At 41.7% G+C, this 144,179-nt stretch overlaps 8 protein-coding genes across 13 annotated transcripts in view; 2 read left to right on the forward strand and 6 right to left on the reverse strand.

Moving 5' to 3' along the window:
* Nucleotides 1–359: 359 nt before the first annotated feature.
* On the reverse strand, nucleotides 360–26,881 carry LOC112246753 (E3 ubiquitin-protein ligase TRIM36). Of its 2 annotated transcripts, none has more exons than XM_024415275.2 (10): nucleotides 26,561–26,881; nucleotides 22,451–22,691; nucleotides 17,960–18,303; nucleotides 17,423–17,569; nucleotides 12,563–12,658; nucleotides 11,942–12,195; nucleotides 8,041–8,162; nucleotides 6,150–6,449; nucleotides 3,576–3,873; nucleotides 360–3,118 (listed from the first exon to the last, which is right to left on the reverse strand). In XM_024415275.2, the coding sequence occupies exons 1-10, from the start codon at nucleotides 26,645–26,647 to the stop codon at nucleotides 2,761–2,763; spliced, it is 2,247 nt and encodes a 748-aa protein (XP_024271043.1). In that variant the 5' UTR covers nucleotides 26,648–26,881; the 3' UTR covers nucleotides 360–2,760. The 2 variants fall into 2 exon arrangements, with proteins under 2 accessions (XP_024271043.1, XP_024271053.1); XM_024415285.1 differs by lacking the exon at nucleotides 26,561–26,881 and adding an exon at nucleotides 23,515–23,773.
* A 1,047-nt stretch (nucleotides 26,882–27,928) lies between these two features.
* LOC112246764 (geranylgeranyl transferase type-1 subunit beta) lies at nucleotides 27,929–48,469 on the reverse strand. Its single transcript, XM_024415297.2, has 9 exons — nucleotides 48,313–48,469; nucleotides 44,948–45,066; nucleotides 37,934–38,001; nucleotides 37,377–37,528; nucleotides 36,784–36,916; nucleotides 35,639–35,684; nucleotides 32,973–33,157; nucleotides 32,120–32,228; nucleotides 27,929–29,794 (listed from the first exon to the last, which is right to left on the reverse strand). Exons 1-9 carry the CDS (start codon nucleotides 48,438–48,440, stop codon nucleotides 29,646–29,648), a joined length of 1,089 nt encoding a protein of 362 aa, XP_024271065.1. The 5' UTR covers nucleotides 48,441–48,469; the 3' UTR covers nucleotides 27,929–29,645.
* Nucleotides 48,470–53,344: 4,875 nt separating this feature from the next.
* Nucleotides 53,345–60,514, reverse strand: LOC112246773 (coiled-coil domain-containing protein 112). Of its 3 annotated transcripts, none has more exons than XM_024415306.1 (10): nucleotides 60,347–60,514; nucleotides 57,474–57,580; nucleotides 57,262–57,383; nucleotides 57,059–57,148; nucleotides 56,813–56,888; nucleotides 56,317–56,707; nucleotides 55,703–56,119; nucleotides 53,860–53,955; nucleotides 53,652–53,770; nucleotides 53,345–53,565 (listed from the first exon to the last, which is right to left on the reverse strand). In XM_024415306.1, exons 1-10 carry the CDS (start codon nucleotides 60,497–60,499, stop codon nucleotides 53,535–53,537), a joined length of 1,602 nt encoding a protein of 533 aa, XP_024271074.1. In that variant the 5' UTR covers nucleotides 60,500–60,514; the 3' UTR covers nucleotides 53,345–53,534. The 3 variants fall into 3 exon arrangements, with proteins under 3 accessions (XP_024271074.1, XP_024271089.1, XP_024271098.1); XM_024415321.2 differs by lacking the exon at nucleotides 60,347–60,514 and adding an exon at nucleotides 58,043–58,201; XM_024415330.2 differs by lacking the exon at nucleotides 60,347–60,514 and adding an exon at nucleotides 58,043–58,197 and having other exon boundaries at nucleotides 57,474–57,576.
* A 9,113-nt stretch (nucleotides 60,515–69,627) lies between these two features.
* Nucleotides 69,628–75,576, reverse strand: LOC112247106 (protein fem-1 homolog C). Its single transcript, XM_024415776.2, has 2 exons — nucleotides 74,219–75,576; nucleotides 69,628–72,260 (listed from the first exon to the last, which is right to left on the reverse strand). The coding sequence occupies exons 1-2, from the start codon at nucleotides 74,760–74,762 to the stop codon at nucleotides 70,957–70,959; spliced, it is 1,848 nt and encodes a 615-aa protein (XP_024271544.1). The 5' UTR covers nucleotides 74,763–75,576; the 3' UTR covers nucleotides 69,628–70,956.
* Nucleotides 75,577–76,731: 1,155 nt separating this feature from the next.
* On the reverse strand, nucleotides 76,732–79,077 carry LOC112246806 (transmembrane emp24 domain-containing protein 7). Its single transcript, XM_024415349.1, has 4 exons — nucleotides 78,982–79,077; nucleotides 78,425–78,642; nucleotides 78,045–78,290; nucleotides 76,732–77,778 (listed from the first exon to the last, which is right to left on the reverse strand). Exons 2-4 carry the CDS (start codon nucleotides 78,590–78,592, stop codon nucleotides 77,542–77,544), a joined length of 651 nt encoding a protein of 216 aa, XP_024271117.1. The 5' UTR covers nucleotides 78,593–78,642; nucleotides 78,982–79,077; the 3' UTR covers nucleotides 76,732–77,541.
* A 24,408-nt stretch (nucleotides 79,078–103,485) lies between these two features.
* Nucleotides 103,486–109,327, reverse strand: LOC112247104 (cysteine dioxygenase type 1). Of its 2 annotated transcripts, XM_024415772.2 has the most exons (5): nucleotides 109,057–109,327; nucleotides 107,354–107,431; nucleotides 106,620–106,783; nucleotides 106,124–106,293; nucleotides 103,486–104,474 (listed from the first exon to the last, which is right to left on the reverse strand). In XM_024415772.2, exons 1-5 carry the CDS (start codon nucleotides 109,224–109,226, stop codon nucleotides 104,445–104,447), a joined length of 612 nt encoding a protein of 203 aa, XP_024271540.1. In that variant the 5' UTR covers nucleotides 109,227–109,327; the 3' UTR covers nucleotides 103,486–104,444. The 2 variants fall into 2 exon arrangements, with proteins under 2 accessions (XP_024271540.1, XP_024271541.1); XM_024415773.2 differs by lacking the exon at nucleotides 107,354–107,431 and having other exon boundaries at nucleotides 109,057–109,320.
* A 10,911-nt stretch (nucleotides 109,328–120,238) lies between these two features.
* LOC112246824 (AP-3 complex subunit sigma-1-like) lies at nucleotides 120,239–136,363 on the forward strand. 2 transcript variants are annotated; one of them, XM_024415392.2, is made up of 7 exons: nucleotides 120,239–120,522; nucleotides 125,055–125,146; nucleotides 128,240–128,351; nucleotides 128,527–128,598; nucleotides 129,401–129,508; nucleotides 131,690–131,731; nucleotides 135,638–135,693. In XM_024415392.2, exons 1-6 carry the CDS (start codon nucleotides 120,454–120,456, stop codon nucleotides 131,723–131,725), a joined length of 489 nt encoding a protein of 162 aa, XP_024271160.1. In that variant the 5' UTR covers nucleotides 120,239–120,453; the 3' UTR covers nucleotides 131,726–131,731; nucleotides 135,638–135,693. The 2 variants fall into 2 exon arrangements, with proteins under 2 accessions (XP_024271160.1, XP_024271152.1); XM_024415384.2 differs by lacking the exon at nucleotides 131,690–131,731 and having other exon boundaries at nucleotides 120,245–120,522; nucleotides 135,638–136,363.
* Nucleotides 136,364–136,959: 596 nt separating this feature from the next.
* The window catches only part of commd10 (COMM domain containing 10), a 42,601-nt gene continuing 35,381 nt past the window's right edge, over nucleotides 136,960–144,179 (forward strand). The window contains exons 1-3 of the mRNA XM_024415787.1: nucleotides 136,960–137,301; nucleotides 137,683–137,773; nucleotides 138,133–138,243. Of these exons, the coding sequence (XP_024271555.1) occupies nucleotides 137,273–137,301; nucleotides 137,683–137,773; nucleotides 138,133–138,243 (231 nt within the window). The 5' untranslated portion in view covers nucleotides 136,960–137,272. The remainder of the gene's footprint in view (nucleotides 137,302–137,682; nucleotides 137,774–138,132; nucleotides 138,244–144,179) is intronic.

A 144,179-nucleotide genomic window follows, 5' to 3' on the forward strand; every position in this document is an offset into this window, starting at 1 on the left:
TCCTGCACGATACAACCGATTCCTGCATGAGTCCAAGTCAACTTTCCCCTTCAGGATTTCATAAATCCTACAGAATTCCTGCCTCAGAAGTAATTGTGTAGATGACCTGTATAACTTTTGTAAGGGTAGATAAGCTTACTTTATCTGCAGAGGCATCACATGCTGTCTAATGAGGGGATGGGTGGATCAGGGTCTGAGTGAGAGAAAGGTCAGTATGTGTGCATTTCATACATTTTCCTTGCACTTCACTCTCAGAATGCTCTATACCTAGAGAACAAATTTCCCAGGAGGGTGACGGATGATACACATACCGTTTATAAAACCTTACTCAAAGTGAACACAAAATTAGCCACACACAATTGGTTTAAAACACTTGTTTATTTCATACAAATTCCCAAACAGCAAATAAAATACTACGTTAAGAATGATGACAGATAACGCTTAATGTACATCAAAGCATCACTCACAGAAAGCGAACATCACATATCCCATTACTTACAATAGGAGAATACAACAGGTCTATTCCCTGCAGTGTACGTAATATTGCACAACAATTCACACAGACCTGCACAGCCGAGGCATACATGCTACAGTTTAAAGTGCTAGCTTGAACCATTAGACTGAGTGTCTGTCTGCAGAACATTTGGTTTAACTTACTACTGAAAACCATAGGATTCCCTTTTTCTACAATCAGCAGTGGATATGTACAGTAGCTAGAATAAGACGAGCACTATAGCAAATACCTACTGCGAAAGACAACTCCTGTGGCCACTAGTGACTTGACCCAAGATAAGCAAATTAACAAAAAACGCACCTACGAGACATTCAATTTGTTCTGTAAATAATACATTCTGTGATAAACACAATCCCGAACCTGTTAATTAAGTGCATAGACTTTTTAAAAGGTGTTTCAACAGTCATTTAAAAAAGGAACAGGTAGAAGTGTTGTGTCCTAAAAAGGAATGGTAGAGAATTATGCGCACCAATTCTGAAGCAGCTAGGATTTAAAATTAAGACTACAGATAGTTGTTCCTCAAAATAAATGTACATGATTCAGATAAGCAAAACAATTAACGCAGCAAATTCTAGGATACGCAACACTCAAATAGACCTAAAACGTCACAACACAGAAAAGGAAGCGTCCAGATTTAAAATGCTCCCTTGACAAATTCAGTCAGACATGATCTAACGGTAGTTCCAACTACAATTTTCCACCAATTTCCCAAATTGCTCAAGTTTGATGAAGCTGAGAAACTTCACAGCACATACAAACTCAAAGAAAACAAATTACAGATCTATGACTTATTTTACCCCCCCAAAAATAATGCCACTAGATATGTACATTGATGTAAACATTTAAAATAGTTCATTTCAGTTTATTATTGGATATATGAACAATAGTAAATTACTAATGTATTTATGGAAGCCGCAAAGAAAAGTACAATTCTGTTGAGGAGAAAGGTATAGTTTTCCAGGGCTGATAGGCCACAAACCTGAGAAAAACAGATTATCCTTACCCTCAAGAAAACAAAACATATGTACAAATATTGTCCAAAAACCCATGTAAGGAAGCCAGAGGGGACCTGGGCACTGTTCAGCAGGGGTAACCATTCAGAAATAGAAAATGTATAGAGACAAAATTACTCCCTTTTCTAGAGGACAAAGCATCTGATCAGTTTACACAATATATTTCTAAATCGGAAGGTTCTGAAACGCTGCACACGGCTGAACAGACCCATGGTATGCCCTAAAACCTTGTTGTCCTAGCTGATACTCAAGAGCCAATCGTCAAGTGCGTAACAAATGTCTAAGTTCTGTACACTAACATGACATGTGTCAGGAAGAAGTCGCATCGTAGTAGAGTTCCGTGGGACAGTTTGTGTAGTGAGAACCTGTAGTGTTTGAAGTTTCACATTCCCAGTGCTAAACAGAATTCCCAGTGCTAAACAGAAAACATTCACTGCTATTGAACTGCATCCGAGGCAGTAGTGCAAGGTAAATTCATTAACGTGATAATTTAGTGATCAACAACTAATCTCCGTGAGTGTAATTTTAAGTCGAGATCCGCACGTGACAACAAGTCTCCCACTGACAGCAAAGCACGATTTACGTCTGAGTAGCACACACAGACCTCGTTAGAACTACACCCTGAACGTGGATGTTTAGTGTTACGATTCAGATAAATGTGTTCTGCATTGAAATAGTGTTCAGAGTGGTTAGGTAGTGACATTAAGTGCAAGAAAGTGTGCTAGTCTTTAAAAATAAAAAGTGCACATTTTTTGAGCATGTGTCCAAATCAAATGCAGTGTAACAAACTGGTGTTGACAGACTCTTGACTAAGGACATTGATTAGGTATGATTTGTATTACACATTTTTGGTAGGGATGTTCCTCAACCGAGGGGGTCCTTGTGACCTACACACACACACTCACCCTTGTAAGTGATGACTAGCCTTGCTGTTGTGCACGGTTAAACAAATCATATAATTTGTTAGATTATCTATTTATTGTGAAAGGCACAGAGGCATAGACGTAGCTGCAAGGCTCTTCAGGTTTCTCTTGGCTACGTTTTACTGGACTTAGTAGTGATACATAAATAGGTGTTCATTAAAAAAAAGACCTGGATTAATAATAGTCAGCTGAAATACTGCAGACAAAAACAAAATCATTACAAACATACCTGACTGAAAGCAGAGACCAACATGAACGCAAAGGCAAGTGTTGAGCGGGAGAGACCCATGTGTGTGGAAGGCCCAGCATCTCACATATACGACAGACGCTTTTCTGTGATGAACTCCTCTAGATGAACCTTGCCACTACCCATGAGGCCAAAGGCAGGGTACATGGTACCGGAGCAGTCCACCTGCCGCTCGTAAAGGCACCTCATGGTGTCTGCATCATAGAAGTAGACCCGGCCCGCATCGTAGTCTAGGCACACGCCGATACGCTGTGGCATAGGCAGCACCCGGTTGCTGTGGTCGCCGTGGTCGCTGCCGGCAGAGATGGAAGCTTTGGGGAGGAACATTTTGCCCATGCCCACAGTGAGCAGAGTGAAGGGCTGGGACAGATCATAGCACGTGTCCTCGCTGCCACTGTCGTGCCCACTGTCGTGGTCGTACCTGGAGGTGGGAGACAGGCAACAGTCAGCCAACTGCAGCCCATTCAATAACTGTCACACTGATTGTTACCTGGAAGCCTGTTCAAATATACATAACAGTAAAACCACAGTAAGTAATAGCAGAAACATATTTGAAAGAATTGTTGAAAAACTAAGGCCTTTTCTGTGAATTAACCCCTCGACAGCACGTGTCAAACTCATTCCACGGAGGGCTGTGTCTGTAGGGTTTCGCTCCTCCCTTGTACTTGATTGATGAATTAAGGTTACTAATTAGTAAGCTACTCCTCACTTGGCTGTCTAGGGCTATCTGAAAAGAAAAACCAGCAGACACTAGGCCCTCCATGGAAAGAGTGACACCCCTGGTTTACAAGTTAATGCTTCTTACGTCGCAGGCTTCTTTGTGACTCAGACCTAATCCTTAGTGAGTGATAGAGTTAGTCTGAGGCGGCAGAGTTTACCTGGGGCTACTAGTGTCTCGGGGGTTGTGGAACCACTCCAGCAGTTTGGAATCAGAGGCCACGCCCACCTTGACCAGGTAGGAGTGGGGCTCCACGCGGAAGGCCCAGTAGTGTCTGCCCTGAGAGATGCCCGTGTCGCCGATGATGTAGTCCAGGCCCATGTAGCTGCCTGTCTGCACACGCTCAGCAGCCAGCAGGAAGGCCATGCCGGCCATGCTCTCCACAGAGTCACGGCGCCTGCTCAACGCCAGCCGCTCCGAGCTGAAGCCGCAATTGTCGTTGAATAGGAAGCCAAATGCTACGGGAAAAGAGCAACACAAAAGGAACAGTCAGACGCAGATAGAATGTCCTGTTTGATCATCGTCTCAGGATGCCAACGAGAAGGTGGGCTTTCATAAAGTGTCACATGAGGGCGCCATTGTAAAGATCTTTAAAAAAAAGTGAAGGAATTGACAGAATTTCCAAATGTATCCATTTACAAGACAAACCATGCTTTATTTCTCATGTAAGGTTATTTTAAATGATTTAAGCCACATCTGCTGCGGCTCAAGTCTCAAAATAGTTACAACGCCAAAGGCCATAATTACTATTCACTTACCAACTAAAATAGTTATTCCTGTGCAATGAGCCATTGCATTCTGTCGCCATGGTAAAGCATTTAATTTATATTCATTCACAAAAATACTAGCCGTTTACCACTTGTTGCATGAACGACACAAACTTGAGTGATCTTAAAGATAACCTTCATTAAAAAAAGACAAATATATTGTCGTACAGTAATGATAAGTATGCAGTATGCCTACACTGACTTGTGAGGCATGTTGCAGCTACTGTTATGTCTGAAGCCTGCATTGACCCAGAATTCCACCTCATTACTAACACACTGCGCACCCCACTGCGAAAAATCCCCAGTCAGGACAGAGGAATGTGGGTTCCCAAGTCCTATCACTGGGCTTCAATCCACAGTGGATCCAGCTCTCAGCCATAGTTTACTGCAGACTAATAAGGCAACGGAGGATAAACAAAATCTGAATGGATCAGCAATTGTACACACACACATGGAAGTTCGGACGAGAGGGTGGGGACTAGAGGTCGACCGATTATGATTTTTCAATGCCGATACCGATTGGAGGACCAAAAAAGCCGATACCAATAAGTCTAAATATTTTTATTACAGTGCACAACCTTCAATGCATGTCATAAATTACGTAAAATTCTGGCAAATTAGTTATCAATGAGCCAGGCAGCCCAAACTGTTGCATATACCCTGACTCTGCGTGCAATGAACGCAAGAGAAATGACACAATTTCACCTGGTTAATATTGCCTGCTAAACTGGATTAGTAGTTATAACTAGTGATTATGATTGATTGTTTTTTTATAAGTTTAATGCTAGCTAGCAATTTATCTTGGCTTCTATTGCATTCGCGTAACAGGCAGGCTACTCGTGGAGTGCAATGGTTAGAGCGTTGGATTAGTTAACTGTGCGGTTGCAAGATTGAAACCCCTGAGCTGACAAGGTGAAAATCTGTCTTTCTGCCCCTGAACAAGGCAGTTCGCCCACAGTTCCTAGGCAGTCATTGAAAATGTGTTCTTAACTGACTTGCCTAGTTAAATAAAAAAGGTATAAAAAATAATAATAATTGAGTTGGTTAAATAAAGGTAAAATTAAATAATTCCTCAAATCCATTGAATTGGACAGTCCCCACTAGAGGTCGACCGATTTCAAGTTTTCATAACAATCGGAAATCGGTGCCCAAAAATACCGATTTCCGATTGTTATGAAAACTTGAAATCGGTCGACCTCTAGTGGGGACTGTCCAATTCAATGGACTTGAGGAATTATTTAATTTTACCTTTATTTAACCAGGCAACTCAGTTAAGAACAAATTCTTATTTTCAATGACGGCCTAGGAACAGTGGGTTAACTGCCTGTTCAGGGGCAGAACGACAGATTTGTACCTTGTCAGCTCGGGGGTTTGAACTTGCAACCTTCTGGTTACTAGTCCAACGCTCTAACCACTAGGCTACCCTGCCGCCCTGAGATCTAGTGCTTTACAGACGGTATATATGACAGTTAAAATCAGAGCATTTAACCACCAGAGGCTGAAAAACACTGAAAGTCGTAAGCAGATACTGTTACTCTGGGACTCTGCTGCACTTCAGTCAGTCTAAAAGAAACAAAGCATTCAAAAGGCTGTGATTTCTGCAATCCAGAAGTGATAGTCACACGGCAATTTCATAACTGTCCCCTGTATTTTATCCCACAGTTCACTTTGAACAGTGGAGCATCTGTCTATTTGTAGTCTTCTTTCACAGCCTAGTAGATATACGCCGGCTATAGAGCCCAGTATACTTGTTTTTCCCAGTTCCTGCAACACAGAAATGGCGTTAAAGCATTGTTACATGATTGCCAAGCATTTTATTTTAGTTACGAGTTGCTATTCCAGTAGTGCCGTGTTTCAGAATATGGCCCAGGCCCACCTCTCTCCCTGCCCATGACGAGTTCCACCCCTACACATGAATACGACATCATCCTCAGTGCATTTGTGAGACATCAGTGCCTGGAGCCTACCTGGGGCAGGTGGTGTGTGGAAGGTGACCTCTGGGCTGTAGGGGCTGTAGAGGGAGTTGCGGCAGCTGCGGACTCGGAACGAGTAGAGGCTATCGGCCTCCAGATCACACACCACTGTGCTAGGGCCGTACACCCTGTCTGTGAGGCGCCAGCGGCTGTCGCCGTCCTGCTCCGCGCCCAGCCTCCTGTACTCCAGCACCTGGTGGTCTGTGGCCAGGGTATCCTCAGCCAGCTGCCAGCACAACAAGCCCTCGTTGTAGACGTGACTACGGGACAGATCAATGATGGGAGGCTCGGGGACTGAGAGAGCGGAGAAAAGAAAATGGCAGAGTGAGGTGGTCAGGTTAAAGTCCAAGTCTCCCAAAAATACAAATATCTAAATTGACAAACTAACATAAGCAAGCCTTGGACAAGTAAGCCTTGACAGAGACATAACGGTCCATACAAAACATGCTAGACCTCATTTTAAAATGGTATTGGTTATCTGGAAATCTTTTTATTTTGACACATTGGTTTATGTAAGTGCATAGAGTTCTTAGGAGATGTGACTGAACTCAGTTCAGACAGACTATGAACAGGAAGATTGAGAAGCTAAAAAAATATTGCCAGGAAAAGCACTTTGCAAATCCTTCCCCCCCTCCCCTCCCCTCCCCGCAGACATAACTTCCTGTCAGCCACAGCCAGGTCCAGCAGGTTTGATCAGGACTGGGGGGGGACTGGGCGGCCTGCCAACCCAGCGGGCTACCAGCCTGAGAGCGGCGCTATTCTCAGAGAAACAACCTATTGATCGCCAGGACAGGACAGGCATTACACCAAACAGAGGCTTCTCCTCGTTTCTCACTGGCTGTGATACCAGACTGCAGCCTCTGGAGTGGCTGGATTAGGAAGGGGGAGAACGCACAACACAACGCCTTTATGGTTCAACTAGTGGGGGGGATAGATTCAAATATATAGCCAGTGAGAGCATAGAAGACTCCACAACACCGTAATGAGATCTGCTTGAGTACTGGGGTTGAAATTACACATCACCTCTTTGGGTGAAATACAGTATCTGGGAGGGGGGAGGTCACTGTCCCCCTCCCCAGACCCCCACCAATACTGTTTCCTTCCATTTGTTGCCTTGTGAAGACGACCCTGGCGTGATCCTGGTGCTGGGTTGGAGCTGTTCGTTCCTTTACTCTGTCTGGTCTAGTTTAATGAGAAATTCATGCAGCGCTGCTCCATGTAGCCTACTTCTACAGGTCTGAACCCTGTCCTCAAGGACCGCCTGGCCCCCACTGCCAACCAACTGTCACTAACGAACACAGATGACCCTTCGTCTCTCTACGGGGAGACAAAGCAGGGCCCATTTGTGGTCAGTAATCTTCATAGCGCGACGAGCCCACAAGCCCATTCAATACACACAGTAATACCTGTGGGACAGAGGGAGCAGGGTTGGAACTCATTCCGAGGACAGCCATAGTTAGATGGGAGCCTATAAGAAGCCTCCTGTTTACTTCCAGGGTAGCGCTGCCCCTACTTAATATGCGCATGTCAAATCAGTTCCTATTCACAGGAACATAATTATATCCAGCCTGCTGCACAGTTCCCTTTTCTCTAAATCGAGTCTATATGCAAAGCAGTGGACCAGCAAAAAGCCCTGCAATGCTCTCTGTGCCAAAATCCCTGTGTGTATATCAGGAGTGAAACCGGCTTATTTCATTAAAAGCGCTTCTGGTTACCAGTGTCTTAACAGAGAGCAGAGCCCAGGAGGAGGTGAAAATGACTGACAGGTTAAGGCGGAGGTGAGTTAAAGGGGAACCAATGAGGAGTGTCAACAAATTAAGGTCAAACTTTGGGCTTGCATTGCAATGTCTGCATACATATTAGGAGTGTGGGGTGGGGTACTCACCTCCCCCAAAACATAGCTCCTTCAGCATAGTCTCCTCTCTGGAAGTTTCCAGCACAAACTCATCAAAGGAGGGGTTAGCCGCGGGGTGGAACGTCCTCAGAGACTCGGTGGATTTCGCAATTCTAGAAAGAAAAGAGGAAACAAAATGGCAGATATTCACTTTGTAGTGAACAAAGTGAATGGCTGCCCTCCATAACTGGCTACGAGACTATTGCAGCTCTGCTAGGCTTCCCAGTAAAGCAAGAAAAATGATCAAGCATCCCAGAAGTGTTCAAAAAAGCCCACGCTAACATATGTAGGTTCACAAAATCAGTAATTTGCTAGTAACAGATGATATTGATTTTATGCCTCAAACTCACACAGAACACCTTTGATGATAGTGGTAGCAATACATGGTTATAACATTACAGAAAAGATGGTGTTTCTCTTTATATTCAGAACCACATTCCTGTAAAGCTTAGAGAGGATCTCATGTTAAATACTGTTGGCTAATTTGGCTACAGGTTCATCTGCCTCATTTAGCCAATTCTGGTGGGAAGCTGCTATAGACCAAGTGCTAACAGTCAGTATCTGGATAATGTGTGAAATGCTTGATAATGTATGTGATATCAACAGAGGTATATTTTCTGGGTGATTTAAATAATGACTGGCTTTCATCAGGCTGCCCACTCATTAGGCGGCAGGTAGCCTAGTGGTTAGAGCGTTGGGCCAGTAACCAAAAGATCGCTGGATAGATTCCCAGAGCTTACATGGTAATCTGTCATTCTGCCCCTGAACAAGGGAGTTAACCCACTGTTCCCCGGTAGGCCGTCATTGTAAATAAGAACTTGTTCTTAATTGACTTGCCTAGTTAAATAAAGGTTCAATTTAAGCTTCAAACTAGTGCCTGCAACCTGGTTTAGGTTATCAACCTACCAGGGTAGTTACAAACATTACAGGAATGAAATCAACATGTGTTGATCATATCTTACATAATGATGCAGAAATTCATTTGGATACTACTTTCATCGGATGTAGTGATCACAATATAGTAGTCATATCTAAGAAAACCAAAGTTCCAAAGGCTGGGCCTAATAGTGTATAATAGAACCCTGGCGTGATCCTGGTGCTGGGTTGGAGCTGTTCGTTCCTCTACTCTTGTTTAATGACAATACATACAATAGGTTTTGTAGTGAGGTTGTTGATGTGAATAATATTTGTTGGTCCATTTTGAGCAACCAGACGCTGCACTTGACACATTCATGAAATTGCTTATCCCAGTAACTAACCAGTTACTAACTGGGATAAGCAATGCACCCATTAAGAAAATGACTCAAATCCCCATGGATTGATGAGGATTTTTTTTTAAATTGTATGGTTGAGAGGGATGAGGCAAAAGAGATGGTGAATTGGTCTGGCTGTACAACCGATGGGCAAAACTGACTAAACAAAAAGAAACTACACAATGAAACAAAGAAATGACAAAGACAGTAAAAAACAACTTTGAAGCACCTTAAATGACATGTTTGGCAGAAAAGCAAACAGAGCTTCATCATTCATTGAATCAAATGGCTCATACATCACAAATCACTGATATGACAACTAATTTCATGCTGTTTTCATTGGCAAGACAATCAAAAGTAGGCATGAAATGAAGGCAACAAACCCTGACACTACAGATCCAAGTATATCCAACCAAATTATCAAAGACAAGCATTATCATTTTGAATTCGGTAAAGCAAGTGTTGAAGAGGTGAAAAAAAATAGTCTAGCAACAATGACAAGCCACCGGGGTCTGACAACCTGGATAGAAAATTGCTACAGGACAATAGCGGACAATATTGTCGTCATTCCTATTTAAGCCTACTAGAAAGTGTGTGCCCTCACGCTTGGAGGAAAGAAAAAGTTATTCCCTTCCCTAAGAATAGTAAAGACCCCTTAACTGGCTCAAACAGCCGACCAATCAGCTTGTTACCAACCCTTAGTTAATTTCAGGGGGGAAAAAATTGTTTGACCAGATACAATGCTATTTTACAGATTTTCAGCACGCTTATAGGGAAGGACATTCAACAAGAACTTCACTTACACAAATGACTGATTGGCTGAGAGAAACTGATGATAAAAAGAATGCGGGGGCTGTTTTGTTAGGCTTCAGTGCAGCTTCTGACATTATCGATCATAGTCTGTTGCTGAAAAAAAAACGTAGAGTAAGTAAAGCTGGTGTGTCTGTATGCGGATGACTCAACACTATACACGTCAGCTACTACAGCTACTGAAATGACTGCACCACTTCAAGAGCTGCAGTTAGTTTCAGAACGGTGGTAAGGAATAATTTAGTCCTAAATATTTCAAAAACTAAAATAATTGTATTTGGGACAAATCATTCACTAAACCGCAACTAAATCTTGTAATAAATCATGTGGAAATTGAAGTTACTAAACTGCTTGGAGGAACCCTGGATTATAAACTGTCATGGTCAAAACATTGATACAACAGTAGCAAAGATCAGGAGAAGTCTGTCCATAATAGCACTGGTCTGCCTTCTTAACAGCACTATCAACAAGGCAGGTCCTACAGGCCCTAGTTGTCGCACCTGGACTACTGTTCAGTCATGTGCCACAAAGAGGGACTTAGAAAAATTGCAATTGGCTCAGAACAGGGCAGCTGTCCCTTGGATGTACAGAGAGCTAACAATAATATCCATGTCAATCACATGGCTCAAAGTGGAGGAGAGATTGACTTCATCACTAATTGTATTTATGAGCAGTATTGACATGTTGAATGCACCAGTCTGTTTGAACTACTGGCACACAACTCGGACACCCATGCATACCCTACATGCCACCAGAGGTCTCTTCACAGCCCAGAACAGACTATGGGAGGCACGCTGTACTACATAAAGCTATGACTACATGGAACTCTATTCCACATCAAGTAACTCATTCCAGCAGTATATTTTTTTTAAATCTGATAACAATACAGCAGGGACTGAAGCAACAAACAGACATGCATACAAACACATAACATATGCACTATACACAATGGATTTTGTGTTATAGATGTGTTAGTAGAGGCCTGAGGACACACTTAATGTTGTGAAATCTGTTACGAATGTATTGTAATGTTTTTCAAATGTATAACTGCCTTAATTTTGCTGGACCCCAGGAAGAGTAGCTGCTGCCTTGGCAGGAGCTAATGGGGATTCAAAATAAATACATGCTAGCAAAGAGACTACTATCAGAGATGGATTTCCCGGACAAGATAAATGAGCATGGGAGACGTGTGTGTGTGTGTGTGTGTGTGTGTGTGTGTGTGTGTGTGGGCGGGTGACGGTAACAGTGTTAGGTGAATGAAGTCCCAAAGCTGCTTTTTTGTTGTACACATTTAGATCAATTAGCAGGATTAGAGCTCGAGCAGGACACGGGGAATGTAAACAGCACTTCACCATTCCAATCTGTCCCAGTGTCCCTGATACTTGGTGTCATGGATCTTCGACACCCTCAACCTACCCATAAGCAGGTTTATTTTAGTACTGGAGGAGTCACAGGGCCCAAATCCCCATTAGGAAACCTAGATAACAAGAGCAGCCACAGGGAAATGGCGTTCTGGCCTGTAATAGTTTGAAAAGGGGTCCTTTAAATTACCCAACTTTATTAAACAATGGTGATATTAAATAACCATTAGCATTTATCGCCACTGATGGTAACCGTCGAGAGCCAGTCTCTACTGTGCCTTTGTAAACTAATGTGTTGGGAGTGGCAGTCAGGGCTGGAGGCTGACAGTGTTGGGAGAAATTGCCCTAGAAGATGATCTTCCCTCAGATTAGCAAATCCCCACTACTGGTTTAGGTTATGATTGGAGGAGGGGAAGCTGAACCTAGATCTGCACCTAGGGGAAATTTGTCCCTGGAGCGGAGGCAGACCTGGTGTGCAGCTGCTTGGCCGTCTGAACGAAGCAGGATTGGTCTGTCTCCTTGAGGACCTCCTGGGCGTAGCCCACGAGGCCACTATTCTCCAGCATGCCCTGGTACTCCTCCACCTGGCCCCTGAGCTGCTCCAGACGCCGTGTCCTCGACTGCTCGATGGAGTTCAGCATCTCAGACTTCCTCTCCTGGAGGGTCTGGAACAGCCGCTCAAAATGCTCATAGGCCCCACACTCCGCCACCTGGCCATTCTCCTGTAGAGGTAGGGAAGGGTGTCAACGCATCATGGTGCCATAATACTGCATAGAAATCTGTTTGTGCCATCATGCCTCCTTACCACAAGGATTTTGGCATGACAAAGTAGGAATGATGGCACAACCAAATCTGGGACCAGGTTAGCATAGTAGTAATATTACAACAAAATGTCAAACAAGAGAAAGCTGTCATAATACAGTACAGACTAAGCAAACCCTTCTGCAGTGGAATTCATGCAAATTATGCATTTACATGCATTTGAATATGTGACCTTCCTTCTCAGTGCAGACAATGTCCCTTTGTTATTTAATATAAAGACAAACAGTCAGACACAGGACTAGTTTTATTCCATCAACAACTACTTGCCTCAGTTTCATTGATCAACACCTCCAGGTGGGAAATCTGAGTCCTCACTTGGTCCTCTTTGCTGATTAAGTAATGGATACTCTTTGATAGCTTCTCCTGTTGGTATCACAACAAAGAACATTTGAGAGCATTCAGAAAACCGATTGAAATCCTACCTCATCCCGGAATGTTCCGGTTGTTCATCAGAAAAAAAACACCCAATATGCCTCTGCATACAGTACGGCCAGCAGAGAGATCGTCAGATGTTCAATTGATAGATAAGCATAAGATACAAATGATTACATTAAATATGAATGAGTCAGGCCCGTGCCTGTGTCCATAGGCCTCTAAGATTACAGTCAAAGGACACAGAGTCCTCTGTCCCTCTGCTTTCAGTGGCTGACTGACCTCTCTAGTCTGGAGGGGGCTGCTTGTTGTTGATGACCGCACATGTGGATTACACTGCTCAAAGGTAAACTGATACTGTGGACGTGTGCCACTCAGCAGATACAAATGACTGATAAATATTTAATTAGGGGACTCAAAATCAAATCATTTATTGGTTGTGTACATAGTTCAGCAGATGTTATAGCAGGTGCAGCAAAACGCTTAAGTTACTAGCGCCTTTACAATGATGTCAATTAAGTAGGCAAATAAAAATGTCAGAACAAATCCAATTAATCCAAATGCAATCTATACAAAGATTTACACAAGATACTGTATGCTAAGAATCCTACGTACAGCTACTGGAATGAGCTGTGTTGAGAAAACAATGTCTAAACACACAATGCAAAAACTCCATGGGAAATAAGCTTTGGGACCAGAGACCGGAAGATAGACATGTGAATGGTGGGCAGACATTTATACCTATTCACATACTAAGTAGTAATATAGAATAAGCCTAGAAAACAGTATTATTATTTACCTTTATTTAACTAGGCAAGTCAGTTAAGAACAAATTATTGTTTTCAATGAGGACCCCTTGTTCAGGGGCAGAATGACAGATTTTTACCTTATCAGCTCAGAGATTCGATCTTGCAACCTTTCGGTTACTAGTCCAACGCTCTAACCACTAGGCTACCTGCCGCCTCACAACAGTATATACAGTTGAAGTCGGAAGTTTACATGCACCTTAGCCAAATACATTTATACTCAGTTTCACAATTCCTGACATTTGATCCTAGTAAAAATTCCCTGTAGTAGGTCAGTTAGGATCACCACTTTATTTTAAGAATGTGAAATGTCAGAATAAGTTTATTTCAGCTTTTATTTCTTTCATCATTTCCCAGTGGGTCAGAAGTTTACATACACTCAATTAGTATTTGGTAGCATTGCCTTTAAAATTGCTTAACTTTGGGTCAAACGTTTATGGTAGCTTCCCACAATACGTTGGGTGAAATTTGGCCCATTCCTCCTGACAGAGCTGGTGTAACTGAGTCAGGTTTGTAGGCCTCCTTGCTCGCACACGCCTTTTCAGTTCTGCCCAAAAATGTTCTATAGGATTGAGGTCAGGGCTTTGTGACCGCCACTCCAATACCTTGACTTTGTTGTCCTTAACTTTGAGTAGGGGGCAGTATTTTCACATCCAGGTGTGAAAAGCGTGCCCAGAGTAAATTGCCTGCTACTCAGGCCCAGAAGCTAGGATATGCATATTATTAGTAAATTTGGATAGGAAACATTCTGAAGTTTCTTAAACTGTTTGAATGATGTCTGAGTATAGCAGAACTCATATGGCAGGCAAAAGCCTGAGAAAAATCCAACCAGGAAGTGGGAAATCTGAGGTTTGTAGTTTTTGCCTATCCAATATACAGTGTAAATAGAGTCAGATTGCACTTCCTAAGGCTTACACTAGACATCAACAGTCTTTAGAATGTTGTTTCAGGCTTCTACAGTGAAAGGGGAGCGAATAAGAGCTGTTTCAACCAGTGGTCTGGCTGAAAGCAGAGTTGTTGATCGCACACGAGCTCTGTTCCCTTTATAATGACAAAGGAATTGTCCGGTTGGAATATTATTGAAGATTTATGATTTTAAAAAGTCCTAAAGATGTATAAAATCAATCGTTTGACATGTTTATACGAACTGTAATTAAACTTTGACTTGGTCTGGACTTAGTGCCCACGCCTTGTGCATTTGGATTAGTGACCTAAACTCAAACAAAAAGGAGGTATTTGGACAAAGAAATTTTTCAAACAATACAACCATTTGTGGAACTGGAATTCCTGGGAGTGTATTCCGATGAAGATCAAAAGGTAAGTGAATATTTATAACGCTATTTCTGACTTTTGTTGACTCCACAACATTGCAGGTATCTGTATGGCTTGTTTTGGTGGCTAAGCACTGTACTCAGATTATCGCATGGTGTGCTTTTGCCGTAAAGCTTTTTTGAAAATCTGACACAGCGGTTGCATTAAGGAGAAGTTTCTTTAATCCTATGACTAACACTTGTATGTTTAAATGTTTATGATGAGTATTCCTGTAAATTGATGTGGCTCTCTGCAAAAATCACCAGATGTTTTGGAGGCAAAACATTACTGAACATAACGTGCCAATGTAAACAGATTTTTGAATAGAAATATGAACTTTATCGAACATACACCATAAATGTAACATGAAGTCCTGAGTGCCATATGATCATTTTCTCTATTTCTGCTTTTTGTGAATCCTCTCTTTTGCTGGAAAATGGCTGTTTGTGACTAGGCGCCGACTTACCATAATCAAATGGTATGCTTTCACCGTAAAGCCTTTTTGAAATCGGAAACTGTGGTTGGATTAACAAGAAGTTTCTTTAAAATGGTGTATAATACTTGTATGTTTGAGGAATTTTAATTATGAGATTTGTCATTTGAATTTGGCGCCCTGCACTTTCACTGGATGTTGGTCAGGTGGGACGGTAGCGTCCCACGTACCCTAGAGAGGTTAAGCCATTTTCCACAGCTTTGGAAGTATGCCTGGGGTCATTGTCCATTTGAAAGACCCATTTGCGACCAAGCTTTAACTTCCTGACAGATGTCTTGAGATGATGCTTCAATATATCCAGATAATTCTCCTGCCTCAAGATGCCATCTATTTCGTGAAGTGCACCAGTCCCTCCTGCATCAAAGCACCCCCAAAACATGATGCTGCCACCCCCGTGATTCATGGTTGGGATGGTGTTCTTCGGCTTGCAAGCCTCCCCTTTTTCCTACAAACATAACGATGGTCATTATGGCCAAACAGTTCTATTTTTGTTTCATCCGACCAGAGGACATTTCTCCAAAAAGATCGATCTTTGTCCCCATGTGCAGTTGCAAACCGTAGTCCGTAGCTTTTTTATGGCGGTTTTGGAGCTGTGGCCTCTCCCTTGCTGAGTGGCCTTTCAGGTTGTCGATATTAGACTCGTTTTGCTGTAGATAGATACTTTTGTACCCGTTTCCTCCAGCATCTTCACAAGGTCCTTTGCTGTTGTTCTGGGATTGATTTGCACTTTTCACACTAAAGTATGTTCATCTTTAGGAGACAGAAGGCGGCTCCTTCCTGAGCGGTATGACAGCTGCATGGTCCCATGGTGTTTACACTTGTTTGCGTACTATTGTTTGTACAGATGAACGTGGTACCGTCAGGCATTTGGAAATTGCTCCCAAGGATGAACCAGACTTGGTCTACAAATTTTTTTTCCTGATTTCTTTTGATTTTCCCATGATTTCAAGCAAAGAGGCACTGAGTTTGAAGGTAGGCCTTGAACTACATCCACATGTACACCTCCAATTTGCTCAAATTATGTCAATTAGCCTTTCAGAAGTGGAAACATCTAGGAGCAACAACAGCTCAGCTGAGAAGTGGTAGGCCACACAAGCTCACAACGGGACCACCGAGTCCTAAAATTAGTTTTTAAAAAGTAGTCCGTCCTCGGTTGCAACACTCACTACCGAATTCCAATGCAAAGCGTCGGCTGGAGTGGTGTAAGGCTCGCCGCCATTGGACTCTGGAGCAGTGGAAACACGTTCGCTAGAGTGATGAGTCAGGCTTCACCATCTGGCAGGCCGACGGACTAATCTGGGTTTGTCGGATGCCAGGAGAACGCTACCTGCCCAAATGTAAAGTGCCAACTGTGAAGTTTGGTGGAGGAGGAATAATGGTCAGGGGCTGTTTTTCATGGTTTGGGTTAGGCCCCTTAGTTACAGTGAATGACAATCTAGACCAGGGTTTCCCAAACTCAGTCCTCAGGACCTCAGAGTGCACGTTTTAGTTTTGGCCTTAGCACTACACAGCTGATTAAAATAATGAACTAATCATCAAAAAAAGCTGTTCTTGATCATTCTGTGCTTCCAAGTTTGTGGAAGGCCCTTTCCTGTTTCAGCATGACAACGCCCCCGTGCACAAAGCGAAGTCCATACGGAAATGGTTTGTCGAGATCAGTGTGAAAGAAATTGACTGGCCTGTACAGAAATCTGACTTTAACTCATTTGGTGATGAATTGGAATGCCAACTGCAAGCCAGGCCTAATTGCCCAAAATCAGTGTCCAAGCTTACTAATGCCCTGAACAGAAGCAAGTCCCCGCAACAATGTTCCAACATCTATTCACAGAAGTGTTAAGGCTGATACAGCAGCGGGGGGGGGGACCAGGTGTCGACATACTACATGGCCAAAAGTATGTGAACAGCACTGCTTCACTGACCAGTTGAGCAGACAACCACTTCAAAACTAAACACTTTCCCCAAGGATGTATTCATTAGTACACAATGTAGCAAAAATACTTGCGATAGAAAACGAAACTTTCTTATTGGACAAATTCAGATAGGTTTCCCCCCTTTCGGCCCATTTGGTTCCTAGAGTACACACCCCTGATTCCTTTCATGTCAGGTCAAGTGAACGGTTCGAGACAACAGTTCATTATACGGTACCTTGAGGATCTTGTAGGCGCTGCTCATGGATGTGACTTTGTGGTTGGCGTGGGAGCCTCCCAGCTTGCACAGGTGACAGACTGGACGGCGGCACACCTCGCAGTACATGTTGACCTTCTCCATCTCGTGCTCCGGACACATCAGCACCTGATGGACGTGAGAAACTCATTGGACTAGCTGACATTTAATGCCGCAAACACATCACACCTCAAAATGCAAAACAGAAGTACTGGAGGACATTTTTAATACCCAGAATTCATTAGCTCTGAACGGACAACTGCACAACAAAAGACAGGCAGGGAAAAGACTTGTATTGTCAGCCCAAATTAAAACTTATCACAACAAACCATGAATGCTAGTGAGCTGGTTAAGGACCAGTCCTGTCAACATATCTGATGGCTGCACCATGTACCCGATCAACTCAATGAGTCGTCCACCATCATTGACATGAGCAGGTCACTATTCAAAAATCAACACCAGAAAAACCTGCTTGCGATAAACAATGAAAACCCCGCCGAGGTGGACAATGGCATCTACCTTGGGCCTAAAGTTCATGGTGGGCCCCACATACTCGTGCTGGGCTTTGGGGGTGCCCCATGGATGGTGGAACTTGAAGCACTCGTTGCAGTAGCTGGCCTTGCAGTCCATGCAGCTCTTGGTGGCCTCCTGCTGGGGCGGCTTGCACATGTTGCACATGATGGCCACGGCGGCGCGGGCTGCCTGCCGGTAGCGCTCCACGATGCTCTCCAGGGTGAAGTTCCGGAAGAGCATGCTCATGCCCCGCTCACCCAGGTCCACATCGTGTTGGCAGCCTGGGCACGGGAAAGTGGTAACGCGGGGGGTCACAGAGCCACGTCTCCATCCTGGTGAGGAGATGGAGCCTGCTAGGACAGAACAGCCATTAGAGTACTAATCGAAGGGTGGGCCTGCACAGAGACAGGCAGACAGACTGGAAGGGTCAGTGTCCGACAGAACAAACACGGGTCCTTCCTTCTCCGGCAGCTCTCGCTACAGGGTGACCCCTCTCAACAATGGATCACACAAGAGATAGGATGAGCATGTGTTTACAATGACCTGGACATAAAAATCTAAAGGATTTTAAATAAATTACATAATCAGGTGGAAAGTAAAAGGTGGGAAACCCACTGACAAAACGAACTGAAAAAGCAATGACAGAACAGATCAACCAAAGGGTAAGAGTAATAGATTTCCACTACCTGCAGAGGAAATTCATTTTGAAACCATTTGTCCAGTTCAATGCATCACAACCAGATGCCTTGTAAAGCATCATCATCTAGAAAGACTACAAAGCTGTAGCATATTATTAGAAAATATGAGGACAAAGGCATTCATGACACATGAGATGCAAACAGCAGGACCTGGTCACTGAGCATGAAACGCATTTAGGAAAATGGCAAGCAAAGGAAAAGAAAAACATTTTGCAGAGCACCAACAGACGAGTGGTGGGCGCAAAGCAAGCATGCGGGTCAATCATGGCGTTTGCATTTGGAATGTGTGTGAGACTGTGTATAATAATGGCAGACTGAGGAGGATGGAGTAGTGGGTGAGCAGGCTTGATGTTTTGGATGAAGCAGCAGGTCAGGGTGGGGATTGGGATGGAAATCGATGAGGTGGGGGCCACGTGTCCTGGCCTGAAGGCGATATTAAAAGGACAGATACTTAGGCTGAGTGGGTGTTCTGGTCAGGGAGGGAGGAGGTTGCTGCAGCATGTGCCTACAGCAAGGAGTACGGTAGCAGGCTGAGACACACTGCCAACTGCCACAGTGGGATTCAGAGGGTGATTGCTAGAGCAGAGAAAGAGCTCAGGGCAAAAACTGACGAGTCATTGCAAGGCCATTATAGCAGGGCAAAGGGATGGGTTACCTACAGAACCACATCATTAACAACATGGTCCGAGTCATCATAATGCGACAGAGCCTCATCACCATAACCAGGACTGCATTACAAAAGGGATGCAGGCAATCTTGCCAAGAGTATGTGACTAAACCAAATACTGTACACGCGGGGAGAAATACATCCTCCCTACACTTTTTTTTTTTTAAACTCTACTTGAAAAATAAACTGTCAAGATGAATGGATTTCAGACAAAGCTGTTGGTTGCCTTTAATACTTGATCTCTATGAAAGGGAAAACTGGTTGGTATCCTGCATCAAGTATAACTCATTCTGGTGCCATTTTTTATACTTGTGTCAGATGTACTTGTTAGGAGAGATGTTGTGAAGTGTTTATAAATGGAGGGAATCTTTCACTAGGATTAGGACAATTGCGGCATAGCCTTTTTAAAACATCTACTGAGCACTACAACATAAAAAAATAAGTAAAAACTGAAAGAAATGTCAGCTGAAGTTTCAGTAAGACCATTGTTTTGTTTGGCATTGTGCTCTAGGGGCATGTCACAAATGTGTGTGCTTTATGGGGCGTGTCACATCAAATAGAACAAATGAGTTGGTTAGAACATTGGCTTCTGGCTAAGAGCAATCTCTACAAACACATGAGTCTAAAACATTATCATTTTCAATTACAGCTAAACCATAGTGCTAAAAAAGCCTCCTTGGGGCAAGCCTGTCAGCCGGCATATGATTGAAGGTTGCAGTGGTATAATCTAGAGCACATGTCAAACTCATTCCATGGAGGGCCGAGTGTCTGCGGGTTTTCACTCCACCCTTTTACTTGATTGATGAATCAAGGTCTAATTAGTAAGGAACTTCCCTCACCTGGTTGTCTAGGTATTATTTGAAAGGAGAAAAAAAAGAAACCTGCACACACTCTGCCCTCCATGGAATGAGTTTGACACAATTGCTCTAGAGAATCTTGGCATATCTAAAACTAAGCCCCTGTGTTGTGTTACATAGAACCCCTGCCGCTTCTAAAAGTGAATCTACTGGCCTCCTCCACAAGGTACTGAATGCATCATAGGCTACAGGGAGGGGAAACCCATCTACAGTTGCACAGGCATTAAGAAATTCCTCTTTAAACCAATTCCTTTACGTCCATACCCATTTCTCTCACCTTGGAGATTCTCATCCAGAGCTGTAGCTCGCTCATTCTCCAACCTACTTATTAAGACATGCATGTGTTGAAAGGGGAGCACTAAACCCTGAAAGCACCAGGCCAGGACAACAAAAAACAGAACACCAAATGTAGACAAATTGGTAGGACATAATTTACATTTATGCCTTTGCTCAGTAGACTTTTTAAAAAGCCAGAATGCCACGTCTACCAAAAACAGGTGGTCTATTGTCAGCTGTGTGTTACGTACAGTAGAGTAACAGTAAGTTGGTGTTCACAGGGGGTTGGGGGGGATCTAGTAACACTGTACTCACTACTACAGCTATTCAAAAAATGGAACCCGCGTCTACCTCTCCTCCCAAACGACCTTCTCTGCAGTGTGGCTGCAAGCAATGGACAAAGAAGTGGAGTGAGATTAACATATACAGTATGTGAACAGAAGTGGAGTCACACCTGACGTTCTTCCAATAACAGTGGACAAGTGCCAACACAACAGTGCCTAAAAGAAACTGCCCTCTTAAAAAAGTTTAGGTCAAAACATGTGAAATCACATATTTCAAAACATCTATAGGTACATTGAGTTTAACACACTAAAACAAAATAAGTCTGGACTGATTCCTAATAAAACAAGGTGAAGAAAACAGAGGTTGCAGTAACAAATCATTGTTAGCTTTGAAAGCAGTTGTCGGATAAATAGTGGAGTCCCGGCTTCAGTTCATTTCATTCCACGCAGGCTGGTTTTGTCACCATGACCACCACTGTTACTGTAATGATGTCAGAGATTTAAGACTTTTACTGAAAAGGTACGTTCAAGGGATACTTAAGGATTTTGGCAATGGGGTCCTTGATCTACTTCCCCAGAGTCAGATAAACATGTAAGATACCATTTTATGCCTCAGTGTCCAATATGAAGGAAGTTGGAGTTAGCAGATGGCGTTACTCGTAGATTTCCAGTCGTTGCGCTAGTTAGCACTGGCTTGCAAAACTACCTCCAACTTCCTTCATACTGGACAGACATAAAAATGGTATCCACGAGTACATCGGACTCTGGGGAAGTAGATCAAGGACCCCATTGCCAAAATATTCCTTAAATAATGTCCTTTAAGATAGTCAACGTAATTATCAGATTTTGTTTTACTAAATCTGCATGAGTGCAATGGTTACTAACCCCACAGGGATTGTAATTTAGTTAATGATTCTTAAGATGACCAAGGAAGTATTATCTTTTTACCAGCTCTATAACCCTGTTTTTCTAAACAGCATTTAATGTATCCACTGTTTTAATAGATGCAGACCTGGACATGAAGGGCACATTCAGGTTGGGCAAATGTGAATTGGTTGGTGTTTGAGTGGCAGGGACCAGCTTATGGTTAAGTGAAAGACTGCCTTGTCTCACTCCATGCTGCTAGCGCCTTGGACTTAGACATTGACCTCAGTTTTTTTTTGCTGCAAAGCAAATAATAATATTGCCCCCCCCCCCACCACCACCACCACTCAAGCATTTGAAATGCTTCAGTGGGATAACAGTCATGCTTCGTTCCACCATCTGTACATAACTCAAGCCTCATTCTATCAAGGTGCTGAAAATGATAGGCATGTTGTGTTAAGAAATTGCTTGTTATTACTAATATCCACACAATAGAACTATAATTTAAAGGATTTTTGAAGTGAATGCCTTACGGACATAGAACTAGAGTCTAGACAAAACAAAAGTGATGACTTAAAACGCTAGTCGTGTTACTTCATTCTGTTAAAGAAACTTAAGACCAATCTTAAAGTGGACAAGATTAGAGGGAATGTATGAACATCTAACATGATGATTTTAAACTGGATGAGATCAGGGGTGGTGTCCATTTCATTCTACAACCCAGAGAATGACTTTCAGCAAATACATGTGAAAGATGAACCTGGGTATGAAATGTCCATAGAACTTTACTGCAAATGTGATGTTGTCAGAATCACAATATGGGCATGAGGACTGGCCAAACCCAAACGCACCTGATCTTGCAAGCCTATCCAGCCTCTCCATGCTTGGCGAGGGCACTCTGGATCGGGGTCCTGGGCTCCCAGGGAGGGAACATTCAGACCCAGCATCGAAGGAATCCTCATGGTTCAACAGCAGCAGCTCTCGCACACACTTGTGACAAACACTGTGCTGACAGGGCAAGATGAGGGGGTGCGTAAACAGCTCCTTACAAATCGGACAAATGAGCTCCCGCTCAATATTCTTGATAGGGACCTGGTGTGGACACAGACAGCACTATTATGTCTACAGTAGTCTCAGGCGAACTGCTCCCACATTCAAGAGAGATCAGGCAGGTGGACACGACTAAGCCTGCAGCAACTCGGTCCTAAGGTCCCCAAGGGGGGCACATTGTTGTTTTTTTCCCCTTACATTACACAGATGATTCAAATCAACATCAAGCTTTGATTATTTGAATTAGCTGTGTACTGTTAAGGTAAAATATATGCACCTTGGGATAACCAGGACCGAGTTTGGGAAACGCTGGCCTACAGTAATATACATAGTATGAACCGATATCATCGTTACTTTTTAAACATTTAATTTGAAAAGGAAGCCAGATTTATTAGACTAGGCATACGTCTAAAATAAATCACATTCTTCACTGTATTAGGCTTACCCACTTCAAATACTTTGAAACAGTCAAACAAAAACAAACTCACCTGACACTAATCAATACATTTGATTTTTCCTAAACAAAACTTTTAAAAAGTGTAGCGTCTACACTGGTAGGCTATGCACGTAGTTAAGGAAGTTCATGCATCAGCTTGTTGGTTAGCTGAGGAAGCACAAAATGGTTACAGCAAAGCTAACAATTCCTCGGAAAAAAGGAACCACAGATTCTCATCACCATATGAGTTCTTGCTATAGAAATACCCTAATTTCGACCTCGCAATTTGAAATAATAAAAGCAAGGTCAACCATGGAGTCTGTAAACTTCTAACAATGATTAATCAGTATCGTTCCACGAGGGTATTACTAACTTAGTATATATAGTTTGTCATATAAAAGCAGTATGACCTGTACAATTTCCACTTACCGATACAATTGAGTTACGTCGCGACACTGCAGACATGATGAATATATTTTTTGGTTCTCGAGGCGTTTAGCTTATTAAAAGTTCTACAGCGTTTGTTAAAGATTACGACTACTGCACTCACGAGCGCTGTTGAGTCGACAATGAATTAAATACCGTGACTAGACGCTCTGGATGAAACAGCGAGCCGTGAATCAGCAACAGCGCCGGTGCAGTTGAAGCAATGACAAGCTGTGTGGGGCGGGTTGGAGACACTGAAATCACCATAGTAACAATGCTGCAGCCCTGAGTATTTAACCCTATCAGTCCCGAGATCCCAGTAAAAAAAAATCTGACTCATTTATCTGCCTTTCCAGACTATATTTAGCCTCACATTTAAGTGTTTTACCATTTTCTTTTCAGGACAATGAGGGCTACAAGTACAACACAAAACAACTGGACCTAAGCAGTACCATTTATGAGTTTTATTGACACATTTCAATAAATATGTCAGCCATAGCAAAAACCTGAGAAAAATGTATGTTTATGAATGCTGCTAGTGGGCTACAGAAATAGTTTGCTCACTGGGTAATTAATATCCAACTAGTCAGTGACAACTGTTTGGAGTTTGTGACAACAACTATGTGAGCTTACTACAGTATTATAGACACCTTGTCCTAGGATTTCCAATGATCTTCTATGTAGAAAAGGAGTGTCAAACTCAATAACATGGAGGGCCTAGTATCTGCGGGTTTTTTTTTTTCCTTTCAATTAAGACCTGGACAACCAGGTGAGTTCCTTACTAATTAGTGACCTTAATTCATGAATCAGGTACAAGGGAGGAGTGAAAACCCGAAGACACTTGGCACCTCCGTGTAACGACTTTGACATGTGTTATTAACGACCCTTGTGTAGCTTGTGAGCATCATCAAAGAGGAAGAGAAAGGCGAGGCCCAACTCGACGGAAAATCGCTCTCCCTCCAGCAGGTGGCGTTTTTCATCATTTCGCCCACCGAGCAAGGAGTTATTTTATTTATGGAGGTGTATCCGCCAATCTAAAGAAAGGATGGGCGGGAGCTAGACAGCCCATTGCGAAGACGGAAATCAAAGGATCCACAGAAAATAACTCCCATTGCGAGTACGGAAGATAGCTTTTAATAGTTTTTAGCTCAAGCATTCGGACTCTATAAAAGATCCTGCTCCGGGCAACTTCGGGATCCATCCTTGTCTCACAAACACAGCTCTAGCTCAGCCCACATTAATCACACAGACTAAGGGTTGGTATCTACGGCGGATGCAGAAGAAATAGACGAATCCAATCGTACAACACAGAAGTGTAGCTCGAACGCACAATGTTTAAAAAGGGTTGGAAGTCCAAAACGTGCCGGTGATACGGTAGGACTCATTGGGTTAAAAGAGAGGGAGGGCAAAAGGATCGGCTTTCACTGGCCGATAAATGCTTTGCCACCTAGAACATTTGAGAAGGTCAGGTCACACACATGTCCTAGGTGGCTAAGGTCCGTATGGATATCGTCATTACAGTAACAAACCCCCAGCTCACACTGTTCACACTCCTCTTATTGGCAGACAGAAAATTGTTCAGTTTTAAAGCTAATTTCCCGCAATTCTACACATTTTGCATGGGTCTAATATGTTTTTGCTTTTTTAAAGAACAATTCCTGCAATTCTACAAATTGTTCCATGTCTTATGTGTGTTTATATGAGGCCAGGGGTCGGTTACCTGGGGTCCGTATTGACCCCATTCTGGGTCCAGATCCGGACTGCGGTCCGCCAGTTGAGTATGAGGGCACTCGACCAAAACCTGAGGTTTGCAACAATGTTTCAAAATTGAGAGATGCTACATTGTTGCTTTACCAAAATAGCAACTGCTTGGCCTATCATTTGCAGAGAACATGCACTCATAGCATTGAAGATTATTTTTAGGGAAGGACATTAGGAATAGGCTATATTATAGTACATGGAGTCCCAGTTAATTATGAATGGCTTGAAATGTAGGCTAAAGCTTACCCTACCCGTTTGCACATCTGGTGCATTGTCCAAAATAATGTTCACGCCAAATGTAAATATTACATGGGTCCTAGTTACACAAATGATGGGCATTAAAGAGATTATCTGGTACTTTTGTGTACAGTAGTTCTGAAGCCAAAAGCCAAAACTGGTCCCGGAAAAACTGCTACAATCTCGCATATGTGCAGATTTGTGGACCACGCCATTGCTGTCGCTCACTCTGCTGTAGTTGCATGACGTGCCTCTCGCTCGCGCTATGGAGAGGGGCTGAAGCTCAAAGGTTGAACTCGAATTTCTAGGGGGCTGGCCAACTTGGAGGAAAATGTAGGAAAATGGTGCAGCGCAGCCTCCAAAAAAACGGTCACTTTCAAACTATGGATTTCGTGGCTAATTGCGGTAAAACATTAATTCTGCTCATAGATTATGCATGTATGAATTGCATATCCAGCCCAACGTGGAATGTTTAAAAAATACTTAGTAGTCACCAAAGTTCTGGAGCATGTCTTTAATAATGTATGCTAATAGGTCAAAAGCCTAGAATATTTCGTAGGACTGCATTTGCAGTATATTTATGTATGTAACCCCTTGGTATCCTGCAAAGGCGTATTAGTATATTTAAATTCAATATTTCGATTTATGATGATTGACAACCTTGACATAAGATAATGGAATTTATTTGCAGCCTATAAAAGGATAAAGGAAAATAAAGGACTTCATGGAGATTATATGGAGAAGAAAAAACCTTTGTGAGTCTTGCACCCCACATGAACTGCTTACGTCACACTTTCAGATAGCATACAGATAAGATGGATAGATATAGAATAAAATAAATTACAACAGCCATCTACAAATCCTCATATTTCAAGCACATTTTATCTTTACATCCCTAATCCTGTTCCAAGGACGGCACAAAACCTTGAGCATCCTTCCTCTACCTAGACTACACACCTAGATCTAACCGAAGCAATACTGAAGACGCCAGCTTTGCTCCAACAGGCTACAGATCTGGCATTAACATAAATCATATCTGACGTTCACTTACCTCTCCCGCTGTTATCCGCTGGACTATCTGCTGGACCAAACTCGGTAACATATCCTGATTATCTTCGGTATCCGCGGTATCCGACATAATGGCAGATAATGTCGACAAGACAATGGTGGGAATATAATAAACAATGGGTCAATAAGAAATAAATAGCATAAGAAACACTGTAAAAATCGAATGGCTTCCCAAAGTGTGAATGTCACAGTCAGAGAAATATGGTTGCTTCTTCGTCCTCATCCTATATAATTCGAGCATCCTATATAGCATACACTTCATTCATGCCCAAGCTGCTTGAGAACATTTGAATTAGCTAGAAATCATCTTTGATGCTTAACCCCGCCCTCACTGTACATCTCAGACGTGCGCTTGCCCGCGCAGTTTAGGCATCTGCAGCATCATCGGCGATGTCTCCAACTGAGCCCTTTGTATTTCTTCAGATATAACCCAAGCCTACTCACACAGCAATGAATAGAGTATGGCTATTTTTAAATTACAGAAAATAATCTCTTATGTTTGGGAATAGAATTGATTACGAAATAAAACTATGGAATTCATTGGAGTCGAATGAAACAGTGCGTTCATGTATGCATGCTATGCCTATAAATATACTAGTTCAGCCTAATTATGTTTCTAGACGATCTGAAAACATGCCTTTCTGCCTGATAGTTTATACGTTATTCTGTTATTTATTTAACAGTTTTTGCAACAATATACATTATAGGCAAGTTTATTCTGGTCTTCCCAGCATATCCCTTAAAATCAACATTATTTCGTTCTGTAACGAATACCACCTATTAAGACAACTGTTTTATGATGAATATGTGAATTCTATTGGATAGGTCGGTGGTTGAGAGGATTAAGTTGTGCGTAATTGCTGGCGATGCCACTTGTTCCATGCATGGCGTCGTTGTCACCAGATGGCAGCTTCACGCGGATTTCACCTCATTGGACACATGGTAGAAAAACATAAATGGGTGGGTCTTTGAAGGCCCATGTCATACACCCAATGCCACCAGAAAACAGTGTGGTCCCTTCTGGAAGTAACCGTGCACAACAAGGCCACATTATGGACCATGTATGCCACTGGAATGAGCAAAGAATAGGAAAAAAACGGTCATTTATCTTTAACTACTAGATTTCACGGGGAAAAAACAGATGCTATTATGTAACCTAAGTAAAGTACTCCTAGGGCTAGTGATATGATTTATGTGATGTCACATGAAAGGTCGGAAGCTGTATACATTTTATAGCAGAAAAGGGTCAATATCCTCAATTAGATTTTAGACATAACTCTGACAATAATGACATTTAACTGTTCATTTTCACAGAAACATTAACGGGTTACTAACTCACACTGAACCAAAGAAAAGTTAGGCATTTTTATTCATTTCACATAAATATGCACTGCCAAGCCAGTTTTAGCACATGTTTAGTTGATTTGACATGATAAAGACAATATGCTATTATTTATTTCACATATCAACATTGCATATCAAATCCTCCTATCTCACTGAAATAGCAACGATTAGATTTTGAGCACTTGCATGATAGAGATGACATTGATATTTATATATTATCTACACTCAATATTTCTATAAAGTATAGAAAAAATAAATTCAATTTCACTTATTTCTATATAGTTGTTCATGTCGAGGCAAACATTCATGTGTATTTTGACTCAATAACACTCATCTGCAGTGACAGGCAAGTCCATACAGTTATTAAGGACCCTCCCAGGTTAGAGAGCCCAGAGTCTGCTGTGTGAGGCACATTTCAGAGAAGGGAATTAAGTCTGAGGAACTTGGCAGCTTTGAGGAGCACAGCACACTGCCATAACCCGAAAATATGTCTGGAGCCACCTACACCGGTTAATATATCTGGAGCCACCTACACAGGTTAACAAAATACAGTTGCTAAAAACACACTGATCCTGGATAAATACAAGAGGCTTGATTGGTGTAGCGACCATGTTGGTTTTCGACAAGAACATTTTGACCAAAGAACACACAGAGGCAAAAAGTCAGTAAAATGAATTCAAATGTTCTGAGATCTTTTGAGAATACAAACCTAGTGAATCAAGCTCAGGGATGGGCAACTTTGATGGGGGTGGGGGTTCCACAAATAATCTGAACTCATCATGAAGGGCTGCAGTGGCTCGCGGGTCTGCATACATACTTCCATACCTCAACATGTAGTCAGAGCTGGCCCTAACCATTTGGGGCCCCTAAGTGAAATGCTGTTTCAAGCAAAACATCTTAGAGGCCCCCCTGTATTGACAGCGGCGATAATTTGTTTTAGAGTTACATTTTACTCAATTCTACACATTTTGCCATGGGGCGGAGATAAGACTTAACAATTTTCTAACACATTTCTTGCAATTCTACTCATTTGCCATAGAGTAGAGAGAAATATTAGCAGTTTCGAATATGATATCGGATTGAGGATGACTAAGAAAATCAACAGGGGTCCCACGGTCTGTAATTTGACCAAGTTAGATAGTTTAGCCAGCTAATTTACCAATCTTACAAGTGTTAGCTGGCATGGGCTAATTCAGTGACTGACATAAGAGGAAAAACTTTGATGCACAACCAAATGTAGAAATTTGACCTTGTGTATTCTACTATTCTAACCCTCAACATCAAGTTAAAACCCCAACTGAGTTCCATCATTTTTTACTTAAAAATAATATTTTGGGAAATTGATCCGTGGGCTTACAAACAAGGGTGCACATCCCCAGTTGCCCATCCCTGATCTAGCAGCTAGAAGTTCAGTCTTTTAAAGAACATGTCTCAGAGGAAGGGAAGTCAACACATCAGGCAAAAACAGCTAACACTGAATCTGGCTCATGTGACACTAAGCAGAATGAGCTCTCTCCCGGCCTGAGCGTCTACTCCGCCAGTTTGCTCTCAATAATTGATGGACCCGATCATTTATTTATTCACCTCTCCCAACCATTTCAGTGGGACTGTGTCCTTTGTGTACCCACTATTGTTTCTATTGCTAAGGTAAATTGGGGGGCTGTGCATGGCTTAGGGGCTGTGGTAGTGCTTGGAGGCTGGGGCAGGGCACAGGGGTTTGGCCGTCAGGTGCAGGTGCCTCTCCACGTCCGGTGCAGATGCTGCAGATACTCAAAGGCCCTCTGGCTCACGTTTAGGGCGGGGTGAACTCGCCGCAGGTTGGCCTCTCCTATCAGAGACAGGCCACAGATCCCGAAGTAGGCGTGCAGTGGGTCTGGAACAGACGGGAGAGAGGAGGAAAGTAGGTCAGCCAAGTGACACGCCTCAGCACCTGCCACTTTAAAAGGGACTGTGGCTTTGGTCGCGTTCCAGGTCCATTTCATGTCGTTCCACATCACCGACTGCCCAGTTGGACATCAGATTGCTATATCATATGATTTTTAAAACATGTATTTAACTAGGCAAGTCAGTTAATAACAAATTCTTATTTACAATGACAGCCTACACCGGCCAAACCCAGACGACGCTGGGCCAATTGTGCGCAGCCCTATGGGACCCCCAATCACAGCCAGTTGTGATACAGCCTGGATTCGAACAAGGGTGTCTGCAGTGCCTTAGACAATCTGCGCCATTCGGGAGCCCAAATTATGTGGTTAGCAAGATATGTTAAACACCTATCCAGGCATTGTGACATATGGCAGGTGTCTGCAATGTAGTCAGCCTGGAACGTGGCCATGGGCTTTTAAATCACATAGAAAACCAGTTCCACACAGCACCTTTAACAACCTTACATTTGCCGTACATAAAATACCATGAAGTAAATAATAGAGATCATATAACATGCTACCAAAACAGGTTAAAATGGCATACATCAACCCGTCACGATGGACTGACTACACGCTTATAAATAAAACAGATCTTGACATGATAATTCGCAGGTTGTCAATACATCTGGCTGTCTGTTCCCAATTACACTGACCAAAAAAATTAACGCAGCATGTAGTGTTGCTCCCATGTTTCATGCGCTGAAATAAAAGATCCCAGAAATTTTCCATGTGCACAAAATGTTTATTTCGCTCACATTTTGTGCTGAAATTTGTTTACATCCCTGTTAATTAACATTTCTCCTTTGTCAATATAATCCATCCACCTGACAGGTGTGGCATATCAAGAAGCTGATTAAACAGCTGCACCTTGTGCTGGGGACAATAAATGGCCACTCTAAAATGTGCAGTTTCGTCACACAACACAATGCCTCAGAATTCTCAAGTTGGAATACTGACGGCAGGAGTGTCCACCAGAGCTGTTGCCAGAGAATTGAATGTTAAATTTCTACACCATAAGTCAACATCGTTTTAGAGAATTTGTCAATACGTCCAACGGGCCTCACAACTGCAGACTACGTGTATGGCATTGTGTGGGCGAGTGATTTGCTGATGTCAACGTTGTGAACAGAGTGCCCCATGTTGGCGGTGGGGTTATGGTATGGGCAGGCATAAGCCACAGACAAAACACAAACGCATTTTATAGATGGCAATTTAAATGTACCAAAATACTGTGACGAGATCCAGATGCCCATTGTGTGACCAACAGATGCATATCTGTATTTCCAGTCATGTCAAATCCATATATTAGGGCCTAATTACTTTATTTCAATTAACTGATTTCCTCATACGAACTGTAACTCAGTAAAATCAATGAAATTGTTGCATGTTGTGTTTATATTTTTGTTTAGTTTATATGTCAAGTCAAACAACACTTTTCCATACTTTGTCTTTTGATAAGTCTTCTACTCTATAGAACTTCTAATGTGATTTTAAATAGTAATCCTAAATTTTTCAAGATTTCTCTTTTCTTAGGAACCTATGAATAGGTTGGTACACATTACCTGAGAGAAGAACAGTACATACAAAATTGACCTAAATTGCAGTCTTTGAAGTAATAACAACAACTACAACAGTCAATGGATGCATTGTTGTTGGACTGGCCCTTTAAGGGAGCATAAATAATGCACCATGATCCATCTCCCGTGGGACCCTACTAAAAGCCTTCCAGGCATTGTAAAATATACCATTATTGAATTATAATGAAAAGACAACAGCTTGGAAGCAGACATCCAAATCAATTAAAAGAGCCATTTCAACATGAATTATGACTCAAGGTCCTGTGGAAATGTTTTTAAAATAATTAATGTGTACTTCAATGATGACGAAGATTTTCTGTTTAGTCCTTCGGTGTACAATATCTTTTAACTGCATTTGGGACTTTAAAGACAATCAACATACAAACTATGAAATACTACATACACACTGGTGGGACAAAATTATTTTAAAACAACTATTAGACTACACTGTATGCACTCACAATCATTTTGCATAACAGTTTTGTCTTATTGTTCTCTACATTCTCTTTCTCCATGGCCTGAGAAGCAAACAGTTCCTGTTTTGTGAGGCCTGTTCCTCTGCTGTGTCCTGAGGGCTCGTTCTGGACAATAACCTCATCAATTAGACATCCCAGCCACCTGCGTGTTGGCTTACGGAGAGGTTTCCACTAACAAGGCCAACACTCCCTCCCACCCTCTCCACACCTGTAACCTTACCTGGGTGACTGTCTGGCCACTTAGCGAAGCCGCCCACCAAACGGTCCTGAGTGGACAAGATGTAGTTCCGGTTCTTCTCGAAATTAGTATACTGAAAGACGTCTAGGAGCTGAGAATGGGATAGGTTAGATTTAGGATTATAAGGGTCAAGTGTAGACACAACAAAGTGTGTGAAGGACTGCAATTCTGCTGGGTTTATCACGCTAAACAGTTTCCTGTGTGTATCAAGAATTGTCAACCACCCAAAGGACATTCAGCCAACTTGACCACTGCGGGAAGCATTGGAGTCCATATGGGCCAGCATCCCCATGGAACGCTTGACACCTTGTAGAATCAATGCGCCGACAAATTGAGGCTGTTCTGAGGGTGGGGGGAGGGGTGCAACTCAATGTTTTGTACACTCACTGTATGTATCCAGAGCCCATTTCTCAAGACTCAGGTCTATTCCTGACTGTCTCCTGTTCCACTGTTCCATAAACATTGCACAGTGACAGTTGGCTAAACTCGCCATCACTGTCTCGATTACTGACACTTTAGTGAGAGCTCCCAGACCGTATGCTAATGCCACCCAGTCCCATTGGATGCATGGCATGCACCTTTCTTGTTATTTATGACATTATGAACAACACCGTTATTGGGGGGCGGACCATCCGTAACAGCACTGGCACACATTGAACTGCATCACTCCAAAAAGGTTTTTAACATAAGGGGAGTATGGGCTGCTACATGTACATCACAGCATACTACCAACATATTTTATTAATGGACTGGACGCTTCGATAATAGAGCAACGTTAATGGACTGTAATGGTATGCTGGTATGTATGCGGAGGTTCCAGCATAGTTCCTGTTACCTCCAGTGTGGCGCCCACCCAGAAGGAGTAGCACGTGTCGACGGGCTTGTTGGGGCGGCCTTGGAAGCCGTTCTGCTGTCTCATCATGCACCAGCGGCGTATCCTGTTCAGCTCGCGCTGGCTGAACATCTCCTCTAATTTGCCCATCAGACTCAGGGCTGCGACGGCACAGAACGTGGACCCACCTGGCAGACAGAATGCTTAATGACAGGGTTTATAAGCCACCGGCACAGCGCCACTATCCATCACCAGTTTCAACTGTCACAACATCAGCATCAGAACCTTCTTATCAACTGCAGAGCTGTAATTGTGGGGGGAGATGCAGAGGCCCGGGGAACAGCTCTGTGGGAGGACCTTGCACTCTGCAGATAGTTAAGAGGAATGTGTGTACCTACCTATTTGGGATAATACGAATAATCAAGCCATTTCCCCCCTAAAAATTGTACAGTTTGCATCCAGGGTTGAATAAAATGCTATAATTTCCACTTTAAAAAAAAAATGTATTACTTGAGTTGAACTGATAGAAATGCTTTGTGTAACGTGCCATGGTTTCATTACGCAAATCTCTCCCAGCAGTAGCTTAGCTAAGCCTGAGGGTTTCCCTGGAATAATAGGGTTTCATTGTCAGGAATTCGTTTTGGTATTATTTTCACAAGCATGTGATAAAATGTCAAAACTCTTAGTACAAAACTCCAAACATATCATTAAAAAAAAAAAATGTATCCCCCCCACCCCCAAAACTTTTTAAGCACATTTTCAATTGACTAAGTACAACACACAAAATCACACAGCCATTTTTTCATCAAACCTAATCAGTGTTTCATATAGAAATACCTTTCATATTAAGTAACTGCCTTTCACAATGGCGTGGCCATGTGCTGACCAACCAGCAGGAGTGGGCAGTGGTGGAAATGGTGAGGGCCAGAAATGACATACGTCTGTCTGAAATAAAACACGTCTTTGAGGAGAACGATGACACCTTTGCCAATGTGGCATCCATCAGCCTAACAACAATCGCAACGCCTTATGAAGAAGTACCAGGTATCTAAGAAAGACATTTACCTGGTGCCTTTTGAGGGAAACAACGACCGGAGGGTCGTTTTAGAGGGTGATGGTGCTTAATGCTGCTGTGAATCATGAATCACAAGTATATCTTTGTTGATGAAGCGGGATTCAACCTGGCCAAATAACGGCTCCGCTTTTTCTCCCCAATTTCGGGATTACGATCTTGTGTCATCGCTGCAACTCCCCAACGGGGTCGGGTGAGGCGAAGGTTGAGTCATGCGTCCTCCGAAAAATGACCTGCCAAACCACGCTTTTTAACACCAGTTTGTTTAACCCGGAAGACAGCCGCACCGCCACAAGGAGTCGCAAGAGCGCGATGAGCCAAGAAAATCCCCCCCAGCCAAACCCTCCCCTAACTCAGACGATGCTGGGCCAATTGTGCACTATGGGACTCCCGGTCACGGCCGGTTATGACACAACACTACGAGGCAGTGCCTTAGACTGCTGCGCCACTCGGGAAGCCTAACTTCAGCACTTCTAAGGGCGATTTAAAAACACGTATCTTAAATTGTTTGCTACCGGATTAACTAGTAGTTAAAACGACTACATCGAAAAGATACACTACATGATCAAAAGTATGTGCTCGTCGAACATCTCATTCCAAAATCACGGCCATTAATACGAAGCTGGTCCCGCCTTTGCTGCTATAACAGCCTCCACTCTTCTGGGAAGGCTTTCCATTAGATGTTGAAACACTTCTTTCCATTCAGCCACAAGAGCATTAGTGAGGTCGGGCACTGATGTTGGGCGATTAGGCCTGGCTCGCAGACAGCGTTCTAATTCTTCCCAAAGGTGTTTGAGATGGTATTGAGACAGGGCTCTGTGCAGGCTAGTCAAGTTCTTCAACACCGATCTCGACAAACCATTTCAGTATGGACCTCACTTTGTGCACGGGGGCATTGTCATGCTGAAACAGGAAAGGGCCTTCCCCAAACTGTTGCCACAAAGCTTGTGTGGCCTACCACTTTGTGGCTGAGCCGTTGTTGCTCCTAGACGTTTCCAGTTCACAATAACAGCACTCACAGTTGACCAGGGCAGCTGTAGCAGGACAGAAATTTGACCACCTGACCTGTTGGAAAAGTGGCATCCTATGACGGTGCCATGTTGAAAGTCTGATCTCTTCAGTAAGGCCATTTGACTGCCAATGTTTGTCTATGGAGATTGCATGGCTGTGTGCTCAATGTAATACACCTGTCAGCAACCAACGGGTATGGCCGAAATAGCCTAATCCACAAATTGAAAGGGTTGTTCACATACTTTTGTAAATATAGTGTATTATTTTGTTGCGTAACCAATGTTCTCATTACATATCACAATCAACTAACATTTTGAATCAATGGTTGTGTGGTTTACAATCCAAATGAATGCACCATGACAGGTTTTGAATGAAAGACTGGCTGTGTTACAAGTTATGTGACCAGTTTTGGAGTTTTGTACTAAGAGTTGTGAAAATGTACCACATACTTGGGAAAAATAGTAGCAAAGTGATAACAAAATGTTTTTAAAAAGGACATTTGTTCTAATATGGTTTTGGACTAATGGCTAATCCCTTTCTAGAACCATAATATCCATCAATCTCAAGTGCTGCATGTCATACTCACCATGCGATTCCAATCCAGCCCCCTGGCCAATGCCATTGTCATACGACTAAGGAAGCAGAAACAACATTCTATTAGACAAACATAGCACCAAAGACCATGTGAGGGATGGATAGCCATCACTGAAACCATGTAATAACTTTCAGATCAAGTGTGGTGTGACAGATGTGATCTATGATGTAAAGAGAGATCAGGAAACAAGATGCTCAATTAACCACGTTGGAGCAATCCATTTCAACAGTGCTGCTTGCATACCGTATGAAACCACACTTCATACACACACTTGATGAGACAGACCAGCTTCGGGGACAATAACAATGAGGAAGTAACAATTTTGAAGGTAGTGAGGTTTACTGGAGCTCCATGCCCCAGGAGATAAAATCCAACCAAAGAGGATTAGAGTGCGGTAAAGGCCTTTCCTCCCGTGGGATCATATCCTCTATTTATAGGCATCTGAGAATAACCTCGGAGTCCTCTTAAAAACCAGCCAACAGCATGGGCCAAACAACACACACACCACAGCTCAGTGTTATTCACTACAGCCACCTAAACAGGAATACCGCTGCCTGCCCTGTGAACTGTAGACTGGATTATATCATCTTCTGTTGGATTACATAGGAACGAAGGGGGGGAAATCACAGGGGAGGTCACAGGGGAGACCATCACTATCATTAGACCCAGCAGGATCCAGTAGTGCCTGCTCTCCTGACCCCCGTCTGGCCAGCCCCCTGTGACTTGCAGAGGGGAGAATGAAGACAGGATGGTAACAAAACCCTCAGACATTTTGTGTTGGGGTGAATTCTGTGTGAACTGTTTGTTTCTCTCTGAAGTCGTGGACTGTAGAGAGGGTTGTTAAAGTCAGGCTGTTAACAGGTGAGGGCCCTTTGATTCCAATGCACCTTCAAGATGAGCTGTTTAACCTAGACCTACCTCTCTGACATGTCTATGATACGAGAAATAAACACTGTGTTAAACCAATGTCGGTTTAAAACACAGTTTTACAATCTAGCAAGTAGATTAGAGTATTTGAGAGTACATTTAGTAGGAAGAGGTCAGCGGTTGAGGATTGAACCCTTCTAGAGAATACTGACAAGGCTCAGGGCTGCAGGACGCTTGATGACAGAGACTAAGTGAAACAGCTGACTTACCATACTTCCCCTGATGTAGTCGATGGCCTTCTTGATGTCCATGCCTGACCAGTCATCGAGCATGTAGCAGATGCATGCTGCGCAGTACACAAACCTCATGTCATTTTCACTTCCCTCTGGGACCGCATAGAAACTGGAATCAGACATCGCGGCAGATGTTAAATTGCTTTTTTTCCTACTAGTAAGGATGAGGTGTGATGTGTCAAAGTGTTTTACTGGTTAAATCCTCTCAGAACAATACTTTCAAACAAGACGCGTGATCTGTCTGACACAGTGGTCACCCCCATTGACATGGTTAAACAGGGTCTCCTTTCACATGAAGCACAAAGACCTATAAATGACCAAAAACTCAGAAGAATACTTGTCCAAGAACAACAGAAATGTGTTCTTGGACAAGAAACAGATATGTGTCATTATGCTCACAACCTAACACCCACCCCTCATTGGGTTGGAAGCATTGGATCAGGCACTGTGCCCCTGGAGCAATTGTGTATGTTAAGTGACTTGCTCAAGGCACTACCAGGAAGAAAGAAAAACACTAAGTCATTGTTAGTAGATATGGTAAAGACAGAGGAGAGTGACTGAGTGTTTACCTTCCATCCTCCAGCTGCAGGGCTTTCAGGCCCATCAGACAGGCCTCCTTATTGACACGACTCAGGTCGTCCCCCAGTAGGACCAGGCAGGCCAGGCCAGTGTACGTCATGGCCACATGGCCACTGTCATACGGGTGGGATACTCCTGGGCCCTGGGGAGGCAAATTGATTGAATCAGCTAGCTTATATTGGCTGTGTTACACAGACAGCCCAATTCAGAATTTTTTTCCATTTTTGGACCAATCAGATTAGCACTAATGTCAATCATTGGGCAAAATACCAGATTGGGGTGCCTGTGTCAACACAGCCAAAGACATTTAAAGGGTAGCATGCTAGCTGATCCCGAAGACTTCCAGTCATTGCACTAACACTAGTTAGAATTGGCTCATGAAACTACCTCTAACTTCCTTCATTCTGTACGCATAAATGGTATCCACAAATTCATCTGACTCTAGGGAAGTAGATCAAGGGCTATATTGCAAAACATTTCAAACTATCCCTTTAATGGCAACCACTTAATCAATACATTGAACAAGGATGTGTTTCAAGATCAATACCTTGGAGGTGCTGTATGGAACTCCAATGTGTGATGACCCTCGAAATCCACAACGTCCTAAATTGGATTCTGGGGGGGGCACACAAAATATTTGAATTGGATTTTGTTGTATGAGAAACAATGGTAATGCCAGACGACATAAAAATGGAAAGATCACCCCTATTAACTCCTTAATCATACTGCAGTTTAACTATGGCCCTGTTTACACCTAGCATCTTGCTTTTGAAATTATATGAGCAAAAAAATATTTTATACGATACGACAAGCCAGACAAAATTAAACAGGCCTATTTATATAATGAATATGAACTTGGAGGGCAGAAATGATTAAATATTAAAGCATTAGAATTCTCACTCAAGGCGTATACTTTAATCCGAACTGGTTACTCTAGCAGATTAGTAAGAAAGTCTCACCCCATGTTCAAGATGAGCTTTTTTTCCCTTTATTCAGATTACAACCTATCACTTTCAGTTATTTTAAAATGAAATCTCCAGAATATCGTTATTAAAACAAGCCATAGAAAGTTGGTTGCAATTTCAGTTTAATCCACCAAAAAGGAGAACAAATACTACAACAAATAGTATGGTTAAACTCAAATATACTAATTGATAATAAAAAAAACAATATTCGTATTTATTTATATTTTAAATGGTATAACCTTTGTAAATTATATCATAAATAGGACTGGTGAAGTTGTCATACATGCAGCTAACGAAAAATGATATGGAAATGTTTGCTCTACTCAAAATTACAACCAACTAACTGCAGGATTACCACAAAAATGGAGGCAAGTGGAAGGGGGAGAAAGTAAGGAACTTGTCTGTCAGCTCTGCATTAAAGACCAAATTGGTGAAAGCAAATTGGGATAAATAAAAAGTATACCAGTTTCATTTAAGGACCATATAGACTGAAAAATAGCTGGGAAAAGATTTGATGTACCGATTCCATGGCACATTAGTTTTAACTGATAAACAAAACGATGCTCGATTCAAAACTTTTGAGTTTCTCCAATTAAAAATAATTATACAAAATTCTTGCAACCAATAGAATGTTATATATATGGGGGGGATACAACCATCCCAGATCTGCAGGTTTCGCTGCGAAGAGACAGAATCATTAGATCATTTGTTTTGGTACTGTCCATATGCAGCTTGTTTTTGGATGCAGGTTCAGAAATGGCTGAAGAATTGCAACATTTACCTGGAGCTAACTCTGCAAATAGCACTGCTGGGTGATTTTTAAAAAATCATATTGATCAATAATATAATAACACTTTTGGCAAAAATGTGTATCTGTTGAAACTATGAGAATAGAATTGTTCAGAACTTTTGCGAAACAACACAGTTGAAAAATATATGGCAAATATTCAGAGATAGATGGGAGGGGTTTAGCTGAAGGATGGGACCTCAAAAACAAACAAAAGATAATTATTGTAAAAAATACTGTCTCAGTAAAATGTATATTGTATGTATAAGCTGGAAGTAGAAGCCTAAGTGGTTGTTCATTAATTTACTTCAATTAGGGGAGTGGTGGTAGAGTTAGGGGAAAATAATAAAGAACAATATACAGTAGCAGTCAAAAGTTTGGACACACCTACTCATTCCAGGGGTTCTATTTCTTTACAATCTTCTACATTGTAGAATAATAGTGAAGACATCAAAACTATGAAATAATACATATGGAATCATGTAGTAACCAAAAAAGTGTTAAACAAATCACAATATATGTTATATTCTTTAAAGGAGCCACCCTTTGCCTTGATGACAGCTTTGCACACTCTTAGCAGTCTCAACCAGCTTCATGAGTAGTCACCTTGAATAAATTTCAATTAACAGGTGTTCCTTGTTAAAAGTTCATTTGTGGAATGTATTTCATTCTTATTGAGCCAATCAGTTGTGTTGTCACAAGGTAGGGGAGGTATACAGAAGATAGCCCTACTTGGTAAAAGATCAAGTCCATATTATGGCAAAAACAGCTCAAATAAGCAGAGAAACGACAGTCCATCATTACTTTAAGACATGACGGTCAGTCAATACGGAACATTTCAAGAACATTGAAAGTTTCTTCAAGAATAGTCGCAAAAACCATCAAGGGATGAAACTAGCTCTCATGAGGACCGCCACAGGAAAGGAAGACCCAGAATTACCTCTTCTGCAGAGAATAAGTTCATTAGAATAAACTGCACCTCAGATTGCAGCCAAAAGAAATGCTTCAAAGTTCAAATAACAGACACATCTCAACATCAACTGTTCAGAGGGGACTGTGTGAATCAGGCCTTCATGATCAAATTGCTGCAAAGAAACCACTACTAAAAGACACCAATAATAAGAGACTTGCTTGGGCCAAGAAACACAAGCAATGGACATTAGACCGGTGGAAATATGTCCTTTGGTCTGATGATCCCAAATTTGAGATTTTTGGTTCCAACTGTCGTGTCTTTGTGAGAGCCAGAGTAGGCGAACGGATGATCTCCGCATATGTGGTTCCCACCGTGAAGCATGGAGGAGGTGTGGTGGTGCTTTACTGGTGACACTGTCAGTGATTTATTTAGAATTCCAGTGGGACTATAATTTGTTTTCAACAGGACAATGACCCAAAACACACCTCCAGTCTGTGTAAGGACTATTTGATCAAGAAGGAGAGTGATGGAATGCTGCATCAGATGACCTGGTCTCCACAATCACCCGACCTCAACTCAATTGAGATAGTTTGGGATGAGTTGGAACGTAGAGTGAAGGAAAAGCAGCCAACAAGTGCTCAGCATATGTGGGAACTCCTTCAAGACCGTTGGAAAAGCATTCCTCATGTATCCAGTTGAGAGAATGCCAAGAGTGTACAAAGATGTCATCAAAGCAAATATAAAATATATTTCGATTTGTCACTTTTTTGGTTACTACATGCTTCGATGTGTTATTTCATAGTTTTGATGTCTTCACTATTATTCTACAATGTAGAAAATAAAGACAAACCTGAAATGAGTAGGTGTGTCGACATTTGACTGGTACTGTGTGTGTACACACACAAAAATATATGGGGGGGAGGGGATTGGAAATGATGCAGACAATTGCATTTATGGAAGCCACCATCTACAGTGGGGCAAAAAAGTATTTAGTCAGCCACCAATTGTGCAAGTTCTCCCACTTAAAAAGATGAGAGAGGCCTGTAATTTTCATCATAGGTACACTTCAACTATGACAGACAAAATGAGAAAAATAATTCCAGAAAATCACATTGTAGGATTTTTTATGAATTTATTTGCAAATTATGGTGGAAAATAAGTATTTGGTCACCTACAAACAAGCAAGTTTTCTGGCTCTCACAGACCTGTAACTTCTTCTTTAAGAGGCTCCTCTGTCCTCCACTCGTTACCTGTATTAATGGCACCTGTTTGAACTTGTTATCAGTATAAAAGACACCTGTCCACAACCTCAAACAGTCACACTCCAAACTCCACTATGGCCAAGACCAAAGACCTGTCAAAGGACACCAGAAACAAAATTGTAGATCTGCACCAGGCTGGGAAGACTGAATCTGCAATAGGTAAGCAGCTTGGTTTGAAGAAATCAACTGTGGGAGCAATTATTAGGAAATGGAAGACATACAAGACCACTGATAATCTCCCTCGATCTGGGGCTCCACGCAAGATCTCACCCCGTGGGGTCAAAATGATCACAAGAACGGTGAGCAAAAATCCCAGAACCACACGGGGGTACCTAGTGAATGACCTGCAGAGAGCTGGGACCAAAGTAACAAAGCCTACCATCAGTAACACACTACGCCGCCAGGGACTCAAATCCTGCAGTGCCAGACGTGTCCCCCTGCTTAAGCCAGTACATGTCCAGGCCCATCTGAAGTTTGCTAGAGAGCATTTGGATGATCCAGAAGAAGATTGGGAGAATGTCATATGGTCAGATGAAACCAAAATATAACTTTTTGGTAAAAACTCAACTCGTCGTGTTTGGAGGACAAAGAATGCTGAGTTGCATCCAAAGAACACCATACCTACTGTGAAGCATGGGGTTGGAAACATCATGCATTGGGGCTGTTTTTCTGCAAAGGGACCAGGACGACTGATCCGTGAAAAGGAAAGAATGAATGGGCCATGTATCGTGAGATTTTGAGTGAAAACCTCCTTCCATCAGCAAGGGCATTGAAGATGAAACGTGGCTGGGTCTTTCAGCATGACAATGATCCCAAACACACCGCCCGGGCAACAAAGGAGTGGCTTCGTTAGAAGCATTTCAAGGTCCTGGAGTGGCCTAGCCAGTCTCCAGATCTCAACACCATAGAAAATCTTTGGAAGGAGTTGAAAGTCTGTGTTGCCCAGCAACAGCCCCAAAACATCACTGCTCTAGAGGAGATCTGCATGGAGGAATGGGCCAAAATACCAGCAAGTGTGTGAAAACCTTGTGAAGACTTACAGAAAACGTTTGACCTCTGTCATTGCCAACAAAGGGTATATAACAAAGTATTGATATAAACTTTTGTTATTGACCAAATACTTATTTTCCACCATAATTTGCAAATAATTTCATTAAAAATCCTACAATGTGATTTTCTGGATTTTTTTTCCTCATTTTGTCTGTCATAGTTGAAGTGTACCTATGATGAAAATTACAGGCATCTCATCTTTTTAAGTGGGAGAACTTGCACAATTGGTGGCTGACAATACTTTTTTGCCCCACTGTATCTGCAATATTAAAGCTGATCTACCACCTAAAAAAAATAAAAACCTTCAATAATAATAATAAATTAAATTTAAGGAAATTAATGCATAAATAGGTTCTGTGTGTACTGTTCTAAAATCAGATCCCATATTCATAAAGCGATCCTAGATCAGCACTCCTACTCTGATACTATTTTATAACACTCCATAAACACAAGTCATTGTCTGTTGCTGCAGGGCAACTCAACTAGGCGCAATGCTGCCATCTAGCGGGTAGCTATAAGGTCAGCTTTATAAAGGAGAGATGTCATTCTCTGAATATTAGCAGGCCAGACAAGTAACATATGTTTGTAGCTTTCTGTGTCCAATGGACAAATAGGTTCTTAATAATGGAACACTAGTCACTTAAATAAATGTTTACATACTGCTTTACTCATCTCATATGTATATACTGTATTCTATTCTACTCTATTTTAGTCAATGCCCCTCCGACATTGCTTGTTGTAATATTTATTAATTAATTACATTCTTTTACTTTTAGACGTGTGTGTATTGTTGTGAATTGTTAGATACTACTGCAGTGTTGGAGCTAGAAACACAAGCATTTCGCTACACCCGCAATAACATCTGCTAAATATGTGTATGTGACCAATAAGATTTGATTTGCGTTCAGCGCCTGAATAATTTAAAAAGTGAGCACTGAGCAGATGGTCAGAGTTGGCCCATCATCCAGAGGAGTTAGCTCTTTAAAAAATGCAAACTACAGGATGTTGGGTGGGGCAAGTGAAAAAGTATGGCTGCTGGCCAAATACATGCCTCGCAAACTCTAGTATATATGAGCGCTTCTACAACCTGTATCAATGTCTGACACATTTTTATTTTATTTAACTAGGCAAGTCAGTTAAGAACAAATTCTTATTTACAATGACGGCCTACCAAAAGGCCTCCTGCGGGGACGGGGCCTGGGATTAAAAAATAAATACAATATAAATATAGGACAAAACACACATCACAACAAGAGAGACAACACTACATAAAGAGAGACCTGAGACAGCAAAACATGACAAAACAGCATGGTAGCAACACAACATGGTAGCACTAGCAGCACAAAAACATGGTACAAACATTATTGGGCAAAGTCAACAGCACAAAGAACAAGAAGGTAGAGACAACAATACATCACACAAAGCAGCCACAACTGTCAGTAACAGTCACCATGATTAAGTCTTTGAATGAAGAGATTGAGATAAAACTGTCCAGTTTGAGTGTTTGTTGCAGCTCGTTCCAGTCGCTAGCTGCAGCAAACTGAAAAGAGGAGCGACCCAGGGATGTGCGCGCTTTGGGGACCTTTAACAGAATGTGACGGGTGTTTATGTGGAGGATGAGGGCTGCAGAAGATATCCCAGATTGGGGGGAGTGAGGTTTAAGAGGGGTTTTATAAAGAAGCATTAATTAGTGGGTCTTGCGTCAGGTTAACAGAGATGACCAGTTCACAGGAGTATAGAGTGCAGTGATGTGTCCTATAAGGAGTATTGGTGGAAAATCTGATGGCCGAATGGTAAAGAACATCTAGCCGCTCGAGAGCACCCTTCCCTGCCGATCTATAAATGATGTCTCCGGAATCTAGCATGGGTAGGATGGTCAGGTTTAGTTTGGCTTTACAATAGAGTTACGATAGAGGAAACCAAGTCTAGATTTAACTTTAGCCTACAGCTTTGATATGTGCTGAGAGAAGGACAGTGCACCATCTAGCCATACTCCCAAGTACTTGTATGAGGTGACTACCTCAAGCTCTAAACCCTCAGATGTAGTAATAACACCTGTGGGAGGAGGAGCATTCTTCTTACCAAACCACATGACCTTTGTTTTGGAGGTGTTCAGAACAAGGTTACGGGTAGAGAAAGCTTAATGGACACTAAGAAAGCTTTGTTGTAGAGCAGTTAACAGAAAATCCAGGGAGTAATGTGTAGCATTGTTGTACTGTATGATTTACACATGTGATATATGGATGACCTAAACCTTTAATATACTGTCCACTGTTATAGCTAAATGACCCTAGAATTCACACTGATCGACTGTACTTGGCACAGTGTATTATGCACATAATCTAAGAGTAGAGAGCAAATAACCCCTAAACCAGAGAAGACTAGGCTAAATGGTTGCTTTTTAGTAGCCAACAGTTTACCAAGGGATACAAAAAAACTCAGTTGGTTTTAGCTGACTGTTAAGTTCACCCTTCTTCTGTTCCACCAAAATTAAGTGAATTACGTGTGCGTGCTTGGAAGCCTCCTGAAGGCCATTGAAACATGAATGCCCCAAAAACAATATAATCTACAACGCAGCACTTACGGTCTTCTGTAGGAATGACTTGTAGTGAGTAGACCCATTCAATCAAGCTGGGCTTGTCTATTACATTAAGAGAATCCAGGACATCAAGACCAGAGAGCGCAAAGAACACAATGGTCAACCTAGACAGGGAGGGACAAAGGTAAACAAACATTTATTCACCAGGTAATATTATACTATTAGAATTAGCCACAGCATATTTGAGGTAAGAACTGAAAACTAAATCATATGAGTGGTTACTTTACATGATGACAGCTGGATAGCCAGCACCATGTGTTAGTTGGATAGCTAGAGGACTCCAAACTATCCAAGTGCAACACTTAGATAGATGGTTGATTAGTGGTTTTCAAAAACAAACTAATAATGTGTGCTGTATTATGCATCTATGCTTTTAAATGACCAACTAAGCCTGGTCCCAGTCCAGACCTGTTTGTGTTGTTGGCATGACAATGGCAGAATGAGTGGCAGGGAGTTGGCATGATAGCAGAACTCCAGCTACAGCCACCAAGCTATGGCAGCTATGGCCACCAACTAGCAAGCTATATCTGAATGGTCAGTGCTAACATGGATCACTGGGACGTCCCTACCCCATTGAAGTTGACGTTTACAATGGTTAAGGTAAGGGTAAAAGGTTAGGGTAGCTGTGGAATGCTCAATTCAGTTCTCATATTGAGGCAGAGTTTTAATAACTGGTCGCAGGATTTTCTACCAACAACAGAGTCACCATCGGGTCTGTGCTATCTAGATTCCTTTGGACATCCCTACCTTAAACCTTTTGCCTGAAACCGTCCCTGGGGTTAAGTGACATAAGTGGTCGCTTAGGGGGCCCCGACCCAAAGAAAAACAACTTACTATTGAGTGTAAGAACAGTAAAATACACCAGGTGCAATTTCATAATGTGGTTGTGTATCAACAGTTTATGTCAGTCACTGACAGTCACTCAATTAGCCATGTCAGCTAACATTTTTATATAGCTATTAAGTCTAAACTTGTAGTAATCATGGCCGAATACAGACCTGGCACGTGCCCAGGGTCCCTGACCTCCAGGGGGCCCCACATTCTCACTCAGATACAATATTAACATATTTCATTAAAAAGTGTAGAATTTAGGGCTGACCCCATTTAGTCGACTGGTCAACTGTCTGGTCAATAGGCTGTTGATCGAGCAATAACTTTTTTTGTAGAGCAGTTGCAAAAAAAATTACAATTGTTGTGGCACAATTGCTCAGCTATCTGAGCAGCTAACCGATCGCTGCTGCTGTACATAGTCTATTGGTAAATAGCCCACCCATTTTCACCTACCTCATCCCCATACTGTTTTTATTTATTTACTTGCTCTTTTGCACACCAATATCTCTACCTGTACATGACCATCTGATCATTTATCACTCCAGTGTTAATCTGCAAAATTGTAATTATTCACCTACCTCCTCATGCCTTTTGCACACATTGTATATAGACTCCCCCCTTTGTTTTCTACTGTGTTATTGACTTGTTAATCGTTTATTCCATGTGTAACTCTGTGTTGTCTGCTCACACTGCTATGCTTTATCTTGGCCAGGTCGCAGTTGCAAATGAGAACTTGTTCTCAACTGGCCTACCTGGTTAAATAAAGGTGAAATAAATAAAAAATAAAAATGCTCGTCTCAGTGGAATAACCCATTGTGGAGGCCGCAGTGAGGGCACACCAGCACATTTACCGTTAATTCTCATAATTTCTTGTTTGTTTGGTTACCATAATTTCTGTTAATACATTCAAAATATAATTATTACAGTCTTTTACTGTTCTCATTGTCAGAGTGGATACTTTGTTTGCAGAGCACACAACCTAGGCTACACTTGTGAGAAACAAGTTTTGGTTCATTTCATTCCATTTAAGTTTTGTCAATTTATTGTGTTTGGTTTGGAGCACTCCTGTCATTCGTGAGTAAGTACATGCACCTGATTACATATAGAACTAGGCCTAGGCTACCTGGCCTGCATGCAAATGTAGGCCTATAAATGTGCCCATTTGGGGATCTGACAGTGTTAACTCACCGCCACTAATGAACTGTGGAGCTTCTCAAAGTACTTTTTTTTTCTACTCAAACAGCAAGTAAACAAAGTCTGTTTTTACATCCATTGAGAGTGACAATAGTTCCTCAATGTAGCCTATTTGAAAAACCTTTCCAGTTATCTCCCTTTTGATAACAACTCCATTTGAAAGAGGGAAAAAGGGTAATTTTCTGATCTGGTGGAAACTTGATAAAATAGGCCTACCTGATGACTTCTCAACCCTTGCACAAATAGCCTACAGCCATGTCTGTCCGGAGCTCAGGACACAGGAAACTCTGAGGGTCCAGGATATTTTATACAATGTTGCAAGTTTGTTAGAGCAAGCTTCAGGTTGGACCAAGTTGATAGAATGTTTGAAGTTCATTGAAGACAGGCCATGTGTAGCCAATGTGTTTTATTTTTATTAGGATATTTTCTACCTGCAGGCTGTAATGTTTTTATTTGTTGGCTTTATGTAGGCTACTTTTACATTATTGGCAATGGAAATATAAATTACTTTTAGATTTTTATTAACCATGAAAAGGTGCATATGAAAATCGTAACTGGCAGCAGATCCGTAGAAATTGTATGATAAATTGACACTCCAAATGGAAAAGGTTGCCGACCCTGGTGTAGCCTGCAACTTTGGGATTGTAATGGTAGAATCTGCAACGGCCAGCAGTAGTAGGAGGATGGTTTTTTGGTTAGACTTTCTGGTTAGACTATTTTTATATCTGGCTCCGTCTTGAGTCATTATACGTTAATCAAATACAACCTACTGTTTGCTCATTGCTGTTGCTCCAAAATGGAATATAATGTTATCTCAACAAGGAAACAGTCGGTCGTATATGATTTACGTTTATTAAAAACCTATGTATTTATATCCGTCTCGATATAAGAGAACGGAGTTGAGCGTTCCTCGGCTAGGGTAGAGGTTAGTGTTTAAGCCAGGGATGTCCCAAGGATCACGGATAGTAGTGACCATAACTGAATCAAATCTAAAGTTGGCCAACTATGTGATAGTTAGCCAGTCAGGCTAAAATCTAACTATCGAGATAATAGGATGTTCATAAAACGTACCTAACGTTAGGTACCTAACGGTTGCAAGCTAATTTAGTTGGTTGCATTGCAAAAAGCACCAATGTTTAGTTGCAATTTTTATATTGAGTATGTTGTCTGAAAATGCTATAGCTAGCTAACGTTAATTAACAAAAAACACTTTTAGCCTGATGACAGCGGCACTGGCAGGCTCGTCTGTGACTCATTAGCATTCTGGCTAGCGAAGACGTTGTCAAATGAAAATAAGAGATAATTATTCATGCCAACATATGTACCTGCTTGTTTCTAATGATGAATATCTCTCTGGTAAAACTTGAAGACATCTTTGAAAGAATCGTACATGTCGATCTTTTAAAAAGTCAATTTGTTCAAATTCGGCAAGCGGGTTCTCTTCTTCCGCCATCTTTGAGTGTGAAACAACTTCCGCGTAAACAGGCTTTGCAACCTTCTTTGTTGCGGTTTAACGTCGGTTGGCATCCAACGTTTATGGTGCATTACCGCCACCAACTGGCCTGGGGCGAAAAAAGGAAACCGTACAGGCAAAAATGGGGAGTTGGGACCTTATTCCACACAAACTGAAACGTAAACAAATAAAAAATAAGTCCCACTTCTTAAGAAACAAAATTCCATATCTCCCTTCTCAGGCTGTGGGGAATGAGAGGGTGGCACTCCATATAACTCCACCACTGAAAGATCTTTCAATCCCAGGAACCGTTCTAACGCAGATCTTGTTATAGCTCATTGCCGCAGACAAAATGACAGCAATCTTACTGAACTTCTTCTCCACTCCGGCACCGCTATTAATCACCATTGCCAAAAACCCACAAAGACCACCTACTTAAAAATTAATATGTAACATACAGTATCTGGATCCTGCTGATAAGAGGCAAACTCTGCAGGCTGCAGTGAAGGCCTATCCAACACCGTGGAGTCTCCAGACAATTCGTTCCTTCAACTCTTTTGACAGCCTCTACATTGACAGCTTCTATCTCAAGGCCATCAGACTGTTAAATAGCCATCACTAGCACATTAATGGCTGCTGCCCTATACATAGACTTGAAAGCACTGGCCATTTTAATAATTGGAACACTAGTCACTTTAATAATGTCTACATATTTTGCATTAGTCATCTCATTTGCATATACTGTATTTTGTCCTATTCTACTGTACATTAGTCTATACTGCTCTGACATTGCTCATCCAAATATTGATATATTCTTAAGTAAATTTCATTACTTTAGATTGTGTGTATTGTTAGATATTACTTGTTAGATATTACTTCACTGCTGGAGCTAGAAACACAAGCATTTTGCTACACCTGCAATAACATCTGCTAAACACGTGTATGTGACAAATAAAATTGAATTTGATATGAAATGCTCTAGACAGCCCTGCCTCTGGCACCCTCATTCTCTTTCGCCTTCTTCGGGCATTTCAAAGATGTAGCTTCATGGTTCCCACCACAATTGTAACAATCCATACAACAATCTACTTTTCCACAAATCAAATCAAATCTAAGTTTATTTGTCACGTGCACTGAATACAACAGGTGTAGTAGACCTTACAGTGAAATGCTTACATACAGATTCTAACCAACAGTGCAAAAAAGTAATTAGGTGAACAATAGGTAAGTAAAGAAATAAAAACAACAGTAAAAAGACAGTGGAAAATAACAGTAGTGAGGCTATAACAGTAGCAAGGCTATATACAGGCACTGGTTGGTCAGGCTGATTGAGGTAGTATGTACATGTAGAGATGGTTAAAGTGACTATGCATATGATAAACAGAGAGTAGCAGTAGCGTAAAAGAGGGGTTGGCGGGTGGCGGGACACAATGCAGATATTCCGGTTAGCCAATGTGCGGGAGCACTGGTTGGTCGGGCCAATTGAGGTAGTATGTACATGAATGTATAGTTAAAGTAACTATGCATTTGATAAACAGAGAGTAGCAGCAGCGTAAAAGAGGGGTTGGGGGGAGCACACAATGCAAATAGTCCGGGTAGCTATTTGATTACCTGTTCAGGAGTCTTATGGTTTGGGGGTAAAAACTGTTGAGAAGCCTTTTTGTTCCAGATTTGGCAGTCTGGTACCGCTTGCCATGCGGTAGTAGAGAGACAGTCTATGACTGGGGTGGCTGAGGTCTTTGACAATTTTTAGGGCCTTCCTCTGAAACCAGCTGGTGTAGAGGTCCTGGATGGCAGGCAGCTTAGCCCCAGTGATGTTGTGGGCCATGCGGACTACACTCTCGAGTGCCTTGCGGTCAGAGGCCGAGCAATTTCCGTACCAAGCAGTGATGCAACCAGTCAGGATGCTCTCGATGTTGCAGCTGTAGAACCCTTTGAGGATCTGAGGACCCATGCCAAATCTTTTTAGTTTTCTGAGGCGGAATAGGCTTTGACGTGCCCTCTTCACGACTGTCTTGGTGTGTTTGGACTATTCTAGTTTGTTGTTGATGTGGACACCAAGGAACTTGAAGCTCTCAACCTGCTCCACTACAGCCCCGTGGATGAGAATGGGGGTGTGCTCGGTCCTCCTTTTCCTGTGGTCCACAATCATCTCCTTAGTCTTGTTTACATTTAGAGATAGGTTGTTATTCTGGCACCACCCGGCCAGGTCTCTGACCTCACTATAGGCTGTCTCGTAGATGATCAGGCCTACCACTGTTGTGTCGTCTGCAAACTTAATGATGGTGTTGGAGTTATGCCTGGCCATGCAGTCGTGGGTGAACAGGGAGTACAGGAGGGGACTGAGCACGCACCCCTGAGGGGCTCCAGTGTTGAGGATCAGCGTGCCAGATGTGTTGCTACCTACCCTCACCACCTGGGGGAGGTCCGTCAGGAAGTCCAGGATCCAGTTGCAGGGAGGTGTTTAGTCCCAGGATCCTTAGCTTAGTGATGAGCTTTGAGGGAACTCTGGTGTTGAACGCTGAGCTGTAGTCAGTGAATAGCATTCACACGTAGGTGTTCCTTTTGTCCAGGAGGGAAAGGGCAGTGTGGAGTGCAATAGAGATTGCATCATCTATGGATCTGTTTGGGCGGTATTGAAATTGGAGTGGATCTAGGGTTTCTGGGATAATGGTGTTGATCTCAGCTTTTCTCTTCTACAGACACTTGGCATGTCCGAAAGCCATACAGTGATAATTACACTGTATCAGTCTTGGTTCGAACGCTCCGACATGATGATTCACATACCCCAACTTCACCTGGGCAGGGAGGGACTCCGTATTAAAAAAAACAGAAGAACAGACAGACTCGTTACGTTCACTCCATTTACCACACGATTCATCCAATGTGCATCAACCACTCCTGGGATATTCTTCATTTGTCCAACATCAACATCCCTCAAGACACCAGATATTATCCCCTTTACAAATACCCTGCTCTGAATAGCAACGCATGACACATCATAGTTCTCGAAATGGGTGAGACTCACCACACGTGCCTTCTTTTCCACTTCTACTTCTTCTTTGGTATTATAGCGGTCCGCAAACAAATGTTATAGGTGCATTCCACCACCTACTGTATTGGCTGTGTATCAGGCCTACATTTGTGTAGTATCATTACACTTTGTGAAAGATTTTCCAGACCAACAAACCCTACACCCATTAAAAGTCTCACCACTATTCCACTACTTTGGCCCTATCTGATCCTAAGCCAGGCCAGCCGCCTGGTAGGATGGGATACTATTAGTCAAAACACCTTGTAACTCTTCTGTAATAAAATCTCATGCACCCAACAGTGGAGGCTACTGAGGGGAGGACGGATTATAATAATGTCTGCAACGGCACAAATGGAATGGCATCAAACCATGTTTTTGATGCATTTTCTACCATTCCACCTATTCCGCTTCAGCCATTACCACAAGCCCATCCTCCCCAATTAAGGTGCCACCCAAGTACTTCTCTGCAACCACAACATCTATCCTCTGTGATTTACGTTCCATTCCTGCGGTACAGTGGACAACCATGACCACGAACACCAAAAAAACTACCTTACTGAAGCACATCCTATCACTCTCTATTGACCTCAGCCTACTCACAGGGACCCTTTCCGGATCCCTCACTCTGGACCAATCTTCCTGTACTACTCTCTTCACTGCCTCAGCATATGACACCTTCTGTACTGCTCTGATCCTGGCAACCTCAACCTGCCTTTCTCTCACAGGACACCTCTCATCTCCAGCACCATGGGTACCCCTACAGTTTTCACAAAAACACACACATTTTTCCACCAATACTACACATTCCTTTGTCTCATGTCCTCCTGTACACTTCTCACATCTAGGAATCTCCCTCCTACACTGCTGCCACATGACCATAAGCTTGACACCTCAAACACGTTAATTCGTTCGGGACAAAAGCTCTCATGGGATAACTTTACAGACCCTAACTTGACTTTATCTTTTAAAGACTCTGCATCCCAACTCAGTAATACAGTGTCTTCTCTGTTTCGCAACGCTCTCTACCGGGTCTGCGTCGCACGACACAGCGAACATCACAGATATTGAGAATCTTCAATTTCAGTTAATCCTCCTCAACACAACGCCACACCAGTTATCACTCCTTTCAATGGCACCCTGCTCCGAATAACATAGCAAGTCACAGTTCTTGACCCCAGTCGCATGGTGTGGAGCGCACGCTCCCTCTGGACGGCAGAAAAACACAATTCCACTTCGAGCCACTTTCACTGACCCAACCTCTTCTCCACACAACCTGACACCACATATGAATCAACCAGAAGGCAATGATCCATTATGTCCAAAAATCTCACTCCAGTTGGGCCAAAATCATCTTCAATCACGGACAGGACGACTGCACCTGCGACCGCAGTTAATTCACCCTCAATCTCATTTAATATGTTCCACTTTCTTCCTTTTCCCCCTGCCCGCTTTCTTAACGACCTCTATGGGTTCCTCTGACGACATCTCCACATCCAACAACCATTCGGGCGTATCCGCCCTCTTGTCCCTCTCCCTGAGAGGCGATCCAAGCCCACTTCCCGTGATCCTCACAGCCTTTACTTCACCCACCACCTCTTCATATCCGAAACGGGTTTCTTAAGTTTCATCCAGGTGGTCATCCTCAATAAATCACACAAGATAAATGGGGACTTCAGCAGAGCTCAACCTTCTGTTTTCCAACCAAACTCTGCTCAGTTTCCCATTCTTTTGCATTGCAACGTTTGAAATGGGTTTTTTTTCGTTTTGGTACACTGGAGGCTAAATATATTTGAAGAATGTAAAATGTTTACCATCAAATGCACTTCTATAATAATATTAATTTCAGAATAAGTAGCAAGAAAATAACAGGTGTAGGCCAGCAGTTATTCATGTTTTAATTCAGATAAGAAATGTGATAATGTATAGTACAAAAGTGGAAATGACACAAAGCACAGATACAAGTGTGTTGAAATGACAAATAACCACACTGAGGATTGAATTTTGCATGATTAAATAAAAAACAAATTAGCAAAGAAAATATTGGTTCCAGTCAGACATCCTCATAAGTCTTGTCTCCAGCTTGGCACAGCCCTGTAAGATGGTGATGAGCATAGATTAGTTACAGAGAAAGAAGATAGTGAAAAAGTGGCTGATGAAAATGTTTTGGGCTAATTCACCTATGAAACATCTGTAATACAGGTCCGCCCCCAGAGGGTCCAATCTCTTTGGTGCGTTCCTCCCATCCTTTGGTGGGTTTGCAGAGCCTGGAAGGGTCTCTGCTGATATGAGCCTCCGCCTAATGAGATCAAATGAAGAGCAGAAAATAACTGGATGGCATACATTGTGTACAATGGAATCAGTGCCTGCTGCTGTGTAAGGTCTTACTTTCTCCTTCAGCTTAGCCAGTCTCTTTTGTCTATCCAGCTCCTGCTTTTCCTTCTCCTGTCTCTCCTGCACTTTTGTCTCCAACTTCTGGAAGTCCTGCAGATAAGTCAGTTAACCATTACACTTTGTCTTTCCTCCACCCCGGTCTTTCCGACACCCCGGTCTTTCCGACACCCCAGTCTCCAGTAGACATAACTGAGAAAAGTACTACTTGAGCAACCTCAAATAGTACTCAGTACTTTGTTGAAGCACCTTTAGCAGCCTCAAGTCTTCTTGGGTATGACTACAAACTTCGCACACCTGTATTTGGGAGTTTCTCCCAGTCTTCTCTGCAGATCCTCTCAAGCTCTGTCAGGTTGGATGGCGAGCGTCGCTGCACAGCTATTTTCATGTCTCTCCAAGACATTTAATCGAGTTCAAGTCCGGGCTCTGGCTAGGCTATTCAAGGACATTCAGAGACTTGTCCCGAAGCCACTCCTGTGTTGTCTCGGCTGTGTGCTTAGGGTTGTTGTCCTGTTGGAAGGTGAAGGGGTCTGAGGTCCTCAGCAGGTTTTCATCGAGGATCTCTCTATACTTTGCTCTGTTCATCTTTCCCTTGATCCTGACTAGTCTCCCAGTCCCTGCCGATGAAAAACATTCCATGATAGCATGATGCTGCTACCACCATACTTCACCATAGTGATGGTGCTATGTTTCCTCCTGACGGTTGGCATTCAGGCCAAAGAGTTCAATCTTGGTTTCATCAGAACAGAGAATCTTGTTTTACTGAGGAGTGGCTTCCGTCTGTCACTCTACCAAAAAGGCCTTATTGGTGGAGTGCTGCAAAGATGGTTGACCTTCTGGAAGTTTCTCCCATCTCCACAGAGGAACTCTGGAGCTCTGTCAGAGTGACCATCAGGTTCCTGGTCACCTCCCTGATCAAGGCCCTTCTCCCCACGATTGCTCAGTTTGGCCGGACGGCCAGCTCTCGGAAGAGTCTTGGTGGTTCCAAACTCCATTTAAGAACGATGGAGACCACTGTGTTCTTGGGAACCTTCAAAGCTACAGAAATGTTTTGGTACCCTTCCCCAGATCTGTACCTCGACACAATCCTGTCTCGGAGCTCTACGGACAATTTCTTCGACCTCGTGGCTTGGTTTTTATCTCTGACATGCACTGTCAACTGTGGGACCTTATATAGACAGGTGTGTGCCTGTCAATTGGATTTGATTTAAATCCAATTCTATTTGTCACATGCACCGAATACAACAGGTGTAGAACTTACAGTGAAATGCTGACTTACAAGCCCTTAACCGACAATGCTTTAAGAAATGAAGAAACATTCATTAAAATAAGTGTTAAGTAAAAAATAGAAAATAAAAGTAACAAATAATTAAACAGCAGCAGTAAAATAACAAGTGAGGCTATATACAGGGGGTACCGGTACAAAGTCATTGTGCGCGGGCACTGGTTAGTCGAGGTAATTGGTGTAATATATACATGCAGGTAGAGTTTTGATTTGATTTGAAATCATGTCCAATCAAATGAATTTACCACAGGTGGACTCCAATCGAGTTGTAGAAACAGCTCAAGGATGATCAATGGAAACAGGATGCACCTGAGCTCAATGTCGAGTCTCATAGCAAAGGGTCTGAATACTTATATAAATTAGGTATCTGCTTTTTATTTTTAATACATTTGCAAACATTTCTAAAAACCTGTTTTTGCTATTTTATTTAATCCATTTTAGAGTAAGGCTATAACAAAATATGGAAAAAGTCAAGGGGTCTGAATACTTCCCGAATGCACTGTATATACAAAATACCTTGAGTAGTACCATTGTAAATACTGATCCTTCACATACCCTTTCCTGAAAGCGTTTGATGCCGTAGCCTGCCAGTCTCTTCTTCTCCTCCATGTCAGCCTGTTCCTGTTCCTCCTTCTGCATGGTCAGAAGTTCTTCCTCCTCCTTCTTCTGACGAATGTGGGCCTCCAGAACCAGCTTCACCTCCAGCTGTCTCCTGCGCTCCTCCTTGGCTCGTCTCCGCTGCAGGATCTCCTCAGTGAGCCTCTGCTCCTCCTCCTGCTCCAGGCGCAGCCTGCGCTGCCTTTTCCACCCCTCCAGGCGAGCCACCGCCTCCCTCCTCTCCTCCTCAGCCCTACGCTGCTGGGTCTCAGCCTGCGCCTCCCTCTCCCTCCTGGCAACGCTCTCCAGCTCATCCTGGTGTTGCAGCCTTGCAGCCCTCTCCTGCTGTCTCTCAGCCTTCCACCGGTAAATGGCCTGGTGCATGGATAATGCAAATTAGCAAAATTATAAGACAAAACGAATATTACAAGTATATTCATGCAATTTAACAGTTCAAAACAAATAGCTGACTGACATTTCAGAGCTCATAAATGGCGGTACTGTTCTAGCCATCTACAGTTGAAAGTGACTGGAAACTCATTACATTGCCTACAAAGTGATGCCCGGTCTACCTCTTTCTTCTTGTCCTGGAGGTACAGGAGCTCGAGATACCAATCTTCATGCTGTTCAACATGTTCTGGGGTTTTGCCTGGCAGGTAGAGCAAAGCCTCTTTCCTATAGGCTGGTTTGCCATTGTGCTTGGTCCACACTTTCAGAAAGCTCTGATGGTCATACTGGTCCCAGGCCCCCTGCTTCCCTCCAGTTTGCTGTAGGAACCTCTCTAGTGCGGTCACCTCTGGTGGGAGGTCCTCCTCTAGGGCTTTGGCCAGACACACCTTGCCTGGGGGAGCAGGGGGCAACTTTGGGTCTGCTTTTACAGCCAAAGACCAAGTCTCAATCTTCTTTTCAAAAGCACATATCTCCTGGCTGCATGTTCTTTCCTCTTTCAATAGATCCTCAAAACTAAAAAGAATAAGAAAGAAGCATTTCATCTCAGTCTAAACTATAATCAAGTAATTTTGAAACATGCATTACATGACAGCTGTTAAAATATTGAACATCTCATACCTTTGACGTTGATCCCCCTTGAAAGTGTTGATTGAATTTTCAACTTCTGTCATTATTTCTTTCAGTTTCTCAATTACTAAAAAACAATCAACAGCATTTCTAAGTAGTTAAAGTATAACAGCCTGTATAAAGGGAGGTGAAGTGGGTATCAAATTGAACTGGCTTCATAAAAACATGAATGTCATGACTCCCCAATCTGTACTGTTTCCATGCACATGTTTAACCATCAACCAGCATATGACTTACACTCAGGGGTAGGCTTCACGTCAGTCAGCTGCATCTGAAATTTATTTACACCATTATGGATTTTCATCAGATGCTTTTGCACGTTCATTTCTGAGGGACAAAGAACATGAGCAACATTATTATTAAAGATGTTCAAATTACGTTTTAGTCAGTAAAATATTGAAGTGACATACAAAGAGTACTAAAACCACAAAAATACACACGCTCAGTATTTCGATCATCCTGAAGACCTTTATCAAACTCTTCCAATACTCTAAATCCATCTGAAAGACCATTCTTCCTGTTTTGTGTATTCAACATCTTCTCTTTCTCAAGTTTTTCAATCCTGTTTTAAGAACAATAGAAAATTAGTCTCAATACAATAGATGTGCATGTATATTCTCAATTCCCCTGCATATTAATACGAGGAACTTACTGTTTTCTAAGTTTCTCTGCATTTCTGAGAAACTCTGTCTTTTGTTGGAAAACTCTATCTTCCAAACGTTGTGCATTGTGGTGAGTAGCTGTGATGAAGTCACCTTCCTTATGAGAAAACAAAAGCTAGTATGAGCCAGGTCTAACAGTCAGCCAATACGTTTTCTGTCATTAGATAATGCAATACCTAATATTCTAGCCTGGGCTCAGATCTGTTTGTGCTGTCTGACAACTCCTCCTACGGTGGTCATTATTTACTGTCTCTAGAAGTTGGCAGAAATATCCCAAAAGAGTTGTCAGACAGCAACGCAAACAGAAGAAAAAAACGTGTATGTTTAAAGTGAAGCACGTTAGAAAGCAACGTTAGCTAGCATAGCATACACACAAAATATAATTACTGTGTTTGTTGTTGGCAACCTGGCTGGCTGGTTAGCTATTTTGGTTTCCTTTGTTCTTAGCGAAGAAGCTTATAAGATTTTACTCAACGTTAAAATAATATTGTGTAGAGTATCGTTTGCTGGCAACTTCCAACAATTTAAATACATATAGAGGACAATAAAACGTTATTACCAGGAGTTGTGCACCAAAAAGCTCTGTGGTTGTTATGGAAGCCATTTTCATATTGAATTTTAAAACTTTAATGAGACCACATCTGTTGAGCCGAACCGTCCCACAGAGTTTCAAAACTCAGAGGCACAACATCGCAAGACTTCCGGGAAGGCTTGTGAAACAGACCAAATAGACCAGGCCGGGGTTTGGAGTTCGTGAAGTCAATGAGACAAGTGAAACATTTGTTCTTAGTTGTTAATTTTCTCAAATTTTAAAGACAAAACCTAGATTTGAGCCAATGTCTTAAGTAGTTGAACATGTTAGTACTCCAACCTCGTGAAAGTGACAAACTGACACGTTTTCATTTTCGTCAAAAAAATAAATATAATATATGACTGCCTTTGATTTGATGGCCTGCACATGCGCAGTTTGGCGCGAGACGACCGTTAGACCCGATGACGTTTTCTACTGAGTTTAGCCAGCCAACGTCGCCATGACGTCTTTGATGCTATTCTATCTGGAAGTGTCATGTTATTTAGAGGTGTCGCCAGACCTCACCTTCTTGACCTACCCTCGCTTAATCCAGTTGACTCTCCAATAAGGAAAATATGTTTCTCCTTGCTCCCTCAGAACAATAGGTCTATAAATGCTTTATTTCAAAGGGATATTGTATCCATTCCTTATGTCACAAGTTACTGGAATACATTGGTCCCTAATATCTGTTGGGAAAAAGTCTAGTTATTACCACACAAATACTTGCTTGTTAACAAGGTCAAAGAGGTATCTTTCAGAATGATCCATAAGTATTAACCTGCAAATCATTACCTGAAGAAACTTAAAAAAGACATTAACATTGATTGTACTTTTTGTGTTGAGCATCCAGAAACAAGTTTCACATTTATTTTGGCATTGTCTACATGTAAAACAATTATGGAAAGATATTCACAGTTTTATAATTGGTAATATTCTTGATGACTTTTGTTTTTTTATGGGAGAATGTGCTGCTCGGTTTCCTTAACCATAATAAAGATAAAGAAAAACAATTTTACCTTATAGATCTAATTGTGCTAATGGCAAAATTTCATATTCATAAATGTAAATTCAACCACGCTTCTGTGTTTTCTATAAGGAATTTGAGCAGTACATTAAGACCATTATACATTCTTCTAATAAGAAAGCTGTGAAAACAATCAATGTGTGTGCATCTTTTAAGGTCTTTGTATACCCCCTAGCATATGTTATCATTGTCTGTTTGTATACTTCTTATATGTATACTGATTTTTCTCCAATTAAAAAAATAAAACAAAATGTAAAAAATTTAATTTAAAAAACATCACCATGAAGTCGTCTACAAGTGTAACCATCCTCTTTACTGATTTGGCTACACCAGCAGAGGGCGCAGCTGATCATTTCGATCTTTGTAGCTCATATACTGGTAGACAGACAGACAGACAGACAGACAGACAGACAGACAGACAGACAGAACCCTGGTTCGATTCCAGGCTGTATCACAACCGGCCGTGATTGGGAGTCCCATAGGGCAGAGCACAATTGGCCCAGTGTCGTCCGGGTTAAGGTTTGGCCGGGGTAAGACGTCATTGTAAATAAGAACTTGTTCTTAACTGACTTGCCGAGTTAAATAAAGGTTAAATAAAATAAAATACAAATCCAACAGTCCAAAATATGGATATCACCTCAACATACATACATACATACATACATACATACATACATACATACATACATACATACATACATACATACATACATACATACTCAAATAATCTGCTGTCTGTTGATGATTAGGTTATTTTAAGACACCTTTTAAATGATGGCCAGCAGCCACAATTTCTGTGCTAGATGGCTTGACAATTCTCTGGAGTAAGTGAATATGAATAGAAACTGAAATCCATTATTGAAGGAGGATATTAAGGATGATCGCCATTCCGTGGGTGTAAAGGCATAAATAGCAAACGATCCAAGAAAAGCACACGTTCAAATTTCCTATTTTTGTCACCAGCTCAGAGAGAAATTTAAATTGATTAAAGAGATGTAAAGACCATAGCATTATACTAATTGAAATAACAAATTGGACACATGGGGAAAGCTAGGCTAGCCATGTGTATTTTGGACAGAATGTATGCAATAGATATCAGCAATTGGAATGTCATTTCACAATAGTAATTCTCATAGACAGATGACATAGTGAAAAATAATAGCGTAAAATAATTTGCATAGTTTTATTGTAAGATATTCTTACTAACATACTAGCAAGATGCATAGCATGTCTCCCTCCTTCTTCAGAAGTGAGTTAGATATATTTACCGATGACTGGTCTGTGTGTATCCGTGTAATTGACTCTTCGGGGTGCAGCTTGTTTTCAACTGCCTTCTGGTGGATAACAGATTGGTTACAAACACACACACAGCAGGCATAGTAAAACCTTCTGACAGCTGACCACTGCTGCTGGAGTCCCATGAGAGAAAGCTGAGCTGACTGTCTTGAGCTTGGTCATGTTTGTAACTCCAGCCAGCGACCTCTGTGAGGGTGTAAGGTTTTGAGCTTTGGGTGAACCTGGGACAAGTGGGAAAGTGATCGCTCCAAGTGTCTTTCCCTCTGTGCTTAGGTACCCTCTATCTCTCCTGCTATGTGGTTCACTAACCTCACATGCCCAGTAACCTAGTGTTTTTTGTGTGTGTTTTTAAAAATGTAACTAGGCAAGTCAGTTAAGAACAAATTCTTATTTACAATGACGGCCTACCCCAGCCAAACCCTAAACCAGACGATGCTGGGCCAATTGTGCGCCGCCCTATGTGACTCCCAATCACGTCCGGTTGTGATACAGCCTGGAATCAAACCAGAGTCTGTAGTGATGACTCTTGCACTGAGATGCTGAGCCTTAGACCGCTGCGCCACCCGGGAGCCCATCGTGTGACTCGTCCCCTTATTCTCTGCTGTGTGAGAACACACGCTACTTACCTTCCCCCACCTCTCCTAGTCTTCCACTTGATTTCAGGGATTTTAGTGTGCTAGTATGATGATTAACAATCTTAAAATGTCAAATGGTAGTACAAAATATAATCTGATGAGAGGTCAATCTAACTTTGTCCAACAATAAAGTAGAAAAACAGATCCAGCACAAGACAATGCCAAGATTAAAGTAAATACCCCGAGGATCATCTTTTTAATAATAGATAGGAAGTGGGTCGTTTTAGACAGACAATTGGGTCCCTGTAATCTTTTTAAAGGGATAGTTCACCATAATTACAAATACCTCATGTCATGGATAGAAAGTAATCTCTGGCTCAGATTTACAGTCTGTGACTTTACTGCAATTTAACTTTAGAATCACTGGTATCAGGAAACAATATTGAGGTCACAATCACAACATTGTGTCAATTAGCTGAAGCTTTGTTTTCAGTTATGGATAAAAATTAAGGTCTGTTTTGTGAATTGATACGGGATGGTACAAGGGTTTTCATTCGCAACTATTGAAAGGTATGCATTTTACACATGTAGCAATGTATTTGTTGTTAACTGAGCTCAGTATAGAAACACATGGCACAAGCTGGGATGACTAGGTGAAAGCAGAGCTATATCAACAGGAATTTGCATTTTATCATCTCGCATTGGTTTGGACAGTGTTTACTTCTTCTGTCTACCTCCTTGGTGAAACAGGGTCCTATGCAGGTATCTGTCACCACAAGATATCACAGCTATGTACACATACAAAGTGCTTGAAGTGGACTGAAATAGGTGCTGGTACTCTTCTGGGTACCACACAGTACTGTACATATTTAGGTGCCATAAAATAGCCAATATTCTATAAGAGGGACCAGAACTCATGCAGTAGAAAACAAACTGGTGTGTTCCTGTTCAAGTCAAGCACTACACATACAGTAAATTATAAGCAAACACAGTGTCCAGGGGTGGAAAGAGAACTGAAATATCCTACACAAGTAGAAGTACTGTTACTTTAATGACATCTCACTAGTAAATCTACTGGTGAAAAAAACTACTCAAGTAAAAGTTATAATTCGTTACTTTCCACCTCTGACAGTGTCTTCCCTCCATAAAACTTTTTATGATGACTGGAGAATTAATACATGTATAGAATTTGTCATGGGTGTTGTTGACAGAATAAAAAGATTGAGAAATACACCCTTTTTTTTAAATCACATGGGCTGTTTTTTTTTATGTCCTAGAATGCAACACAAGCATGGCTTCAGTCAACTCTACCCTTGTTTGTTGGAGAGTGTGAGGTCTGCTCTGTAGGAGTGATAGTATTACATATCTACCTGTGTGAGCTGTGAAATTCGCTCATTGTAGGCATGCCACTCAAGCACAGGGTTGTTGCCACTTGCCATGTGGCTTCACTTGTTTGGCACTACAAATGCTGACTAAACATTTACACCATGACCTGACCTCCCTACCTCAGCTATGTTATTGACATTTCTGTTAACTTTTATGAGGCCAACGTACTATATTATGCCCTCCTTTCTGGTTGTCTCATTAACATGTCAAACAAAGTGATTGACAAATCAATGGGGACATAGAGAGTTACATAAAACTAGTCCACGGACTTTGGCTACACTGGATATTTGACTAGAATTCAACCTTTTGTTCATAAAAAAGTGGTTGTCCAGACTCTATTCAATTTTGCAGCCTGACTTGTCATATGACATCAACGGATAACCTTTGTTAAGCACGTATCCGCTAAATTCAATTGTTACTGATTGCACACATTTTGGTTTCTTCATAGGTCAATAACCTTGCAGCCTACAACAACAACATCCCTCCAAGGAAAATGATACCCATTTAAATGGCAAGTGATAGCACAAACACATGCATAAAGTAGGTCAAGTATTAGTGCCAAATGTATTAGCTGACATATGTGGAAGGACTAATTGTAAACAAAATATTTCCTCTCTGCACACCTCTTGATGATTAGATTATTTCTAACATTAAAATAAATGATCCTCTTCCTCTTTAATGCAGTACTACTACACTACACTAAAGTTATAAATAGCACTCCTCAATTTCTCACGGGAAATAGTTCTGAGTGAAACACCTTGCTGGATGGCATCGGTATCCTGTTCACACCCTTACCAAGTTTCTGTTGTCTTGTGTGATGTATGAGTCCTTTTGTTATTAGCATGGAAGCAGCATCAGTATGTGGTATGTGTTTGTGATGCATCAGTCCAGTGGCCTGCTTGCAAGTCTCTTACTGCTCTCTTAACTCCTAATTAGAAATGAATGACATTTTAGTTAGTGGTAGTTTATTATTATTATTACTACATGTAGGCCATACTTGGCAGCAAAAAGCTGAATTGCCATTCACAGCACATACAAATAATTCTGTTTGGCTTGACAATGACAATAGAGTAGACAAGAGCACAAACAGATCTGGGACCAGGCAATCCGTCCATTCCACTGAATAAATTGAGACATGTTGAATGTGTGAAAAGAGAGGTTGACCCCACATAAAAAATACTACAGTTTGCTAGAGAATACCATGGTACTTACTTTAGAATTGTATAGTATTCTGAAGTAAACTGAAGTAAACTGTAGTAAACTGTAGTATGGCACCAATAGACATGGTCACCCTGTTTATGACCCCTGACAAGCTTTTCACTACACCCGCAATAACATCTGCTGAATATGTTTATACAACCAATAAAGTTTGATTTGTATTCTGTAAAACACTAAACTACACTCTGTAGTATCCCTCGGTCAGGTGTAGTACTTACTATATAATTTGGTAGTATATTGTAGAATACTATATTCCACACTGTAGTATTCTTTGATAATGTAGTGCTTACGATAGAATTTTGTAGTACACTGGTGAATACTATATTAATCACTACAGTATTATATGCAAAAACACTGTTTTTTAAACTATAGTATTACTACATTATTTAATTTGCAAATACTCCACCCATTACCATCCCAATTTATGCCAATCATGAGAAACCTACATGTGAAGTATGAACCATACATTGTGTTCCCTACAGGTTATAGAAAAGAGCAGAGGCACTGAACTATCTGTTCAGATGCCAGTTCTACAGAATATGGAACATTTGCTCGTAGTATTTGCCCAGGAGTTTTCCTCGAGGAGAAAGCTCCCATTTCCGCCAAAGATAATACATTAAAAAAAACACTTTAGTAAATACTACCCATTCCCATATCCCAATTTGTGCCACCCATAAGTGAGTATAGACCATATATTGTGTTCCCTACCGGTTATAGTAAAGAGCAGATGCTCTGAACTATACATTCAGACCCCAGTCCTACCTACCGACATACCTACAGCCTCAGTCCAGACCCTTCGCACCTCCAGTCCACCATCAAGTCAGTACAGGGGAGTACCAGGCAGTCAGTGGTGTGGCAAGTCAAGACCTTTGAACAGCCAAGAACCACCCAATAACACAAACAACCCACTAGATGTGCTCATCCACCTCCCTCATCCACCCCTGCAAGAAATGATCAAACTTGGAACAGGACTTTCCTCAGATGTCTGGCTGTTCATGTTTGCCTCTTCACCAGGGAATCCATCTATAACGGCACAAGATACCTACAGAAAACTTCCCCCACCGGTGGCACTCGCACTGAACACACCCACCAACTGTTTGTGAGTGCTCCGTAGCCAGGAGGGTCTGGGCCCTGTTTGCTCCCTCTGTCTTCCAGCCTCCAGCCTTGCCACCACATCGATCCTCCTCCAACACCAGCACAGGCCGATGGACATACCCTCCACCACCGAATTCCCTCTCCATCTCTTCCCCATTCTACACTAAGCCTCTCACAGAACCAGAACCATTCAACATCACACCGGATGTGGCGCGGAGGTGGGACCAAACACCAGACCTTCACCTGGAGTAAGCAGGTCTTAATTTAATGCATTCATTCGTTTTTATATATTTTTTCTTGTTGGTTTTTCTTTTGATTTGATGAGATTAAGTTGGATTGATTACTTATTGTTTGAATTGTTTGTTTTAGAATTGTAACCAAATTGATTTGAAATTGTAACGAATTTTGGAACAACCAAATAAATTGACCTACCTTCAGGTTATGGAAAATGTGCTCTTTGTATTTCCCTAGTAGGTGTCTTCAAGGAGAAAGCCCCCACTTCTATGTCAACAAAATATTTACACAGGAATACAAATAGGAGTAGCTTAACGATGCCTTAGGAAGACTCTAGTAGCAGCTTAACGCTGCCTGAGGAAGACTCTAGTAGTAGCTTAACGCTTCCTTAGGAAGACTAGTAGTAGCTTAACGATGCCTGAGGAAGACTCTAGTAGCAGCTTAACGATGCCTGAGGAAGACTCTAGTAGCAGCTTAACGCTGCCTGAGGAAGATTCTAGTAGTAGCTTAACGCTGCCTGAGGAAGACTAGTAGTAGCTTAACGCTGCCTGAGGAAGATTCTAGTAGTAGCTTAACGCTTCCTTAGGAAGACTCTAGTAGTAGCTTAACGCTGCCTGAGGAAGACTAGTAGTAGCTTAAGGCTGCCTGAGGAAGACTCTAGTAGTAGCTTAAGGCTGCCTGAGGAAGACTCTAGTAGTAGCTTAACGCTGCCTGAGGAAGACTCTAGTAGTAGCTTAACACTGCCTGAGGAAGACTCTAGTAGTAGCTTAACGCTGCCTGAGGAAGATTCTAGTAGTAGCTTAACGCTTCCTTAGGAAGATTCTAGTAATAGCTTAACGCTGCCTGAGGAAGACTAGTAGTAGCTTAACGCTGCCTGAAGACTCTAGTAGTAGCTTAACGCTGCCTGAGGAAGACTAGTAGTAGCTTAACGCTGCCTGAGGAAGACTAGTAGTAGCTTAACGCTGCCTGAGGAAGATTCTAGTAGTAGCTTAACGCTTCCTTAGGAAGACTCTAGTAGTCAAAATGTGTTGCAGTTGTGCGTCCTCATGTACAATGCTGAGCTGCTAATGTTTTTCGCAATGTACTGTCCGCCTACTCGTTTTCTTTGTCGGATTACCTTCCATTTAGGGGCCTACCTTCCCACTGCCCTCATCTGACAGATAATACAACTAAAAACACGCCAGTAAATACTACAGTCATGTCCGCAAAAACACTACAGTATACTACAGTCATGTCCGCAAAAACAATACAGTGAATACTATGGTATATAAATATATCAATACTAGTGTTTAGAGCTATATTATTTGTTCATACGGGACAGCCTAAAAAGGCCCTGTTGAAAAAGGCAGATGGTGGTGGTTATAGAAACCTGAGGCCTGGAGGCAGTCCGTTGGGTACATCAGCTGCAATGTAGAGACGAATCAAGGGTAATGCATACCACCACATAAATCCAGGGGCTCGAGCGTCCATGCCAGGAAAGTGAACTGGGCCTAAACAGAGATAGCAAACAGCCCCCCTCCCCATGCTAAGCTAACAGCTGCTCGCCTATGTCACTGTAGACCCATCTCTCAGATCAGTGAGAGGGAAATACAACTATTCACAGCACAGTCACTAGCTTTACCTAATATACACTCCCCTCTCTTGTTCTGGATTCTCACTGGACCAAAACATATGAATCACAGACAGTCCTGTAAAAGACAAACTAGGACGTAGAGATGTATGTAAACGTGACAGACCATCCAGACAACCCTTGGATCAGAAACTTTCATTTTATGACGGAGGTTTAAATAACAGGCTTGTCCCTCTATGTCAGCTAACCAGCATAAATGGATGTTAAGTGTGAGGGAATGTGTAAAATGAGCGTGAATGAAACCTTTGTGGAGTTTAATAGGACATGTAAATTAGTCATTTTACACTGGAAGCTGATAGCAGGGTGTAATGGTGTCAGTATCAGTTTTGTGTGATGATACATCTGTTTAATAGTGTGGCTCACCACCAGGACAAATAATCTCCAACTAACACCATAAAAGAACTGGCAAGGGCACTGCCCTTGCTGCCCAGAGGAAGACTGGGAGACTAGAATAGCTCTGAAATGGCATTGGTGTAATCATGCCACCTCTTCCTATAAATATGCCCTGTTGTTTTCACAGTTGACTCAGTGGGGTGAGCTGTTGCACAGTGGTAGTTAGGAAGATTGGTGCCTGCCTGCTCAAGTGTCCCCCGCATGTCTATTTCCCAGTGAAAGCTTAGCTGAGGTCCTGTTTTAATGGCCTGTTGACATTCTGTTCCACATGTGACCCTCGTACCCAGAGTTCCCCATGTTATTACCCTCTCTATTTTAAGCTCTGGGGGAGGGGATCTTAAACAGGTCATGCTTTCTTTGTCTAATGGTTCTGTCTCTCATTATTGATAACTCAACTTAATTGAATCTTTAAAAGCTAGTCTCAGAAAATAAGTACGTTCAGAGATAAATACAGTGGAAGTTCACTATTGTCATTACTATTCACAGATGAAGCACTATAATATGTTCTCTGTTATGCGGCTGTCATAGCACCTGCACCCTTTTGAAAAAATATTAGAGTATACTATGCTCTAAATACTGTAGTATTAGTATATAGTATTCACTAGTGTTTTTGCGGAAGTATACTGTAGTATTTAATGTAGTGTTTTTGTGGACAGGACTATACACTGCAGTATAATTTACTACAGTACAAATACTGTAGTATTACTATAGTAAAAACTATTACTTAGAAATATAGTATTGTAATTACTATGTTTTTGCAGATAATACTGTAGTATTTAATATAGTATTCTACAGTATGCTACACAATTCTATTGTAAGCACTACACATTCAAGGGATACTAGTGTGTAGTATAGAATTCTACAGTATACTACAACATTCTAAAGTAAGCACTACATGACCAAAGGATACTACAGTGTGGAGTATTGTATTCTACAGTATACTACAAAATTATATAGTAAGCACTACACGATCAAGGGATACTACATTGTGGATTATTGTATTCTACAGTATACTACAAAATTATATAGTAAGCACTACACGATCAAGGGATACTACAGTGTAGTATAGTATTCTACAGAATTATATACTAGGTAATATAGTATTCCATAGTCTTTTTTTTGTGGGAACATGTGCCAAATGTTTCAATGGAGTCTCCTTTTTCACATTGGCCGATACTAATGAGAAATTCCAACACTTTACCAGACAAGAGCTCCCATATGAGAGGTAAAGGGACTTTCATTAGAGTACCACCCTTCCACACACAGGAAGTGGCGCTGGGCCTAATGGAACCGGTCATCTCCTGTCCAGACTACTGCAAGTTATCCCTTTGAAACTCAACGTTAAAAAAAAGCCTAAATTGGGCAATTAAAGGCATCTAGGGCCTATGTTAACTTCAATGAAATTGATAGACCTTCCAACATGTTTTATGCAACATTATCGGCAACAGATTTGATGTAACGTTGAGTAATTAAATGGGTGTGACAAGTGTCGGTAATGGTAATATTATAAAAATTCAAATTTAAAAATGTACAGAATTTGTAAAAACCCCAAAATGTAATGCGTGCCAACATACTAGCAAAGATTTATTAGAAGGCAAACTGACTGTCAGGTGAAAAGTATTGAACGTTTCACAATAGCAACATCACCTTCACCGTGGTTGTCTGAACCGTGCACAGCTGGCGATGCCTCATTGGTCTTTCCCCATTATTTGCAACAAAGTCAAGGAGCGTCATCACCATCTTTCCTTTGCGGTACCTCAAAACTGTTTCGATTACCAGCTGAAACTTTCATAAGTTGATTTTACTCCAGGCTCAGAGTTCGTCTGGGCTGTGTCTTCACATTACCCTAAAAACTACTCTGAGCTGGGAGTTGTCTTAAAAACAGGTTAACATGATTTCTAGAAACTTTTGAGAAGCATTTAGGGAGTGCCATCTTTCAGCTGGGTTTATGGGCGTTGTACTGACTGAAACACCTGCAGGGAGACATTGGAACGAGCCCTTATTGAGGCCACGTTTTCAGTGGGGCATTATTCTGGGTTATTTTAAGACATGACAGAAGTAGGCTGAGCGTCAATTGCCAAAAAGGACAGAAATGATAAATGACAGTAATGTGTGTAGCCCAGTAAAGGAAATAGTTTAAAAAGGGTTGGGTTCAATGGGGGTGCAAAGTCCTTTTAGGGGTGAAAAACACCACAATATTGCAATGACAATACACTCTAAAATGTGTGACCTATTGAGTGGCAATTAAACTAGGCTAATTCTCAGAAGAAAAAAAACTATACAAGTTATTCATGCTTGACAGACTACAAGCAAGTCTGAACATGCTCAACCATACTGTACCCTCATTTTAGTTTAATGACATGAACATTCCAGCCAAGAGGTAGGCTAATGAGTTGAGAAACGATATTACGACAAAGAATCTAAAAAAAGTTGGTCTTGACCATGTTTTTCTACAATAGAGAAACAACAATAGCATAACCAACAAGTCTTTGTTCAAGCACCATGGCCATCTAGACAGGCCTACTGTGATCTATCAAGAGGATCCACCCTACTGGCTACAGGCATTCCTCAGCCCATGACTCATCAAGAAAAGAACATCCAGTAACACTGCCACATTTTAAAGGGGTGGGAAATAGGTGTGTGCAGGAGAGTCACTACAGAGACAAATGTAATCCTGCTGCATAGCTACTTGGGTCTGAATGAAAACACTGGGAAAAAGAGGGCAAATGCAACATGGGTTTATTGTCAAATTAGTTCTTAAGACATGAAATTGATCATTGGAATCTTACAGTCTGTAATAAAGTGCAGAATTAAAGCAAGTTTCCTGGTATGGTTCCTTTGTATGGTTCTGTATTTAGCTAAATCTATTCCTTAACATATTAAGTTAAGCCCTTTTTTAAACCAGATGAATAAAGCTAATGTGCAAGGTTACTTCACAAAGCTCAGACAGACACACTGTACAAGGCCTTCCTACTTTCCAATTATAATGCAATTGGATGAATAAGGTTATACATTTGGGTTCGTCAGAGCTCTAAAGCCTTTATGCAATAATTTAATGATATGCCATTCAAAACTCAGATGTCGAGGGGTTTCCTTTGAATTCTAACTACATGCACAGGCATATTAGTTTCCAACTAACCATGTTGCTTAGTGCTCAGATCACCATAGAAGAATCAGGTTCAAAGGTCAATGATATCAAGCATGAGGGTTACATACACTCCTACTCAACTTCAGCACTTAATAACCTTTAACAGTTAGCACATGAAATCACCCAACCCCACCACTAACAGCATTCAGCAATTGTCACATCACATCCCTCTGCTTAGTGTAACAAATTAGGGAAAGATGAAGGAACAGGGGAGTTACCACATCAAAATGCAAGACACCGCACAGAACAGTCGCATATCATAGCCTGTGCATAGAAGGAATAAAGCACTTATGGTATTTGCAAACATGACCACTTCATGAAGCATCTTTATGGTTTTGATGGAGAAATTAGTCCATTACTCAACGCCACAGACCCAAAACCCTGAAAACATTACCATTGAATGAGAGCATAAAGAACGTACAATGAAATGTAGAGGGTCGATATATTGGCAACATTGGCTGCATTTACACAGGCAGCCCAATTCTGACATTTTTGTCCACTAATTAGTCTTTTGATCAATCGAATCAGATCTTTTTCAGGGCTGATCTGATTGATCAAAAGACCAATTAGTTAAAGAAAAAGGTTTGAATTGGAACCATGGTGATGTAAAAATGACTCAACATATTCCTGCATCTTTGCAAATAGAGAAACACACAAAGAGAAATCTCTCAATGATATCTTAATAAATAGCATGGAATATGTAGAAATTAGAAAGCAAAACACTAGCTCGGTTCAAAATATTGTGCATGCCCATATTACAAAAATCCCCATTGATTTTCCACAGAGCTTTAACTCTGGCTCTGTAGGGGGGGGAAAGCGAAGTTGTTCACGTGACATTCATCCTCGACTTCAATATGATCAAAAGAGCAGGATCGCACTCCACTCAAACGTCTTTAATAGTCATTATCTGTGGAGAAGCACAAAGGCCTCCAGCTTCTCTGGTATGTTGCCTCTGTAGGAAAGGCTGTGTTTGACGATGGCCCGCGCAGACAGACACTGCAGGGTGGTGTGATTGATGGGTTGGATCAGGTTCTTGGCCATCTCCTTCTCATCCAGCAGGTCACAGGCCATCTGCTTCAGGGAGTTGGTGCTGTCAAAGTGCGTGCCGCAGGCAATCAGCAGATTCATGATGTCCGGGTGGTTGTTGGAGGCGGCCACATGCAGGGGGCTGTTGTTGTCCTCGTCGCGGAAGTTGACGTCCGCCCCACACTCCAGTAGGATAGAGGTGACGTAGAAAGACGGGAACTTACAGACAGGATAGCGGCCCACGCAGGTAGTGTTCCTGTCCACGGCCAGGTGGAGCGGGCTGTAGCCATTCTTCCCACAGGGCTGCAGCTTGAGGAACCTGTAGATCGTCTCCTTCTTCAAGTGGTCCTGCTCCACGGTGCAGGGGACCTTCTCTAGCAGGCAGATGAGATGCAGGATGATGGAGAGGGCCTTGCTGAGCTGAGCCGGGTCAGGCAGGTTCTGTTTCACCGCCCGCTCAATCTCCAGCACGCTCTTACTGAGGATGCCCATGAGGTCATCGAAGGAGACAGAGGTGCCCAGCAGGCCTTTGGCACGGTCCTGGAGCATGAAGGAGAAGAGCTCAGCGAAGGACAGCAGGCTGCTGGCTGTCATGGGGCTGAGGGGGTCCAGGTTGCTCTGCTGCATGTCCAAGGCGTACTTCCATAGATTGATACAGCGCTCAAAGTTCCCAGAGTCGGCATATACAGCGCCCCGGTAGCGGATGTAGTAAGAGGTGTCGGGGTGGGAGGGGCCTAGGATGCGCTCTCTAATGAGCAAGGCCTGCATCCTCATCTCATCTGGTTCAGAGATCAAGCTGTCTAGCTCCTCCTCATTACTTACCTCCCTGGCATGGTCATAGGCCATGATCAACTGCTTTGGGTGTGCTTTGTGGAGAACATTGTTGCCGTCCCTGTATCTCAGGTCCATGGCCCTCTTCCAGTACTTTAATGCCCCAAGAAGATCACGCTTTTTATCCACAAAAGTGGCACCAAGTAGTTCCAAGGCGTTTATTCTCTCCAATTGGCGTGTTTGCTGGTGTTGAGTCAAATAGTTAACAATGTTAGTGTGGCCCGTCACACTAGCGGACAGTAGTGGGGTCATTCCATAACCATCCCTCTCCATTGTGGCACCATATTTTAGCAGCATCTTCATTATCTCCAAGCTGCCAGATTCAGCACAGTCATGTAATGCTGTGTTACCTGTGAAGAAAGAAAAACAAATCAAATCAAAACAAATTCATGTGTTCCGCAAAATGGAAGTCATTTTTGGCAGACATTCTAGTAATAAAAAGCAATATATATGCAAGTTATTTGAAAAGAAGATGAAGTGAAGAGACAAAAGGTTGATCAAAATGTTAAATTCTCTACATTCCAACTAAATGGGTTTGTCACATGCTTGCCTGTAGCCTTATCTCACTAGGAGAAACCTCTGAGTGATGAACTCAATGTGCCAATCTAAGCGTTACGCCAAGGGGGTGCAAATCTCATGGACCAGAACAGATCTTGTGAGTGGGCGATTGCAAGGCTTACATTTAGCAAAAGCTTGGGTGGATTCCCTTCCCTTAATTGGTTTAAATACAAATTAAACCAGCTTGTTAGGTGACCTGATTAGATGTCCAAATGTGAGGATTTAGCAGGTTAGCATTTGTCCTGAATCTTGCCCTGGAGGCAAAACTCCATGGCGGACATTTGTCTGCTTTCTCTTCGCAAGTAAATACAATTGTTGGACAAGCAGAATATAGATCTCAGTTGTCTGAATGGACAAGTAAAATGAATTTTAAATTTTAAAAGAATCACAATATCAAACAATTGGGCAGGCTATTCAGATGAAAATTGGATCAGAGAGACATTAGGGCAACCGATCAAATAAATTACACACAGACTAACTACATAGACAATTCAAAACAGATTGTATTTTGGCTGGTTCTCGCTAGTGAAATACTAGCCTGCATTAATGTCATCGTCATGTCCAATGTCCTAAAATAACTTTCCATCGGCACTAATGTATAACCGCAAATGGCCGACACGCAGTTGATACGGATGCACAGTTGATGAAACCAATACTGCATGCTCCAGTTGTAAAAACCATCTCTCAAGCGCTCAAAATGTGTTGGATTCTCGTCTATTCAATACTGGCCATGCAATTCTGACAAAGTAATAAAAATAAAAAAACAGTCTTAGAATAGCCTAATGGACAAGTAACTCATATGCCGTCAAGAACTCCCCTGAACACTGAATAATTTAACTTTACAAATAGATAAACATCTTAGTTGGCTAACTCTCCCAGCTTATTTGATCCCTGGTTCATTGAATGAGGGAATTACAAAAAGTATCTGGTTGTAATTGTAATGTTGCAGGGTGGCCAACCCTCCCCTCCTGGAGAGCCCTGGAGAGCTCCTGGGTATACAGGCTTTTATTCCTACCTTACTCAAACACATTGTTAATAAATAATAATAATAAAGCTGCTCAACAGGACCTTCATAAACTGACTCTGGTGTGTTTGAGCAGGGTTGGATCAAAAGCCTGCACTCACAGTAGCTCTCCAGATGAAGGGTTGACCAAACACGTGTTATACAGTAGCCTATCAGTGCAGTATTTTACTTTAAGTGCCTTGCTCAAGGCAACAACAGCAGGAGATAATACATGGGATCAGTGACCAGTAGCCTTCCATTGTCAATACAGGGGGACAAGTGATATGAGCTTTAGGACAAGTAGAAAAACATCTGTCCTACTTGTCGATTTCACAAGTGGCTAAAAAAAGTTGCACTAAGTATTGAAATCAGATGTTAAAACTAAGTCTAACCACACCGTTAACACTAATGCCTATCCTTGCTTTTTTTCTATTTTTTTCTCTCGATATAGCCAATTTTGACTTTTCAGCATTTCAATCTAGCGGAAATCACCCAGTTCTGCCTCCAGGGCAAGATTCATGACAAATGTGATGATTTAAAGGATTGACCTTGAGACAGTCTGAAAAACACCATAAAATTGTATCAAGACCAATCTGATGTACAACTTAGTGTAAATGTTTCAACTTCTTGATTTTATGAAGACAATCACAGAGTAATACACCTGCCAGCTACTAGGCCTAATATCATTGTTTAGGTAGGCCCAGGATATACAACACAGGAGAATTAACACGTCTTGAATGTACTCACCTTTAACACTTTTCCTGTTAACGTCAGCACCTTTCTCCAAGAGGTACTGGGCAATTTCCTTGTGTCCTTTGTAACACGAAATCATGAGGCATGTATGACCGTGTCTGTTTGCCACCTCCAGGTCTGCCTTGTGCTCCACCAGGTATTTTACAATGTCCAGATGTCCATCGAAGCAGGCTGCTCTCAGGGGGGTGGAATTTGTGAGTGTTGTATTGTTCACAGAAGCACCGTGGCCAAGTAAAGACTGCACGACTTTCAGGTGTCCTGCTGCTGAGGCAGCCCATAAAGGGGGGGCACCCTCAATAGTCTCACCATCAAAATTCACTGACCCCCCAATCTCAACGGGTGCGGAGCAACACTCCATTAGATACTCCACCAAATCCAGGTGTCCGTATCTGGCAGCCATAAGCAAAGGGGTCGCCCCGTTGGTTTTCTCTGCCATTAATTTGATAACCTCGTGGCCAATTTTGTTCTCCAAAAGTTTCTGAAGCAACCGTAGCTTGCCATCTCTGGCTGCATTGAAAACAGCCGTTTGTAAATCCATTGGTTCAGCTTCCTTCACCGGATACACAGTTGATTAAAAAGACAGGAACGTCGACGAGATAAGTCCGTGGCAGGTGCTGAGCAGAAGCCTTTGTTTGTGGCGCTAGCTAGTTTTGAATATGTTGTCATATGTTTTGTTAGCTAGCTAAATGAGCGAAATGGGTAGAAATCAGGTAGCTAGTTGATAAACGTATTTGTTAACATTGCCTTGTTCGGTTTTCCCCTCTTCAATTGAAAGTTAACACGGGCTTGTTAGCGACGGACAATTCACTTCCTCAATTGGCTGGCTAACTGTTGTATTGTACTGCTCACCAACAACAATATTGATACCAGCTGCAATCTAGCTAGTTACTCTTCCGAGTGTCCAACGTTACGCCGTCCGACGTCCTTTTCTATTCCATCAAGCGGGTTTTTATGAATAGACTTAATTATGTATGTCATTTTCAGACAGAACCATGTGTAAGTAGACATAGGTAGAGGTTGTAGCTATCCAGTTAAAATACTAATAATTACGGCGAGGCCCAGAGAACGCCGACATCCACCCCCACTTATTTCCTGTATGTGTGAAGCTAAGCTAGTCAACGTTGTCCAGCAGCCGAAGTCGGTTGAAATGCCTTTTCTTTTTCTTCGATGTTGACCAGATGGTAGAGTCATAAATCTTGCCCGAACGTTAAATGTTTTTCATTTGAAATAACACAAGAAAATCAACTATGGTCAATGTTTCTACGGTGTTCTTGAGGGGGCAGATTTGTCCACCCACCACATAATTTATCACGACTCAATACCCAGAATACACTTCAAGTCCAATCGAAAACAATGCCGTTTCTTTGTAACACCCAATTTATTGACAAGGAAAACATCCAATCACAGAGTGGGTATTTGCGCAACGGCGGTTAACGGATTGTCAGAAGTTACCACAGCCACAAAGTCCAAATTGTATATATCGAAAAAAGTCATGTTTTTTTATCTTAATTTAAAGTTAGGGTTAGTCATAAAGTTAGCAGTTCGGTTAATGTTAGGGTTAACGTTATGTTTAAAATGTCATTTTAAAATTAATTGTAGAAATAGGCGGGATTTAGCCATAATAATGACTTTGTGACTGTGGTAACTTGTGACGACCCAGTTAAAGGGTCAGACTTCCTCATACATTTTATTATTAGGTAGTTGAGCAAGATTTCAATTCAATTTTGTAGTTTGTATGAATAAAGTTGTAATCTGTGAATAAAACTGTATTAAACGAAATGACATATGTCCTTCCAAATGGCGAGATTGAATTGCATGTCTTTTTTTCATTCTATGCTACTGCCACCTCCTGGAGGTTTCGTGAACCAAGTACAGAGGATCATGTTTTTTCTATGATCATATTAGATCAGCAAGCACCAAGTGAATATAATCAAGATCAATTTCATATATAGTTGAATGCTTTCTGCAGTTCTTCAAAAGAACACTAGGCAGGGCTCCCGGGTGGTGCAGCAGTCTAAGGTACTGCACCTCAGTGCTAGAGGAGTCACTGCAGACCTTGGTTAGATTCCAGGCTGCGATTGGGAGTCCCATAGGGTGGCGCACAATTGGCCCAGTGTCGTGTTTGGCCGGGGTAGGCAGTCTTTGTAAATAAGAAATTCTTAACTGGCTTGCCTAGTTAGATAAATCTTTTTAAGCGTAACACATTTTTCAACCATCACCCCTCAACTTTTTGTGTTGCTTATAATCACACCATTTGTGATGTTTACAGGTATACATGACCCACAAACTGCCTCCTTTGTAGAGGAAAAAAAACAATACTTGATCAGAGACCTGAGCAATGAGTGGATTTTAATGTATCAGCTATTCTTGATACTCTCTGATGAGAGCTCTCTGGACAAATGTTAGTGAACTATTCTACAGCGCAATATACATCCTAGTCCTGGATATAGACGCTGTACTTCAATAGTTCAAACCAATGTTCAATTGATTATAGAAGGTCAGAAAAATGGGTTTACCAGAAAAGGTTTATTCAGCTGTTCAAATAAGGAAACAATTCCTTGGAGTGGCAGCAGTGATGGCTGTTCAGAAATAATCATGAACAGTATACAAACCAACATTTTAAAAAGACCACACTGAAAAAGACCACACCATTAAAGAAATGCCTAACATAAATGAAATTAAATCATGTGCTTAAACCAGCTTCATATTTATCTGTTTTACCATTTACACCAAGAACAAAACACCAGTTACAATAAAGAGATTGGTTGAACTCCTGAAAATGCACCAAGTCAAAGCTCATCCACCCAAAACACAACCTCTGCTGGCCACGAGCTATGTTGACAAGTGGAATCTAAAATTAAAAACAAAGAACATGCTTACCAATTGTGTACTCGGTTGATCAGTTATTTTCATTCATATCAAAACAAAGTTTGAATTGAGCCATTACTAAGGAGGAAGTGAGAACTGTGTGCAAATACATTAAATTATAGTTTAAAGCAGAATTGTATCAAGTAGGTCTCAAATTAGAACTGCAAGACAGGCCACCAGTATGTTCATACATTCAGGAAAACAGTGTTGTAAAAAACAATGACAATATGCACCCACATAATAAATACGTTGTTACAATTCCAATATTTGCTAGATTTCATTTAGAAAATCCACTGGGTTTGTTAAAAGTAACTTCAAACCTGAACGTATATTAAAAATTCAAATTCCGTGAATGGCATCTAAAAAGCAAAAATCTGCCATGAACCGTTGTTGTTGTTGTTGTTGTTGTTGTAGTGGAGGAGGTGACTGGGATGAGATGCTGTGGGACGTTAGGATCCAACTCGCGTCGTGGTGGTCTTCCTGTCAGAGAAGAAGCTCCTCAGCAAAACTACCTGGCTGATGCTGACCACCAGCAAAATGAAGGCCTCTCCAATGGACCAGAAAGCCACTCTTGTGTTGAGGTCCTCGGCACGGCTGCGACCCTGACCCTCCCGCAGACGGAAATGTGTCTGATAGTCAATGACCGATTTCAGGGCCTCATGAATGGACACGCAGGCAGACTCCATCTGAAACAGAGGTATTTAGAGTTTAAAGATCCTTACAAGATCCTTGCATGTTTTGACATACAAGCACTGCAAATAACCAACCACTGTTTGTCAATGCACACTATTCCCACATGACATCTTCACCTAATGGGGCCCACTGAAATCCAATGACATTTCATACTGTTGTAGAGATTTAACCAATTGTTTTTTGGTTTGTTATTGAACTGCCATAAATCAATATCACATAGAAGAGCATCTCTCAACAATAGTCATTTTAACAGACCTACCTGGGTCAAAGCAGTGACCCTGTTCTCATTGGGGAAAAGTGGAGGATCCTCTCCAACTTGGAAATCAAAGTAGACTGTCTTGTGCGTGAAGGTGGAAAACTCATTGCTGAAGCAGAACTTGTATGTTCCATTCTTGGCAGCCGTGAATGTAAAGCTGTCGTACTGCTTCTTCATTTCTTTGTAAAGAACAGTACCATCTGCATCCTCCAGGCGACAGTCAACATCGTAATGCCCACCAGTGACAACCTGGACAGAAAATGTGTTGTTTAAAATACAGCCTATCCATTTCAATATAAAACTTGGTCCCATAGTGGTGGAATTATTATCAACATAAATTCCCATAACTCTATGTCATAATGTGAGGGCCTCAATTAACTTACCTGGAACTCAAGTGTACACTTGGTACCAACGGTAATATCTTCATAGAAACACTGTTTTGCGTTATCCGGAAGCTCAAATGTAAGCTCAGAGCCAAACGCCCATCCACAGAGCAGGTGGGCCCAAAGCACCTGCACAAACAGTCTGATTGTACCGTGATAACTGCACATCTTGGCGGATGGAAGATTGTCGATACTGTTAATTTTATATCGTTGTGGACCTGCAAACACAGAACATTTCCAGATAATCAAACAGATAACTACGTAATCTAATAAAAACGTACACATTGACAAACTACAAATAAAATAACAGAAATAGAATGGCAAAACAAACCCGGAATTCACAACTAACGTTAACTAGCTAACTTGCTATGCTAATGTAGCTGACAAGGCCGATTAACTAGGTATCCACTTCTATTAGAAATGTAGTTCGCAAAATGAAGTAGGTTTACAATTAAAAATTACAACATTTGTTAATGCGTATTGTTCTAATATTTTAAGGAGTCATTTAATAGCATACTATTTTTGTTAAATATTGTGTTTCGTCCAATACCACTCACCTCAAATCCCTCACCCGGAAACAAGTAGCTACTAAGAGACGTAGCATTAACGTCACTCCTCCGCGACGCTCGTTCCTCAGCCGATCTTCTTCTTCTTCTTTGGTGGGGTTCATGGGTGGTTGGCATCTAAATTTATGGTGCATTACCGCCACCTACTGTACTTGAGTGTGGGACAGAGACAGGGAGAAACTAAATCCTGCGTGCCAGCCGCGTTGCTCTTAAAAAGATAACAACATATTTGAGACTATATCTAATGACGTTCTACTCAATATAATCCTTAAACTAATTTCCCGTAACCCCTTCTCCCTCATACTAGATCTCATCCTCTCTCTTTCCCTCCAATAATGTCCCCACTGTATCAATACATGCTCCACTGTCTCGGTTTCCTGTTGGATGCTTTCCTATTACATGTAAGGTCTTATTCAAATGGCTGTGTCCCACCCTTAATCTTGTAAATATAGCCTTCTCTCTTCTGTCCCTTCCTGCCGTTCTCCCCTCCCCAACTTTCGTCTGCACTTGAAATAAATACCTGCCCGTGGTATCTCTAACCATTTCGAATCTAACTGTACCTTCTTATCTGTGCAATCCGGTTTCCAAGCTGGTCACGGGTGCACCTCAGCCACGCTCAAGGTACTAAAAGATATCATAACCGCCATCGATAAAAGACAGTACTGTGCAGCCGTCTTCATCGACCTGGCCAAGGCTTTCGACTCTGTCAATCACTGCATTCTTATTGGCAGACTCAACAGCCTTGGTTTCTCAAATGACTGCCTCGGCTGGTTCACCAACTACTTCTCAGATAGAGTTCAGTGTGTCAAATCGGATGGTCTGTTGTCAGGTCCTCTGGCAGTCTCTATGGGGGTACCAGAGGGTTCAATTCTTGGGCCGACTCTTTTCTCTGTATATATCAATGATGTCGCTCTTGCTGCGGGTGATTCTTTGATCCACCTCTACGCAGACGACACCATTCTGTATACATCTGGCCCTTCTTTGGACACTGTGTTAACAAACCTCCAAACGAGCTTCAGTGCCATACAACTCTCATTCCGTGGCCTCCAATTGCTCTTAAACGCTAATAAAACTAAATGCATGCTCTTCAACCGATTGTTCCCCACACACGCCCACCCAACTAGCATCACTACTCTGGATGGTTCTGACTTAGAATATGTGGACAACTACAAATACCTAGGTGTCTGGTTAGACTGTAAACTCTCCTTCCAGACTCATATTAAGCATCTCCAATCCAAAATTACATCTAGAATCGGCTTCCTATTTTGCAACAAAGCCTCCTTCACTCATGCTGCCAAACATACCCTCGTAAAACTGACTATCCTACCGATCCTTGACTTCGGCAATGTCATTTACAAAATAGTCTACAACACTCTACTCAGCAAACTGGATGCAGTCTATCACAGTGCCATCTGTTTTGTCACCAAAGCCCCATATACTACCCACCACTGCGACCTGTATGCTCTCGTCAGCTGGCCCTCGCTACATATTCGTCGCCAGTCCCACTGGCTCCAGGTCATCTATAAGTCTTTGCTAGGTAAAGCTCCGCCTTATCTCAGTTCACTGGTTCACCATAACAACACCCACCCATAGCACGCGCTCCAGCAGGTATATCTCACTGGTCATCCCCAAAGCCAACACCAGTTTGGCCGCCTTTCCTTTACAGTTCTTCACTGCAAATGATTGGAATGAATTGCAAAAATTGTTGAAGTTGGAGACTTATATCGCTCTCACTAACTTGAAGCATCAGCTATCTGAGCAGCTTATGGATCGCTGCAGCTGTACACAGCCCATCTGTAAATAGCCTATCCAACTACCTACCTCATCCCCATATTGTTTTTATTTACTTTTATTTGTTGCTCTTTTGCACACCAGTATTTATACTTGCACATCATCTGCACATCTATCACTCCAGTGTTAATTTGCTAAACTGTAATTACCTCGCTACCATGGCCTATTTATTGCCTTACCTCCTTACTCCATTTGCAAACACTGTATATAGATTTTTCTATTGTGATATTGACTACTTTTGTTTATCCCATGTGTAACTCTGTGTTGTTGTCTTTTGTCGCACTGCTTTGCCTGATCTTGGCCAGGTCGCAGTTGTAAATGAGAACTTGTTCTCAACTGGCCTACCTGGTTAAATAAAGGTGAAAAATATATATCTATTTTTTAAAATCTCTATTCCAATGCTCCTGCCATTTGTCCACCATCACTGTCCATATCAGGCTTTTTGCCTCTGCCTTGTACATTGAAACTACCACATCCACATCCCCACTACTTAGTGCTTGTTTTGCCAGTACATCAACTGACTCGTTCCTCTCCACTCCCACATGAGCTGGGACCCATGTAAATATTATCTCTATACCCATTTGTTTACTCCTGCCATGGGTTTGTATCACCTCATAAAGCGGGTCTTGTCTGCTACGTGATATAAAGGACTGGAGACTCCTTAACACTGCACATGAATCAGAGCAAATAACTACTCTTTCTGGCTTAACTTCCTCCTCCTACTGCAAGGCCAACAGCATGGCCATCAGCTCTGTCGAATATACAGCCAGATGATCTGTAATACGTTTCCTGACTTTCACCCCACATTCCTGCACTACAATGCTGACCCAGTACGTCTTGTCCTTGGATCTTTTGAACCATCTGTGTACATGGCCACAAAATCTTGATACACAGTATCCAGATGTCTCTTAAACAAATCAGATGGATCAACACCCTCCCTATCTTTCTGTAGTCTGTAGTCTTTCTGTAGTCTCTCCCATACTTCTAGATCTACTACTGGAGGTGGGAGTAGCCATTGTGGATTTACAGGAATAGCTACCGTTAAAGGCTAAACTCCCTTCCATACATTCTCATCTCCTTCACCTGGGTATTATCCACCCACCCAAAGCTTGTGTTCTGTCTTAGCTCATGTTCCCAGCATGCCTGTAAAATCCCTTTTGCAGGATGAGATACCCCATGTCCCTCTAGGTTGACCCAAATAATTCATTGCCAACTGCTGTCTCCTAATCTGCAATGGCATTTCCCCCATCACCACCTGTAGAGTAGCCACTGGGGACGTCTGAAATGCCCCAGTCCTTGTCCCTGTATGACATCTAGTCAAACCATACGCTATACTTCCATAGACTATTACAGATCGGATCAATACAACATATATGGTCTTCAATGAGGCATGCCCACCCCCCCACTCCATCCCTGTCAGACAGCGCATCACATTTAGTACCTTCTTACACTTTCCCACCAATCTCTCAATGTGTTCTGCCTAGGTCATTCTAGTATCAAAGTATACCCCAAGGAACCTGAAGGCACCGACCCTCTCCAATATTCTCCCATATAACCTCAAGCATACCTCATCTCCCACCTTCCTCCTGGTAAAGAACACTGTCTGAGTTTTCTCTACTGTTATGGGATTTTTTATGAATAATGACTAAATGAGGTATACTGCACTATAACTGGCAAGAATTCTACCCTGTCTTTGTTGTAGTGTTAAATAATGTTTGTTCATTAGGAAGGGGTTATTTGGCATGTACCTAGGAAGAAAGGAATGTATGTGGGGGTAGAAAGAGAACAGAGAGGGGCATTAACCTATGTTTGAACCGACCTGGCTGTAAATCTGGGGAGATCAGATAGGACAGGGAGAGTCCCTTCAGAGCTCTAGTATCTGGGGGAGCCTGGAACTGTCAGCTGAGTGGTTATAAACTGTGGTGAGACTCATGAGAAAATCCCTATGTTGGTGTGTATGTATGTGCGTAGGTTAGGATGGTATAAAAGGAATGTATTTGTGTAAACTGGAGAGCTCTCGCAAATAAATCTGGATCTGATCAATTGTGAGCTGGAAATTTTATTTAAGACCAGAACTTTACAACCTCTGGCTATCAGACAGATAAACATAAATTGGAATCTATGAACATTGATTACAAAATTACTTAACATCTACAGAGAACCTAAATCCCCACGTTAACTTCTTGGTGACAGGGGGCAGTGTTTTCATGTCCGGATGAAATGCATGCCCAAATTCAACTGCCTGCTACTCATCCCCAGACGATATGCATATTATTAGTCCATTTGGATAGAAAACACTCTGAAGTTTCTAAAACTGTTTGAATCATGTCTGTGAGTATAACAGAACTTATTTAGCAGGTGAAACCCCGAGGACAAACCATTCAGATTTCTTGTTTTGAGGTCACGCTATTTTCAATGAGTTTTCATTGGGAATCCAGGACCTTCTTGCAGTTCCTAACGCTTCCACTGGATGTCAACAGTCTTTAGAAATTGGTTGAGGTTTTTCCTTTGTGTAATGAAGAAGTACGGCCATCCAGAAGGAGGGTAACTTGAAGTGTACTGTTAGATAGAGGCGCCTGACCAGAAATCTAGCTACAGTTTGTTTTCCTCCTGTATTGAACACAGATCATCCCGTCTTCAATTGTATCGATTATTTACGTAAAAAAATACCTAAAGTTGTATTACAAAAGTAGTTTGAAATGTTTTGGCAAAGTTTACAGGTAACTTTTGAGATATTTTGTAGTCACATTGTACAAGTTGTAACCAGTGTTTTTCTGGATCAAACGCGCAAAATAAATGGACAATTTGGATATATATCGACGGAATTAATCGAACAAAAGGACCATTTGTGATGTTTATGGGACATATTGGAGTGGCAACAAAAGAAGCTCGTCAAAGGTAAGGCATGAATTGTATTTTTATTTCTGCGTTTTGTGTCGCGCCTGCAGGGTTGAAATATGCTTTTCTCTCTTTGTTTACGGAGGTGCTAACCTCAGATAATAGCATCGTTTGCTTTCGCCGAAAAGCCTTTTTGAAATCTGACATGTTGGCTGGATTCACAACAAGTGTAGCTTTAATTTGGTATCTTACATTTGTGATTTCATGAAAGTTTGATTTTTATAGTAATTTATTTGAATTTGCCGCTCTGCATTTACACTGGCTTTTGGCCAGGCGGGACGTCCCACATATCCCAGAGAGGTTAATGCCCACCACTCTACCTTAAGATGTTCAAATGTTCATAAATGACCAGCATGGTCGTATAATAATAAGGCAGAACAGTTGAAACTGGAGCAGCAGCACGGTCAGATGGACTGGCGACAGCAAGGAGTCATCATGTCAGGTAGTCCTGGAGCATGGTCCTAGGGCTCAGGTCCTCCGAGAGAGAGAAAGAAAGAGAGAATTAGAGAGAGCATATGTGGGGTGGCCAGTCCTCTTCTGGCTGTGCCGGGTGGAGATTATAACAGAACATGGCCAAGATATTCAAATGTTCATAAATGACCAACATGGTCAAATAATAATAAGGCAGAACAGTTGAAACTGGAGCAGCAGCACGGCCAGGTGGACTGGGGCAAGGAGTCATCATGTCAGGTAGTCCTGGGGCATGGTCCTAGGGCTCAGGTCCTCCGAGAGAGAGAAAGAAAGAGAGAAGGAGAGAATTAGAGAACGCACACTTAGATTCACACAGGACACCGAATAGGACAGGAGAAGTACTCCAGATATAACAAACTGACCCTAGCCCCCGACACAAACTACTGCAGCATAATTACTGGAGGCTGAGACAGGAGGGGTCAGGAGACACTGTCGCCCCATCCGAGGACACCCCGGACAGGGCCAAACAGGAAGGATATAACCCCACCCACTTTGCCAAAGCACAGCCCCCACACCACTAGAGGGATATCTTCAACCACCAACTTACCATCCTGAGACAAGGCTGAGTATAGCCCACAAAGATCTCCGCCATGGCACAACCCAAGGGGGGCGCCAACCCAGACAGGATGACCACATCAGTGAATCAACCCACTCAGGTGACGCACCCCTTCCAGGGACGGCATGAGCATAATTACTGGAGGCTGAGACAGGAGGGGTCAGGATCCGAGAGCCCCAGTAAGCCAGTGACTCAGCCCCTGTAATAGGGTTAGAGGCAGAGAATCCCAGTGGAAAGAGGGGAACCGGCCAGGCAGAGACAGCAAAGGCGGTTCGTTGCTCCAGAGCCTTTCCGTTCACCTTCACAGTCCTGGACCAGACTACACTCAATCATATGAAGAGATGAGTCTTCAGTAAAGACTTAAAGGTTGAGACTGAGTTTGCGTCTCTGACATGGGTAGGCAGACCGTTCCATAAAAATGGAGCTCTATAGGAGAAAGCCCTGCCTCCAGCTGTTTGCTTAGAAATTCTAGGGACAATTAGGAGGCCTGCGTCTTGTGACCGTAGCGTACGTGTAGGTATGTACGGCAGGACCAAATCAGAGAGATAGGTAGGAGCAAGCCCATGTAATGCTTTGTAGGTTAGCAGTAAAACCTTGAAATCAATACAGAAGTGGTTTGTCGAGATTAGTATGGAAGAACTTGACTGGCCTGCACAGAGCCCTGACTTCAACCCCATCCAACACCTTTGGGATGAATTGAAACACCAACTGCGATCCAGGCCTAATCGCCCAACATCAGTGTGCAATCTCGCCAATGCTCTGGAGCATTGGCTGAATGGAATCAAGTCTCTGAAGCAATGTTCTGCCATCTAGTGGAAAGCCTTCCCAGAAGAGGGGCGGCTGTTTTAGCTGCAAAGGGGGGACCAACTCCATATTAATGCCCATGATTTTGGAATGAGATGTTCGATGAGCAGGTGTCCACATACTTTTGGTAATGTAGTGTACTTCATACTCTCTTCAACTCCATGTTAACTTGTTGCCATTCTTTCTCCATGTCATGTGCTTCTTATACTCCCCTTGTTCTTCTTAGTCTTCCCTCTACCATTGCTCAAAATTATCAGATGAAGGGACCTCACTATGAGGGGATTTGATTAATGCCACAGGTAAACCGGTTTAGCATTGATTGCATTCGATTTGGAACCTGGCTGCCACCCGGACGTGTGCCAGGTGCCCCGTTTTGACAGCAAAGTCATCTCAAAACAAAAGTGAAGTAGGTTAAGCACGTGGAGTATTGAGTAGGATAAACACTTTACCTGCCATCCCAATGAAAACTCTTTTGAAAATTCGAACATACTGTATATTTACGGAAAATAGATGTTGTATGTTTCTGAAAGATGCACCATGCTGCCTTGTTGACAATATGACCGAGCGGGGCAGATTACTATTCGATTTGAGCAGGGCTTCGATTGGTCACGTGAAGGTTCCTACTTCCGGCGCCGACAGAGATGGCCGCCTCGCTTCGCGTTCCTAGGAAACTATGCAGTTTTTTGTTTTTTTTACGTGTTATTTCTTACATTAGTACCCCAGGTCATCTTAGGTTTCATTACATACAGTCGAGAAGAACTACTGAATATAAGATCAGCGTCAACTCACCATCAGTACGACCAAGAATATGTTTTTCGCGACGCGGATCCTGTGTTCTGCCTTACAAACAGGACAACGGAGTGGATTCCATGCAGCGACCCAAAAAAACGACTCCGAAAAAGAGGGAAACGAGGCGGTCTTCTGGTCAGACTCCGGAGACGGGCACATCGTGCACCACTCCCTAGCATTCTTCTCGCCAATGTCCAGTCTCTTGACAACAGGGTTGATGAAATCCGAGCAAGGGTAGCATTCCAGAGGGACATCAGAGACTGTAACGTTCTTTGCTTCACGGAAACATGGCTCACTGGAGAGACGCTATCCAAGGCGGTGCAGCCAGCGGGTTTCTCCACGCATCGCGCCGACAGAAACAAACATCTTTCTGGTAAGAAGAGGGGCGGGGGCGTATGCCTTATGACTAACGTGACATGGTTTGATGAAAGAAACATACAGGAACTCAAATCCTTCTGTTCACCTGATTTAGAATTCCTCACAATCAAATGTAGACCGCATTATCTACCAAGAGAATTCTCTTCGATTATAATCACAGCCGTATATATCCCCCCCCAAGCAGACACATCGATGGCTCTGAACTAACTTTATTTAACTCTCTGCAAACTGGAAACGATTTATCCGGAGGCTGCATTCATTAACGATTAAAACATTCCCTAACCAGAAACCGTGGATTGATGGCAGCATTCGTGTGAAACTGAAAGCGCGAACCACTGCTTTTAATCAGGGCAAGGTGTCTGGTAACATGACTGAATACAAACAGTGCAGCTATTCCCTCCGCAAGGCTATCAAACAAGCTAAGCGTCAGTACAGAGACAAAGTAGAATCTCAATTCAACGGCTCAGGCACAAGAGGCATGTGGCAGGGTCTACAGTCAATCACGGACTACAGGAAGAAATCCAGCCCAGTCACGGACCAGGATGTCTTGCTCCCAGGCAGACTAAATAACTTTTTGCCCGCTTTGAGGACAATACAGTGCCACTGACACGGCCTGCAATGAAAACATGCGGTCTCTCCTTCACTGCAGCTGAGGTGAGTAAGACATTTAAACGTGTTAACCCTCGCAAGGCTGCAGGCCCAGACGGCATCCCCAGCCGCGCCCTCAGAGCATGCGCAGACCAGCTGGCCGGTGTGTTTACGGACATATTCAATCAATCCCTATACCAGTCTGCTGTTCCCACATGCTTCAAGAGGGCCACCATTGTTCCTGTTCCCAAGAAAGCTAAGGTAACTGAGCTAAACGACTACCGCCCGTAGCACTCACATCCGTCATCATGAAGTGCTTTGAGAGACTAGTCAAGGACCATATCACCTCCACCCTACCTGACACCCTAGACCCACTCCAATTTGCTTACCGCCCAAATAGGTCCACAGACGATGCAATCTCAACCACACTGCACACTGCCCTAACCCATCTGGACAAGAGGAATACCTATGTGAGAATGCTGTTCATCGACTACAGCTCGGCATTCAACACCATAGTACCCTCCAAGCTAGTCATCAAGCTCGAGACCCTGGGTCTCGACCCCGCCCTGTGCAACTGGGTACTGGACTTCCTGACTGGCCGCCCCCAGGTGGTGAGGGTAGGCAACAACATCTCCTCCCCGCTGATCCTCAACACTGGGGCCCCACAAGGGTGCGTTCTGAGCCCTCTCCTGTACTCCCTGTTCACCCACGACTGCGTGGCCACGCACGCTCCAACTCAATCATCAAGTTTGCCGACGACACAACAGTGGTAGGCTTGATTACCAACAACGACGAGACGGCCTACAGGGAGGAGGTGAGGGCCCTCGGAGTGTGGTGTCAGGAAAATAACCTCACACTCAACGTCAACAAAACTAAGGAGATGATTGTGGACTTCAGGAAACAGCAGAGGGAACACCCCCCTATCCACATCGATGGAACAGTAGTGGAGAGGGTAGCAAGTTTTAAGTTCCTCGGCATACACATCACAGACAAACTGAATTGGTCCACTCACACAGACAGCATCGTGAAGAAGGCGCAGCAGCGCCTCTTCAACCTCAGAAGGCTGAAGAAATTCGGCTTGTCACCAAAAGCACTCACAAACTTCTACAGATGCACAATCGAGAGCATCCTGGCGGGCTGTATCATAAGGCTCCACCCGATGTTACAGGAAGGCCATAAAGATCATCAAGGACATCAACCACCCGAGCCACTGCCTGTTCACCCCGCTATCATCCAGAAGGCGAGGTCAGTACAGGTGCATCAAAGCTGGGACCGAGAGACTGAAAAACAGCTTCTATCTCAAGGTCATCAGACTGTTAAACAGCCACCACTAACATTGAGTGGCTGCTGCCAACACACTGACAATGACACTGACTCAACTCCAGCCACTTTAATAATGGGAATTGATGGGAAATGATGTAAATATATAAACAATGCTACCTTATATAATGTTACTTACCCTACATTATTCATCTCATATGCATACGTATATACTGTACTCTATATCATCGACTGCATCCTTATGTAATACATGTATCACTAGCCACTTTAACTATGCCACTTTGTTTACATACTCATCTCATATGTATATACTGTACTCGATATCAGCTACTGTATCTTGCCTATGCTGCTCTGTACCATCACTCATTCATATATCCTTATGTACATATTCTTTATCCCCTTACACTGTGTATAAGACAGTAGTTTTGGAATTGTTAGTTAGATTACTTGTTGGTTATTACTGCATTGTTGGAACTAGAAGCACAAGCATTTCGCTACACTCGCATTAACATCTGCTAACCATGTGTATGTGACAAATAAAATTTGATTTGATTTGATTGATTTGATTTGATTTGAAGGGCCATAGCCCATTTCAACCCGGGAAGCTTAATTGAACTCCCTCATAGACGACCTACTAACCATAGAAATATAATCCATAGAACGGACCTCCCCATTCAAGTCAATGATGGCATAATGGGTGGACTGGCAGCCATTTTGAGTGTACCCATAGGAGCAACGCTAGGTTGAAGATAACAAAGGTTAAGAAAAGAGGATTCTAAAATCCCATAATTCTTTACTTGAATGAGTAAGAATTGTAAACAATGATACCAGCAATGCAAGCAAAAATGACTGTAATTGAATGGTAGCAGTAGCCTATTGAAAGTTAGACATCAAAGTGAACAATAAATATTTCAGCTAGCTTCTCAACGAACACAGAGCATAACTGCTTTACTGTCATTCTATTCAAATATGTTTTTTAAATGATCTACAGCCACTTTAAATCAAATCTGCCAAACTAACCCTGATTGAGATTACTATCCTACCTGTGGTAGATTACGGAGACATAATTTATAGATTGTCAGGTAAGGGTGCTCTCGAGATGTTCTTTACCATTCGGCCATCAGATCTGCCACGAATGCTCTGTAAACTGGTCATCTCTGTATACCAGTCACAAAGACCCACTGGTTGATGCTTTTTTTTTTAAGCTCTTAGGCCTCACTCCCCCTATCCGAGATATTTACTGCAGCCCTCATTCTCCACATACAACACCGGTTCTGACAGTCACATTCTGTTAAAGGTCCCCAAAGCACACAAAGCACTCGTCTTTTCAGTTCGCTGCAGCTAGCGAATGGAACGAGCTGCAACAAACACTCAAACTGGACAGTTTTATCTCAATCATGGACACTCCTACTGACAGATGTGGCTGCTTTGCGTGATGTATTGTTGTCTCTACCTTCTTGCCCTTTGTGCTGTTGTCTGTTCCCAATAATGTTGGTACCCTGTTTTGTGCTGCTACCATGTTGTGCTGCTACCATGTTGTGCTGCTACCATGTTGTGTTGCTACCATGTTGTTGTCATGTTATGTAGCTACTATGCTGTATTGTCATGTGTTGCTGCCATGCTATGTTGTTGTCTTATAGGTCTCTCTTTATGTAGTGTTGTGTTATCTCTCTTGTCGTGATGTGTTTTGTAGTATATTTTTTAAATTTTATTAGAATTTTTAATCCCAGCCCCCATCCCCACAGGAGGCCTTTTGCCTTTTGGTAGGCTGTCATTGTAAATAAGAATTTGTTCTTAACTGAATTGCCTAGTTAAATAAAGGTTGTGCCAAATACAACAGGTGACCTTGCAGTCAAATGCTTATTTACAAGCCCTTAACCAACAATGCAGTTTAAGAAACATAGTTGTTAAGAAAGGTTTTACAAAATAAACTGAAGTAGAAAAAATGTAATATAAAATATATGAAGTGACTATGCATAGGTAATAAACAGAGAGTAACAGCAGCGTAAAAATGGGGGGGGTTGTCATGCCCTCTTCACGACTGTCTTGGTGTGTTTGGACCATGATAGTTTGCACTTTGTCATGTTTTCAATGCCAATCCTGTAGCATCCTGCAACGGCGCTGTCAGTGATCCCATCAATAATTTGTTTATTTTTCAAACGTGTCCTTCAGTCTGGAGGAGTTTGTGGCAGGGGTGAAAAAGGTTTCCGATTCTCTGTTGTCTGGGAGAGAGGCAGCCTGGAAGCTACTCCTGCTTCGTCAAGACTCTCGTAGTGTGGAAGATTATGCGGTTGATATACGTACGTTGGCCGCAGAGAGTGCCTGCAGCCAGGGAGTGCCAGCTGCCCGTTCCCCAGTCCTGGAATGGGCTCATTCCTCCAGACATGCCTGCCACCCTGGCTCCCGTCGGACCCTGGCCTTTGTGCAACAGAGTTTTTGGTGGCCCACCAATGTGCCAGACGTCTCCGAGTTCATCACCACCTGCATTGTTTGTGCTCCTTCAACCACTTCCTGTCCCTCACTGCCCCTGGTCTCATATATCACTGGACTTCGTCATTGGTCTCCCTCCGTCAGATGGCAACACCACTACATAGGCTACTAAATACATACTTTGACCACACAATACTTTCTGATTTCAGCTTTGTTGAAGAAAAAAAAAAGTTTTGTAATCCCCTCTAGATGGTGCCAGTATTCTGTAAATACCTCGGCCTCTGTATTTAAAATCTCCATCCACCAGGGGGTGCAAATCAACATCTCATCGTTGAGTTGGATACTAAAGTTGGACACCATAAGCACTTACTTAAGACGGTGAAAAAAAATAGTGCTTTCTCTTCGTGTTTCCCTTGTGGCCAGATAAATGTATCAGCCTCCATTGTCACCTTGTGCTTCTTTTCACAACACTAGTACATATTTTGCGGTGCATAATAGGGCCAACATCACAAACATGTTTGTATTTTCTGGTAACTCAATACTGCATTTTGTCAGTGTCATTGAAAAAGAGGGCATTTTACGATAATGTTTTCCTGTAAAAATGATCATCAGTCAAGACATTTGCATTTGCAGTGATGATGATTATGATTATTTTAACCTTTATTTGCCCCAAACATAACACTTTGTATTCAGTACAAAAGGGTAATTGCTTTCGCCACATCACTTGCAGCATTATTTTACTGCCTTGTTGCAAAAAAGGATGCATATTTTTGTTCTGTAAGAGATTCCTTATTTTCACTCTGTCAATTAGGTTAGTATTGTGGAGTAACTACAATATAGTTCATCAATCCTTATTATTCTCCTATCTGAGCCAATAAACTCTGTAACTGTTTTAAAGTCCCCATTCGCATCATGGTGACATCCCTGAGCGGTTTCCTTTCTCTCTGGCAACTGAGTTAGGAAGGACACCTCTGGCTTTGTAGTGACTGGGTGTATTGATACACCATCCGAAGTGTAATTAATAACTCACCATGCTCAAAGGGATATTGAATGTCTGCTTTTTTAAACTTTTACCAATCTACCAACAGATTACCGTCTTTGCGAGATATTTGAAAATCTCCCTGGTGTTTGTTGTTGAATCTGTGTTTGAAATTCACTGTTTGATTGAGGGACCTTACAGATAATTGTATGTGAGGGGTACAGAGATGAGATAATCATTCAAAAATAATGTTTAACATTATTGTTTCTCACAGAGTGTGTCCATGCGACTTATCAGGTGACTTGTTCAGGACATTTTTACTCCTGAACTAATTTAGGCTCGCCATAACAAACTGGGTTAAAAATTAATGACTCAAGATATTATAGATTTTCATTTTATATATGTTTTATACACATTTTGAAACAGATAATTCCACTTTGACATTATGTAGAATTGTGTGTCAGCGAGTGACAGAAATGTCTAAATGTAATCTATTTTAAATTCAAGCTGTAACATAACCCCAAAAAATGTTTGTAAGTCAAGAGGTGTGAATACTTTTCGAAGACACTGTATACTACTCCACCCATAGACTTTCTGTTTCTCTATGAGGTTTGTCGGTAAAGCCTTTCTGTTTCTCTATGAGGTTTGTCGGTAAAGCCTTTCTGTTTCTCTATGAGTTACATACAGAATATCAGCCTCTTTGGGCTCTTGTCTGCATTGCATTTCTTGTTTCCACCTGAACCTACTGTCACCAGTAAAGCCACTGTTTCACCTAACCCATCTGAGCTGCTGGAGGACGCAGACCTCTAGAGGCTAATGCTGGTGGTTATTCAGGACACACTCATACTACCCCTCCCATAGACTTGATACTTTCTGTTTCTCTATGAGTGTTTTGGGAGATTGGCTAATCATTTTGCCAGTAAATGGGCCAATCATTTTGTCAGCACAGTAGTTTTCCTATAAAGACTAAACATTTAATTCAGGACAATCTTGATAAGTGACCAGTTCTATTTGCATCCATACATTGGAAGCGTCCAGCAAGGTTTTGTCGGTGTTATGAATAAGAAGGAATTTTAAAATAATGTTTTCCTGAACAAAATTATCAGCAGTCAAGACATTTGCATTTGAGGTGATTGCGATTATTATTATTTTAACCTTGATTTGCCTGTCACATCCTGATCTGTTTCAACTGTCTTTGTGATTGTCTCCACCCCCCTCCATGTGTCGCCCATCTTTCCCCCTTATCCCCTGTGTATTTACACCTGTGTTCTCTGTTGGTCTGTTGCCAGTTCGTCTTGTTTGTCAAGTCAAACATTGTTTTTGTTTCTCAGCTCCTACTTTTTCCAGTCTCTCTTATTCTCGCACTCCTGGATTTGACCCTTGCAGATAATTGTATGTGTGGGGTACAGAGATGAGATAGTCATTCAAAAATAATATTAACATTATTGTTGCTCACAGAGTGAGTCCATGCAACTTATTATGTGACTTGTTCATGACATTTTTGCTCCTGAACTAATTTAGGCTCGCCATAACAAACTGGGTTAATAGTTAATGACTCAAGATATTATAGATTTTCATTTTATATATGTTTTATACACATTTTGAAAAAGATAATTCCACTTTGACATTATGCAGAATTGTGTGTCAGCGAGTGACAGAAATGTCTAAATGTAATCAATTTTAAATTCAAGCTGTAACACAACCCCAAAAATGTTTTTAAGTCAAGAGGTGTGAATACTTTTGGAAGACGTTGTTTACTACTCCACCCATAGACTTTCTGTTTCTCTATGAGGTTTTGAGCGAAGCTTGTCTTTTTCTCTATGAGGTTTGTCGGTAAAGCCTTTCTGTTTCTCTATGAGGTTTGTCGGTAAAGCCTTTCTGTTTCTCTATGAGGTTTGTCGGTAAAGCCTTTCTGTTTCTCTATGAGGTTCGTGGGTAAAGCCTTTCTGTTTCTCTATGAGGTTCGTGGGTAAAGCCTTTCTGTTTCTCTATGAGGTTCGTGGGTAAAGCCTTTCTGTTTCTCTATGAGGTTCGTGGGTAAAGCCTTTCTGTTTCTCTATGAGGTTCGTGGGTAAAGCCTTTCTGTTTCTCTATGAGGTTCGTGGGTAAAGCCTTTCTGTTTCTCTATGAGGTTTGTCGGTAAAGCCTTTCTGTTTCTCTATGAGTTACATACAGAATATCAGCCTCTTTGGGCTCTTGTCTGCATTGCATTTCTTGTTTCCACCTGAACCTACTGTCACCAGTAAAGCCACTGTTTCACCTAACCCATCTGAGCTGCTGGAGGACGCAGACCTCTAGAGGCTAATACTGGTGGTTATTCAGGACACACTCATACTACCCCTCCCATAGACTTGATACTTTCTGTTTCTCTATGAGTGTTTTGGGAAATTGGTTAATCATTTTGCCAGTAAATGGGCCAATCATTTTGTCAGCACAGTAGTTTTCCTATAAAGACTAAACATTTAATTCAGGACAATATGTTGTGGAATATATTTTCAGTAAACTGGTGTTGCTCAGATTATTTTTGGTTCTACAGTGACGTTCAATGACGTTTGACTATATTAGCACTCTAATTTGTAAAAAATATTGATAAGTGACCAGTTCTATTTGCATCCATACATTGGAAGCGTCCAGCAAGGTTTTGTCGGTGATTGCGATTATTATTATTTCAACGTTGATTTGCCTGTCACATCCTGATCTGTTTCAACTGTCTTTGTGATTGTCTCCACCCCCCTCCATGTGTCGCCCATCTTTCCCCATTATCCCCTGTGTATTTATACCTGTGTTCTCTGTTGGTCTGTTGCCAGTTCGTCTTGTTTGTCAAGTCAACCATTGTTTTTGTTTCTCAGCTCCTGCTTTTTCCAGTCTTTCCTTTTCTCCCCCTCCTGGTTTTGACCCTTGCCTGTCCTGACCCTGAGCCTGCCTGCCGACCTATAACTTTTCCCCATTATAGACCTCTGCCTACCCTGAGCTTGCATGCCGTCCGCTTTCGTTGCCCCCCCTCTGGTTTACTGACCCCTGCCTGATTTGACCTGTCTATTGCCTGCCCCCGTTGGATTATTAAACCATTGTGAATTCGACGTTGTCTGCATCTGGGTCTTACCTTCATACCTGATAGTACGAACTGGCGATGACTGACCCAGCAGACCCGGGTCAGCTGCGCAATGCCATCTCCTCCCTAGAAGCCTCCATTGGTAGGCAGGAGGAATTGTTTCGTGGTCTTTTGGATGGGGTCCAAATGTTGCCTGAGCTCCATGACCGGGCATTGGACATGCTGCTGGAGCATTTCCGCGGGTTGTCCTGGGGGCAGTCTGCCACGGTGGTAACCCCACCTCCCCTTACTAACTTGGCGGTTAGCAGTGCCGTCCCACCGGCCACTCCACCTTCCCGGGAGCCCTGTTTACCTCCCCCGGAGCGCTTAAATAGAGAGCCGAGCACCTGTCAGGCATTTTTACCCTCATTTTCGAGCTTCAGCCCTCCTCCTCCCCCTCGGATTGTTTCAAGATAGAAAGCCTACCTATTCACGTTAATCTGGGAGGGCTCTCACCTGGGCTACCGCTGAATGGGAACAACAGACGGTCATGTGCATGAGTCTGGATGGGTTCGTGGGAGAGGTGATGAAGTTTTTTGATGCCCCGTGCTCCGGGAGAGAAGCTGCCTGGAAGATAATCAAGCTCCGGCAGGACGCCCGCAGAGTGGCCGGACTATGCGGTGGATTTCCGCATGTTGGCAGTGGAGAGTTCGTGGCACCACGAAGCACTGTTCGACGAGTTCATGCAAGATGTTTCGAAAGAGGTTAAGGACGAGCTTGTTGCTTGGGAGTTACCCACGGATCTTAAGTCCCTCATTGCTTTCACCTTCTGCATCGATGGGCGATTGCGGGAACGACGGATGGAGAGGAAATTCGATTTCGCTCGCACCTCCAGGGATTCCACCTCGCCTCCGAGTCATCCTGGATGTCCCCGGTGGTCCTGTTGCCGAGTGCACCCAAGGTTTCCAGACCTTCCTCGAGAGTCACCGAAGACTGCTGTGGCACTGTGTCCCGAGCCTATGCAACTAGGCAGAGCTGAGCTGTTGCCAGCGGAACGACAATACATGATCAACACAAGGAGCTGTCAGTTTTGCGGTACTTTTAGACATTTTAAGTCCTCTTGCCCGGTAACAGAACAGGCCTCACCAACTCCCCTGCCATGTTCCAGGCTCTGGTGAATGATGTTCTCCACAACATGCTGAACCTGTTCGTATTTGTCTACATTGATGACATCCTCGTCTTCTCCCGCTCCCCCATGAACACGTGCTCCACGTCCGACAGGCTTTCCAGCGCCTTCTGGAGAACAAGTTGTTCATTAAGGCAGAAAAGTGTGAGTTCCATTGCTCCACCATTCCCTTTCTGGGCTACATCATCTCTGCTGGGAGTGTCCAGATGGATCCCGAAAAGGTGAGAGCGGTTGTGGATTGGCCTCAGCCTACATCCAGGGGGCAGCTGCAACGCTTACTGGGTTCTCCAACTTTTATTGCCGCTTTATCCAGGGTTACAGCACCCTGACCTCCCCCTGTCTGCACTCACCTCTACCAAGGTTCCGTTCTTATGGTCCTCTACCGCTGACCGGGCGTTCCGGGACCTTAACCTCACTAGCGTAGGGGGCACTATTTTCACCTCCTGATGAAAAGCGTGCCCAAAGTCAACTGCCTGTTTCTCAGGACCAGCAGTTAGGATATGCATATAATTGGTAGATTTGGATAGGAAACACTCTTGTTAGAATAATGTCTGAGTATTACAGAACTGATATGGCAGGCGAAAACCTGGGAAAATCAATCCAGGAAGTGGGATTTATTTTATTTTTGTCGTTTTCCATTGACTTCCTATACAGATTCCATTGACTTAGGACTCAAATTGCACTTCCTATGGCTTCCACTAGATGTCAACAGTCTTTAGAAATTGTTTCAGGCTTGTATTCTGAAAAATGAGGGAGTAAAACCACTTTGAATGAGTGGACCATTCAGTGTCCCAGAGATTTTTGGATATAAAGATATTTATTGAGTAAATGGGAGTCTTGTGATTGCCACCATATGAAGATCAAAGGTAAGTGATTTATTTTTTGTAACTGTTTGTAATGATTTGTCTGCTGGGTGTTGTTCTCTGATAATCGCATAGATGCGTTCGCAGTGAAGCCTTTTTGAAATCTGAGCCCGTGGTTGGATTATCAAGAAGTTAATCTTTAAACCGATGTATAAAACTTGTATGTTTTAATTTTTATAATGAGTATTTCTGTTTTTGAATTTGGCGCTCTGCAATTTCACTGGATGTTGGCCAAGTGGGACGGAAGCGTCCCACACCCCCTAGAGAGGTTAAACACCGCTTCACCACTGCTCTTATAGTGGTTCATCTTGACCCGTTCCGCCAGTTTGGAGTGGAGGCCGATGCTTCGGATGTCGGATTGGTGGCTGTTCTGTCCCAACATCCGGAACATCCGTTCATTGTGTGGACCGACCACAAAAACCCGGAGTATCTCCGCACCACCAAGCGCCTGAACTCCAGGCAAGCGAGAGGTGCCCTGCTCTTTTTCCGGTTCAAATTTCCCCTCTCCTACCGGCCGGGGTCTGTTACGCACGCCTCTATGAAGAGGGATCGCAACACCCTGCTACAACTCAACTCTCCGTGAAGTGAAAGAGTTATGGACTGTAGGTGCGAGTAAGGATGACAAAAGGCGGAGAATTGTAATGTCTACAATGAATTTATTTAGTGACACGGTAATTTTTGGGAAAAGAGGCTGGACGGAACCAAAGCAAAGAAAGTAAATATCAAAGCCCCCTCTCCTACCTTACCTGCCTACCCACTAACTTAGCACCGGCTAGTGCGCTAACCAAATTACAGGTGGTGGTCCTCCCAGGTCTTATCTAGTGTGCCTAGACAGTGAATATACTACGGGTATATGTATGCCCGCAGGCCTCTTGCCTAAGCACTCCCTAGGTGCCTTCCCCTTCTCCCCTGGGAACAAATGAAACAGAATTATCCAAATGTAATTAAACAATTTCAAGAATCAAAAACACAGTTCAATGAGCACACACATACTTCAAATCAGTGGCTACAAAAATACTTAACAAAACCTGTCTCTGAGCCACAACCAAGACAGGACATCAAATCATCTTTCTCTCAGCAACAACCACAGAACATAACCATCTCTGTTAGCAACAACCAACATAATGCCCCTCAGCCATCAACCTCCTCTCTCAGTAATGATCTCACTTCTGAGGAACAGAACACTGACTTATATAGCTTCAGAAGGAATTGGTAATTGGAGACAGCTTTGTCCTGACGAGGGGGTGGGGTCAGCTCTCCAATCATCAACGGGGCCGACCAATTAGCTGCTTGGGGAGAATTCAGGAAGCCATCCTGAAACACACACCTCACAAACCACAACACAGAAACTGGGGAATGCAACAAGGTCTAAGATCGTCAAGCCGGATACCCTGTCTCGCCGCTATAACCCTATGGTTACCACCCTGGAGCCCAAGACCATCCTTTCCAACTCGTGCCTGGCGACAGCACTCAGCTGGGGTATAGGGAAACAGGTACGGGAGGTTCAGCGGTCCCAGCAAAACCCTGGGGGGATCCCGGATAACCAGATGTTTGTGACTGACGCTGTCCACGGTCCTGGAGTGGGCCCATTCCTCCAGACTTGCCAGTCACTCGGGCTCTCGTCGGACCCTGGCCTTTGTGCGACAATGCTTTTGGTGGCCTACTATGGTTCCAAATGTTGCCGAGTTTGTCATTGCCTGCACAGTCCTCGCACAGAACAAGACTCCTCTGCAAGCTCTGGCTGGTCATCTCAAACCACTGCCTGTCCCTCACCGTCCCTGGTCCCATATATGCCTGGATTTTGTCATGGGTCCCCCCGTCTGAGGGCAACACTGCCATCCTGACTGTGGTCGACCATTTTTCCAAAGCCACTTCATTCCTCTCTCCAAACTACCCTTGGCCAAGGAGACGGCCCAGTTTATGGTGCAGCACGTCTTCTGGATCCATCAATTCCCGGTGGACATGGTCTCCGACCGGGGTCCGCAGTTCTCGTCCCAGTTCTGGAAGGCGTTCTGCACTCTCATTGGTTCGTTGGACAGCCTGTCCTCCGGATTCTACCCCCAGTCCAACGGCCTTGTCGGAGCGAGTAAACCGGGACTTAGAGATGACTCTTCGCTGCCTAGTCTCGGCCAGCCTGTCCTCCGGATTCCACCCCCAGTCCAATGACCAGTTGGAGCGAGCAAACCAGAGCTTAGTGACGACTCTCTGCTGCCTAGTCTCCGCAAACCCTACCGCCTGGAGTCAGCAACTGGTTTGGTTTGAGTACGCTCGTAATACCCTTTGCTCTGCCATGGGTCTCTCTTCTTGGCTATGAAATCTTAGAATATAACAAATTTATTCAGTATTTTTACTCAAACTCATACTGTAACCTATATTATACAGTTATGCTAATTCTGACACTATAGCCATGAAGTGAACATTATTCATCCACTTGTCTTTGCTGTTGCTTGTGTACTTGATGTACTTTGGTGCAAGACCAAAACCCTGCCCATTATATATTTCTGATCCACCTCTACGCAGACGACACCATTCTGTATACTTCTGGCCCTTCTTTGGACACTGTGTTAACTAACCTCCAGGCGAGCTTCAATGCCATACAACTCTCCTTCTGTGGCCTCCAACTGCTCTTAAATGCAAGTAAAACTAAATGCATGCTCTTCAACCGATCGTTGCCCACACCTGCCGCCCATCCAGCATCACTACTCTGGATGGTTCTGACTTAGAAATGTGGACAACTACAAATACCTAGTTGTCTGATTAGACTGTAAACTCTCTTTCCAGACTCGCATTAAGCATCTCCATTCCAAAATTACATCTAGAATCGGCTTCCTATTTCGCAACAAAGCATCCTTCACTCATGCTGCCAAACATACCCTCGTAAAACTGACTATCCTACTGATCCTTGACTTCGGCCATGTCATTTGCAAAATAGCCTTCAACACTCTACTCAGCAAATTGGATGCAGCCTATCACCGTGCCATCCGTTTTGTCACCAAAGCCTCATATACTACCCACCACTGCGACCTGTATGCTTCATACTCACTTCATATTCGTCGCCAAACCCACTGGCTCCAGGTCATCTATAAGTTTTTGCTAGGTAAAGCCCCACCTTATCTCAGATCACTGGTCACCATAGCAGCACCCACTCGTAGCATGCGCTCCAGCAGGTACAGTATATTTCACTGGTCACCCCCAAAGCCAATTCCTCATTTGGCCGCCTTTCCTTACAGTTCTCTACTGCCAATGACTGGAACGAACTGCAAAAATAACTGAAGCTGGAGACTCATATCTCCCTCACTAACTTTAAGCACCAGCTGTCAGAGCAGCTCACAGATCACTGCACCTGTACACAGCCCATCTGTAATTAGCCCATCCAACTACCTCATCCTCATATTGTTATTTATTTAATTTATTTTGCTCCTTTGCACCCCAGTATCTCCACTTGCACATTCATCTTCTGCACATCTATCACTCTAGTGTTTAATTGCTATATTGTAATTATTTCACCACTATGGCCTCTTTATTGCCTTTACCTCCCTTATCCTACCTCATTTGCACACACTGTATATAGACTTTTTCTATTGTATTATTGACTGTATGTTTGTTTATTCCATGTGTAACTCTGTGTTGTTGTTTCTGTCGCACTGTTTTGCTTTATCTTGGCCAGGTCGCAGTTGTAAATGAGAACTTGTTCTCAACTAGACTATCTGGTTAAATAAAGGTTAAATCAATTTTAAAAATAAAAAAATAATTTAAAAAATCTGGAACATGCACAAGATATTTCTTGGGGGGATATTTCTTTGGGGAAAACAGCTAACTGCCTACTATTCTACATTTTTTGCCATGCGGACAAAAGAAGAATGTGCAGTTTTAGAGCTGATTTCCTGCAATTCTACACATTTTGCCATGAAACAGAGAGTAAATGTTGATATGGCTGAGAGAAGATTTAGCAGTTTTACAGCTAATTCCAATTTTGCTTATTTCATGTAATTTAATGTTTTTTTTGCCATGGTTTATGGGATATCCATATGCTATCCGTGGGCAGCGGCTGCGGGGATGTGTGGTTTGCCAGTGGCACACACTCACCAAGTCTGTTTGAGAACATGCGTTATCTGAATCACTGGCATTAGGATATTGTTGGTGAGGATACTATCCCTCCATAATCAGGTTATTTTTTCAAGTTTAACTCAAGTGTCACGAGGAACACGATGAACACAGACCATGGTAGATTAAAAATGTTTCTCATATCTAGGGCCTCCCGAGTGGTGCATTGTTCGAAGACACTGCTTTGTAGTTCAGACCTGGGTTCAATCCCAGGTTGTGTTGCAACCTTCACCTCTCCTGAGTTTGTACAGGAGTTTGTACAGGAGTTGCAGCGATGGGACAAGACTGTAACTACCAAAAGTCCTCTTATCTCAGTTACAATCACCTCATTAATTGACCTTAAATATGGTCTCTTATCAAACAGAGTTTTTACTGGTGTAGCATGTAGGCCTACTAGGATACGACTTTGCCACATTCAATACTGGGGCAAATTTAAATTTAAACACATTCACACAAGATTGTTTGAAGAACAAATGAGCTCTACGTGTATGGTATATCAGTGTACAGTGTCATCCCAAATTATTGGCACCCCTGATAAATACTGAGCCATATTATATGCTCAAAATAATTGCTAAATTAGATTATTTAAAACTAATAGAATTCCTTAGAGAAATATATTTTGTTTACAAATTATATATATATTTTTTCTTCTAAGAGTTAGGTTTAAAAATGATTGGAACCCCCGTTTTCAATACTCCTTCCCCTTGCGAGGATAACGGCGCTGAGCCTTTTTCCAAAATGTTTTATAAGATTGGAGAACACATTGGGAGTGATTATAGACCATTCCTCCATACAGAATCTTTCCAGATCCTTTATATCCTTCGGCCTGCACATATGGACTGCCCTCTTCAATTAAAACCACAGGTTTTCAATGGAGTTCAGGTCCAGAGACTGAGATGGCCGTTGCAATAGGTTGATGTTGTGGTCAATTAAGCATTTCTTTGTAGATTTTGATGGTCGCTTGGTGTTATTGTCTTGCTGGAAGATCCACTTGCGGCCATGTTTCAGCCTCCTGGCAGAGGCATCCGGATAAAATGTCCTGGTTGTTTATGATGCCGTAGACTTTAAAGGGATACTTCAGGATTTTGGCAATGAGGCCCTTCATCTACTTCCCCAGAGTCAGAGTCTCGTGCTAGTAGATACCACGCTAGTTAGAATGGTCTCGCGAAACTACCTCTAACTTCCTTCATACTGTATGCAGAGACATAAGACTTCAGCCACCCAAGTCATAGACTGTTCTCTCTGCCCTGAACAGCTTCTACCCACAAGCCATAAGACTGCTAAATAATTAGTCTGGATAGCTATTGGTTAACAATTTAACTATCTGCATGGACCCTTTTTGCAATAACTTGTTTGACTCTTAAGCTGTGGTGAGGGGCACAACTTTCACTCAGGACCGGAGGGATCCGCTCCACATTCTGAAAATGCACCCCCCCGTTTTATCATTGGAATGTGACACAAAACAAGGCAATGGTGTGCTTTAGGACCATGTGGATGCCTCCAATTAGGTTAGGCTGTTTGGAGTGTTTATCTGACTAAAAAAACAAAATAGATGCCCCCCCCACCACCAAAGTTGCGCCCCTAGCTGCGGTTACTGTTAACAGTAAAATTGATCAGAAATAGCTAACAACGCGTCATTGGAACACAGGAGTGATTGTTGCTGATAATGGGCCTCTGTACGCCTATGTAGATATTCCATAAGAAATCTGCCGTTTCCAGCTACAATAGTTACTTACAATACAATGTCTACACTGTATTTGACTAATTTTATGTTATTTTAATGGACAAGACATTAGCTTTTCTTTCAAAAACGTGAGTAACCCCAAACTTTTGAATGGTAGCGTATGGGGTTTTTTGTGCTATTTTTATGTACCATTTCCTGATTTTTGAAAGGCAGCAACCATTTGTATCTTTTTGTTTGTGAATTCTTTGCCTTTTCCCACAGTGGAGGTTGACAGAGGAATATTACCTCATTTTTATACTCTAATGAAGGGCATAATACCGAAAGGGCAGAACACCTTAAACTGAGTTTAACTTAAAAATGTAGAATTTTAAGATGCAGATTCACTTTTGTTTGATTTTATTTTGGAGAATCTTAAGGTGTGCCAATCATTTTGACACCTTTGAGAGAAAAAACGTATTACTTAAACAATATCTCTTTCTCTGAGCAAACAATATAGCTCAGGACTGTATTTGTATTTTCTAGTCTTTTTTGCTTATCTTTATCAAGGGTGCCAATAATTATGGATGTGACTGTATGGACAGTAAGCAGCAAGTACTGTCAAAAACATTTTGTTCGTGTGAGAGTTTTCTAATATGTTGATTAAAAACACACACAACAGTATCTCATGATTTAAAATATTTAATGGTCAGTCAAAGCAAGGCTTATCATTCACAATATCTTATACTGTATTTTTCATTTTAACTGACAATGCTATCTAAATTAATCTACATTTTTTAAAACATGCAAAATCCTGAGGAAAAAGTGAGTGCCTTGTTCTTCTGAACATTGTTTTTATTATAATCCAACTGCGACAGAAGTCCAGAAAATCCTTGACAAGTCTCGTACCGAGGTTAAAACAATGAAACACATTCAAGAGTGACACTGAAATAGCAAATGCCAATTAACACCCCTTCTCATCCCAAAAAGCAAAACACTCTGGAAATATCAATGACAGGGATCACATTTTCAAATTATACATGTATGTTACCTTTATTTAACCAGGCAAGTCAGTTAAGAACAAATTGTTATTTTCAATGATGGCCTGGGAACAGGTGGGTTAACTGCCTGTTCAGGGGCAGAACGACAGATTTGTACCATGTCAGCTCGGGGATTTGAACTTGCAACCTTTTGGTTACCAGTCCAACACTCTAACCACTAGGCTACCCTGCTGCCCCATAAAAGCTTTCCATTTCCCTAATGTAAATTGCCACTAATTTAACTGCACAGAAAAATGTTACATCACCATTTTGACAAGTGTTAATTAAGACAATTTTTTGTAAAAATCAATAACTTCAATAAAAGTGTAAAACTGTTGATGACATTCCTTGATGTAATAGACAACCTATTTCTACTCATACAACACACTTCAACCATATGCCGTAACAGTACAAAAGTGTCGTTACACAGGTCACACTTCCTGTTGCTGCAGAATCATTTTCATTCGGTAGCAAACTGGCTCAAATTAAGATCCCCTAAATATATATATATATATATCTATCTATGAATTTTACTGATTTGCAGATTCACGTTGACTCTATTTGACAACACTATCATTCCAAGCGCTATTGTTTTCTTCTGCACCTCAGTTGTTTTCTTGTGAGACTGTAGTTTCCTGTAAAATATAAAATGTTCAGTGAGTTAGGCCATAGCACGAAGCATGATGATACGGACCACAACAGAAGTATGAGAGGAATGCACCATTAATATTCAAAACCTGTATTGGCCATATGAGAAACTTCAGATCACTCAAACACAAAAACAAATCATTGAGAGGAGCAGTGTTGAGGTCCATACTCTTATCTTATCCAACATACTAGCAGTGTTGTAATATGCAGGCCAGAAGTGGCTTGGTCAAGATAAACTTTAGCAATTTGCGGATTTTAGATAAGCTCCCTGTTGTTGACAAAGCAGCCAGCCAGTCTGAACATTACATGCAGGCTTCCACATGCTCAATAGATTAAAAGCTATAGCTGTGTGGAACACAGTCTCCCAGGTACACATCTATCAGCCTGTGGGAACAGATTCCTTGAATTAAAAACAAACACAAAATGGAAGCTTACACGCTTAAAAAAATACAGTAAATGCATTTTAAAATACTAAGGGCTTCACTGAATTGCTGATTGCACTGGGGTGGAAATGACTTGCAGACTTCCTGCGTAATTAAACATCTGTAAACAATTTGGAAGGAAAAGTGAAAGTAGCCTAAGAGGAAGGATGTGTGATCAGGCAACAGCACAGTTAAAGTAGCCATGTGTGAGCAGGCAACATGACAGTTAAAGTAGCCTAAGAGTAAGGATGTGTGAGCAGGCAACATGACAGTTAAAGTAGCCGAAGAGTAAGGATGTGTGTAGCCTAGGAGAAAGGATGTGTGAGCAGGCAACATGACAGGTACTCTATACAGAATGTAAAGAGCTCACAGACCAGGGTTGTCCTCCTTAGAGGTCACCAATCATGAACTTTCAGCACACTCAGTCAAGTTAAACAATAGCCAACTTTACAACAATGCTTATAGTTAATGAAGGTCCAGACACCAAGTTTACAGCTTTCAAAACATGTTTGTGTTCTAAAATTAACTGTTAAGATAAGCTGCCAGTAAATTTCACTATTTGTTCAAAGATATCCCTGAGTGATTCAAGGGACAATAACGAATGTCCCATTGTTTCAATTAAGTTCAAATGAAACATAATGTCTGATGGTAGACCTACTCTGTGGACTTTCAACAGCAAGCCGTTTGAACCATATCAAATAGTTTATGGCACCTTTCACCACATTTATTGTCATGTATCTTGAGCTGGAGGCAGAACTGAGCGATTCCCACAAGATGAAGCAGCTGCAAAGTCAAAAGTGGCGATATTGTAAAAATTCATGTAAAAACCAAAATGAGCTTTTTGGTCTTAATTTAAGGTTAGGTATTAGGGTTAGCCGTGTGGTTAAGTTTAGGGTTAAGGTAAGGGTTAGGTTTAAAATCATAATTTATGACTTGTGGCAGCATCAGCTATTGACCACTATGCATAGCTGCCTTCAGGGCAAGATTCATGACAATAAATGCCAACCTGCCCTTTCACCAATACATTCACAACTTGTATCAATCTCCACTGGCTTGGGTGATAAACTTATGCTCTTAGGTAAACAAAAGTTGTAAAACTTCAGTGATTGGAAGTAATATCTATTAACACTTAATAAACCAATGTTTAGATAATGATATGATGGCTATAATGAGCTTGGGTAAGAACGTTGCTTAATTTAAGAAAGAATGCTTACAGATTGAGTCCTCTTTCCAAATTTGCTCCAGAACGTCATCTTGACAGTGTTCTTGTGTCCTGTGCGCTCGTCAAAAGTCTGGCAGGTGTCAAAGGGGGGACTGTACAGGTGCAAACTGACCGAACCTTCGGTGTGACTGTCGTTCTCTACTCTGTGCAACCCAAGGGAATCTAAAACCGACACACACCACACATCTATGATAAGGCAACAGAAGGTAAAACATTCAAATATCACACAGCTGTTAGTTCCGCTAACGGTAATTAAACCGAACACAACACATACGAGTCATACAGTATCCATTAAGAATTTGTATAATATGTAACATGTACAACAAGTTTTCAGATAATCAAATACTTGAAAGTAAAGATATTCACTTGTAGGAGGATGTTTATAAAGATATACATGCATATTATGTGTGTAAATAATATGAATAAATGCCTCCTTATGTTGTCTGACACACAATGTTGAGGAAATACTAAACTGCCTTGAATCTTACCATTGATGTAGGCACACTGGTTTTCTTTCAGAATTCTCTGAGATTTCTGAACCATGTCACCAACATCCTGTGTTTTGTTCTTGGGCCATTCAAACAACGTCTCCTTCAGTTCGCCTTGCAGCATCTTCATGAAACAGTGGGAGTCTGTGTGGTCATGGATACTGCTGCAAGTGGTGAAAAACAGACACTCTTAGAATGTTCCAGAACAGTGTTACATGGGGCTCAGCCTTAGTACCTATGGTTATGTGTCTGTACAGGTTCATTTGTTCTAAAATAGTCCTGTTTAAGGACACATTTTCTGCCTTGTGTTAAATGTTATATATCATGTGGTCTACTGACATACAGTATAACTTCACCTCTCAAACTACATTAGCTACAATCTGGTATTATGTACCTTTCTCTCTGCCTCAAGCAATGTAAGGTGACCAATTGTCAATATCTGACTGTTTCAAAGGGGCAAATTATTACCTAAATGTATTTATCTTTGTAAAACATACATAACGTTGACTTTAACAAGAACCTTGGACTCTGGAGCATGTTTTTTCATTTCAGTAGAACAACATACTGATGTTTTACCTGACAAGTCACATAACACATTGTAATTACACTGGTTCTGCCAATACTATTTGAAACTGACGATATACACTCTTATAGAAATAGCACCGGAATAAGTATGAGGGCTTTCAATGGATCAGATCAAATAACTTTCAACATTGTTTGCAAAAATGTCTAACCTGCCCTGACCCTCTCCCCAACAGAGTAAAATGAGGTTGAACTTTCCGTTCCCTTCATCCACCAGGTTCCTTGTGTACCTGGAACACACACACAACACAGAGGTGCAGGTTAGAACAAAAATAGAGTTTACCCATTCAATTATTGGCAGCATTAATAGCATTTTTGCTTATGTTTACTATTACGTTAGTCAGCACGTGTCCAACATTGTGGGGTGTACGTCGACTGATCCTTTTAGAAGGTAGTACATCCGATGCCTTTGTTATAGCTACACTGAAATGTAGGACAATGAATCATATGGTATAGCCACAAAGTGATTTGCAACTACCCCAATACCGTACATGCAAATTATCTGGCATAAATACTTACACTAATGCCAGAATAAAGACCAGAGGAAAAGGGTTTGGACAGATGGATTGCAATGGATTTTGTTCTTAGTGGTGTGACTCATTCAGAAAACTTTCAAATGATGTTTTAGCTCAAAACTAACTGAAACGTTTTACCCACCAATTTCCGTAGTTCCCAAATTCACCACACAGTGATTCAGGCTATTGATAGAGCCCGTTCGTTAGTGATTGACCTAAATAAATGTAGTAGGAGTACTGTTAATATAGAGATCCTTTCAAACAACCTACTATGGCCCAGATCATGTCTCTGCTTAAATTACAGCAGTCACGTTTTTGGGTGCATTGAAAATCAGTGATTTTGTAGCATCTGCAAGGTCCAGTGTGTGATCATAACACAAACGCACAGCACGTCCTCAAAGCAACCAGTGGAGATCTGTCTCTAATTCTGATATGCGGACGGGTTTCCATCCTCCATTTACCCCCACAAGAATCAAAACATTTTTAAGTTGATGGCGCATGTCGGGAAAAACTGTGGATATGGCATTTTCTTTTTATTGAAGCAAACAATGAAACTCACTTTGAAAGTCTCATTCTGTTGTCAACATCTTAAAATGTAACTTTTTTAAAAAGATTTAAAAGTTAGCACAGGCATGCTAGGCTATATTTTATAAATATTTAATATATTGCTCAGACTATTTTACAAAGCAAAAGTTTAATATAATCTGTTATGCAGTTAAAGAGTCTAAATGTAGGCTATATTAACAATATAATATTATTAACAGTGAATAATTGCAAATATGAGAGACATCCCACTGCCATTGAATCCTCTGAAGCATACACACACACATATATACACACACACACTGAGGTCTAAATCACAGAAGGACTGGCTCGTGGTAATGGCTGGAGCAGAATCGGTGGAATGGTATTAAATAAATCAAGCATATTGTTCCCGTGTGTTTGATGCCATTCCATTCTTCCGTTTCAGCCATTATTATGAGCCGTCCTTCCCTCAGCAGCCTCCACTGGTCTTATATATATATATATATATATGAGGTCTACATTTAATGTTGCCTGCTGATCACTCATGCTACACCTTTCATGTTAAAGTTTACACCATATAGCCACCTTTGTGGGAAATAGTAATGTTATTCCCATAAAGCTTGTTCATATTTGAACTCATAACAAGTTCACCCTTTTTCATAAATGGTACAGTCCAACAAAAGTTGGCCCCAAAAAGAAGAGGGACACTATAAAACTAGGCTACTTTAAAACAGGTCTACTCAACACCAATATAGTAGGTATAATTGTAATAATAATTTCAAAATAGAAATGAACATAATTCAAATATTGTTTACCTGGTCGGGTCAAACATTGCAAATTTCTTCCACTCCTGTGGATTGCTGTCATATGCCTCCATTATTTGTTGCACCTCCTCCACATTGATTTTGTCACTTTCAAAGAGTTTATGCAGCAATTTGATCAGGTCATCGAGACTTTTTGGTGTCATCACTTCGGTTTTCTCCATGGTTAAGTGCGTAATGGTTCTTGAAAACGCACTTTCCAACTAACGAAGTAGCCTCGTTTTATAGCGTCCCTCTTCTTTTTGGGGCCAATGTTTGTTGGACTGTACCATTTATGAAAAAGGGTTAACTTATTATGAGTTCAAATATGAACAAGCTTTATGGGAATAACATCACTATTTCCCATAAAGGACGTGTCCTCAATTGTAAATAATAGCAGGGATTTTATTTATAAGATCAATTTAAGGTTGAGGTGTTATAATATTCTTAATTATTTACCCCCACATCAAGTAACGTTACTTGGACCAATCCTAGTTTGGGCTGCAGTTGATAATTAACAAAACCTCTTCCTTTCCAGGATGATTTTTGCTTTGACAATCTACAATAACCCCCTTTGAACCTTTTAATGAGTCGGGTCTCAGGAATTGAGTCAACAATGGAGAGCGAGAGAAGAGAGAGCAGAGTTTTAGTAACAACAAAACATGATATCACTTGTGAGATAATTCAATTAAGAGTTGAATTTAAAGCATAATTACATGTTTTCATAAATAATGTAATCACTTTGTAATACAAATTTTAATTTAGTTTTGTTAGCATTGTTTGTAAAATAAGGAGAATATGCCTATTTATATCTGATCATAGGCAATTGTTTTGTCTAGAACCACTCAAGCTTTTCATATATCATCTGTGAGAGCAACAACTGCCCATTTTGAGCTCACATCCAGTCATTTAAATGCAATATTATGGCTGTTGGGAGGTGAACCACACTGATGAGTAACCCTGCCTGGGTCCTGAAGAGTTGCGTTAGCTCCCCCAAGCAAATGTCTAAGCTATAGTTTAGCGGGTTAACACAATCCTGTGGCGCATTGTAGACCACTCAGTCCCATTGGTACCTTTTCTTATATTGTCAGTTTTTCAGAGTAGGATGTCAAATGGGGTTACGTGTAACGTGATGGTGTGGTAACTGGAATTGAACCATGCACAGGCGATCGATGACTAACGTGTCTGAAACGTTACTTACCAGAGCTATTGCCAATGCTTAGCTCGCGTCTTGCACAGTCGCAGCACTCGGTGACCTGGGTTCAATATCCGTCATTCAGAGAAAGAGTTTTAATTGAGATAAATTAATAGGCAGGGGCATTATTCCTGTTGTTGAATATATAGGGTTATATGATATTTTAGCTTTTTGTTAACGTGTGTCTTTATTTATTACCTTAGTTTAACCACAGGGACCGAAGGGACGAGGTTTTTGTGGAGCGATGGGTAACGATGCTTCGTGGGTGTCAATTGTTGATGTGTGCAGAGGGTCCCTGGTTCGAGCCCTGGTATGGGCGAGGGTACAGACTACTGTTACATTAGGCTATATCGTTTTATCACCCGCTGCTATACTTCCTGCACATATTCACAGGATCATTCAAAAAGTAACACGTAGTCGTCAAATCCTGTGCGCTAAAGTCAAGACACCATGTGAAGTTAAACCATGTTTATGGATGCAATTTCCCACCACAAACTTATAAATTAGTCAGCCAGGGTGTAATTTGTTCCCAATTTATGGAAAGGAAGTGGGACGATTGTCTTCCTTGACATGCTGCCAAATATAAGGGTATCAGGCCTGTATCCATGGTGATGTGATGTACACCATAAACTGGCATATACACCTGATCTCATAGATAGCAACATTTAGGTCTAATGAGGATATATCTTCGTCAAAATATATGGAACTAATAACTTCTTCCTATCATTTTTATGTTTGTAAGGTAAAAAAAATGTATATATCGTAAATATCAAGATTGAATTTCATGATGAGCAGTTTTGGCCAGGCATCATGACCAATTTAATTTCTACACACTTTGGACATACAGATGTTGCGTTCCAATGCAATTTATGTTCATTCTCGTTTTATCAAAATCATTGGACTCTTGCGCCACCTAGGGCCTTAACCCAGGTGGAACGTAATGTCCAAAATGGAAAATGATGGCGCGAGGAGAGAAGTGTGGAAGTAGACTACTCAGAAGATTGCCGTTTCCAATTGATCAGGTAAATGGGAGTAATGGGGATGTCATTCTCCCACATAGCTATTTCACTACTTTACTAAATGAAACGATTGGACCAAATGGGAAATGGTGACACCATTACATGTTATGGATTAGCATGGCCTCAAACACTAGACGTAACATAGTAAATGTATGTATATGACACTCAAATTAGTCTCGAAGAGTTTCTAAACCCAGAGGACTGACATCGCGAGCCTTCTGGTAACGTTTGCGAAACAGACCAGGCTGGGATTTGGGGTTTGAGAAGAATGCGAGAAGTGAAAAATTCTTCCTTAGTTGTTCATTTTCTCGAAATTTAAAGGCACAACCAAGATTTGAGCCAATGTCTTAAGTAGCTGAACATGTTATTACTTCAATCTCGTGAAGGTGACAAACTGACATATTTTCATTTTCGTCAAAAACAACTTTATATCGAAGGAGTGCCTTTGATTTGACTGCCTGCACATGCGCAGTTCGACCGTTACACCCGATTAATCAATCAAATGTATTTATAAAGCCCTTCTTACATCAGCTGATGTCACAAAGTGCTGTACAGAAACACAGCCTAAAACCCCAAACAGCAAGCAATGTAGGTGTAGAAGCACGGTGGCGGCTAGGAAAAACTACCTAGAAAGGCCGGAACCTAGGAAGAAACCGAGAGGGGATCCAGGCTATGAGGGGTGGCCACTCCTCTCCTGTCTGTGCCAGGTGGAGATTATAACAGAACATGGCCAAGATGTTCAAATGTTCATAGACGACCAGTAGGGTCAACTAATAATAAGTGGTTGTTGAGAGTGCAGAGGGCGCAACAGGTCAGCACCTCAGAAGTAAATGTCAGTTGGCTTTTCATAGCCGATCATTCAGAGTATCTCTACCGCTCTTGCTGTCTCTAGAGAGTTGAAAACAGAAAGTCTGGGACAAGGTAGCACATCCGGTGAACAGGTCAGGGTTCCATAGCCGCAGGCAGAACAGTTGAAACTGGAGCAGCAGCACGACCAGGTGGACTGGGGACAGCAAGGAGTCATCAGGCCAGGTAGTCCCAAGGCATGGTCCTAGGGCTCAGGTTCTCAGAGAGAAAGAAAGAAAATTAGAGAGAGCATACTTAAATTCACACAGGACACCAGATAAGACAGGAGAAATACTCCAGATATAACAGACTGACCCTAGCCCCCTGACACATAAACTATTGCAGCTTAAATACTGGAGGCTGAGATAGGAGGTGTCGGGAGACACTGTGGCCCCATTCGACGATACCCCAGGACAGGGCCAAACAGGTAGGATATAACCCCACTCACTTTGCCAAAGCACAGCCCACACACCACTAGAGGGATATCTTCAACCACCAACTTACCATCCTGAGACAAGGCCGAGGATAGCCCACAAAGATCTCCCCAACGGCACGAACCCAAGGGGGGTGCCAACCTGGACAGAAAGATCATGTCAGTGACTCCACCCACTCAAGTGATGCACCCCTCCTAGAGACGGCATGGAAGAGCACCAGTAAGCCAGTGACTCAGCCCCTGTAAAAGGGTTTGAGGCAGAGAATCCCAGTGGAGAGAGGGGAACCTTCAGACAGAGACAGCAAGGGCGGTTTGTTGCTCCAGTGCCTTTCCGTTCACCTTCACACTCCTGGGCCAGACTACACTCAATCATAGGACCTACTGAAGAGATGAGTCTTCAATAAAGACTTAAAGGTCGAGACCAAGTCTGCGTATCTCACATGGGTAGGCAGATCATTCCATAAAAATGTAGCTCTATAGGGGAAAGCCCTGCCTCCAGCTGTTTGCTTAGAAATTCTAGGGATAGTAAGGAGGCCTGCATCTTGTGACCGTAGCGTACGTGTAGGTATGTACGGCAGGACCAAATCGGAAAGATAGGTAGGAGCAAGCCCATGTAATGCTTTGTAGGTTAGCAGTAAAACCTTGAAATCAGCCCTAGCCAACAGGAAGCCAGTGTGTAATATGATCTAATTTTTGGTTCTAGTCAAGATTCTAGCAGCCGTGTTTAGCACTAACTTTATTTAGTGCTTTATCCGGGTAGCCGGAAAGTAGAGCATTGCAGTAGTCTAACCTAGAAGTGACAAAAGCATGGATGAGTTTTTCTGCATCATTTCTGGACAGAAAGTTTCAGATTTTTGCAATGTTACGTAGATGGAAAAAAGTTGTCCTTGAAACAGTCTTGATATGTTTATCAAAAGAGAGATCAGGGTCCAGAGTAAAGCCGAGGTCCTTCACAGTTTTATTTGAGACGACTGTAGGACCACTCAAGATTAATTGTCAGATTCAACAGAAGATCTCTTTGTTTCTTGGGACCTAGAACTAGCATCTCTGTTTTGTCCGAGTTTTAGAAAATTTGCCGCCATCCACTTCCTTATGTCTGAAACACATGCTTCCAGGGAGGGCAATTTTGGGGCTTCACCATGTTTCATTGACATTTACAGCTGTGTGTCGTCCGTATAGCAGTGAAAGTTAACATTATGTTTCCGAATGACATCACCAAGAGGTAAAATACATGGTGAAAACAATATTGGTACTAAAACAGAGCCTTGAGGAACACTGAAATTTACAGTTGATTTGTCAGAGGACAAACCATCTACAGAGACAAACTGATATCGATGAAGTCTTTCTAGGCATGAGCTTAGCTAGCTAACGTTGCCATGACATCACTAACAAGTGTGATCAGGGATTTCTATTCGAGAAGTAGTTTTAGCCTATCCTCTTACTATAATGTCTTTGCTAGTATGATATGCTACGTTTAGTATGGTTTCATAAGACAGAAGTTTACTTAAGCCAAAAACAAAAGGAGGGAGGTTGGGAATATAACGTGAATGTCTAGCAACCCAAAGGTTGCATGTTCAAATCACATAAAACTTGAGCATTTTAGCAACTGTTTACAATGTTTTAGATACTTTGCATGTTAGTAACCCTTCCCCTAATCAACACACTTAAGTCATTTAGCAGACACTCTTATCATTTACATTTCACAGACACTTCTATCCAGAGCGACAGCATAAATGTTCATACTTATTTCCCACATACTCGCCCCCGTATGAATCTAACCCACAAACCTGGCGTTGCAAGCGCCATGCTCTACCAACAAAACGTAACTCAACAGCTTTTACATCACTTGCAGTGTTTGGAGTAACCGGTTTGCTATAGTGCAAAATGTTTAGCTATTGTATGCCACTAATGAGTACACCGCTGATGACTCCCAATTCACTCAAAAGAGAGAGAAAGGGAGAGAGCGTGGGATAACTGACCCTTGACCCCCCAACCATGGGGGAGCTCAATCCGAAAGGGGGAGATTCTCAATTGGGCAAAAGTCCGTACTCTCTTTGAATCCTCCGTCCTCCTCTCCCACGTGACCCAGAAACCGATAAGTGGTTGTCATATGTAGGAGTGTATCAATTAGTTAATAACCAGTTGAGCTGACAGACATTTTGCACGCTATGAGTTTAGTCATCAATCTAGCAAGAGGACAATATTTTATTAATGTAGTAATGGGCTTCCCTTCTATAGACAAGGGGAGAAGGGCTATGTAAAGTGCTCAATTTTGTCATTCTGAGAATATGCAAAGTGTCTGACTCCCATAGAAAACAAATGTTTGACTTCCACACAAAATGACTTCTTTACTTATTTTGGGTTTAAGGACGTGTGTAGGTCACATTTTTTATCGTAGTATTTAGATCCGTCTGCGCAAGACAAATTCAGCGATTGCTTTGCTATGTCTGTGCCGGAAAGAAGTCAAGCTAAATAAATGTTTTTCTTTAGGTAACGTTGTAGTGAAGTTATATAAATGGATGTAACTATTTGCACATCATTACAACACTGTATATAGCCATAATATTACATTTGAAATGTCTCTTTTCAAATGGTACTTTTGTGAGTGTAATGTTTACTGTACATTTTTTATTGTTTATTATTTATTTCACTTGCTTTGGCAATGTCAACATATGTTTCCAATGCCAATAAATCTCTTTGAATTGAATTGAATAGTAATGATACAGCTGACCACCAGAGAGAGGCAAATTGACTTCTATTCGACAGAGGATGTTGACATGATCGTAGGGAGGTCTGGATGGCTGTCTTCTAAAATGGTGGGAAATCAATAAAATAAGTAATGTAATTATATACATATTTTTTAAAGTAATTCTAGTGCCCAATTTCGGGGACTGTCAGCTTAAGAGGTTTTAATAGGCGAACTGAGGAGTTTGCTCATCTCCTCGATAGCCTCCTCCAGCTGAGGATACTCATGTGTATCCTACCAGCTCACAACGGCGTTTTGAAATCCGCCACACCTCCTTTGAATCAACTGTTGTTTCCTCAGAGGAGAAAAGCATGCACATGTTAAAATATAAGTAGCATATAGTTTTTAATCTATACATCTTGCACAAACACTTAACACATTTCTTTTGGGATTCCTCCTATGAAGAAGGCTGCCGACACACTGAAGAAGGCTGCAAAGCCGAATTGTCTGTGTACGCTATCTCTTATGAAGTGAAAAATCATTTAAAAAATGAAGTAGGCTTTATGCAGACCCATAACACCTTGTTGCTTATCGGGATCCCTCCTCTGTAAACGTCATCTGCCTGATGTGAGTGGAGAAGGAGGAACTTATTTCATTTTCACAAGTGCATTCATTTCCACATTTCCTCACCTACTCTCCTCGATAACCTTTGACCTTTTTAAAAGGAGGAGAGGACAGAGAGGATGCGATGAGTCGAAGTAAACCAATTAAGAATCTCCCATTGTCTGGCCTGAGGAGTCGCCAGGCAGCCCAGCCCCCTATGGTTGAGACGGGCTACCCTAAAGGCCATGGCTCCCCCGGCCTCGTTTAGACTCATCTCTGACATCTGCTGGTTCATCTGGTGGGAATACACAGAGAGGAATGAGTTTAAAGCATCAAGGAAAGTCACTGGGAGACACCTATCCAGATCTTTTCAGATTTCAAAGTACTTAATATTTAGGGGGAGTATGGATGACATTGTCAGATCAGACCTACTGCTTTCATGGACTATATGCAACTCATACACTTGTCCATGTCCATAAGTCATTCTTCAAATATTTTATTTTTAATGTTACTATCTTGTACTTTAATCAGAAAACGTATTCCTTGGAAAAACCCTAAAATAGTCTCCAGTCTGCCATAGAAAGAGATGGTGAGACCCTCCATACACCGTCCAATTATCATATTTTCTTTATATTTCCATTTTCAGCCCACACAGTTGCTCAAGCATTTTTCAGTTCATAAAAACCTCCCTCTGTAAGGGCTCTTTGATCCAAAATCAACCCCTTACCTCAAACCGTGCACACTTCTTGATGCCCACTCAACACACCCATATGTAAGCAAAGTGATTGTGCCTTTCTGATTGGCAAAGAAAGAGTTTCCACCAACTTGCTTAAACTATCTAGTGGTTTCAGATTTAGGAGGGGGCCTCTCCAGTTTTCTCAGGTCTGTTTAAAACAGGGATGAGAAACTGACACAACCAGCATGGCTGTGTAACAGACACATCTCAAGATTGGTAAATCACCCTTTACTGGTTCTAACAGCCGATCAATCAGCTTGCTGCCAGCCAGTGGCCATATTAGCATGTACAGTACCTGTCAAGAGTTTGGACACACCTACTCATTCAAGGGTTTTTCTTTATTTTTACTATTTTGTACATTGTAGAATAATAGTGAAGACATCAACACTATGAAAAAACTTATATGGAATCATGCAGTAACAAAAAAAGTCTTAAACAAATCAAAATATATTTAATTTTTTAGATTCTTCATAGGAGCCACCTGGAATGCTATTCCAACAGTCTTGAAGGAGTTCCCGCATATGCTGAGCACTTTTTGGCTGCTTTTCCTTTACTCTGCGGTCCAACTCATCCCAAACCATTACAATTGGGTTGAGGTCGGGTGATTGTGGAGGCCAGGTCACCTGATGCAGCACTCCAACACTCTCCTTCTTGGTCAAATAGCCCTTCCACCGCCTGGAGGTGTGTTTTGGGTCATTGTCCTGTTGAAAAACAAATGATAGTCCCACTAAGCGCAAACCAGATGGGATGGTGTATCGCTACAGAATGGTGTGGTAGCCATGCTGGTTGTGTGCCTTGAATTCTAAATTAATCATTGACCGTGTCACAAGCAAAGCATCCCCACACCATCACAATTCTTCACAGTGGGAACTACACATGCTGGGATCATCCGTTCACCTACTCTGCGTCTCACAAAGACATGACGGTTGGAACCAAAAATCTCAAATTTGGACTCATCAGACCAACGTACAGATTTCCACCGGTCTAATGTCCATTGCTCGTGTTTCTTGACCCAAGAAAGTCTATTCTGCTTATTGGTGTCCTTTAGTACTGGTTTCTTTGCAGCAATTTGACCATGAAGCTACAGGTAGCCTAGTGGTTATAGTGTCGGGCCAGTAACCGAAAGGTTGCTAGATTGAATCCTGGGCTGACAATGTAAAAATATGTTGTTCTGCCCCTGAACAAGGCAGTTAACCCACTGTTCCTAGGCTGCCATTGTTAATAAGAATTTGTTCTTAACCGACTTACCTAGTTAAATAAAAATAAATGAAGGCCTGATTCACACAGTCTCCTCTGAACAGTTGATGCTGAGATGTGTCTGTTACTTGAATTCTGTGAAGCAATTATTTGGGGTGCAGTTACCTCAAATGAACTTATCCTCTGCAGCAAAGGCAACTCTGGGTCTTCCTTTCCTGTGGCGGTCTTCATGAGAGCCAGTTTCATCATAGCGCTTGATGGTTTTTGTGACTGCACTTGAAGAAAAAGTTCTTGAAATTTTACTCATTGACTGACGTTCATGTCTTAAAGTAATGATGGACTGTTGTTTTTCATTGCTTATCTGAGCTGTTCTTGCCATAATATGGACTTGGTCTTTTACCAAATAGGGCTATCTTCTGTATACCTCCCCTACCTTGTCACAACACAACTGAATGCTCAAACTCATTAAGAAGGAATGAAATTCCACAAATGTCCTTTTAACAAGGCACACCTGTTAATTGAAATGCATTCCAGGTGACTATCTCATGAAGCTGGTTGAGAGAATGCCAAGAGTGTGCAAAGCTGTCATCAAGGCAAAGGGTGGCTACTTTTAAGAATCTCAAATATAAAATATATTTAGATTTCTTTAACACTTTTTTGGTTACTACATGATTCCATTATTTTATAGTTTTGATGTCTTCACTTTTATTCTACAATGTAGAAAATAGTAAACATTTAGAAAAACCCTTGAATGAGTAGTTGTGTCCAAACTTTTGACTGCTTACTATATATATATATATATATATATATATATAACTTTTTTTGTTAAACAAACTCTGTCTGCCGACTCTTAGCAAACTTTTGGAAATAAATGGTGTTTGACCAGATGTAATGCTATTTCTCTGTAAATAAATAAACAACAGACTTTCAGCATGCTTATAGAGAAGGGCACTCAACATGTACTGCACTGACACAAATTACTGATGATTGCTTTAAAGAAGTTGATAATTGTCACCCCCTGATCTGTTTCACCTGTCTTTGTGATTGTCTCCACCCCCCCCCAAGTGTCGCCCATCTTCGCCATTATCCCCTGTGTATTTATACCTGGGTTCTCTATTTGTCTGTTGCCAGTTCGTCTTATTTGTTTAAGTCAACCAGCATTGTGTGTCTCAGCTCCTGCTTTTTCCAGTCTCTCTTTTCTCGCCCTCCTGGTTTTGACCTTGTCCTGACTCAGAGTCCACCTGCCTGACCCATCTGCCTGCCCCCGAGCCTGCCTGCTGACCTATGCCTGACCCCGAGCCTGCCTGCTGACCTATGCCTGACCCCAAGCCTGCCTGCTGACCTATGCCTTTGCCCCCCTCTGGATTACTGACCTCTGCCTCACCCTGAGCCTGCCTGCGGCCCGGTACCATTGCCCTCTGGTTTACTGACACCTGCCTGCCTTGACCTGTCTATTGCCTGCCCCTATTGGAATATTAAACAATTGTTTATTCGTCATGGTCTGCATCTGGGTCTTACCTTCATACCTGATTTTTATTTTACCTTTATTTAACCAGGCAAGTCAGTTAAGAACACATTTTTATTTTCAATGACGGCCTAGGAACAGTGGGTTAAATTCAGGGGCAGAACAATAGATTTGTACCTTGTCAGCTCAGGGGTTTGAACTTGCAACCTTCCGGTTACTAGTCCAACGCTCTAACCACTAACAATGTTGTTGATCCTTCCTCAGTTTTCTCATATCACAGCCATTAAACTCTGTAATTGTTCTGAAGTCACCATTGGCGTCATTGTGAAATCCCTGAGCGGTTTCCTTACTCTCTGGCAACTGAGTTAGAAAGGAAACCTGTATCTTTGTAGTGACTGGGTGTATTGATACACCATCCAAAGTGTAATTAATAACTTCACCATGCTCAAATGGATATTCAAAGTCTGCTTCTTTCTTTTTATCCATCCAACAATAGGGGCCCTTCTTTGCACAGTTTTACTAAACCTGCCATGTCTTTGTGGTTGAATCTGTGTTTGAAATTCACTGCTCGACTGAGGGACCTTTCAGATAATTGTATGTGTGGGGTACAGAGATGAGATAGTATTTAAAAAAATAATTTTCAAAAATATTATTGCACAAGAGTGAGTACATGCAATTTATTATGTGACTTGTTTAGCTTTTTTAGCTTCAGAACATATTTTGTCTTGCCATAGCAAAGGGGTTGAATACTTATTGACTCAAGAAATTTAAGCTTTTCATTTTGAATTAACTTGTAAAACTTTCTAATTCTAATTTGACGTCATTGGTTATTGTGTGTAGGTCAGTGACAAAAAATATAAACGTAATCCATTTTAAATTCAGGCTATAACACAACAAAATGTGGGAAAAAAACAAGAGTGTGAATGCTTTCTGAAAGCATTGTAGGTGTTAGATGTTCATTTTTTACTGGTCCAATGAAACGTTTGCCATCATAGTTTGACCCACCGCGGCTGCTGTAGTTGCAAGAATATGAATGGTTTGACGTGGAGTGTGGTTATTTCCGCAAAATCTGGATGGAGAAATGGCATGTTGTTAGCCTGCTAACCGTAATTTGAGCTAGATTGAGACGGATTAGAGTCGGTTCCCAGGTAGACTGGGTCGGTACTGGAGTGTTGACAACAGTCATTTATAGACTGATCAAATTGTTTCTTCCCCTCATAAAACTGAGCATCATGATTAAAGCCATACTAATATTCAACAACCATGGGAAACCTCGGCTTTCTAAATTCTACGAGCATTACGTGAGTATGCAATGAATTGTTTCGAATCTGCTGTAGCTAGCTTGCATGCATATAACAATGTTAGTTTATCTAGCTAGCTCTATTTTTGGCTAATTAATTGCACAATTATTATTGCAAACAAACAAGGTTAAGTAGCTAACGTTATACTGGTTTATGTGGTGTAATGTGAGACTTTACTGGTTTGTTTACGTGGGTAGCTATGTCATTGATCTTGGGATATGCTATATCAGACAGAGCAACATTGTTATTTTAATAATTAAGCATGTGTCGGAATAGCTATCGTTTTACACACACAGGCTAGCTACTGGATTGGGGATGTTCATGTCTCCTCACAGTCTCGTGCACTGGTCACTGAGTAAAACATGTTGAGTGTTCGTTCTGTCCGTCCAAAATGCTTTACGTCACATGACACGCCGATGTTCACGTTATTGACTTGTGCTCCTGCCTATCAATCAATTAATTCCTCATCAAAATTGTTGCTGTTTTTCTTCTAAAAACTGAACATGTGTTACTCGTCACAGGCTAGTAGACAAGGGGACAGACTAGCTAACCATGTAGAGTCTGGTAAATTAACAGTGACGTAAAATTACTTTTAAAGTACTACTTAAGTCATTTTTTGGGGCATCTTTACTATTAACATTTTGACAACTTTTACTTCACTACATTCCTAAAGAAAATGATGCACTGTTTACTCCATATATTGTCCCTGACACCCAAAAGGACTCATTACATTTGGAATGTTTAGCAGGACAGAACATGGTCCAATTCACACTTATCAAGAGAACATCCCTGGTCATCCCGACTGCGTCTGATCTGGCAGACTCACTAAGCACATGCTTCATATGTGAATGATGTCTGAGAGTTGGAGCATGCCCCTGGCTATCTGTAAATAAATGAATAAATAAATGAGAACTAGAAAATGTCTATGGTTTTCCTAATATAAGGAATTTGAAATGATTTATACTTTTGATACTTAAGTGCATTTAAAACCAAATACTTTTATACTTTTACTCAAGTAGTTTTTTACTGGGTGACTTTGACTTGAGTCATTTTCTATTTACAGTACTTATCTTTACTTTTACTCAAGTATGACAAATAAAAATTCTCCACCACTGTAGATTAAAGAAGGCAACCCTGGGGTGGCAGGCACCATGCTCTACCACCTTAACAACACAGGACTTTACAAAAGGCTATAATCTTTAAATGTTGTTATAGATAAACTAATTCCCAAGGGTAGCTAAGGGGCAATTTCACAGTAACATAATTGCAGTGAGACTCAGATTTTTCACTTAAAATGTTTGACAAACAAAAACCATTGATTTCAAAGTTTACAAACTAAATATCTCTATACACAATGACTACTTTTAACAATTTTACACATTCACTGGAATAACTGCGTGGGTGGAAAGTTTGGTAACATAATTTCTGTAAAATCTCCCTCAGTTTGTTTTCCACGTTCTCCCAAAACTCTGAATACAGCACATTCGGAAAATATTCAGACCCCTTGACATTTCACATTTTGCTACTTTACAGCCTTATTCTAAAATGGATGAAATTGTTCCACCCCCCCCTCAAATCTACACACATTACCCCATAATGACAAAGCCCCAGTCTGAGGTCCTAAGCACTCTGGAGAAGGTTTTCATCAAGGACGTCTCTGTACTTTGCTCTGTTCATCTTTCCCTTGATCCTGACTAGTCTCCCAGTCCCTGCCGCTGAAAAACATCCCCACAGCATGATGCTGCCACCACCATACTTCACCGTAGGGGTGGTACCAGGTTTCCTCCAGATGTGATGCTTGGCATTCAGGCAAAATTGTTCAATCTTGGTTTCATCAGACCAGAGAAACTTGTTTCTCATGGTCTGAGAGTCTTAAGTTGCATTTTGGCAAACTCCAAGCGAGTTGTTGTGCCTTTTTACTGAGGAGTGGCTTCTGTCTGGCCACTTTACCATAAAGGCCAGATTGGTGGAGTGCTGCAGAGATGGTTATCCTTCTGGAAGGTTCTCCTATCTCCACAGAGAAACTCTGGAACTCTGTCAGAGTGACCATCAGGTTCTTGGTCACCTCCCTGACCAAGGCCCTTCTCCCCCGATTGTTCAGTTTGGTCAGACGGCCAGCTCTATAACGAGTCTTGGTGGTTCCAAACTTCTTCCATTTTAAGAATGATGGAGACCACTGTGTTCCCGGGGACCTTCAATGCTAGAGAAATGTTTTGGTACCTTTCCCCAGATCTGTTTCTCGAGACACAATCCTGTCTAAGAGCTCTACGAACAATTCCTTTGACCTCTTGGCTTGGTTTTTGCTCTGACATGCACTGTCAACTGTTGGACCTTCTATAGACAAGTGTATGCATTTGCAAATCATGTCCAATCAATTGAATTTACACATGTGAAGCAATCATAAACTTGTATTTTTGTTTGGATATTAAAGTACAGCACAGTCAAGGACTGTTTGGCAGCAATTAGACTCGGGTCTTCTTGGGTATGACACTATAAGCTTGGCACAACTGTCAACTGTTGGATCTTATATAGACCGGTGTGTGTGTTACCTCTGCTGCAGAGGATAAATCCATTAGTTACCAGCCTCCGATTGCAGACCAATAAATAATTGCTTCACAGAGTTCAAGTAAGACACATCTCAGCATCAATTGCGTGAATCAGTTCTTCATGGTCGAATGGCTGCAAAGAAACCACTACTAAAGACACCAATTAGAAGAAGAGACTTGCTTGGGCCAAGAAACACGAGCAATTGATATTAGACCGGTGGAAATCTGTCCTTTGGTCTGATGAGTCCAAATTTGAGATTTTTGGTTCCAACCGTGTCTTTGTGAGACGCAGAGAAGGTGAACCGATGGTCTTCGCATGTGTGGTTCCCACTATGGAGGAGAGGTGTGGGGGTGCTTTGCTTGTGACACTGTCAGTGATTTATTTAGAATTCAAGGCACAGTTAACCAGTCTGGCTACCACACCATTCAGCAGTGATACGCCATCCCATCTGGTTTGCGCTTAGTGGACCTATCATTTGTTTTTTAACATGACAATGACCCAAAACACACCTCCAGGCTGTGTAAGGGCTATTTGACCCAGAAGGAGATTGATGGTGCTGCATCAGATGACCTGGCCTCCACAATAACCCAACCTCAACCTAATTGAGGTGGTTTGGGATGAGTTGGACTGCAAAGTGAAGGAAAAGCAGCCAAAAAGTGCTCGGCATATGTGGGAACTCCTTCAAGACTGTTGGAATAGCATTCCTCATGAAGCTGGTTGAGAGAATGCCAAGAGTGTGCAAAGCTGTCATCAAGGCAAAGGGTGGCTACTTTGAACAATCTAAATTATATTTTGATTTGTCAACTCTTTATTTTTGTTTGGTTACTACATGATTACATGTGTTATTTAAAGTTTGATGACTTCTAATGACTGGTACTGTATGTAAATGAGGTATTTATGTTTTACATTTTTAATGCATTTGCAAAAATTTCTAATAACCTGTTTGCTTTGTCATGTCATTGTGTGTAGATTGATGAGGAGCATTTATTTAATACATTTTAGAATAAGGCTGTAATGTAAACCATGTGGAAATAGTCAAGGGGTCTGAATACTTTCCGAATGCACTGCTCATATGAAATGTGTAAAACAGTATGTAAACATGATTAAAGTGACCAGTGTTCCATGTCTATGTACATAGGGCAGCAAATTGCAGCTACTGATGATGAGGATTATTTCAGTCAGTCACTTGCATGAACACAGAAAACAGTTATTAGAAAAGCACATGAATAGAACACAGAAATGTAGTTATTAGAAAAGCACATGAATAGAACACAGAAATGTAGTTATTAGAAAAGCACATGAATAGAACACATAAATGTAGTTATTAGAAAAGCACATGAATAGAACACAGAAATGTAGTTATTAGAAAAGCACATGAATAGAACACAGAAATGTAGTTATTAGAAAAGCACAAACATGGGTCCTTTCACATGGAAATTACCTACATTTTTTAAAATGTAATTTTGGAAAGTATTTTTTTCTCACATTTCAACAACGGGAGAGTTGCTCAAAAAACAAAAATAATATTGACAGCGTACTGTATATGCTACTGTGCATTATGGCCCTTTTCTTTTTCTAGAGCGAGGAGAGTGTGTCTAGATGTTTAGTAGAGCAAAGAGTAGGTTTATGAGATTATGCTAGACCAGAGTCTCTGTGCTTGCATTGGCATGGAGAGCTCTCTGCTATGGCCTCTCCCCCTAGTCTCATGCTTCATATCACTTGACTCATTTCACATGATCACTTGAAGGCATTTCCTTTCACTGCAATGACCTGACTTACACATATTTCAGAGAGAACATTTGCAAGAATATGTGGACACTGGAGAGAGTATGCAGTGAATGTCCTGCCACTTCTTTTAGGTTATGAGTGTGGAAAAAGGCCATTTGGATAGTTTTAAGCATAAATGTTGTGAAGACCTGTACCAAAAGCTTTACATTTTGGTTTTCCCATGCACACTGACTGTATTTGTAATTTATGTTCCACAGAACGAAGACACGGAACAACAAATCATCAGAGAAACATTTCATCTGGTGTCCAAAAGAGATGAGAACGTCTGCAATTTTCTAGAAGGTGGAATGTAAGAGAATTCTTTTAAGACGTCAAACTGCACTGGAGTACTGAAATCCATAAGTGTTAAGCTGAAGCGTTTTCTTAACACTTCCTGATCATGTCACAATGAAATGCATATCCTTTCAATTCCATGTAGACAAATTCAAACATTTGAGCTGATGATGTGGGCTACTCTACATCAATGTTCCACGAGTAGAATCCGCTTTCCACGAGGCAACAGCTCATGACAAATTTCACTGCATGGGAGAGCTAAGGGAGAAAGAGGGAACCTATCAGATGGTGACCAGCAGGGGAGAGATCAATTGGATCATTATGAATAGTTGAATAGTCCTTTGTCATTCATGAAGCAGTCCCAGGTGTTAGGCTATTGCATTGTGGAACCTCCTCTCATTCAACAGAGACTAATAGAACTGGGGTGTATTCATTAGTGCACACCAGTAGTAAAATGTTTTGCAACAAACTTATTAGGCAAATTCAGGTTAGTCTCCCTAGAGATCTGCCCATTTACTTATGTTTGGTTCCTAGTGAATACAACCCTGGGATCCCTGGTATATGATTGTTGCTACAGTTTAGTCTCATCAACAAATACGATGTCGCTCAAGCAGCTTGACCTTCGACACAGACTCAGGTCAACATACTTTTATCAGGCCTTACAACGATTGGTCAAGGCTTCTGTCCTTGGCCTGGACTTAAAGGAAAACTCTACCCCAAAACTATCCTTTTGATATTTGTTTCATTAGTCCATTGCTGATATAATAATGAATGTTGCATCATATGCTGCTAAATGCATCAAACGGGCCAGATTGTTTTTGTCCAACAGATTGACAGGGCCAAGTGGCTAGTGCAGGTTAAAGGAAAATGCCACCCAAAAACTATTCATTGTTATGTTTCATTAGTCCGTTATTGATATAGTCCCAAAATGTTTTGCCTGTCAGCAATCAAGTTTCAGATATGTAATACGCAAAATATATCATCATTACGGGCCATATTTCTGTATTTTGAAAGTTACATATCTTAAACTTGATTGCTGACATGCACATTTTTGGGGGACTATATCAATAATGTACTAATGAAATAAATATCAAAGGATAGTTTTTTTGTTGGCTTGTTCATAAAACCAACATGTTTGGCTGTTTCATGTCATTGAATGTGTGTATTGAGTAGGGTTGCACATTTTGGGTAATATTCACAAGTGGAAACCTTCCATGGGAATTAACGGAAATATATGTAAATTAATATTAATACCATTAAATGTAGATGTTTTTTGCATTGGATATATTTACCATATCATATGGAGACAGAAACATAAACATTTTACCTTTATCATAAGTAGACATAATTGCAAATGAGTAAATCCTTCCAATAGAAACAAAACTATTTAGTTACGAATTGAACTTTAATTAAATGAGTTGACTCTTCCCATGTGATGATTCCACTGAACAATAAAAAGGGAATATTGAATGATCCATCGCATCTCCCAAAAACATTTCAACTATACATCTGTAAAATGATAGTCTAGAAACTAAAGCTTTGGTTGACTTCCTCTCAGGCTTCCATGTCTTCTCCCTGGACCTCCTCAATGTCCACCTCTTGAACATCAGTCTCTGAGGCCTCATCTTCACTGTCACTTTCCAACCTTGTTGAGGTTGGCTTATCAGGCTCAAAAAGCCTCAAATATGCTTGGATGGTCACCAGCTTTTCAACCTGTGTATTGGTCAGCCTGTTGCGTGCTTTGGTGTGTGTGTTCCCAAACAAGGATCAGTTGCGCTCTGAGGCAGCTGATGTTGATGGGATTTGGAGGATGATGAAGGCAACAGGGGAAAGAGTCTCATATCCACAAAGTCTCTTCCACCAGTTGGCTGATGAGATATGTTGGCACGACTGCCATATTGCATCTCCATCCCAAAGCCGTTGCTTGGAAGTGTACTTCGCCAGCCTGCCAAGAACCTCATCCAGGCCAAGGTGGCGAGACCCAGTAGTGATGACACCATAGGCCTTGTTGATCTCTGCACCAGACATGATGCTCTTGCCAGCATACTTGGGCTCCAACATGTACGCTGCATTGTGTATAGGCTTCAGGCAGAAGTCTTCATGTTTTTTGATGCATTTCAGAACTGCAGTTTCCACTGCTTGGAGCAACAGTGAAGTGGGCAGGGCAGTACAGACTTCTTCTCTTTCATCTTCAAGCAGAGTCGGAACATCAGACAGGATGGCGTTGTCTCCCTCAATCTGTGCAATGGCTACTGCTATCGGTTTCAGGCTGCTTTACCACTCTCCCAAAATACATCATCTTGGAGAATCCTCTTGATGGGGCTGTCCATATTGGCAGACTGTGATATGGCCATTTCGTGGAGAGACTCCTTCCGCTCCAGGAGACTCAAACATTTTATTTCAATTTTTTACAACATTTATTTATCTAGGCAGGTCAGTTAAGAACAAGTTCTTATTTACAATGACAGCTTAGGAACAGTGGGTTAACTGGTCTAGGAACAGTGGGTTAACTGCCTTGTTCAGGGGCAGAAGGACAGACTTATCTTGTCAGCTCGGGGATCCGAACTAGCAACCTTTTGGTTACTGGCCCAACGCTCTAACCACTAGGCTACCTGTGGGCTCAATAGCCTAGTGGGTAAATAATGTGGGCTCAATATCCTTGAGGGTAAATAGTGTGGGCTCAAATGCAACTCATTAGTGTGCAAGATCTTGAGTATCAGCTTGTGATGTAAGAATGCACTGTGTGTGCATGTAGAGGGTTGCAATTCCATTGAATTGGGGATAGTTTAACCAAAATATGCCACAAGACCTAGAATTGCTTTGTGTATCCCACAAAAAAAGATGCACTTAACTTTTTTTGATGAATTTAAGAAAAATTCCCCAAATTCCAGGGCTTAACTTCCCATGGAAAGTTTCTGTGAAAATGTTGGAAACTTACCGGAAAGTTTCCAACCCTTTGCAACCCTAGTACTGCGTACTAAACTTCACACTGACTGGTGTTTCATTAATGATCATTGTGCTGACAACTATCCCATGTATGTATTGGTGCACTAATGAACACCGTTCAGAGAACTTTTCGACTGTCCCCTCGTTTTTGTTTTTGTGTCAGGTTGATTGGTGGATCTGAGAACAGGCTCATCTACAGACACTATGCCACGCTCTACTTTGTATTCTGCGTCGATTCCTCTGAGAGCGAGCTTGGCATCTTAGACCTTATCCAGGTAATGTTTCTCAAGTCTTGGGGGGGGGTGTTTTTTGTTGTCGAACTATGAACATTTGGTACCACCATCTTAGACTGGCTTGTTGTTGGTGGACGTGTCATTGATGGAGTAAAACAATGGCCAACCTAACTCGGTAGATTATTACTGTTCATTGAATGTGATTGTCTCTCCACAGGTGTTTGTGGAAACATTGGACAAATGCTTCGAGAATGTCTGTGAACTTGACTTAATTTTCCACGTGGACAAGGTACAACCTATTGTATCAACCATATTCTAGCAATGCGCTGTTCATTGTAATATGTCCTATATCAGAGACCGTTAAATGTTCACAGTGAATGTATGACTCCCCATAGACACTGACTGTGCCATTGTGTAATTAATTTGCTATAAGACTGTCTAGGTGAATTTATCTCCCCTGTGATAACGCTCGGTCCTGCTGGCTCGTCATTTCTAGCCACGTCTGTTGCAGCGAAGCAGGATATTGCGTTACTTTCTGCACAGGTTGCCTCATTTCACGCAGAAAGATTCCATTGATATTCATGTGTACACAGGGTAATATGAGCAAAGAGAAAGCAAGATAATTGTGACAGCAGTAATCTATAACCTAGTCTGGGAAAACCCAGACTGATGGCTACGCCATTGGTGTATGCAGGAACATTGTTAATGACCAAAGCAACCTATCTGCCTTGAGGAAACGAAGCAATCTACATAAAACAAACAAATTATAAATGGGACTTGGTGTGATTTATGTTTGCATATCGAATGTTTTTACATGAGATGAGGTTGCATGTGTATATCTCTCATCAGGTCATCCGTTTTCAAGGGTGCTACGTCTCCTGTTCACATTTGTTTAGCCTCTTCAATATCAAACAATGATAAATATCCATTTTAATTGTCTAAGAAAATAATTCCTCTTTGAAATAGATCCTGTAGGTTTCAAAGGCACAAAGAAAAAGCCCCCCAAAAAAAAACATTTGGGTCACAGCAATTTAATGTTTTCTCAGTCAGAGCATAACCTGTTAATAGATCACCTTCTATTGAACCTGTAGGTCCACAATATACTGGCAGAGATGGTGATGGGGGGGATGGTGCTGGAGACCAACATGAATGAGATCATCATACAGGTGGACGCCCAAAACAAAATGGAGAAATCGGAGGTAAGAGTACTTCTCTAGGACTTCCTATACTCCGGGTACATGCAGGCATGTGTGTATGCTGGACCCTGCATGTCCTTCTTGTGATGCTCTTGATAAGTATTTGTGCTCTCTGGAGCTCCACTGCTGCACCACATAGAATGCTAATTCTCTTCCAACCAACCCCCAAAGATATAATCATCATCATCATAAAACACTGTCTCTTCTACCGAATGTAAATGTACACATTTTCCAATGCATCTGCGTAATCTTGATCCTCAGTAATCACACACCCTCATGAGACACATTGCTCATCCCACTCTACAGACTGGAAATGTCCTGTTGGTGTATTTTGCTTAAATGTGGAGGGGATGGTAGTGTTTGGATGACTTGAATGGTTAGTTGTGGTCATTCTGATGTTAAAGTTGTCCTGAGCTGAGCTTGTTAACATCTGTGAGCTGATATCTTGTAGGTGAGTTGTCCATGATGTTAAAGCCTAGATATTGCTTTGTTCTCATGCAGCTGTTGTCACTTTTTTTCCTAATTAATTTGCAGATCTCTTTGAATATAGTCTTTACATTTCACCATTCTTGAAAACAGATTGTTTCATGGAATCATTGCCATTTGCCAATGGCAGAACAATGCCATTATGACTTAGACAAGATGTATTTTAAATTGACACACACACACAAAGTTCTCTAGTTAAATAAATGAATATGAAGCGAAATATTTAAAAGCCACAAATGTATATCAGTAAGTTCTTTGAAGGCGATATTTTGTTAGGTTACGTTTGCTTGGCTGTATTGCAATGTAGTGCTACTACACAATATAAGGTAACTTGCTGTTAAGTTCTTTTTGTTTCCAACATCTACAGATTTTTTACCTCACTGTAGCAATGTGGATGTGTTTAACAATTTAAACAATGCTTTGGTAACAACTTTAGGCTGTATTTTGTGGTTGATCAAATGGAATCATTATTGACATTTGAATTGTAAGCCGAGTCTTTGACTGTTCAACAAACAGATGTGCTCAGTCTTCTCCTTCTTGGACCTACCCTAGACCGCAGTGTTCCTCATAATCATTCAAACTTCAACACCAATGCTAATTCTGAGTCATAAGAATGATGTAAATTAAACCAAATCCAAGCAGTATGTACAAAAAAAAATAATACAAATTGGATTTAGTTCACTTTCACATGCTCAACCAGCTCAATGTAAAACTCAAACTGTATCTTTGACTTTGGAGATGTTGAGGCTTCTCAGGTCAGTGTCTGAATGTGGTCTACGATAGGTCTTATCACTTTCTACTTATACTGAACAAAAATATAAACGCAACAATTTCAAAGATTTTATGGAGTTACAGTTCATATGAGGAAATCAGTCAATTGAAATAAATTCATTAGGCCATAATCTATGGATTTCACATGACTGGGCAGGGGAGCAGCCATGGGTGGGCCTGGGGGGGTATAGGCCCACCCACTTGGGTGCAAGGCCCAGCCAATCCGAATGAGTTTTTCCCCACACAAGGGTTTTATTACAGACAGAAATACTCATCAGCTTCATCAGCTGTCTGGGTGGCTGGTTTCAGATGATCCTGCAGGTGAAGAAGCTGGATGTGGAGGTCCTGGGCTGGAGTGGTTACTACACATGGTCTGCGGTAGTGAGGCCGTTTGGACATACTGCCAAATTCTCTAAAATGACGTTGTAGCCGGTTTATAGTAGAGAAATAAACATTCTATTCTGTGGCAACAGCTCTGGTGGACATTCCTGCAGTCAGCATGCGAATATCACACCTCCCTCAAGACGTCTGTGGCATTGTGTGACAAAACTGCACATTTTAGAGTGGCCTTTTATTGTCTCCAGCACAAGGTGCACCTGGGTAATGATCATGCTGTTCAATCAGCTTCTTGATATGCCACACCTGTCAGGTGGATGGATTAGCTTGGCAAAGGAGAAATACTCACTAACAGGGGTATAAACAAATTTGTGCACAAAATCTGAGCTCAATAAGCTTTTTGTGCTTATGAAAAATGTCCGGGATATTTTATTTCTGCTCATGAAACATGGAACCAACACTTTGCATGTTGTTTATATTGTTGTTCAGTGTTTATATAAACTGTAATTACTTTGCTCTGCTTTAACAACATTACTCATTCCTCTTTTTCCCTGACGCTTTCTAGTTCTTTCCATTCTTCTCTCTTTACAGACGTTTATCTTTCAGTCTCCCAGACAGGACAGGTAGACACAGGTACTGCTAAATTTCCAACCAAGTACTGTAACCTCCCAAATTTACACTATACCTAGTTCTCCATGGGCCGACCACTTAATAACATCAAAACGACGTCACAAACTATCTTTTACAGCAGACCCAACAATTTATCACTGTTACTTAAAAAGAATAATGAAACCCCATATTGCTTAGCTACTATTAAGGAAATTGGTTAACATGTTTCAATTATCATTTGAAACCTCCATGTAAGGTGACAGTAAATAGTTTTTAGGACAACAGGGACTTAATATTGGGCAGACTAGGCTTAGCCATACCAAACTGTTTGTCAGCTATACCTGCCAGAGTTAATTTATTTTAATTTTACCTGAATCAAAAAATAAACAGGTCCTATCATAGCCCAAATAAAACATGTGTGTTAAATAAAGCATAGTGTTACAAGTGAAAACATCTCCTATTCGTATGATCTACATGTTGTTGTTGTTGGTGATGGGCTTCCATAGCTTTACGTGGCTCAGTGCAGCCAGCAGCTACTGCAAAAAAAAAAAATCTGAATAATACATTTCAGCGGTTTCAAAAAAATTGCTCCGCTATTACCATTTATACTGTGGGAGTGTTGGCTCAATGAGACCATTCTGTTTACACTGCCCTGCTTCAAGGGGGGGCAACTGTCACCTCCAGATGTAGCGCGAGAGACGTGGCAAGTATGCAAGTTTACATTTGAGTAATACGCGTAGCCGACGGTACTTTTACCAAAAGTATAGTAAGTAAGAAGAGCAGTGGAGCCTGCTGAGGGGAGGACGGCTCCTAATAATGTCTGTAACAGAGCAAATGGAATGGCATCAAACACATGGAAACCATGTGTTTTAAATCTATTTGATACCATTACACTCCTTCCGTTCCAGCCATTACCACGAGCCCGTCCTCCCCAATTACGGTGCCACCGACCTCCTGTGGTGAGGCTCTAAGAGGTGCAATTATATTGTTCACCTGTCGGGTCTGGCTCGGTGTTTGTGTTTTGTAACCGAGGTCTCGTCTCAATTTCGCAGGTGCTGAAAATTTCAAACCACATCTCGCTAGGCTCATAGCTAGCCAAGTACAACACCGCATGTTATCTCTACTGGTCCTTGTCACCACACTCTGCTTTGCTGCCCTATAACTCTCATCAGACTGCTTTTATGACGTGTGAACTACTGTTTACATACTTGAAATGTGTTTTCCCCCCCTGGGTTGTGACATCAGTGTTTATTAATCAACAGACCATATCCCAAGCCAGTCATTTGGTTTTCCAGGCAGTCACAGCTCAGTGCTGACACCGTAGTAATGCCTGTTTGGGGAAACCTATGGAACACTCGGCGTGACTGAGTACTAGACCAGAAACCTAGGCCTTTCGGCAACTGGCAAGGAGCAAGTCTAATTTATCTCCCTTGAGTTGTTACATATAGGCTATTCAGTATAATTTAGTTGACTGGCTGCCAAGGTCAGTAAAAACCCAGGGTTGTTCTCATTGAGGACAGTAGCTACTCTGTATTGTCATAACTTGAGGGCAGCAAAATTTATGAAGGACACTTAAACTGACCTCGTGTTTTTAATTACAGAGGATGAAATTAGAATTCTGTGTACGTCAAGGGTTAGAACCGGTTCAGGGAACAGAACCCGGAACGTGGAATGAATGTGATCTATAATGTTCTGCAACCAAACTGTTATTTCTAAAGCATTGGAACCGGTTAATACTATAATTTAAGTTCCGGGCAACAACAACAAAAAAATCTCCCACAAAAAAAAAAAAAAAAAAAAAAAAAAAAAAGCGCCTATGCAAAGTCCTCCCTCTGTCAATCTGAAACTTCTTCCAGCGTCTGCCTGCCAGCTGAACATCTTTGTCAGTGTGTGTGTAGGCTACCTCCCCCTCCGAAGCCTACTGATGTTACAAGTGTGATTCAGAAGATGGGGAGAGACATTTCTTATTAGAAGAATGGATTTACTTTTTCATTGCTAGTTTGGGATACTATAGTTATCACATTTCACATTTGATTTATTAACCACAAAGAGGTAAGATGTGTTTTTAATTTTGGTGCCGCTCTGCACTCAGAAGCTTGTTAGTGATCTTGCATCTCTGGTCCAACGTTAAGTCAACTCTGAAGTTCAAAGACTTTCAAAATTCCTACATAGAAGCCGCTCCTCCGTAGGTATAATTCTTTATTTTGTTGGTCAGGAACATTGGAACGGAACAATGGGTTCTGCTCAGAACAAAACCATTGGAAAATAATTTTAGAAATGGCTAAACAACTGGTTTAAGCATTTAGTGAATGCTACTGATTAATATTTGTAACCGGTCCTATGGTAGTTGAAAAGAGATGCCTAGTTCTACTCATTTTCACAACTAGAAAGTGTAGCCTAGAAGCTGATTGAATTTACATTTTTCTGACTGTTGAAGATTCTGTGGAAGAACAGCTGCAATTTTTTTTAAAGTAATCCCTCAATCTAGGGATCAAGAAATGTTATTCATAGCAAATTTCCATTACTTATTTTGCTATTGACATTTCAACCAATTTTGTTTTTTTTATCTCAAATTATATTAGAAACTTTTATAATTTTCTATTGAACAATGCTTTGAAATTCGCTGCTTTAGTGTTTCTCCTCCCTCTCCTTCAGTATACCACAGAGTAGACACCTTGCTGTGTCCCAGTATTACAACAATTCCCCACATGGTACATGTCATTGGGTAATGCTGTGGAAATAACTCAACATTTGAATAGCTGTCGCTTGCATCGTTTTATGTACTTTTTTTAATAATCAAACATTAGCCAAGATTGAACATAGTCACCCACGTTACCAACTATTAAGTCCTTACCTTACCGTGTGAAGAGTTCCCTTCTGAGTTGTTAAAATTGTAATATATTACAGTATATCCTTGAAAAAGTTCCTAAATGTTCTAACTGGTAAAACCGTGTTTATTGTACTTCAGGAATGGTCATAAAAAGGTCTACGAAACTATTATGAATTCTAATAATGGTGTTATATTTCACTGAGAAATATTTAAGCTGTAAGATATGTTCACATACAGATTTGTTTTTATTTATTCAACCTTTAATTAACTAGGCAAGTCAGTTAAGAGCAAATTCTTATTTACAATGACGGCCTACCCTGGCCAAACCCTCCCTTAACTCCGACGGCGCTGGGCCAATTTTGCCCCGCCATATGGGACTCCCAATCACAGCCAGTTGTGATACAGCCTTGGATCGAACCCGGGTCTGTAGTGACGCCTCTAGCACTGCGATGCAGTGCCTTAGACCGCTGCGCCACTCGGTCCCCCTCACATACAGATGTGAGTAAGCAGTAAATCTTTGTAGAGTGATTTACATTAGGCCATCTGCTATTGCTCTAGTTAGTTTCCCAAGACACAGCCTATATAAGACATTTCACTTCAGTCACGTCACATGCCCAATTTATGTTTTCTAAATTCTGTAAACTTTCTATACATAACTATAACTTCATTTCCTCCTCATATCAAAATCCATTTTTTCTGCTTTACCCAATTCTCTCCTTGCATTTGTATCCTTATCAGTCCTTAAGAATTTGTTTGGTTCACTTTTCAAGCAATGCTGCCTCTTGTCTTTTTAATAGTAAATTTAATATTTTAAGATCAATGAATGTAGCACTATGTTCTCATAGTTGATTCATAATTGGCCCTGGTTGTGATGTAAATCCTAAATGAACCAAATATAGCATGTGCATATGAAGCTAGGCATTTGGATGTACATTTGCACATTATGTCTGTTTTTAATAGTTGATGCTTTGCATTTTGTCTGTCTGTGGTGCTGCATGTTTCGTCCTGTGCTGTTGTGTGTCCCTGTCCATTGTGAGGGTCGAGTGGTGTAAGTGTTTCTAGGGACTCTTAACTCTGTTATATTTATGTTTTGTATCTAGGCTGGTATTGCAGGAGCCCCTGCTCGCGCAGTGTCAGCCGTAAAGAACATGAACCTCCCCGAAATGCCCAGAAACATCAACATTGGAGACATCAGTATAAAAGTGCCAAACTTACCCTCCTTCAAATAGCCGGCAAGACCCACCGTGCAGAAGTCGACCAATGTTTACCATGCAATTGTTTAACCAAAATCTGAACAAATACCAACTTTTCTCAAAGAGCATGAAGGTACTGTGTGAATTTCTTTGGCGTTAACTTTTTTTCTTTCTCTCCCTGGTTTTAAATGAATGTCATTGTGACTTTGTTCTGTTTGAGAAAATGAAGTATTTATTTATTCCATGACTCGACCCTCACTGGAGGTGTGCTCTTATGTCGTGGCTGCTACAGTATTGTAAATTCATACTTTAGTAGTGGTTTGTAAAACAAACAGAATATTCTTTATATGATGCACAGGAGGTTGGAGGCATCTTAATTAGAAAGGACGGGCTTGTGGTAATGGCTGTAGCAGAATATGTGGAATGGTTTTCCATTCACTCTGTTCCAGCAATTATGAGCTGTCCTCCCCTCACCAGCCTCCACTGATATGACGATATATGCTGAAATTGTATTTCTTTGTCTTACCTGTATACACAATGGTTTAAACAAATTATCTTGTCAAATGTTTCTCTTGATTTAATCAGTGCATGTGTTTTTTGTTTTTTTGCAACTTAATAAACTATTGAATCATTTTTTGCCTATTTGGAATTTTTGTTGGCAGTTAAAGGTTTCATTGTATTCAATAATATAATAATAGCCAGTTAAGTATGTTTGTCTGAAAGAAGAGCAAGTTGGACCACAGTTTGATCTAAGTAGGTAACATCTTATGGACATTGTCAAAGACTCCAGTCACCAAGTCATAGACTATTCTTTGCTATCGCACAGCAAGCGGTACTGCAGCGCATTGCCTCGGTATCAGTACCCCCTTTTATATAGCCTCGTTATTTTATTGTGTATCTTTTTATTTTTTTACTTAAGAAAATATTTACTAAATAAACTGAACTCTTTCTTGAGCTGCATTGTTGGTTAAGGACTACCGACATCACCTGTTGTATTCGGCGCATGTTACAGAATTTTATTTGATCCCATGATTACATTTGGAAGTGGTTGGTGCGCCATGCTACTATATGACGCAATACGCCATCATAAAATATATTCGTGGCCAGTACTTGACTAAACTACAATGCCATTGATAATTGATTCACAATTTACTGAGATACAAAACAAAAGTAATGCACAAATATACGACACTGTGCAGTTCGGCCATCAAGCAGTTCGTATGATAGCACGTGACTGCTTTAGGCCAAGTCTTGCGCAGCTTTTATGCAGAAAAGTCATTTTTATTAAATTGAATTCTCAGTTCGTAAGCAAACCAGTAATATATACCTTATTGTTAATTATAAAAGCATAGATTACAATGTTCTATTAAATTGATTTGGTATTTGTGTTTAATAAAGGGGTTTAGTGAATGAACGCGCTGAGTGCACAATGTAGATGGTCGCGTTTCATAACAGGAAGAGAAAATAAGGATTCCTGCTGTTGCATTTTGTAGTGACAGATTTAAACGAATAATTTATTTGTTCAACATACAGAAGACCGTGATGGCTGCCATAATCACCGAAACACAAAGGTAGGCATTTAGTGTCCGTTTATTCTACTTCAAGGGAACATGTTTTCTAACTGAAACGTTAAGCTAGCCCTGCTAGCTAGTAAGATAGCTAGGTAAATACAAGTCAAAAAGTCATCTTGCTTGTCAATCTTTATGAAATTGCCCGAGGGTCTCACTCTATAGCAATATGTACATGAGAAAGAGGTCATGTTACAGCCATAAGAATCAGACTTTCGTTAATTTCTTAAGGGGAGATGGAACTATACAGTATGAGCGTAAAGTCGGAATTTTTAGGCTAGTCCTCCTCATCCATTCATGAGAGCAGTTTCATCTATGTCTGTTAGCTGACGTTAGTTAGCTAATTGTGCTCCACACAATCTGACGTTGTTATTCAATCCACAGCATAAAAGAAGCAGTAACTTCCATCAACACAATTGAACTGAATAAATTCTCCAGACTACTTTCACGAATTCTGCAGAAACTTCACCTGAAGGTAGGTGTCTCGAGGGAGCAAGTCAGCTGGCGTATAATTAGCATAACATAGACATATGCTCCAAAATACTCTTGCCTGGTCTCTCTTGCTAACTCCATTGCTGTCATTGTCCAGCCTGACAATTCTTTACGGCTTAGTTGGTGAGAAAGAAGAAACCGACTGGCACCCAGGCTACACAAACTCTGTATCATGCATGCTAAGCCTCACATTTTTTTTTTTTATAAATAGTGCAAGTGGCACTGGTGTTTCTAGTGCCGTCAAACATCAGGCTTTAGTCATGATACTACCGCGGCCCATATGAATCAATTTTTCCAGTACATGTGTTTACAAAGGATGATGAAGTTAATTGTGTCCCTCAGGAAGAGCGCACGTTCAGTGAGGAGGAAGAACAGAAACTGCAGAGTGCTTTGTCATTGGACAAGCAGGATCTCAGTCTGGTGCTGGATACAACTGCCTTCATTCTAGAACAGGTAAGTAGGCCTTGATGTTTGCCTCAACTCTAGCTACACTAAATAACCTTACGTATGTGCACACCTGCTTGTCAAACATCTTATTCCAAAAATAATGGGCATTAAAATGGAGTTGGTCCCCCCTTTGCTGCAATAAAAACCTCCACTCTTCTGGGAAGGCTTTCCACTAGATGTTGGAACATTGCTGCAGGGACTTGCTTCCATTCAGCCACGAGTGTTAGTGAGGTCGGGCACTGATTAGAGATTCGACCGATTAATCGGCATGGCCGATTAGGCTGTCCCCAACCTGTTGCCACAAAGTTGGAAGCACAGAATCGTCTCGGTCTCGTTCTGTGAACTTATGGGAACATCCACTTTGCAGCTGAGCCTTTGTTGCTTCTAGAAGTTTCCACTTCACAATAACCACTTCCAGTTGACCGTGGCAGCTCTAGCAGGGCAGAGATTTGACAAATTTACTTGTTGGAAAGGTGGCATCCAATGACGGTGCCATGTTGAAAGTCTCTGAGCTCTTCAGTACTGGCCATTCTACTCCCTATTGCTATTTTTTTATACAAATGTCAGCAACGGGTGTGGCTGAAATAACCAAATCCACTCATTTGAAGGTGTGTCCAGAGACTTTTGTATATACAGTGCATTTGGAAATTATTCAGACCCCTCCACATTTTGTTACATTACAGCCTTATTATACAATTTATTAAATCATTTAAAAAAAATAATTTCATCAATCTACACACAATACCCCATAATGACAAAACAAAAATCATTTTTTTAAAGAAGTTTTTGCAAATGTATTAAAAATAAAAACTGAAATTACATTTACATAAGCATTCAGACCCTTTACTCAGTACTTTTGTTGAAGCACTTTTGGCAGTGATTACAGCCTAGTGTCTTCTTGGGTATGACGCTACAAGCTTGGCACACTTGTATTTGGGGAGTTTCTCCCATTCTTCTCTGTAGATCCTCTCAAGCTCTGTCAGGTTGGATGGAGAGCGTCGCTGCACATCTACACTGCCGGTCAAAAGCTTGGGGTCACTTAGAAATGTCTTTGTTTTTCAAAGAAAATCTATTTTTTTGTCCATTGACTTAACATGAAATTGATCAGAAATACAATGTAGACATTGTTAATGTTGTAAATGACTATTGTAGCTGGAAACGGCTGATTTAAATTTAAAAAATGGAATATCTACATAGGCATACAGAGGCCCATTATCACCAAACATCACTCCTGTGTTCCAATGGCACATTGTTAGCTAGTCCAAGTTTATCATTTTAAAAGGCTAATTGATCATTAGAAAACCCTTTTGCAATTATGTTAGCACAGCTGCAAACTGTTCTTATTAAATAAGCAATACAACTGGCTTTTAGACTAGTTGAATATCTGGAGCTTCAGTATTTGTGAGTTAGATTACAGGCTCAAAATGGCCAGAAACAAAGAACTTTCTTCTGAAACACGTCAGTCTATTCTTGTTCTGAGAAATGAAGACTATTCCATGTGAGAAATAGCCTAGAAACTGAAGATCTCGTACAACGCCGTTTAAAATTCCCTTCACAGAACAGCGCAAACTGGCTCTAACCAGAATAGAAAGAGTGGGCGGCCCCGGTGCACAACTGAGCAGGAGGACAAGTACATTAGAATGTCTAGTTTGAGAAACAGATGCCTCACAAGTCCTTAACTGGCAGCTTCATTAAATAGTATCCGCAAAACACCAGTCTCAATGTCAACCGTGAAGAGGCGACTACGGGATGCTGGCCTTCTAGGCAGAGTTCCTCTGTCCAGCGTCTGTGTTCTTTTACCCATCTTAATCTTTTCTTTTTATTGACCAGTCTGAGAGATGGCATTTTCTTCAGGATGCTGGCCTTCTAGGCAGAGTTGCAAAGAAAATGCCATAGTGGCCAATAAAAATAAAATATTAAGATGGGCAAAAGAACAGACGCTGGACAGAGGAACTCTGCCTAGAAGGCCAGCATCCCATAGTCGCTTTTTCATTGTTAACGTTGTGACTGGTGTTTTGCGGATACTATTTAATGAATCTGCCGGACAGCTCTCTTCAGAGCTCTGACTGGGCTCAAGGACATTCAGAGACTTTTCCCGAAGCCACTCCTGTGTTGTCCTGGCTGTTTGCTTAGGGTCGTTGTCCTGTTGGAAGGTGAACCTTTGCCCCAGTCTGAGGTCCTGCGCCTTCTGCAGCAGGAGTCTCCCAGTGGCTTCTGTCTGGCCACTCTACCATAAAGCCCTGATTGGTGGAGTGCTGCATAGATGGTTGTCTTTCTGGAAGGTTCTCCCATCTCCACAGAGGAACTCTGGAGCTCTGTCAGAGTTACCATAGAGTTCTTGGTCACGTCCCTGACCAAGTCTCTTCTCCCCTAATTTCTCAGTTTTGCCGGGCGGCCAGCTCTATGACGAGTCTTGGTGGTTCCAAATTTCTTCCATTTAAGAATGATGGAGGCCACTGTGTTCTTGGACCTTCAATGCTGCAGATTGTTTTTGGTAACCTTGCCCAGATCTGTGCCTTGACACAATCCTGTCTCGGAGCTCTATGGACAATTCCTTCGACCTCATAGCTTGGTTTTTGCTCTGACATGCACTTCAACTGTGGGACCTTATGAAGACACTTGTGTACCTTTCCAAATCATGTCTAAATCAATTGAGTGGACTCCCATCAAGTTGTAGAAACATCTCAAGGATGATCAATGGAAAGAGGATGCACCTGAGCTCAATTTCGGTTCTTATAGCAAAGGGTCTGAATACTTATGTAAATAAGGTATTTCTGTTTTTTATGTTTAATACATTTGCAAAAAAAAATCATATTTCTGTCATTTTGGGGTATTGTGTTTAGATTGTTTTAATAGTTTTTTTCCTCGTCAATTTAAATAATTTAATGAATATAGAATTACGCTGTAACGTAACAAAATATGGAAAAGGGTAAGGGGTCTGAATACTTTCCGAATGGACTGTATACTTTAGAATCAAATATATTAAATTCATTGTTGCCCAGTTAACCTACCATTTCCAGTCTAGAATGTAGTGTACTGTTGCCCAGTTTGAAGCTGATTTGAGAATTTTTAGGTGTCACATACAGAGCAATTTTAAAAAGGATGTATGACGTTTTCACTGTGCTCAAGTATCCAGAGTATGCACACAGTAACCCTTCTATGATGCTATTGGTGATGATGATTGTCATAAAATAATTAAGCCTGAAAGAGAACATGCTTTGTTATATTTCTTTTTTAACCTTTTATTTAACTAGGCAAGTCAGTTAAGAACAAATTCTTATTTACAATGACGGCCTACCGGGGAACAGTGGGTTAACTGCCTTGTTCAGGGGAAGAAGGACAGATTTTTATCTTGTCAGCTCGGGGATTCAATCCAGCAACCTTTTGGTTACTGGCCCAAACCTCTAACCACTAGGCTGCCTGCCGCCCCATAACAGTGTATTCACACAAACGCCAGCTGCCAGCCAAATAGCTGACTACTAACAATCTACAGAAGCATTGACTTTCATCAATGCAATTCACCAAGAATTCTGCAGGAAACTTCACCTGATGGTAGGTTTCTCCACTGAGTAATATGAGTTTAGGTGTCGTGTAGAATTGGTATAACATCTTAATGGTATGGCCACATACTGTACATGTCCCTTTTTTCCTCAGTAAAGCTTGGTTGGATGCTCAGTAGAGGTCTTCTACCACTCCAGTGTTTAATTGCTATATTGTAATTACTTCGCCACCATGGCCTATTTATTACCTTAACTCCCTTATCTTACCTCATTTGCACTCACTGTATATCAAATATTTTTGTTTTCTTTTGTACTACTGTATTATTGACTGTATGTTTTGTATATTATATGTGTAACTCTGTGTTGTTGTTTGTGTCAAAATGCTATGCTTTATCTTGGCCAGGTCGCAGTTGCAAATGAGAACTTTTTCTCTACTAGCCTACCTGGTTAAATAAAAGTGATATTGAATTAAAAATGTAGACCTCGATTTAGCGTCTAAACATGTATTAAGCGACGGTGAATAAAAAGAAAGTGCCTCGAGTCCTATTACAGATCGTCTATCACTATTACAGATCGTCTATCTCTCTTACAGATCGTCTATCACTATTACAGATAGTCTATCACTATTACAGATCGTCTATTTCTCTTACAGATCGTCTATCACTATTACAGATCGTCTATCACTATTACAGATCGTCTATCACTATTGCAGATCGTCTATCTCTATTACAGGTCGTCTATCGCTATTACAGATCGTCTATCGCTATTACAGATCGTCTATCGCTATTGCAGATCGTCTATCGCTATTGCAGATCGGCTATCACTATTGCAGATCGTCTATCGCTATTGCAGATCGGCTATCACTATTGCAGATCGTCTATCGCTATTGCTGATCGTCTATCGCTATTGCAGATCGTCTATCGCTATTGCAGATCGTCTATCGCTATTGCAGATCGTCTATCGCTATTGCAGATCGTCTATCACTATTGCAGATCGTCTATCTCTATGCAGGCTGTCTATCACTATTACAGATCGTCTACCTCTATGCAGGCTGTCTATCACTATTACAGATCGTCTATCACTATTGCAGATCGTCTATAACTATTACAGAACGTCTATAGCTGTTACAGATTGTCTATCACTATTACAGATCGTCTATCACTATTACAGATCGTCTATCACTATTACAGGTCGTCTATCTCTATTACAGGTCGTCTATCTCTATTACAGATCGTCTATCGCTATTGCAGATCGTCTATCTCTATTACAGATCGTCTATCACTATTACAGATCGTCTATAGCTGTTACAGATTGTCTATCACTATTGCTGATCGTCTATCACTATTGCAGATCGTCTATCACTATTACAGATTGTCTATCTCTATGCAGGCTGTCTATCACTATTGCAGATCGTCTATCTCTATTACAGATCGTCTATCACTATTACAGATCGTCTATCTCTATGCAGGCTGTCTATCAATATTACAGATCGTCTATCTCTATTACAGATCGTCTATCACTATTGCTGATCGTCTATCACTATTGCTGATCGTCTATCACTATTGCTGATCGTCTATCACTATTGCAGATTGTCTATCTCTATGCAGGCTGTCTATCACTATTGCAGATCGTCTATCTCTATTACAGATCGTCTATCACTATTACAGATCGTCTATCTCTATGCAGGCTGTCTATCAATATTACAGATCGTCTATCTCTATTACAGATCGTCTATCACTATTGCAGATCGTCTATCACTATTGCAGATCGTCTATCACTATTACAGATCGTCTATTGTTATTGCAGATCGTCTATCGCTATTGCAGATCGTCTATCACTATTGCAGCTCGTCTATCACTATTGCAGATCGTCTACCTCTATGCAGGCTGTCTATCACTATTACAGATCGTCTATCACTATTACAGATCGTCTATCACTATTACAGATCGTCATTCTTCATCAAACCATTTGTCATTATTGTTAATTTTCTTCGGTTTTCTATTTGAGATTTTTAGATTTGATAGGGAAGCTGAGAGGTCAAATATACTGTTAAGATTTTCTACTGCCAAGTTTACACCTTCACTATTACAGTGGAACGTTTTACCCAGGAAATTGTCTAAAAGGGATTGAATTTGTTGTTGCCTAATTGTTTTTTGGTAGGTTTCCAAACTGCATTCCTTCCATCTATAGCATTTCTTAATGTTACTCAGTTCCTTTGGCTTTGATGCCTCATGATTGAGTATTGCTCTGTTTAAGTAGACTGTGATTTTGCTGTGGTCTGATAGGGGTGTCAGTGGGCTGACTGTGAACGCTCTGAGAGACTCTGGGTTGAGGTCAGTGATAAAGTAGTCTACAGTACTACTGCCAAGAGATGAGCTATAGGTGTACCTACCATAGGAGTCCCCTCGAAGCCTACCGTTGACTATGTACATACCCAGCGTG

Source organism: Oncorhynchus tshawytscha, linkage group LG04 (assembly GCF_018296145.1).
Source record: "Oncorhynchus tshawytscha isolate Ot180627B linkage group LG04, Otsh_v2.0, whole genome shotgun sequence".
Taxonomy (NCBI): Eukaryota; Metazoa; Chordata; class Actinopteri; order Salmoniformes; family Salmonidae; genus Oncorhynchus; species Oncorhynchus tshawytscha.

Bases quoted from the DNA above. Each gene is read 5' to 3' on its own strand.
- LOC112246753 (XM_024415275.2), bottom strand. From the start codon at position 26,647: ATGTCGGATACCGCGGATACCGAAGATAATCAGGATATGTTACCGAGT. The intron at 18,304-22,450 runs GTGCGTTTGGGT...CTGTCCTAGCAG, and splicing joins GGATAGGCTTGCAAGATCAG to GCTCCATCTCCTCACCAGGA. The intron at 17,570-17,959 runs GTAGATGCCATT...CACGTCCATCAG, and splicing joins CCATGAACTTTAGGCCCAAG to GTGCTGATGTGTCCGGAGCA.
- LOC112246764 (XM_024415297.2), bottom strand. From the start codon at position 48,440: ATGGCGGAAGAAGAGAACCCGCTTGCCGAATTTGAACAAATTGACTTT. The intron at 45,067-48,312 runs GTACATATGTTG...CTCCCTGTCTAG, and splicing joins TCATCATTAGAAACAAGCAG to GTTGACCATTGTGTTCTTTG. The intron at 36,917-37,376 runs GTAAACACTCAG...GTCTGATTCCAG, and splicing joins CTGCAGCTGGAGGATGGAAG to TTTCTATGCGGTCCCAGAGG.
- LOC112246773 (XM_024415306.1), bottom strand. From the start codon at position 60,499: ATGGGACTCCAGCAGCAGTGGTCAGCTGTCAGAAGGTTTTACTATGCC. The intron at 57,384-57,473 runs GTAAGTTCCTCG...TTCTTAAAACAG, and splicing joins GCAGAGAAACTTAGAAAACA to GATTGAAAAACTTGAGAAAG. The intron at 53,771-53,859 runs GTAAGACCTTAC...TGATCTCATTAG, and splicing joins TGGCTAAGCTGAAGGAGAAA to GCGGAGGCTCATATCAGCAG.
- LOC112247106 (XM_024415776.2), bottom strand. From the start codon at position 74,762: ATGGATTTACAAACGGCTGTTTTCAATGCAGCCAGAGATGGCAAGCTA. The intron at 72,261-74,218 runs GTGAGTACATTC...CTTTCTTCACAG, and splicing joins TAACAGGAAAAGTGTTAAAG to GTAACACAGCATTACATGAC.
- LOC112246806 (XM_024415349.1), bottom strand. From the start codon at position 78,592: ATGTGCAGTTATCACGGTACAATCAGACTGTTTGTGCAGGTGCTTTGG. The intron at 78,291-78,424 runs GTAAGTTAATTG...TTTTCTGTCCAG, and splicing joins AGTGTACACTTGAGTTCCAG to GTTGTCACTGGTGGGCATTA. The intron at 77,779-78,044 runs GTAGGTCTGTTA...CCTCTGTTTCAG, and splicing joins GGGTCACTGCTTTGACCCAG to ATGGAGTCTGCCTGCGTGTC.
- LOC112247104 (XM_024415772.2), bottom strand. From the start codon at position 109,226: ATGGAGAAAACCGAAGTGATGACACCAAAAAGTCTCGATGACCTGATC. The intron at 106,784-107,353 runs GTTAGACATTTT...CACCACTTGCAG, and splicing joins TGGGGAGAGGGTCAGGGCAG to CAGTATCCATGACCACACAG. The intron at 104,475-106,123 runs GTAAGCATTCTT...TATATTTTACAG, and splicing joins TTGGAAAGAGGACTCAATCT to GAAACTACAGTCTCACAAGA.
- LOC112246824 (XM_024415384.2), top strand. From the start codon at position 120,454: ATGATTAAAGCCATACTAATATTCAACAACCATGGGAAACCTCGGCTT. The intron at 120,523-125,054 runs GTGAGTATGCAA...TATGTTCCACAG, and splicing joins CTAAATTCTACGAGCATTAC to AACGAAGACACGGAACAACA. The intron at 125,147-128,239 runs GTAAGAGAATTC...TTTTTGTGTCAG, and splicing joins AATTTTCTAGAAGGTGGAAT to GTTGATTGGTGGATCTGAGA.